The 142,173-nt window shown below is 46.4% G+C and overlaps 8 protein-coding genes across 12 annotated transcripts; 4 read left to right on the forward strand and 4 right to left on the reverse strand.

Moving 5' to 3' along the window:
• Positions 1 to 2,395: 2,395 nt before the first annotated feature.
• Positions 2,396 to 11,662, reverse strand: LOC119654996 (mediator of RNA polymerase II transcription subunit 20). Its single transcript, XM_038060666.1, has 2 exons — positions 11,436 to 11,662; positions 2,396 to 3,146 (listed from the first exon to the last, which is right to left on the reverse strand). Exon 2 carries the CDS (start codon positions 3,133 to 3,135, stop codon positions 2,422 to 2,424), a length of 714 nt encoding a protein of 237 aa, XP_037916594.1. The 5' UTR covers positions 3,136 to 3,146; positions 11,436 to 11,662; the 3' UTR covers positions 2,396 to 2,421.
• Positions 11,663 to 11,777: 115 nt separating this feature from the next.
• On the forward strand, positions 11,778 to 14,258 carry LOC119661632 (PIN2/TERF1-interacting telomerase inhibitor 1). Of its 2 annotated transcripts, XM_038071054.1 has the most exons (3): positions 11,778 to 11,961; positions 12,019 to 13,808; positions 13,864 to 14,004. In XM_038071054.1, the coding sequence occupies exons 1-3, from the start codon at positions 11,889 to 11,891 to the stop codon at positions 13,867 to 13,869; spliced, it is 1,869 nt and encodes a 622-aa protein (XP_037926982.1). In that variant the 5' UTR covers positions 11,778 to 11,888; the 3' UTR covers positions 13,870 to 14,004. The 2 variants fall into 2 exon arrangements, with proteins under 2 accessions (XP_037926982.1, XP_037926981.1); XM_038071053.1 differs by having other exon boundaries at positions 12,019 to 14,258.
• Positions 14,259 to 24,196: 9,938 nt separating this feature from the next.
• On the reverse strand, positions 24,197 to 35,801 carry LOC119661391 (DDB1- and CUL4-associated factor 11). Of its 2 annotated transcripts, XM_038070715.1 has the most exons (10): positions 35,506 to 35,801; positions 35,185 to 35,333; positions 35,041 to 35,113; positions 34,699 to 34,972; positions 34,309 to 34,455; positions 34,035 to 34,225; positions 25,029 to 25,359; positions 24,812 to 24,967; positions 24,640 to 24,746; positions 24,197 to 24,532 (listed from the first exon to the last, which is right to left on the reverse strand). In XM_038070715.1, exons 2-10 carry the CDS (start codon positions 35,310 to 35,312, stop codon positions 24,389 to 24,391), a joined length of 1,551 nt encoding a protein of 516 aa, XP_037926643.1. In that variant the 5' UTR covers positions 35,313 to 35,333; positions 35,506 to 35,801; the 3' UTR covers positions 24,197 to 24,388. The 2 variants fall into 2 exon arrangements, with proteins under 2 accessions (XP_037926643.1, XP_037926642.1); XM_038070714.1 differs by having other exon boundaries at positions 35,185 to 35,801.
• Positions 35,802 to 43,023: 7,222 nt separating this feature from the next.
• Positions 43,024 to 56,418, reverse strand: LOC119646262 (PRKCA-binding protein). 3 transcript variants are annotated; one of them, XM_038046664.1, is made up of 5 exons: positions 56,280 to 56,418; positions 55,540 to 55,641; positions 55,307 to 55,483; positions 44,387 to 44,498; positions 43,024 to 44,323 (listed from the first exon to the last, which is right to left on the reverse strand). In XM_038046664.1, exons 1-5 carry the CDS (start codon positions 56,324 to 56,326, stop codon positions 43,085 to 43,087), a joined length of 1,677 nt encoding a protein of 558 aa, XP_037902592.1. In that variant the 5' UTR covers positions 56,327 to 56,418; the 3' UTR covers positions 43,024 to 43,084. The 3 variants fall into 3 exon arrangements, with proteins under 3 accessions (XP_037902592.1, XP_037902594.1, XP_037902593.1); XM_038046666.1 differs by lacking the exons at positions 55,307 to 55,483; positions 55,540 to 55,641; XM_038046665.1 differs by lacking the exons at positions 55,307 to 55,483; positions 55,540 to 55,641; positions 56,280 to 56,418 and adding an exon at positions 55,902 to 56,273.
• Positions 56,419 to 64,504: 8,086 nt separating this feature from the next.
• On the reverse strand, positions 64,505 to 67,122 carry LOC119661737 (SUMO-activating enzyme subunit 2). Its single transcript, XM_038071203.1, has 6 exons — positions 66,974 to 67,122; positions 66,750 to 66,912; positions 66,514 to 66,668; positions 66,121 to 66,408; positions 65,366 to 66,063; positions 64,505 to 65,297 (listed from the first exon to the last, which is right to left on the reverse strand). Exons 2-6 carry the CDS (start codon positions 66,891 to 66,893, stop codon positions 64,564 to 64,566), a joined length of 2,019 nt encoding a protein of 672 aa, XP_037927131.1. The 5' UTR covers positions 66,894 to 66,912; positions 66,974 to 67,122; the 3' UTR covers positions 64,505 to 64,563.
• Positions 67,123 to 67,320: 198 nt separating this feature from the next.
• Positions 67,321 to 68,702, forward strand: LOC119646440 (glucose-fructose oxidoreductase domain-containing protein 1). The gene has a single exon (XM_038046890.1). It carries the CDS (start codon positions 67,424 to 67,426, stop codon positions 68,588 to 68,590), a length of 1,167 nt encoding a protein of 388 aa, XP_037902818.1. The 5' UTR covers positions 67,321 to 67,423; the 3' UTR covers positions 68,591 to 68,702.
• Positions 68,703 to 79,076: 10,374 nt separating this feature from the next.
• Positions 79,077 to 79,821, forward strand: LOC119660445 (gamma-secretase subunit pen-2). The gene is made up of 3 exons (XM_038069002.1): positions 79,077 to 79,237; positions 79,333 to 79,437; positions 79,497 to 79,821. The coding sequence occupies exons 1-3, from the start codon at positions 79,177 to 79,179 to the stop codon at positions 79,634 to 79,636; spliced, it is 306 nt and encodes a 101-aa protein (XP_037924930.1). The 5' UTR covers positions 79,077 to 79,176; the 3' UTR covers positions 79,637 to 79,821.
• A 171-nt stretch (positions 79,822 to 79,992) lies between these two features.
• On the forward strand, positions 79,993 to 103,650 carry LOC119661428 (cilia- and flagella-associated protein 57). The gene is made up of 8 exons (XM_038070773.1): positions 79,993 to 80,222; positions 80,283 to 80,375; positions 80,426 to 81,357; positions 81,413 to 81,582; positions 93,139 to 93,405; positions 93,462 to 94,148; positions 94,213 to 95,427; positions 103,475 to 103,650. Exons 1-8 carry the CDS (start codon positions 80,041 to 80,043, stop codon positions 103,640 to 103,642), a joined length of 3,714 nt encoding a protein of 1,237 aa, XP_037926701.1. The 5' UTR covers positions 79,993 to 80,040; the 3' UTR covers positions 103,643 to 103,650.
• Positions 103,651 to 142,173: the final 38,523 nt, after the last annotated feature.

The raw sequence follows: 142,173 nt of genomic DNA on the forward strand, positions 1-142,173 counted from the left end.
GTATACGTCCCCTGTGCTTGCCGTCTCACCAGTATGAAAAATTGTTTGACAATTTGTCTGAACTCCTTACTCTCAGATTCCCTTCCTTCTCTTTTTTCTGTTGTGGAGATTTGAACCTCCCCAGGCTCCACTGGCCTAATCATTTTAGCCTTCCAATTCCTTCCAAAAAACTCTCCTATTCTTCCTTTCTACTTTCTTCCTTTATGAACACTTCCTCTGCCCAGAATTTCAATCCCACAAAAACTACTTGGGCCGGACTATCGATCTTTTCCTTCCCAACATCTCCGAGCATCACTTCTCTTTATTTCCTTGAATTTGAAGCAAATTCAATTGAAACTCCAAAACCGCGTGTAAATCTACTTCCGCAAAGCTAACTTTGACTCTCAACTCAGCTTTAGCGTCTATCAATTGGGCTCTAAGCACCTTTTACAATATCCTGTCCGATCTCCTCTCTCCTTATGTCCCTTCTTCCCCTGCTTGCCTGCGTTAGTACCCAACTTTGTTCACAATGGATGTCCTCAATAACATTTGGCTGAAACATGTACTGTCGAAGAAGATCCGGACTTCTAAGAATGACGCCGACCTTGCTCACTTTAAGGCTATACCCACCACTGTGAATTCAATGATTAAAGAAGCGCATACTTTTTGAGCGTCGAGGTCACCCTTGCCCGAGGTAATTTAAAACCCTTTTAGTCCCACACTCGACTTCACTGCTAACTCCCCACAACAATCCTGCGAACTTCTCTGCACCTACTTCTCTTCCGTGTTTCCTCGACCACTCCACCCTCTACGCCTCTTCTATCTGCAAAATACTCTCAATCTGTGGCCATTCCTCCTCCTTGGTTGAATTCCCTCATTGGTAATTTTGTCCCCAATGTCGGTCCTGGCTCCGATGGGATTTCTAACCTCTTCCTTTTTAATTATAGAAATCACATTTCCCTTTCCCTGCGTATTATCTACAACAAAAGTCTAGAAGAATGCCACTTTCCCCTTTTCTGGAAAGAGGCCCTTATCATCCCTATCCTCAAGAGTGGAGATCCTTTTCTTGCTATGAACTACCGCCCCATCTCAATTTTCTCCTCTTGCTCTAAAATCTTCGAAAGATCCGTCAACGACTGGTTGACCGCGTACTTCGGTCACCTCATGATGATTTTGTTAAGCATAGATCTACGGCTTCAAGCCTTCTGGTCTCTACCAACTTCGTTGCTAAATGCTTTAACCCACGACAGGAGGTACATGCTATTTATACTGACTTCTCCAAAGCCTTTGATGCCGTTGGTCATAATATTTTCCTCTCCAAACTCTCTCTCTACTCAACTTCCCTCCATCAATAATCTCCTGGCTTTCCGCCTATCTCTCAAACCGTTCCTGCAGAGTTTCTTTTCATGGTAACTCATCTCGTTCCTTCCCTCCTTCCTCTGGTGTTCCCTAAGGCTTTAAACTTGCCCCCCCCCCTACTCTTGCTGTTTTTTATTAATGATCTCGCCTCCGTCCTTACCTGCCCGTGTTTACTTTACGCAGACGACCCTAAATTATTTGCCTCTGTTTCGTCTGCGCTCTCTTGCAGTAAAAGTTTGATAATCTGGTCTGTTGGTGCTCAATTAACAAACTGACACTGAATGCCAGCAAATGACACTGGATGTGCTATTCGATTAAATCCTCTCCAACATCCTTTTCCTATTCTTTTAGTAGACAACCCCTTTCACCACTGACCTCCTTCCAAGACCTGGGTGTAGTGTTCGACGACAAACTTCGTTTCAATTCCCACTTCGTTGACATCATCAATAGAGCTTCCAAAATGTCTGGTTTTATCCTACGTTCCACCTTCGACGTTACCTCAATTCAGCCCTCCGTAACACTCTTCAACTCGTTTGTCAAAAGCATCCTTGAATATTGCTGTGTTATCTAGTCCCCTCCCGCATACGTGACTGTCGCGCTTTTGGAAGTTGTAAATTCTCCCGGACCCTCTTTTACAAAAAACAACCTTCCTCGGGTTGACTATCCGTCATGACTCCCCACCCTCAATCTCCCTTCCCTGCAGCAGCGCTGCATTATCCTTGATATGTGTTCTCTTTCCAAACTCTGCAATTGCCTGATGGACTGCTCTGTCAACTCAGATATTACTTCCGCACCGCGTTTCATAATACACGTAGTGCGGACATTTTTGAAGTACCCTTCGCGGAGTTCGAGATTCACTTCCACTCTCCGATCCCGAGCCTATGCGGGTCCTACAATGCTCTATAGCTTAGGTCCTTTGACTCTGTCGCTTTCTTTAGTTTTCAGCATCAGGTAAGACATTTATTTGCTCCTCCCTCTGAGGACAATATATAACAAGAAATTTGGGTCGAATCGAAGTGTTCAACCTAAAGAACTTCATGAAATAAAAAAACGAGGCCTATCTTAAACATAAATTTATTAATCTTAAGAACGTAACGGGGCCCCTATTCCCGTACCGCCCGACAGCATTGTCTGTTTCCTGAAGTTCCCAAAGTGCTCTAAGTACTGATTTATGGTGTCCATCGGCTGATATACATCATTCTGCTTCGTGTGGTTTGGGTTGAAGATTTCGCTAGATTTCGGGTGGTTCATACTCATAATACTGGGCGTGTTGAAATAAGGAGGGATCGTTGCCGGGATGCTGACTCCCAGAAAGCCTTGAAGCAACTCCCGTATCAGCTCCCAGCAATTTGATGGTATAACGCACGGACGATACTCAACTTCCAGCAAAATTCCCTTGAAGTTCTCTGCCATCGTCACGCTTCCTAATTTTATGAGAAAGTCGCCGTATTCGAAACGGGCTCCTTTCGACTCAATTTTTGTTTGTTTCTTGGACGTGTGCGCGGGAGCCATCTTGAGCATGAGAAGGTCGAACAAAGCATCGGCTACAAGTGGAACTTGTTTCGTTCCGGTGTCAAGGACGGCGAATGTCGATGCAGGATATTCGGAATTGTGTAGGACATGAACGGTTTTCGGTGTGCCATGCTGGGGGTTCGGAATGAATGTTTCGCAGTCGACGATGAACGTGCTTGCCTGGACAGCACCTAAGGCGAGTAAGCGTTTCGCTAGAAATTCAATGGTCTGGGGGCCAGTCTGCCCTTCGGGAACACTATACGGTTGCAGAACAGTGACGCCCATCGGTGGAGTTTCTAGAATATTAAAGGAATTGCGATAGTTAATTTTCAATTTGTTATAGAGATTGAGTAGTAAGAAGTAAGATATTATCTGACTTATAACCGTAAAAATGTAGGCTTTTACCTAGGCTTTATTTAAGTGCTAAAGTTTTATTCCTGCTTGTTCAAGAAAGGTGATAATTTCTAGGTGTTTATTTAGGTCCTCTGCAAGCAGGTGCTCTACAGAGTTGATGGATCTATCCACAGTTAAAATTATTTCTGATTTGGATATACTTAGTACATTTTGAAGAGGATGTGGTCGAAGGTTTCCTGCACATTGCATGTATTGCAACTGTCATTTCTTATGATTTTCATCTTTTTGAGCCATGGTTTATTATAGAAGTGACCTGACATGATTCTGTTGGCAGTTTTTATCCGCGGCACCTTTTGTTTGGATAGGTCGTTCGGAGGTTTTATGGGCACATGGGGGAACATTTTTGCAAAGAATTTCCCTTTGGAGCGAATGTCATTTTGATAGCTTGAGTCCCACTCCTCTGCTATTTGGTTGGCCACCAGAAGGTTTAAATCAATGGGTGCTAGGTGACAGTTCATCAGCGTGGCTCTGTTCTGGCCTTCAGTAGCTGCCAGATGTGCACTTTCATTTAATTTGATGCCACTCCTTGCCGGGCACCACATTATGACTACTTCTTCACCGTTCATGCATTTGATGTTGTTGTGGATTTCATTGACCATGTAGTGAGTGGTGGACTCTTTGCCCAAGATCCGGCACGCGTGTAGGGAGTCCATAATTATGACCACTTTCTTATGACCTTTATCCAACGCGTATTTCGTGGCTAGCCAAACCGCTTGGAGTTCTGCTGATAATGTTGTGATTTGGTTTAGCCTGTGCTGCCCCACCGTTTCAGCATGATCATTGACCACTGCAATGCTTACATCACCTCCTCTGACAGAGGCATCTATGGCAAATATTTCGAAATTCCTGGATTTGTAGTTGCATATGGAGGCATTGTTCTCGTTTGCTAAATTCGTTTTTGGAATGTTTCTGCCTGTCGCTTGAGTTGTAATTACTTGTAAGGTATGTGGAGGGCTTGATTTTATGTCAGCTCTCAGGAGGTCAAAGAGGTGAGAGAAACGTTTGTAAGTTGCAGAGAGGCCATTTTTAGCATCTGCACTCTCTTGGACATTCCGAAAGACATGAGGTCGATTTGCATGGAGCCTTATTAGCTCCTTAGTTGCTAAAATTGTTATTCTGAGATGGGGCGGCGGTTCATTTGCCAGAGCAAAGGTGGACAGGTGAGGAGCAGTTTTGGTAAGCCCTAGGCATCTTTTTAGGATTGTGGCCGCTATTGAGGTGATTTTGTTATTCAGGTATTTGAGTGCTAATACAGATGTGGCAGCGGCGTAATCTAGGATGGGTCGTATTAGCACTCTGAACAATTTGATGCTATTTTCAGGAGGAAGGCCCCAAGAATGCCCAGTAGAGAAATTGATGACTCCAGCAGCTTTTTTAGCATTAGTGATGGTGTCAATTGTTTGATCTTTTAATATTAAAGATGAGTTAATTGTCTTGCCAAGGAAGGTTATCTTTTTGAATTGCTGTATGCTGATATTGCCAAGATTCAAGGGGTATAGTGTACTACTGTTTCTTTTAAGGGTAATGAATTTTGATTTGTCCGGATTTCTATGAAGATTTAGGCTTTTGCATTCGTCAATGAGGGCTACTGTTTGGGCTTTGATGGAGACTTCAGTTTCCGTAATTGTTTTGCCAGTGGCTAATATGAAAAAATCATCAGCATATTGATAGATTTCTATGTTGGGGTCGACTGGTTTATGAAGTGAGGCCGTGTAAATGTTGAATAGTGTGGGGCTCAAGACATATCCTTGGGGTATACCATTGCAAATTTCCACCTTCGCATCATCTAGGATTAGATTCCTGTTACCCAGGAACCGTGAGATCCAGATAATGATTTCGGTTGGTATTTTATGAAAGATCATTTTAGATTCAAGGGTTTTTAGATCTAAACTTTCATATGCTTTGGATACATCAAGAACTACCGCTTGCGCCTGCAGTTTGTTTGCTTTGGCTATGGACATTGAGAGAAGGATGTCATTTAGACATGTCACAGTGGATAATCCGCTCTGATAGGCATGACTGTTGGGAGGGAGAATTTTGTGCTCTAGAATGAAATGGTTTAGTCTGTTTTTGACAAGTGTGTTGAGGATTTTGGCGAAAACATTAATTAGAGATATTTGGGTATGGGAACTATCTTAATAACAGATCACTCCTGTGGAGGGTTTAAATTTTGCCAAGTTTCATTAATGGAGGTTAGCAGAGCAGATTTGACCGATGGGCTTAGCCACTGAATGTACGTGTACGTAATTTGGTCATTACCCGGTGCGAAGTTCTTTTTCCGTTTGTTGAGGACCAGAGCGAATTCCTCAGGAGTAAAATTTTGTTGCAGCGATGGTGGCGGTAAGTGGGATGTAAAATTATGTGGAGTTGGCTTGTTGTAGCTAGAGCTTAAAAAGTCTAGGTATTTCTGGTAATTTTCAGAGTCCCAACTCCGGTTGTTGGTTTCTTCCTCTTGAAAATTTTTGAAAGTTTTTTATGCTTTTCCAGAATACCTTAGTGTCTTTTTCGACACTCAGTTCTTCCCAAATCTCGTCCCAGGCTTTTTTCTTAGCCGCCTTCACCGCTTGTAACCATTTCTTGTTTGCAACCGAGAAGGTCATGAATTTGGTGTGGTTGGCATCACTGTGGTAGGCTCTCAGAGCTTGCCTTTTCTCTACAAATAGTGTCTTCAGATCACTGTTCCATAATGGTTTATGGGAGGAGCCCTTGCGGATTTTGAATGTCGACTCTTTAATTGTACTTTGGATTTCTGATGTCAGACCGTTCAAATTCTCCGTGGGAGGGATGAACTGCAAGGCAGTTTTTAGATGAAGGAGGCCTATTTTGTATTTCTGTTGAATTACAATGGTGTTACTGTGGATGGCTATTGGTTTATGCTTGCTTTTAGAGATCGGTTGTACCAGCGCGTTCCAAGACCAGGATATAGTATTGGAATTAGTGAGGGTGACATCTGGTGCAGATGCTCTTGTTTTGCCATTTGTTACCTGGTCCACAATGGTTAGTGAACCGTTGTTGAGTGGTCTAAAGTCAGATTTGCATATTGTGTTTGAGAGATGCCTCCCTTTACTATTCTCGATGGGATCCCCAAGTATGAATGACCTGGCATTTAGGTCGCCCGTTATTATTGTGTTTGGGGTATTGCTCAGAAATTGAAATAGCTTGTCTAGTTCTACTTTGAAAGTAGTCGTAGTTGTATGCGGGGGCATGTATATGGAGGCAATGGTGATGTTTGGAGTAAGGTTCAGGGTCTTAGCGATAATAATGTCCATGTTGGAATCATAGGTTATTGGCCTGGCATTTATGCCTTTGCGAAATGCAAGGGCAACTCCACCATAGCCATCCTCGCTGAATTTGAACATAAGGTTGAAACCTTTTAGGTACCGAGAATGATGGGACGAGTTAAAAGTGAACATTTCTTGTAGGGATAGTATGTCATAGCCGTGAGTATTAGAAAAGTATTCAATTTCGGACTTATTGTTAGCTAGACTTTGAATGTTATATTGTAGGGTGTTTACCATTTGCAATTTCTACGAACGTTAAGTCGCTCGCGATGTTGAGTTTATCAATGTGTTTTTTGATTTTTTGAAAGTCTTCTGCCAAAGATGGATCTTGTATCTTTGAAGAAATGCTGTTCATGAGTTTAAGGATCTGTGACAGTACTTTCTGATACTCGGATACAACCGTGTACGTTGGGTGTTCGAAAACAGTTTGATTTGGCGTAAGTGGTTCTTGATAGTCACCTTTGGGAAAGGATTTGATTTGACAGCAGAACTGAATTTTTTGCTCCCTCTGATGGTTCTGTTGAACTCATCTTGAGGATTCCTTGTCCAGTTGTTCGGACTTTCTCTTTTTTCCAACGAAGGGAAGGCAACGTCACAGTCAACATCGCAGTCCATTTTTCACTTCTTTGGTAGCTTCCCTTATGGAGATATTTTTTATTGCTGCCGTCTTGTGTTCGACCCAGATGGTGCACTTCCTGTCTCTGGCGTCATGGCCAGACTTACCACATAGAGCACATTTTTTCCCGCATGTGTTGCCATCGCACTGATCTTTTGGACCACTGCAATTTAAGCATCTACTCACTTTCGCTTTGCAGTTAGTGGCAATGTGTCCTAATCTGCCACAGTGAAGCCCATAGTGTTTTACGTAGGCACCTGTCGTGAGACTTAATCCTACGGTCCTCTTCAGACACGGATTGAATTTGTGACCACAATCAAAGCCCCGCTGAGACAAGCAACAATGGTACTAGTCTATACCAAGTGCATGGCTTAGCATTCATACTGGTGGATGCAAGAATTACCTAAATCTCTACCGAACTATGGAGTACGGCACCCGTGTTGATACGCAACACCACGTCGAGGCCCGAAGGTCTCTTCTCGCTTGAGCATAACCACAACCACCATGAAACTCCCACTAGGGGGGCCAACCGCAAATAACCGAGCTGTCCTTACATACAACAGGAGTTCACACAAAGTATGTGAGTCCAGGGGCTTTCCCGGTTCCCATGGTACCAGTATACCCCTGGTAAGGTTTCGTGACCAATTTGCCACTTCAGATGAGTCCCCGTGCAGACTCGGATCTGATCGCCCTGATTAGGTCTTTGGAGCATTCGCCTACTGAATCACGGCCGGCAAACCAAAGTAATTACAGCGTATCCCGGTGCCACCACTATGGAGGTTCTCCTCGATCACTTGGTTTTGGTTTGGCCGATAGGGTTGCTGCCCCATCTTCCTCGCCGCCACCTCTGAGCACCTCCTAATCTGCCACAAGCAAAACATTGCCTCGGTCTGTTTATGTAATGACCAACTTCAACCCTCACGCTATCGATTGAGATATGTTTGGGGATGTCAGAGCCAACGAAGGTTAATTTGACTGTTCGAGATGGAAGGAAGACATCTTTGTTTTCCTTAGATCTGAAGTTTAGCCTTTGCACTTTCGCCACTTTTATCGGGGAGTTAATGTCCTGTAGTATTTCATCTTCTGTGAAATCCGTGGGGATGCCTTTAATAATCCCAAATCTATGGGTATCTCTCAAGGAAATATATGCTTTTAGTCCTAATGTGACCAAGCGATTGTTGGATGCCAAATTGTTCGCGCAGGACACTGATTTGCAATAAATTTTTATCCTTGTAGGCCCATCTTCCTTGACCGTAATTACCCGGTCTTTGAGGTTGAGACGCCTCGTAAGTTTATGGAAATTGAGGGGTTTGAAAGCCTCAATTCTTTCCTGTCCGTTAACTTTATCTATGTATGTCATGGGGTTGCTTCTCTCCACACATACTGTGTACGCTTTACATTGAGCGTTCTCGCTGTACCTGTACACTGGGGCTGTTTGCTCCATCGGAACTATTTTTTGTTTTTGCATTGGTGAAAGGGTCTTGCTTAGGTCCTGAGACTGGGTAACCTCAGGGAAAGCTTTGAGTTGAGTCGTGGCTGGTAGAATTCCTTTTGTTGTTTAATCGTTGGAGACTGGATTGGGGATCTTGACAGGCTCCTCGAAGCCCTACACTCTTTCCTGGTTAGGACATAGCCACCGATTTCTGTTGGGCTTTTGAACTGTGGCCCTACAGGTGCCTGAGGAGATGTTGGCATTTGGGAAACGGACCGGTCGAAATTTATTTTCCCCTTGTCCGGGGGTTCGCACTCCCTAACCTCCATGGCCTATCTTGACTGAGGCCAGAATGCCTGTTTGCAGGGGAAAAACCACCAAAGGATACGGAGGACGATTTCTACTTACAAGATTTGATTGGGTGAAGGGGCAGAAATAAAACTAAGGCACTCCCCTTTATCTGCCATGGGGGAAAGGGGTTCGGAGCGCGCAATGAAGGTGGCGAGCGTATAATCGATTTTGCGGACACCCATGATCTTGTACTTATGAATACATGGTTCATCAAACGATTGTCTCATCTTCCCACATTTTATAGTGGGAACAATAAAACGCAAATCGACTATATTCTCATAAGACGCCAACATTTTACCACTGTCACTGATTGCAAAGTCGTTCCCTATGAGACCATCGCACCTCAACATCGGCCGTTGATTGCCGTCCTGCGAATTAAGCCACCGATAAAACAGCGTGAGGAACGCACTGGCCCGCCGCGCATTAAATGGTGGCGATTTGGTGAGAAGAAAGAAGAAACGGTCTCACTCATACGATTGCCAACCATTACGAATGTGGAAGAATCATGGAACCAAATGAAAGACACGATCCACAAAGCGGCCTCTGCAAACCTCGGGGTCACGAAGCCAGGTAAGCGGTACATCAACCGAGATACTTGGCTTTGGAATGATGATGTTGAAATGAAGGTCCGTGAAAAGAAGCGCCTCTACGACAAATTTCTCGACGATAAAACGCCTGCTAATTGGCAAATTTATAAGAATGCCAACCGGGAAACAAAGAAAGCGGTCGCTGTCACCCGAGCGAACCATTTCAAAAATCTTTACGATAAACTGGACACTCGGGATGGCGAGAGAGATCTGTATCGACTTACTAAAAGCCGTGATGAACGCACACAGGATATCGAACACTTCTGTTGTGTTAATCACAAGAACGGTACTTTGCTTACCAACCGTCGAGCCGCAACGGATAGATGGCGAGAATACTTCGAGCAGATTTCAACTGAAGAATTTGCTCATCCTCCACTTCCACAATCATTGCCGACATTTGGAGCAGTTCCACCAGTCAGCGCAACTGAAGTCGAGGAGGCAATAAAACAAATGAAATCGGGGAAAGCAACAGGACCTGACGACATCGCATCTGAGCTCTGGAAAGTGAAGAGCTGGGACCCAACACTGTGGCTCAGTGAACTCTTTAACCGGGTTATTCAGGAAGGAAGAACACCATCTGACTGGCAAGAAAGTACCACTGTTCCAATATGGAAAAAGAAAGGTAGCCCAGCAGAATGTTCAAATTACCGTCCGATCCGGTTACTTTCCCATACCATGAAGATTTTTGAACGCATTCTTGACAACCGTATTCGCGAAATCGTTGAAATAACCGTGAATCAAGCCGGATTTGTCAAGAACTGCGGAACTACTGACGCAATACACGCTGCGCGGTTACTCATGGAGAAACACCGTGAGAAGCATCGCCCTCTTTACATTGCCTTTCTGGATCTAGAGAAAGCGTTTGACCGTGTACCACACGAACTCATCTGGCATGCTTTACGACAACACTTCGTGCCAGAAGAACTCGTGCGCTGGGTTCAATTGCTCTACCACAATCCGAAAAGTAAAGTTCGAAGTATGGCGGGATCAAAACCGTTTCGTGTCTCTGTTGGAGTTCATCAAGGAAGTGCCCTCTCACCATTCCTCTTTGTCCTTGTTATGGACACCGTCACACGGGATATCCAACGTCCAGCGCCCTACACACTGCTTTATGCAGATGATGTTTTCCTAGCATCTGATAGCAAAAATGATCTCGAGCAACTTGTTCAAAAATGGAATGATCGCCTCATTCAACACGGTCTCAGATTGAATTTAATCAAAACTGAATTTTTGACGACCGATCCCCATGAAACAGGCACAATCACTGTCAGCGGCAGTGATCTGACCAGAACTGAACGATTTAAATACCTCGGGTCAACTCTATCAGCCAATGGAGAGCTGCGTTATGAAATTGCTTCACGCATTAACGCAACCTGGATGAAGTGGCGTTCCACAACTGGTGTCCTTTGTGATCGACGTATCAACGAACGTCTCAAATCTAAAATTTACTGCAATGTCGTCCGTCTAATCGCTCTCTATGGTTCTGAGTGTTGGCCGACCATAAAAGACAATGAACGGCGTCTTGTGGTAATGGAGACGAAGATGCTACGTTGGACTAGTGGTGTCACACGTATAGATCACATCCGAAATGAGGATATCCGCGATCGTTATGGGGTTGCACCGATCGTGGAAAAGTTGCGAGAGAGGCGTCTTCGATGGTATGGTCACGCAATTCGTGCAAACGAGAATTCACTTGCCAAGATTGGTCTGAACATCGAAGTCGATGGTAAACGACCAAAAGGCAGGCCTAAACAACGGTGGCTTGATACGTTGAATGGGGATTTGAAAGCCTCGAGATTGCACCCAGATCAGTCATTCGATAGAGCCAAATGGCGAAGCCGATCACGACGAGCCGACCCCGCTTGTGAACGGGATAAAGGCTGAAGAAAAAGAAGAAGACTCACCTTTATCCTTAAGCAGGAACAGATTCACCGCCAAATTATCAAAACAAAAAGAAACACGGTTTATTACACCCACGCGGATAGGTAAAAAGAAATTTAACTCCAAACTAAAACGCACTGTCCATACAAACACGAAATGCGTCTGTCCACGGCAGATGTCACGAAGCAAGAGCGATTTACACAAAAACAAAACAAACGCCCCAACAAATTCAACACCGGCACAATGCACAGCAGGAAATGTCAGAACGATCATCAGGTTCTAGAGAGAAAAATAACAGTGTAAAATATATACACAGTGGGATGGTGTGATAGTGTGTGTTAGAAGAATTCTACCATTCTGTCGGGCTGTCACTTGTCACTTGAATTTGAGGCGGTCGGCGTACACGTGCTGTGGTGTTCCTCATGAAGGTCTTGTAATTGTTGTGAATACAAAGTGGCCTGTCAGTGCAAATAGGGATGGCTATGCTAGCGGAGAGACGTGAACGCAAGCGTTACAACCTTGTTCCTCGGGGCAAGGCGCTTTATGAAGGTACGCACGCAAATATTGTCTCGTATTTAAATCCATGCTAAAAAGTTACTTTCCCAGATGATAACCGCTTCGGGACACGCATGTTAGAGAAGATGGGTTGGAAGAAGGGAAACGGTCTAGGCGCCCGGCAGGACGGTGAGAAGGAGTTCATTCGTATACGCTACAAAAACGACAATGAAGGGCTGGGCTTCGAAGATCGCAATGACCAATGGACCCAGCACGAAACGGAATTTGATGGGCTGCTTAAGACTTTAAGTAACGGAGGGGATGCAGATGAGGGTAGTCGGAGCGCAGATGAGGAAACACCTGCCACAGTAGGATTCGGATTTTCTAAGGACTCTGATACGCCGAAGAAACCAATCATCACTGGGGAATCGTTGGAGGAAAAATCGAAGAAATCACGAGCTCGGGTTCACTACAAGAAATTCACGCGAGGCAAAGATATTTCCCAGTACAGTGAGAAGGACTTAGCCAACATATTCGGACGCAAAAGTCTCATAAAAGACGAAAGTGAGAAGGCTCCAGAGGAAGACGATCAAAAGCAGAGTAACAACGCTAGCCAGGCAACGTCGGACAGCGAAGAGAACAAGGAAGCCAACTTCGGGGTTGTAACCATCAGCAGCGGGACGTCTATCAATGACTATTTCAAAGCGAAAATGGCAGCTTTCCGCCAGAAATTTACAACAAGTGTAAATAGTGAAGGTTTACAAGACGACAAAGTGGTAAATGATTGTGATTACGGAGAACAGGAAAAAAGTTCAAAGAAAACAAAGAAACGTAAGCACAGGGATGAAAGTGAGAGCAATGAAGCTCAAGAATATAATGGACAGGGTAGTAATGATGGTGAAGTTCTTGTGGCCGATGAGAGTGGTAAGACAAAGAAAAAGTCGAAGAAACGCAAACGAGATAAGGAAGCCGTTGACGATGATCTAGCAAAATCCCACGATAGCGCTCCCCAAACAGAAAACCCTGCAATCATTGAAGGTGAAATTTCTGAAAGGAAACGTAAATTGAAGCATCCAGAACAGACCTCACAGGAAGGAGAATGCATTCCAGAGGATCAAGTGGTCCCAGAAGCTGGAAAAAAGAAAAAATCTAAAAAGAGGGATAAAAATGCCTGCGAAAATCAAGATGACACTTTGATGGAGGTAGCTCCTGCCGCTGTTGGACATGAAGTCGAGGTCGCTTCGAAACGTAAAAGCAAGAAGGCGAAGCATCTTTCGGAAGTTGAATTGGCTCCAGAAGCTGAATATTCAATGCTCAATGGGAAATCAGAAGCCGAACAGGATCCAAATCAACAAGGTGAAAACTCTGCGCCTAACGAAAATTCTGAGGTTGACGCGAAGAAGGAAAAGAAAAAGTCTAAAAATAAAAGGAAATCTCCTGTAGAAGAGAACGACCCAATCGAAATTGAGACAGAGCTTGCGGATACTCAACGAAAGAAGAAAAAATCGAAAAAGTCATGCAAGGAAGACAACTTGGACAGGCCTTCAGAAGAGTGTGCCATAAACATTCCGCAGGTCCCTGAAGTGTCTGGAAAAGATCAAGATCTTTGTGAGGAACGTGTACATAAAAAATTGAAAAAATCCAAAAAAGAAAAGCAAATATCTTCCGAAGAACCCACCCCGATTGTGATTAATGACGCCGACGGTCTGGTCACCGAGAAAGTGAAAAAATCAAAAAAGTCCAAAAGAAAAACCGAAGAACCTGACTCTTCCAATGACACTAACATTTCTACTTCCGACGCGACAATAAGTGTCCCGCCTGCTGGCAGTAATGAAACACTCACCTCTCAAAGTGCAAAGAAAACTTCGCCACTTCCACCGCAATCCATCGAAACCCAGCAGGTACATACAAACTCATTATCAGCATCTCCAAAAGATAACGAATTTCGGTTTCCAGAGTTAATAAGTCGAAAACGGAAGAAAAAGTCAAATCAAGATACTGACAATCCCCCTGAAAAGTCAGAAAACGAGAAAAACGAAGACGACGTGATTAATTACAAAATATCCAGTTTACAAGCTGAGAAATTTTCGAATGTCAACATCGAAGGATTCATTGGCTCAAATCTTCCATTAATTCCTGGTTACGGACTGACTGGTACAATTAAAATCGAAATATATCGAAGGCGTGGCGATGAAGTGAAACTGGGACAGTGGCGAGAATGGCAGGAAACTCCACCCGAGGAGGCCGATGTTAGGAAGAAAAAGAAAAAGAGAACAGTGTTTCCGAATGTTTTTGTATAGTGAGGATTGTACGTTTGTATTTTGTTTTGAAATATATTAAGATCGAATGGATTTTGGGTGTGTTTTATTCGTTCATCAGGAGCAAGCCTGGGTAAGTAATTGCCTGGCCCGTATGGTATTCTCTGTATCTATATAAAAAGGATGTATTTTCATCTTTTCTACGAGTTCTTCCTGAAAAACTTCTATGTTTTGGTTCGATATTGATGTGTTTCATCAATTGAAGGGGGTGGGGGTTCAGATTAGGATCGTATATGAGCAATATTGTTTTGTTGTTTCGTGCGGTTATTCTTCTTTTTCTTCAGCCTTTGTCCCGTTCACAAGCGGGGTCGGCTCGTCGTGATCGGCTTCGCCATTTGGTTCTATCGAATGCCTGATCTGGGTGCAATCTCGAGGCTTTCAAATCCCCATCCAGCGTATCAAGCCACCGTTGCTTAGGTCTGCCTTTTGGTCGTTTACCATCGACTTCGATGTTCAGACCAATCTTAGCAAGTGAATTCTCGTTTGCACGAATTGCGTGACCATACCATCGAAGACGCCTCTCTCGCAACTTTTCCACGATCGGTGCAACCCCATAACGATCGCGGATATCCTCATTTCGGATGTGATCTAAACGTGTGACGCCACTAATCCAACGTAGCATCTTCGTCTCCATTACCGCAAGACGCCGTTCATTGTCTTTTATGGTCGGCCAACACTCAGAATCATAGAGAGCGACTGGACGGACGACATTGCGGTAAATTTTAGATTTGAGACGTTCGTTGATACATCGATCACAAAGAACATCAGTTGTGGAACGCCACTTCATCCAGGTTGCGTTAATGTGTGCAGCAATTTCATAACGCAGTTTTCCATTGGCTGATAGCGTTGACCCGAGGTATTTAAATCGCTCAGTTCTGGGCAGATACAGATCCCTCTCGCCATCCCGAGTGTCCAGTTTATCGTAAAGATTTTTGAAATGGTTCGCTCGGGTGACAGTGACCGCTTTCTTTGCTTCCCGGTTGGCATTCTTATAAATTTGCCAATTAGCAGGCGTTTTATCGTCGAGAAATTTGTGGTAGAGGCGTTTCTTTTCACGGACCTTCATTTCAACATCATCATTCCAAAGCCAAGTATCTCGGTTGATGTACCGCTTACCCGGCTTGGTGACCCCGAGGGTTGCAGAGGCCGCTTTGTGGATCGTGTTTTTCATTTGGTTCCATGATTCTTCCACATTCGTAATGGTTGGCAATCGTATGAGTGAGACTGTTTCGTGCGGTTATTGAGTTCCAAAAATGCCCTTGGTTATAGTGCCGGCAGAAACAGACATTTTTCTCCGCTGTGTAGAGGACCATTGCCAGCCAGCAGCCTGACACATCCGTCGGCAGCCCAACGAGCAGGAGCGCAGCCTCCACCACTAAGACAACCTAGCAGAAATCGCACTCTACGATTTTCTCAGCAAAAAGTCTGGCCCTGAATCGAACAGAATGTTCGTCAAAACGAAAGAACATTTTTCCCCAGCAAAAAGCTCCTGATTGAGGGCTGCAAATCCATACACGAGTGGCCTGCCCATAAACTGCAGAAGAGAAGCCTAAGTTCGTCAACTGGGATTCCAACGAACATCCAGCAAACTACCGGAACTACCTGAACTTCACTAAGGTCGTCGCCAAGTGTATCGTGCAAAATAACTTCACTCGTCCCTCAAGCAGCCCTGAAACAATCCTCTCCGTGTGATACATTGATGCGACGTACATCCAGTCCATCACTACCCGACCTCCCACCGTGAACCGACTTACTCACTTTTTGAAATGATTTCGATGATGGTCAATTGTCCAAACTAGCTTAACATTAACTCAATAGATTCATGCCTAGACAACGTTACCCTCCAGTGGACTTCACCACGATTCCTCCGACCTCTCCAATCTCATCGCTTTCTGCTCCTCTCAACCACTTGAGGTAGTCAAGTTTTGGGCCTTCGTCGTTGGCGGAGACCTAAATGCCACTCTTCATACTCAACCAAAACCCCAGCGTCAATGGTCACCAATACCACAGGTAGTTCACATCTCACTCACATGACGCAGTCATCCTCGACTGCAAACTGCCAGGAAGGGTCAAGAATCCCCCTCCTAGCTCTGTCCCTCACTTCAGTAGAGCAAACTGAAAACTTATCAACCTAAGCAGGCAACTAGATAATATACACCTCTTCGACTCAAATCAAATCTCCAACGTCGCAATCGACGATGCAATCACATCTCACCTACTCACCCAATCTTCATGCTATGAGTTAATCCCATAACGTACCCTTGGCTACAGAAACGTTATCTCACTCCCTAATAAAATCATTCAAGATATCAAATACAAAACAAAATCCTTCGACGCAGACTTTTTAGAAATAGATTCTTGCCACGGTTTCACACCCTAAAAATCGAGATGTGCGATCTCGATTTATCCACTAGAGCTAGAATCCGCACTCTGTATTTAGATATACCGACATGTGATTAGCGAGTACTATTCTAAATGCCGACTCATTCCGGGAACTAACGCAAACCTGCCGCTCCTCAACCCCGATCCTCTCTCAAAACTTTTCCCCCCCCTCTTTGAAAAAGACCAAAGTTCTTGCGAACCACTTCCACGAAACCCACCAAACCTCTGCTGAAAAACTCTCACAGAATCGGAAGTGGTGGAAACTATCTCCCGACTAAGATCTACCAACACCTACTCATTACTACGTCATTCTTTCAATACCTTTGCCAATACAGTCCGTGACCCATCCCAAAGCGAATCCACCCAATCCCTATTTTGCATCAAGCTCAGTATGATCAAAAACGTCATACATACTAAAGAGAAAAAATAAACGGTCAACCGGCTTTGACCGCATAACTATCACTGCATTTTAAATGCCCACTTTCCTACAAGCTACTATGCGCACGAATCGTCCCCATTCTCAAAAAAACAGGAAAACCAATTCCAGCCTCATAGCTATCGACCATTCCCAATACTCCCTTCCTTTGAACGAACTATCAAAAGTTTCATCGACGACCAGGTCGACTCCAACGATTCTATGCCAGATTCCCAGTTTGCAAGTCGCCCTCCACATTCGGTTGAACACGCCCTCCTCCTCCTATCTTGACGAGTATTACCACTATTTCATTAAGTGGAACGAAACAGCTCTGAATCTCCACAAATGCCAACGAATTGTCTTCCGAGGAGGAGGAAGATTAGAAAGGGAAGAAGTCCTCAAACCACCATCACTCTATTCACATTTCATTATTCCAAAGCAATTTCATAACAATTATTCATAACAAATAAAAATGAAAATAAAAATAAACAATTGGTAAAATTCAAAGAAAAAAAAGAAAAATAAATAAAAATAAAATGAAAATAAAAAGAAAGACTCACCCAGGTCGTCACTCCGAGCTCGGTTGGCGGCTGGTTTACAAAGTTCTAAAACCAAATTGGGTAAAGAAAACGATTATAAACAAAAATTAATTTCAATTGTTCCGAAAATCACACGCAATCCCGTCACACAAATTCATCTTAGCAGGTTTCAACCCAAATCCATAAGCAAAATTCTGGACAGACGCAGGCAAAACCGAGAGAAAATTCCTCAAGGAACACCCCCAATACACTTCTAATGACGGCTGACCAAAAGCCATGTCACGATTCCCTATTTTCCCTTCAACTCCTTCGTCTTCCCTTCTTCTCCGCTCCAGCACCTCCTTACTTCCACCTGTCCACCTACTCCAACGCCAAATCTCCAACCCAAATCCAAAAACTCTTTCTTCTCCTTTTCCTTTGTTTTACTCAGCTCCTCCACTTCAACCGCAAAATCCAACACCTTCAGAAAAATACCTCTCTACTCTTCCTTTGTTTTACTCAGCTCCTCCACTTCAACCGCAAATTCCAACTCCCCCGTTCTTTTTCTCCGCACCGCTTCTATTCCCGCTACATAGCCTTTCTCACTCGCTAGGCAATGTTGCGGCAACATGCGCATGCGCCTGCGGCAAATCATTCGCCTCTTGTCAAGATCAATTTGCCCGAATGCATTCAATAATGTGCAATCTGCGGCGAACATTAAGGCAATTGCACACTATTAAATGCATTGTTTCAGCAAATTAATTAAGAAAGAGCCGAATGAGATTCCGCTCCCGTCGCGCAGCCGCGGTCACTACAGGACAGCTGGGTTTTCGAGACCCGCTCGAGGAAAGAAAGCTGAAGATCAGTGAGGGCATCACTGCTGATAGCCGCTGAGTGTCGGCGTGCTTACGAGGAAAGGCAGACAGAGATCCAAACCCACATTAGGCCTTGAGGTCCTTCGCGTGAGCGATGCCCAGGTTACGACCCTCCATGTCCTCCAGCTCGTATTGAACCGTTCCGACTCGACCGATGACCTTCGCCTTCACGAACTTCCGATCCAATTTGGCATTGTACCGCTTTGCTGCACTGCTTAAGTTGAAGAGCCGCTTATACACGACATCTCCGACCTGAAATTCACGAGCTCGGGATCGCAAGTTGTAACCCCTTTCCTGTGTCTCTCTTGCCTGGAGGATTCGCCCCTGAACCTCTGCTCTCAGAATAGCAAGTTTATCCTGAGAACCGATCTCCAAGGTCGCATCAGGCAAGGCGTTCAGGCGTCGTAAAAGGGCGTAGGTACTCCCATGGGTGACCATGCTTTGCCCAAAAACGACGTGATAGGGTGATGTCCCTATGGAGACGTGTTTCGCTGAACGCAAGGCACAGTTGATGGATGACAACTTGTTATCCCAATCTCTTTGATCAGGACCGATATAAGCGCGTATAGCAGCCAACAGTGAGCGATTTACTCGCTCCGAGGCGTTTGCCTGCAGGGAGTATAAACCGGTGTAAATGTGTTGAATGCCATACTGGTTCAGAAGATCGTTGAACTGTACCCCATTATCAGACGTGATCGACTCAGGGATTCCAAACACATGAAAGATTCTCTTCTCCAAGTATTCGGTCAGCACGTTTGCGGTAAACCGTTTAATCGGCTCCACAAATGAAAACTTTGAGAGAGAATCCAGAACGACTATTGCTCCGATATTTCCGGCGCGAGATCTGGGGTATGGGCCGATCAAATCGATATACAAACGTTGAAATACCCGATCGGAGATGAGCGCTTTTCCCATTAGCGGTTGGAGCGTTTGGTTGGGAGCTTTTGACGTCTTGCACGTTTCACAATTACGGATACAGTCCTTGACCTGAGAAACCATTTTAGGCCAATAAAACCACAACCGCAGTCTACCCAAGGTTTTACCAACCCCTCCATGTGCACTCAGGATAATCGACCTGATCACCTATTTCCACTAAAATCATTACAACAGCTCATAAGATCCAGTATTGCCTAAGGCTTCATTTTCTTATGCGACTTATCGCCAGCGCAGATGGAGTGACTGCGCTTTACATCGTAGTGAAGACCGCTCAAAATACATATGGATTGCACCTGCGCAATCTTTCGCATTGATGCTTTGCTCGTCAACCAGGCGATAAAATTCCTTTTAAAGTGCAAGAACCCCCCGAACTCTCTAATAAAGAGAGCCGTGAACGTCGACTGCGTTCATGAAAACCAACCAATTCCCTCAGATTATCCAAGACCTCCTAGACCGCGGCAATGTGTTCGACGAAGAAGGAGAGGAAGAGTCGCCCTCTTCACTGGCCCTTACTCCCCTTCACACTACGTGAGACCCAACTACTCAGCTAGACACAACTACTTTAAGGTGGGATGACCGCAATATTTTTTTAACGGAATTACAGAGAGGAACTTTGCTTTCCTCTTCATTCAGTTTTCTTAACGAGGTAGGGTTGAAAATTCCAACTTTAACATGATGGTATAAAAAATTCCATTTTGAGGGGCTATAACTTTTTAAAAGTGGTGACCCCCACAGTAGGGGAATCCCTCCCCTCCCTATCCATAACTTCCCTAATCCCTCCGGGAATAGTGTTGAAAATTAAACCTTTACCCATTAATTCACAAGGGCTAGCGTAAGTTCTCTAAAGTCACCGCATCTGTTGAATTGTAAGTAAAAGTATATCGGGGTAGAAGATCACGCGCGCAAATTTGAAGCAAAACATATACGCTACAGCGTACGTTCATCATCATCATCAATGGCGCAACAACCGGTATTCGGTCTAGGCTTGCCTTAATAAGGAACTCCAGACATCCCGGTTTTGCGCCGAGGTCCACCAATTCGATATCCTTAAAAGCTGTCTGGCGTCCTGACCCACGCCATCGCTCCATCTTAGGCAGGGTCTGCCTCGTCTTCTTTTTCTACCATAGATATTGCCCTTATAGACTTTCCGGGTGGGATCATCCTCATCCATAGTGACCCGCCCACCGTAACCTATTGAGCCGGATTTTATCACTTTCTCGAGGGCCAGGTTAAAGAGGACGCATAATAGCGCATCCCCTTGTCGTAGACCGTTGTTGATGTCGAATGGTCTTGAGAGTGATCCTGCTGCTTTTATCTGGCCTCGCACATTGGTCAGGGTCAGCCTAGTCAGTCTTATTAATTTCGTCGGGATACCGAATTCTCTCATGGCCGTGTACAGTGTTACCCTGGCTGTGCTATCACAGGCGGCTTTAAAGTCGATGAACAGATGGTGCAACTGTTGCCCATGTTGTCCATATTCCAACAGTTTTTCCATCGCTTGCCGCAGAGAGAAAATCTGATCTGTTGCTGATTTGCCTGGAGTGAAGCCTTTTTGGTACGGGCCAATGATGTTCTGGGCGTATGGGGCTATTCGGCCTAGCAAGATAGTGGAGAATATCTTATAGATGGTACTCAGCAACGTGATACCTCTATAATTGCTGCACTGTGTGATATCTCCCTTTTTATGTATGAGACAGATAATGCCTCGTTGCCAATCGTCAGGCATTGATTCGCTGTCCCATACTTTGAGCACAAGCTGATGAACCACTTGGTGTAACTGGTCGCCTCCATATTTAACCAATTCGGCTGTAATTCCATCGGCTCCTGGCGACTTATGATTTTTTAGCCGATGAATTGCACGGACTGTTTCTCCTAAACTTGGTGGTGGCAGTATTTGCCCGTCGTCTTCAGTTGGCGGGACCTCCAACTCGCCGATGTTCTGGTTGTTCAGTAGCTCATCAAAGTACTCAACCCATCGCTCCAATATGCCCATTCTATCGGAAATCAGATTTCCCTCTTTGTCTCGGCAGGATGAGCATCGAGGTGTATAAGGCTTCATCCTGCTGACTTGTTGGTAAAACTTGCGCGCCTGGTGCGGTTGCTCCCTGTACTTTTCTAGTTCATAGACTTGTTGGTTCTCCCAGGCGTCCTTTTTCCGTCTGTGAAGTCGCTTCTCCACTCGACGGAGTTCGTGATAAGTCTCTGCGCGTGCCCGCGTTCTTTGAGAATGCAACATTACTCGGTATGCGGCATTCTTCGGTTCCGTTGCTAGCTTACATTCATCGTCAAACCAGCCGTTCCGACTCCTTTTGCGGCTGGGGCCAAGTATGTTTGTGGCCGTATCCATGATAACGTTCTTCAGGTGGTTGTGAAGGTCATTAGTTGATGCTTCATCTCCAGGTCCTCTGTTGACTGCGGTTATTGCGGCATCCATTTCCCTCTTATAGGTGTCGCGGAGGGTTGTGTTGTGGATGGCTTCAGTGTTCACTCTCACCTGATTGTCAGAGGGGATTCTGGGTGGTGTTGTGATTTGAGCTCGGAGCACCATACCAACGAGATAGTGATCCGAGTCTATATTGGCCCCCCCTATATGTTCTGACATTCATCAAGGCTGAGAGGTGGCGGCGTACGTTGGTGAGTAATAATTCCGTAGGTTTTTTTTTGGTGGTATAAGGATTTCAAGAATGATGGCCGGGGGAAAGCTGATGACGAGCCGAGAGTGGAATTCCCCACATCAACGGATGGTTATAATTTTTCCGTTTAACGATCTTGTTGACTGAACGTTGGCAGATGGGAAAAAGCGTTTGTAAAATTCTTACAGAAGACCTTGAGAAAAGGAGTTGTGTGCTTGCTTCGTGCCGCCTATGTTATTTACAGAGAGACTTACAGAGCAACAAGATTTACAGAGCAACAAGAAGTTCGGGTTATCTCTAGACATAATCTACTTGCCCTCTGGAATTTTTAAATATCTCTTTTCCCATTAAAGAACGATGTTTCCTCTTGTTGTCTATATTTTTAACATTAACAAAAGTGACGCCACGCAAACGAGCGAAACGTTAGAACCAGTCAATGCGATATTGACAAACGTCTAAGTGTTGGTACTATTGGAATATCATAAGAAATTTGACTTGTACCGACGTTTATATGTAGCCAACGGACTTATCAACCTATGTAATATAGGGTTGGGGAAAAAGAAATGTCGTATTTGTGATCGAAATTTGACGCTTTATTTAACATACTTAGAATTATCCGATTGAAGTCAAATATGCGCCGTTTTGTTCGCAAACTTGTTCCCATTTAGGAGGGTAACTTCATTATCCCCCCTCCTAATTTGAAAAAAAAACTCAGACTGCCAGTTTTCGCAAGTTTCCTTTAAGGCCAACTTAGTAGCATGTCCGGAGAGCTCAGTGGTTAGAGCGTTGGGCTGTCGTAAGGAGGGACGCGGTTCAAATCTCACTGGTGGCAGTGGGATTTGTATCGTGACTTACCGTCGGACACCAGTCGACTCAGCTGTGAATGAGTACCTGAGTCAAATCAGGGTAATAATCTTTGGCGAGCGCAATGCTAACCACATTGCCTCCTACAGTGTACTGTAGTATACCGTTACGGTCTTGAATGAAGTGCTCTAACACACTTCAAGGCCCTGATCCAATATGGATTGTGCGCCAACGATTTTTATTATTATTAGTAGCACCAAGAGCGTTTTGCATAGACCGGAAGAGATGGTAATCACTTGGTACCAGGTCCGGACTATATGGCGGTTGCGATAGGACATCCCATCCGAGCTCCCGTAGCTTCTGGCAGGTCATCAAAGATGTGTGAGGCCGAGCGTTGTCCTGGTGGAACACAACACCATTCCTATTTTCGCTTGCGATTTTCGTACGTGATCCAGTTTTCATCACCAGTCACCATTCGCTTCAAAAATAGGTCGAATTCGTTCCGTTTCAGCTGTGCATCGCAGGCGTTGATTCGGTCCAAGAGATTTTTTTGTATCAACTCGTGTGGCACCCAAACATCCAGCTATTTTTGGAATCCAATCTTCTGCAAATGGTTCCAAACGGTTTTATGGTCCTCACCCAGTTCCTGGCCAATCGAGCTAGTGCTCACATGCCGGTCTACTTGGACGATTTCGACGATTTTATCGGTTTCTACGACGATTGGCCTACTAGTACGGGGTGTATCTTCGATATCCACTACACCAGAACGAAATCGATCGAACCAAAGCTGTGCTGTGCGAATCGTTACAGTATTAGACCCATAAACTTCGCAAATTTTTTTGGCCGCCTTCGTTGCATTTTTACCTCTCAGGTAGTAAAAATGTTAGATATGACGAATTTCTTGCTTGGTGGACTCCATCTTTGACGTGCTATAACTTGAGACTAAAACGTATCATCACAACACTGTCAAAGGGACACTTGTAGCCCAGATTGTCGTCTTTAAATCACCGTATAGTATGACCCGATGCGATAAATACAGCACAAGATATGTTTAAGTGTCGCCATCTATTACAAAATACGACATTACCTTTTCCCCAACCTAATATTTTCTCAGTTGCCGCAAGCTGATTGGTATTAATTGTAACCACAAGGGTACTTCTGTTCCTGTTTGAACGATCTAAAAGATCAAACCAGGCAGTTTCTTCCGCAACATGATATTTAAAAAAGTTGTCTTAATCAAGGGCTGACGTACAATTCGAATTACGAATACATTTCTCCGTTTTCTTATATTTATTTCAAATCAAAAACTTTTATTTCAAATAGCATTAAATTAATTATATGACAGATCATCCCGACTGCCATATTTCAAAACACTCTCCTCTCCTTAGTCCTCAATATAAATTTCAAATTATCGTATGAATCCGTTTAATGCTTGTTACAACATATAAAATATATAAGAGAAAACATAGCAGAGTAAAGTTGAAAGAAATTCAAGTATTTAAATTAATATTTACATTTCTTCACAATTAAATAAAATTTAATTCAATATGCATTAGCTTGCATATAACATAGAGGGTGACGATGGTCGCTACCCTTCTCATCAATCCACTACGTTATTGCGTTGCATCGCAATTCGACGCGATCGTCGAAGAGGTTGCTGCTCTTCATCTTGGCGATCGAGGGAATTTCGTCGTTTTTGACTTATGGTTCTGTTGTAGGTACTCAGATTGACATGCGTGTCCCACTGAAATGTAGAAATGGGAAAAGTGTCAGAGTAAACTTCCAAACTTTAACTTAACTTTAAATTATAAAGTGCAAGACAAAGAACAACAGCGAAATTACGATACTCACCGAGCTAGAAATAATCTCCGACCGAACGGGATGCCAAGCTGCGTCCCGAACAATATCCTTATGGCCCTCAATAGCCTCCTTAATGTGACCCGTGAGAACATCATATACTGTAAATGGAATAATCAAATTTAAGATCATCCCACAATGGGTAAATGGTATAAGTCCAATTTACTTATGACTCGACCCGACCCACAGCCAGTGTAAATATATCGTTGTCCAGTTTGTTCCATTGGCGAAAACTTTGCTCTTATCAAACTCTTCGTCACTCTATGCCCTCTGAAAGTCATAACGCTTGAATCGCCGTCCATTGTCTTTTGTGGATTATAAACTGAAATTTTTTAATATTCAATTAAAATTCTTGCACAAAACAGGACTTTATTCAATATTACAATCTCGGGGCACGTTGTCCCATCGATAGTCCCAATTGTATATGAATTCATTGCGAACCGATTGTTCCTTGTCCATTGGCGAGGCTCGTCGTAGATCCCAGATTTTTATACTTTGATCCTTCGAGTTCGATAGAATATAATTGCCATCATTTCGTGAATCAATATACGTGATTCCATCGAAATGTCCTACGAATATCTGAGCGGGCTCGGCCCCATCAGCCAGGCAACGTGAATCCCACAGTTTGATAATGCCATCATCGCATCCACTTACGAATAAATTATTATCCACATAACACACAGCGTTGATATCGACAAATTCATCTGTGTTCGTCTTAAAAGGTAGAAGAAATGGACAATTAAGTTGATTTCTTTTATTGTAATATTGTTTACTTATCATCTAAGCAACCCCAAGCAGGGAAGCAGTCAACGACGCTCTGGAGGTGGAAAGGCTAAGGCGGTTGGCTGGTCTATCGGAGCTTTCGACGAGGAGACATTCCTGGTCGCATTGGAGGGAGCCCATGATCCGGATGGAACAGCGGTGGAAAGGGTCGCACAGCTGTCTCAACGTGTAACCGAAGCATGCGACGCTACGATGCCACGACGACGTTTGCACCACGGCAAGAGGCCAAACTACTGGAAAAAAACACAGATCGCTGCCTTGGGATCCGAGTGAGGAGACTTTCCCACAGGACAAGGGGAAGGCGGGAGCACCAGGAGCGTGAGGAGGAATACAGGGATCTGCGAAGCAACCTTAAGAAGGCCATTCGGAGAAGCAAGCGGAAATGCTACCAGAAGCTCTGCATGGAGGCTAATACGAATCCGTGGGGTACAGCCTACCAAGTTGCAATGAAGAAGATCCGCGGGCGAAAATCACCTCAGGTGACATGCCCACGGCTCTTGTTGCAAATAATTACAACTCTTTTCCCGCAGCAGGAGCAGGACGAAGGAGAACCCCAAGTGGCAGCTCAGCAGGACGTCTTCTCGATCCCTGATGTTACCAAAGAGGAACTTTGGGAAATCTGCAGACGTATTGGAGACAGCAAGGTTCCGGGATTGGACGGAATTCCGAACAGGGCTCTGAAGGTGGCGGTCAAGGCCAGACCAAGGTGGTTCGCAAGCACATTCGAAGGAGTGTTTCCCGCCCAGTGGAAGAGGCAGAAGCTGGTCTTGCTACCGAAGCCCCGAAAACCACCCGGCGTGCCCCCTTCATATCGCCCTATTTGTCTCTTAGACATCATGGGGAAGATGTTGGAGAGGGTGATATACAACAGGCTGCTCCCGTTCATCGAGCTTGCGGGTGGTCTTTCAGAGCGGCAATATGGGTTTCGGCGAGCCCGTTCTACGGTCGATGCAGTAGCAAAGGTCGTGGAATTGGCTCGAAATGCAATGGCCATGGGCAAATGCTGTGCTTTGGTGACGCTGGACGTCAAAAATGCTTTTAACTCAGCCAACTGGGGCTGGATTAAGGGCGCTTTGGCCAAACTGGGTGTTCCTAACTACTTGGCTCGGCTCATCGAGAGTTACTTTTCGGACAGACTTCTCTGGTACGAGACGGACGACGGGCCGAAGGAGTACATTGTGACAGCAGGTGTGCCTCAAGGTTCTGTATTGTGACCACTGCTGTGGAACATAATGTACGACGGAGTGCTTGGCCTTCGCGTGCCGGAGGAGACAACGCTGATTGGTTTTGCGGATGACCTGGCGGTAGTTTCAATTGCAAAGCATCCCGAGGACGTGGAGCTTTATGCAAATGAAGCCATTCATACCATCAAGTCATGGTTACGAATGGCCAAGCTGGACCTGGCGCACGAAAAAACGGAGGCGGTCCTCATTACCAACCGTAGGAAGAACGACACGGTTACCATCCAGGTTGGTAATCGTGAGGTCGTCTCAAAATCGGTTGTCAAATACCTGGGGGTGATGATCGATGCCAAGCTGAGTTTCAAGGGACACTTGGATTATGCGCGAGAGAAGGCAGCAAATGCCAGCTCATCCCTTGGAAGGATGATGCCTAACGTGGGAGGGCCGAAGTATAGTCGCAGGCTACTCATCGCGGGAGTGGTGAGGTCGATCCTGCTATACGTGGCCCCTGTCTGGGCGGGAGCGTTGAACCACGCTGTCAACCGGAGGAAGATATGTTCGGCACACCGGCCAATTGCGCTAAGGGTGTGCAGCGCATTTAGGACGGCGTCGACGGAGGCAGTGTGTGTTATCGCAGGAATGATCCCTATAGATCTTCTAGCGAACGAGGCACACTGGCTCTACGAAAAACGGAAGGCAAATCCAGCCGAGGTGAATGCGGATTTCCGAAAAGCCATCAGGAGAGAGTTGTGTGGCAAGTGGCAACAACGATGGGATAAATCTGACAAGGGCAGGTGGATCCATACATTGATCCCGTGTATCGAGAAATGGGCCAACCGAAAGCACGGAGAATTGAATTACCACCTGACACAGTTCCTTACGGGACACGGTGGCTATAGGAAGTACTTGCATCGCTTCGAGTTGGACGAGTCTCCCAACTGTCCTGAATGCGGTGCTCCCCGGAGCACGTTATGTTCCATTGTCCCAGATTTCTGCAGCAGAAAAGGAGGTTGAACAGCATCTTAGGGGTGGACATCGAACCCTCCAACCTGGTGGAAGAGATGTTGAAGTCGGAGGAAAACTGGATGGCGGTAAATGAGGCAGTAGCCGTGGTGCAGACAAAACTCCTGGAGTTGGATCGAACTCGGAAGACGTGACATGAACGAGCTGGTATAGCGAACCAGAGCCTCCCCCGCGAAGTAATACTTCACGGTGGTCCCGCGGGGAGGGGCGGAAAAGTGGGGGTGGTTTTAGTGGGTGTGAATCCCACACACTGCTGCAACCTGGCGCAGCAGTGTGTGGCAGTCTTTCTAAGATTTCCACCTCCATCCATAAAGAAAAAAAAAAAAGCAACCCCAATGTTTTCTCAAGTTCGTAGCTATTGGCTACGTTCTCAGCAGTGAGCATAGTGAATTTTAGGAATTCGAGTTTTAGAAAAGATGTTCTAGCAAGATCTTGGTATTGACAAGAAGTGATTTACCCCTTTTCCCAAGAATGACATTGCGATTAGATTTCCTTGAATTGAATGTCTTGGTCGACGTAAGTTTCATCTGCCACCGATTTGTGGTGACTGTTTGGTGCTTTAGGCCACTTCATTTAAGACCGTAATGACAAGCCTCCTGATTTGTCACTCAGAAGCCACGATATAAAACCCTCTGCCATTAATAAACTATGAAGAAATACGCTACGCAAATTAGAGTTGTATTAAATCAACATCAGCACCACGTGTTATTTGAATCGAATAACATCGCCTAGTATACCCTATGGCAATCAGGTGAGAGTTTACACTGAAGCCATTCACAACCCAGCCTATATAGGAGGAATGGATGCCGTAATAAACGCAGTCAAAATAGTTCCTAGAAATGAAGCATTGATAAATGATCTTCATATCCACCTGAAGAAAGTTCTCATTGATACGGCCCCAGTCGCAAAAAAAGTCGGAACGGCTAGTTCGACGATGAGTAAGTTAGCAAAGAAACCGAAGAATGCTGCATCAACACACAGCGACTTTAGCGTCGATTTAACATGCAGTCTCAGTATCACCATCTAATCTGCCCTTAAGCTGCTGGATCATCGAGCGCCAGTGAAGCCTCTGCTTCTGAGACGCCGCTGCATGACTCTGCTTATACCCTATCAGCGACTGCGGACAACAATACTGGCACCGTATGGTCTTGCGAGGTCGCCGACATGGCACAATTGAGAAGGCGAATGGTCGCATTTACGGCCAGTCTGATCACATTGACGGCGGCGATGAGCACGTCATCTTACAGTGTACGAACCCCTTAATAGGACAATTATCTAATAGACACAGACATGGAGGTCTCGGCCTTGCCCGCCCCCAGGGTTGGTAGGTAGGTATCAGTGGCGCTCTGAGGAGCCCAATTAGCGCTTTGGTGCGCCGTTTTGATGCCACAAACTCTTTAGACCGTGACTGCTAGGTAGTGCGAGTAGACTCGGCCCCCGACAGCCACCAGCGGAACACCGACTGTATTCGCCGAGGGACTGCCAAGAGCGGAGTTTTGCCTGGCCAATCCGTTAGCCCGCTCATTCCCCTCTATGTTCCTATGGAACCCAGAGGAGAGTGACTTTGAGCATGCCGCCCAGACAGTTAAGCGCGTCTCTGCACTGCCCCACCAGCCGGGCAGATGTCGTCGTTGAGTACAAGGCCTTGATGGCCGCTTGGCTGTCGGTCAGAATAGCTATGTTACGCTTGGGGCTCGAATCACGCTCTAGCCATCGACAGACTTCCAATATCGCCAATACTTCCGCCTGGAATACACTGGCCAAACCTGGGAGACCATACGACTTGCATACACCGTGTGTATTCGAGAAAACCCCCGCGCCGACTCTATAGGCCATCTTTGTTCCGTCCGTAAAGAATACTGTGTCATAGTCTTACAACACGCCGCCGGTCTTCCACTTTGCCCTGGTTGGAAGGTCCACAACAAAGTTTCTCGTGAAGTTCAGCTTGCGTGTGACATAGTCCGTGGGGGATGCCCGGATTTCCCGAAGCATTTCATCCTAGATGAAGCTGTGGCCGTAGGACTTCGCTGCCCAGCATCCAAACTCACGTAGTCTGACGGCACTGCACGCTGCAACAGACTCAACAAGCTTTTTCTTCAGCAGCTGAAATTAGCTCACTTAGTCGTTAGGGGAAATTTTGATCTGCTCAACTAGCACTCTTTCTATCGTTTCTGAAGACGTTGGCGACCCAAGAAGTGCACGAATACTTCTTCCAAAATACCGCAACATCACTACCAAGCGTTGTCCCTCTGAGCCAGTTAAGTATGATGTTCAACACCACAGTATAGCACAGTATATTGTCATCTCCACTCGATCTGGTCCCCAAGTACGACAGCGAATGACCTAGAGGTTTCTGGATCGGTAACTCATTCCCTTCGTCCAATAAATTGCACATTATTTAGCAAATTGCAGTGTTTTCTCGACCTTGGATCTCACCAAGGCTTACCATTAAATCCTTGTAGCACTCGAAAATGCCCGCTTGTGAACGGGACAAAAGTTGAAGAAAAAGACACCGTCTCGTCATTGGTGATATTCGAGCGTAGATCCTGCCATAAGGTCAGTTGGGTTTCAACTAGCCGACATCGCATGAGCAATCAGCTCGATCACTTTACGATCAGATTTAGGAGCATTTTTCTGAATGTGCGAAACAAGATGAGCACTGACATTGGCCTCGAAAGGGATCACCATCTGACGGCCGCTTGCGTCATGTGTCCGCCACTTCTCGCAGAGTTGGAGAGTTACGACTTTAGTTCAACTACGACAGTTTGTATGGTCCAGGAAGACAGTGGAAAAGCTATCTTGCTGATCGGACGGCAGATGCCCTGAGTAAATCCGCCTGAAAATATCAATAAGTATTGGCCCGCCATCAAAAATGCTCCTTTTTCGTCGGCTACGTACCGAAGAGGCGTACCAAAATCTGGCTGGGAGCGGAATTTTGGAAACGGATTGTTGAGCGAAAGGATTGAAGACTCTGTTGACCGCTGTGATGATGGGCTTGATGCAATCGAGTTTTGACACCGGGGTTACTGGGGAGTTCAACATAATATGCAGCTTGACAAAAGAGAATTCGCTATTGTGTTGAAGGGGAAGCGGAAGATGCCGCAGACGCCGAAACTTGGTTTTCCCTCCAGGTCTGCCTGCATTGATCCCATCAACCCTTTATGGATCATTGTAGAATAGTGTGGGGAGTTTAGATCTTCACGTCACATGCTCTTCCTCGACAACGGGAAAGGTTTCCATAGCGTGAGCCATGAGTGTATCTGGCGTGTCCTACCCAGGGGGTGTATCGTCATCATATGATGGCGTAAAATGTGTCGTGCTGCACAGAGGTATAATCTAAAATTTAAGAGGATTTTGAGATCCAAAGCCGCGTTCGCCAGGTTTGCATCTTATTATTGGTGATGTTCTTCATCCTGCCTTGTCCGGAGGATATGGAGGAGAGTTCAATGCACGATGACATTTTTTTTCAAACACCATGACTACGCTGATGACATCTGTTTGCTTCCCTTGGTTTAATGGCTCTGGATTTGGAAAGAGAAGCAGAGTTGGACTGAAGATAAACACTAACAAAACCAAGGTTCTCAGTCTAGCGGGTCATCGCGCTCCCCCTACTCGCATTATTAGGCAGGGCATCGAAGGCGTCGATCAATTTGTAAATCTAGGAAGTGTGGTTTTTGGCACCGAACTAGATGTTGCCCACCGTATTAGCGGCACTAGACCGCTTTCGCTGCCTTATATAAAATCTGGAAGTGCAGTTATCTCAACAGCAAGATCAAATTGAGACTGTTCTATGCTAATGTTTTTCCTGTGTTGCTATGTAGGAGTAGCAGATGGAAAGTGACTCCCACTGATACTTAAAATCTCCAAACCTTCATCATACGTCGTATCATAGGAGTACGCTGACCGAACGAGCAACTTGGTCGGCGTATAGGCCTGCCATCCGCATGCGATGTAATCGGAAAATGGCAGTGGATAAGTCATATATTAAAGAGTGGCAAAAATTGCATTAATGGTTACGTCATGTAGTGGATCCCGCTTCACCAAGAGCATTTGGCACAGAACAATAGAGAGATGCAGACATCTCAAGCTTATTGGGGGGAGTTGAGGCGTATTTCAGCGATGGCGTGTAGGTGTGATCGACGCGTTATACCCCACCAAGGGCTGGCTCCGCCGCTTAATACAACATTTAAGCGACCGGGAGGAGGCATGTATCGTAGTGACGGAGTACAAATCAACCAAAAAGAGCGCAATAAACAAGAGCAAAGCTCGCTGCTGCCAGGATCTGGTCGACGAGGTGAATGGGGATCCGTGGGGACTCCGTTACAAACTGGTAACCCGAAAAATCAGGGCTCAGCGGAAACCCTGTTCACTTAAGGCCGAGCAATTGGACCGCATTGTAAGGGCACTATTCCCTGTGGGGGATGATGACGTCGGCGCGGAGAGCGTAGAGGACTATTTAACTTTTCTCTATAAAAGAGTTGGAGAGGACTGCCTCTCTATGAAAAACAAGAAGGCGGACCCGATGGTATTCCGGTAGAGGTATACAAACTGGTATTCCTACACCGGCCAGACCTACTGCTTGACGCATTCAATGCTTGCCTGAAAGAGGTCACTTTCCCTGATCGTTGGAAGGTGGCGAGGCTTGTGCCGATCCACAAAGGGAAAGGGGACCCCGAGTTGCCGTCTTCATACCACCCACTATGTGAGCTTGACACTGCTGGAAAAGCTCATCAGAAGTAGACTCGCTGAAGCGATACGCGCTGCCGGAGATTTATCTCCCCGGCAGTTTGGTTTTAGGGCAAGGAGATCCACAGTTGATGCTGTCATGCAAGTCGTGAATGCCGTTCGACGGGTGGTGCTCGTTGTAACGCTTGACGTCTGAAACGTCTTTAATTCCGTGCCGAACTAGCTCTTACGGATATTGAGGGACTATCTGAGGAACCGCTCCCTGCTCTATGAAACACTGGAAGGTCAGAGGAGGATGGAGGTCACATCGGGGTGCCACAGGAATCCATCCTAGGCCGGCCGAGATATCAGAAGAGCAGCGCCTGGTCGGCTATGCAGATGGTGTCGCGGCGCTTGTTGATGGATGCGCTGTCGAACAGGCGCAAAGCAGACTCGGCATATGGTTTCAACCTTGCACTGGAAAAAACCGAAGTTATCATCCTGACTAAAAAGAGAATTCCGACCCTGCGACCCATATCGTCCGGCGAGCCGATAATCGAGCCAAAACCAGCGGTAAAGTACCTCGGATTGGCTCTTGACACAAAGATGAGTTTTTTGAACAAATCAAAGCAGCAGCGAACAAGGCTGCAGCTGGAGTTTCGGCGTTAAGTAGGCTAATGGTAAACATTGGGGGTCCTACGTCTAGCAGGCGACATCTAATGATGAATTGACCGCAGTCTGCCCTACTCTGACGCTCTTGACAAGGAGATATATCGTAAATGTCTCGCGCAAGTACAGAGACGGGGAGCTTTGCGGGTGGCGTCTGCGTACCGCACTGTCTCCGAACCGGCCGTGATGGCGATCGCGGGAGTGATCCCCGTTGCCCTTCTTGCTAAGGAGCGTCAAGCCATATACAAGCGCAAGGGAGATGAGCCAAGGGTTGTTGCTCGTGAAGAACGGCAACGCACTCTAGACGAGTGGCAGCTCTCTTGGTAAAATGAAACTAGAGGTAGATGGACTCCGCGGCTTATCGGCAACTTAGGTGTGTGGCGGCGAGATTGACTATTTCCTTGCCCAATTTTTAAGTGGGCATGGAGACTTTCAGTCTTACCTGCACAAGATTGGAAAGGCGCGTTCTCCGGATTGTGTGTTTTGCAATGGAGTTGTGGACGATGCCCACCACACTTTTTTTTCTTGTGGAAGGTGGGATGGGGTTCGTCAGCAGCTCTATTTAAACACAGGGTATCTCTCTCCAGACAACATTGTAGAAGAGATGCTGAGGACTGCTGACAGCTGGAACCGTGTTGCCCATTACGTTCGGGCCCTTCTTGTTGCTAAGAAGATAGAACTGGACCGGTGGAGGAGCCGAATGGCAGGGGGTTCCTTGAACTGACAGTTCCCTTCTTCCTGTCCCCTCCCGTTGGTGAAAGGAATTCCCTGATTTGAAGGCTCCGCAAGGCGGGAGAGTTCGGGGACTAGCCCGAAGTAATGTGACAAACGGTCCCAGACTAGCTCTCTGACGATGGGAGGTGTTGGTTGTCCGAAGACGTACCGAACCGGCAGTTCAACACTGTGCGTAAATGCATTAACCTACCCAACCCGCCCAAAAAACGAGGTTGAATGAAATTTGTTTCAAATTAAATTAACTTTTTACTGTTATTCAAACTCTCGATAATGTGGAGCTGCTAGAAACTCGGCTAATTCTTATTCCTGCGTCCTCAGTCATACAGAACTTACCACTTTTATCTTCGTCGTTCTGGCATTAGTAGTTCTATCGTAAATATACATACAGGCATCATTGGCTCCGCCAAGAATATAATTTCCACACGGCGAGAATCGCACCGAAAACACACATGATCGCGAGTGTTCTGGATTCAACTGGAGCCACTGGATGTTATCGGTGCGCTCATCAACACGGCAAACGTGCACTAAACACAAAGAACATCCGTTAACTCACTGTTTAAAACGGGGACACTAGCAGTGAAGTCAAAACTACTAAGAGACTACTTACGATATTCCGACCACGTTGAGTATACAAAATATTCTTCGTCTGGACTGATATCTACGTCGAGTATGCACCAACTAACGTTGACTGCTTGAATCCGATTCACTCGGTGGTAGGTTCCTTTCGATGAGTCGAACACTCGAATGACATGGTCTGAAATGGTTTAATGTGAGTATCCATTGGTACAGCCATTTCTAGTCTGTATTTATGAAACCGGTGGCCTCAGTAAATTTCTAACGACTTGAGCCAAACTATCTATCGCCAAGGAATTATCTCTAAACTCATCATCAAATATTTTTTGGAATCAGAGCAGTGCAAGCTTTGATTTTACCAAGTCATCGTCGCGATAAGCTCAGTCGACGTCACGACCAGAGCAAACAGCATTCAAAATCTCACCTTGACTGGCGGTGATGAGGCGACTGCCCGACTTGTTGAACGTCCCGCAGAACACTTTCGATTCGAGCGACATCAGTCGCTGACTCTTTTTATTGGGTATGTATTGGTTTGCGATTTTGCGGTACTGGTTTTCGCTCAACGTCCCCGCAGGCTTCCGCCCGATTCCATTCTCGCGATCTTGCAGGATCTTCTGCAGCGACCACTGATCGCTGGGCGGCTCACTATCTGGTGCATGTCCTGATAAGTACTTGATTTCTTTGTACAGGTCGGTGTTCTGTAGATTGGAGAAGAAATTAGAATAGCACCAGAGTCAACAGGAACACTTCCGCGCCTGCAACTTACCCGGAACACTGATAGATCCGGGCGCTTCCGAATCACGGGCATCTTCATGCTGCAGTACCGAGCCAGGGTGCCTCTGTGGCGAAACCATGGAAAGGGGGGTATCGTGTTAATTTCTGCCTTTGCACAGCGTCCGACACTAATTACCTGCTGACCATCCGCTGCAGAACGTTCACGAGGTGCTCCTGGTAATCGTAGTCTTCATTCTCGAGTAATTCCATAAGAACTCCATCACTATCATCGTCCATTTCAATTATAGACAAGCTACTGCCCATTAGGCCTCCTTGCTCGGTCTCCTTTACGGGAGGAACAGGCACGAATGCAAGAACAGAAGATTTATGTTACTAAACCGAACTGACCAATCGATCCGCTAACTTTGTGAATAATTGAACGCACGATACGCGCTAATGTGCAAGGGATCAGGTGGACAGTGAGAAAATAAAATGAATAAAATGTATTGCGGTTTACATTCGGCACAAAAGTGGATCGTGATGGCGAATAATTACTCCGGCGGCGAAGGCTTTGCGATTGAGTAAGATGTCGAAATATTCGACGCGCCTCGCGGGCGTTGGGTCAGGCGACGGGTTCGCTATCAAGCGGTTTTCATTTGCAACGGCTGCACAGATTCGCGGCTTCTACAGTCCAGGCAAGTGGGAAGCGAAGACGTCCTGCGGTTATTGGAAAACAAAACTGCGAAGTTAGACACGGACAAAACATATAGGCCGAGTGACACTTCACGTATTGTGTTTTTGAAATGTTTTTATAGCACGCGCCGGTGGGTGTACATGGCGAAGTTGAGGCTGGGGTAAGAAAAAAGATATGTTAACATTGAAGGCATCCAGCAGCAAACACGTAACTGCCAAACAACGGTAGTGTTAGACAAAACACACATCTGGCAAGATTGTTTTAATGGAAAATATATGACTGCAAAACTTTCAACAATAAAAAAGCGAAAAGAATTAAATATTTTTCATATCGGCTTAAGTATTGGTTAATCACCTGGCACACTGAGATAACTGCAGTTTTGCCAGGAAATATACAAAACCAAAGCGGATAAAGTTCGCGTACACTCATCAAATTAGGTAATTCCCCGAAATATGGCGTCTCAAATGCACTTTCCTAAAATTGTCCTGCATCTATTATTAATTGAGAAAGTAAAGTTTATATTGCTGAATAAGTGGAGGAGGGAATTGCGCGAGTCGTCGGAAGGCAACATTGTTCTATCTAGCAGGTTGTTAACAACTTCAAATCGACAGGTGAGTTCAGTTCGAAAAGCCGTTTTGAATCTTCGACTAACTGCAAGAGACATGACAGTGAAAATCAAGCAAATTTGTCTGGATATCATCAGGAAAATACTGGCTGGATATCGTGGACTAGTCGAGCGGCGAAAACCGTCTAACCGTCTATTAATCGAAAAAATGCCCTGCCTTTGCTAATAATAAATAATCGTTGGGCCAACAATCCATATTGCATCAGGGCCTTGAAGTGTGTTAGAGCACTGGATTCAAGACTACAGGATAACAGTGCCCTGTAGGAGGCAATGTGGTCAGCATTGCACTCGTCCGAGATTATTACCCTGATTTGACTCAGGTACTCATTCACAACTGAGTCGACTGGAGTCCGACGTCAAATCACGATACAAATACCACTACCACCAGTGAGGTTTGAACCGCGACTTTCCGTACGACAGCTTTGTACTCTAACCACTTAGCTGTACGGACACCTTTGCTAAGCAATATGTAAATGAGCCCAAATCGTTCTGGAAAGATGTTTTGTTTTCAGAAGAGCGCAGATTTTGCATTTTCGGAATAATAGGAAGAAAAATAGTACGGGTAAAAAAGAAAATTTATTTTCAGCATTGAAACTCGGTGGTGGCGAGGTAATGGTTTGGGGGTGTATGTCGACTAACGACGTGCCTAACCTTGACTTTATTGAGTCAACATTGGATAAACTAGCTTACCTTAATATTAAGGAATAATTTAAAGCGAAATGCGCAAAATCTCAGCTTGGGCAAGGATTATTATTTTCAACATGATAATGATTACAAGCATATACCCCAAGTTGTGAGGCTCTCGTTACTGTATAATGCCCCAAAACAGCTTCATACACCTCCGTAACCTCCACACCTTAATCCCGTTGTACATTTATGGAACTCACTCGAGAGAAAGATTCATCAACACAATATAACCAGCAATCAAATTTTGAGAAATACACTCATAGAAGGATAGGAGAAAAGTTCATCTGAGGAGACAGCAACGCATATCAATTCAATGCCTAAATCGTCTATAACGAGCTATAGACATCAAGGATACTATGTCAATTATATTGACAGTATATTTGTAATCAGCAGTAATTTTAAAACTATTATTAAATGTGTATGCAGACTTTTCTCGCCCTAATTTTCTATGTTTGTTGCAAAATATAACGATTTCTCAAAAACTGTTAAAGTTAAATTAATAAAATTCTGCCTGCAGATAGTAGTAACTTCTTCTTTTTTTTCAGCCTTTGTCCCGTTCACAAGCGGGTTCGGCTCGTCGTGAACGGTTTCGCCATTTGGCTCTATCGAATTCCTGATCTGGGTGCAATCTCGAGGCTTTTAAATCCCTATCCAGCGTATCAAGCCACCGTTGTTTAGGCCTGCCTTTTGGTCGTTTACCATCGACTTCGATGTTCAGACCAATCTTGGCAAGTGAATTCTCATTAGCACGATAGTAGTAATTAATAAATGTATTCAAAATAATCTGGAAATATGTTATTTCATGTTGGTTTTTTAACAGTACGGTTTTATTGAAAGCAGGTGTACACAGACTTTTGTTGCTAGTTGTATACAGTAAAATTCTGCCATATTATTTACATAACATACTGGTCCCAAATCTAAGAAGATAAAAGGGTTTGAGGTAATATACCTAGTTAGTCCAGTCATTAAAGCTGCAAATCTGGTGCGACTTCCGAATTCTTTCAGCCCAGATCGCTTGAGATAAAATTTGGGCAGGGGAGCATACATTTTGGAAGGGTGGCATAAGAAACAAAAGTTATATAGGGCCGATGTGGTACACTCCACATTTTTTTTAAACTACGCACTTTATATCTACCAAATTTTCAGAATTTATTACGGGGGCTTAAATGCAGTAGATTCTCAGGGGAATCGACTTACTTTCAATTTATATGAGAAACCCAGGTTTTGTTTTTATTGATTTTTTTATCAAAAATTCAGATAATTATATTATTTCTATCATAACTCCGTTATTAATTACCGGGCTGGCTTTTATAATACTTAATTTTAAAGGCTTTTTCAAGCACTTTAAATGAACTCTAGATAATTTTTCACTAAGAGTTGCTGGTTTTGTGTTATTTGACCTTGAAAGCATTAATTTTTTTATAGATATTACGAATTTACGTTTGACGAGCTATAACTCATATTGCACCTAAAAAACAAAAAAAAAAATGCATTCTTTTTGTCATTTAATGTGCTTTGTTTCTATTTAATATCATTTCTATATAAAATTTATGGTTTTCGAGTTATTTATTCAATTTCTATGGTTATTTCGGAAAAAAAGTCCACCCCGGGGGAGGCGCGCATCGGCGCTATATAACTTTTGTTTCCAATGCTACCCTCTATCCTCACCCCAAATTTCATGTCAATCGGTCTTGACTGAAAGAATTCGGAGATTGAAAGCTTTAATGGCTGGACTAAGTAATGTTCTCATCAAATTGAAATAAAACTGCTGAAGTCGTCGAGTCATTATAATAACAATCGCTGACGCAACAATCCATATTGGATTTGGGGTTTGAAGTGTGTTACAGCACTTCAATCAAGATCATAACGGTACACTGCAATACACTGTAGGAGGCAATGTGGTCAGCATTGCGCTCGCCCGAGATTATTACCTTGATTTGACTCAGGTACTATTTCATTTATTTTTACCTCAACTGTTAGAATTAATGAATGTCCTTAGACCCTTGGGATTTTGTTTGCTACTAGCTTGCCCGCTGGGATCAGTTAATTTGAAGGCAAAGTCAGTAGCAAAGACCTATGATCACTAAGAAAATATGAACATTTATCATCAGCGAATCAGCGCTCTTCGATAATATTTGTTCCAAATTAAGTTACATGCCCGATGAGAGGGGGAGGAAAGGGGGGATTCCTCGGTCCCAATGCTTTTCTCGAGGGGCCAGAAAAAAAATTTTAATTGAAAGTATAGGGGCCTACAGAACCGTGTAACTCTTCATATATTATCAAACCCCGGGCTCAGATTTTCTCTCTACGAACCTGATCTTTGAGCTTTTGGGCGTCTCTCCAGCGAACTTCGATGCACCGCAATGATCGCACTCCTTTGGACCAATTCGAACGAAAGCGGTTATCACGTTGTTCATCTGAGTAATAAGCTCGACGAATTCAAGACGTTCTCGCTCCCTATTAAATCTCAATCTGGTCCTTTTATAACCATCTTTGACCTCACCCAATGGCTAAGTGAAGTTTTCAAGGTGAATCAAAGTCAAACCAGTGGAAGAAGTGCAATGTTTTCCGATTGTGCACAGATGCAATAAATGCGCAAAAAGCCATCTGCGTGGGAAAGGCTCAAGACCCACGACGGAAGTTCCGCACTGTTGCAACTGCGGCCAAACTGGGCACCCTGGAAACTTAAACTTATTCTTAACTTATGGAATTAAGTATTGTCAAATTTAACTCCACGTTCCTGATTTTACACGCCTAACGTGCCGCCATCCAATTAATAATCGACACTCTGAAGGCAGACTTCTACTGCATTTTGGAGACTCACCTTAAAAGCAGGCATAAACACCAAGCTAATAAAAGTCGATGAGTTCGAATATAATTCTAAGTCCCATGATATCATGCTATACAGGAAAGTCAGACAAATATGTGCGCAGGAATCTCAAATGGACTTTTCACAAATATTGAAAGAAAGTCAATGCAAAATATAAATACTTTCCCGGATTAACTGAATGAGTACAATTATTCGGCAAATGGTGGCGAATTTCCGCAATCAAGAATTAACCCGAAAATTAGTAGATATAAAACCCGAGCCTGATATGTTTCAGAATGTAAACAGGTTTATGAGTAAACACAAGTCCCGAAACTTCGTTCTCGAGACATCGTAAAAAAATCTTTTCTATATGCTTTCAGTATCACCCCCTCGCGATTGACGTCAATATAATCGGAATTTTAAAGTCGTCTTTTGAATATAGCCTGCTTGTTATTTATCCTGGTTTTTACGGGAATACTCGTAGTTTTGTGTTCCAATTCTTCATCAATGTGCTTAGGAGGGTGTCTAAGGAAATTAAAGTAAGGTCGAGGTGAGCAGCAATCAAGATACCTTGTAGGATCGCTTATAGAGTTAAGAGGGGAGGCATATGATGATGATTGATGGGTTGGGTAAACCGAGTTTGGACAGAAGAATCTTATAGTTAATTGAATCAAGGGTATTAGAAAGGTCGATGCGAATTTAAAAAAAAGCAAGAGAAGATAATAACAAAGTTGAAAAAGTCGAGTAGGTTGGAGCACAACGTTCTTTTGTAGTAAAGTGACTACAGCACGCGACCAATTAGTCTTTAGAAAAGTCAATTAGAAAAATCTTCCAACGATTTAAGTCCTAAGCTTCAGGCACTATATCTTGCAAACCTAAACATAAACTTAGCATATCTTGGTTGCTAATTTGAAGCTCCCCACCCAAAAATATCAACATTATTTGATATTCTTGCAACCATTGCTGAAACTTGAGGGGCAACTGCAACTTGTACACAGATTTGCAACTTCAATCCTGTTCCGAACTTAGTCTTCAAGCAGGTTGTTAGTCTGTGGATGCAGAGGAAAGGAAAATGAGACCTACGTTCTTCTCTATTTGAGTGGAAAATATAGTATCCTTTAAAGAACTTGGTACTGAATATTTTATTATGAAACTAGGACTCCGCAACTCCAGAGAGTCAGTGGAGCCAACGCAGATAATTTCAAGGCTGATGTCTAGATTTTTAGACCCATAACATTCTGATAAATATGCGATATTTATCGTTTGGAAGGAATAATTAAAACATATTTGCAGCAAGAAAGAAGGATGGGCAATTGCATCTAATTGCCGCGGATATTTTAGTTCGAAGAAGCTATCACGGAATCGATATTACTATCCTTCGCAAGAAGATACAAGCAACTATCAAGTGATGGTCTCACTCGTGGTCGATGTCAACGCTTATTTTGTTTTGCACGACCAGATTCTGCGCTCCAATAGTTACGAGGTAGATGGGTAACATTGCACCATTGAAATATTCGTTTCTTTGGATCGGAATCTCGTAGTTAATATTCTGTAGGTTACCAGTTTTCGAGCATGAGAGCACGTTTTGTAGATGCAGTAAGCATTAGTCCAGCACCGGATTCACACTTATTTTTGCCAAGCTTGTCAGAATACAATAGCATAGTGGCGCGAGCCTCAGAGAATCCAACCTATATCGATGAAATTCTGACCTATGTTGGAACAAGCGAGCATTCCATTACCCGGGCATAAACCTTGAGGGAAAATAACATATCGTTGCTAAAAGACCAGTCCGACTTCGAGGCATGGAAGCTGTTTCCAAAGTATTAGGTAATTCGAAAACTGCCGGCTAGTAATCCACAATTCTCCATTTCTCTTAGTCGCCTTTTACAGCTAGTAGGGAGTACCTTGTGTGAATTTTAATTTTAAAGCAAGCATCTTTTCTTCAGGGAATCATATTCGGTAGCAGTAAATTTTGGAAATTTGCAGGTTGCTAGGCTGCGAATTTCTATCTCTTTAGTCGCCGTTTATGACAAGCAGAAGGGAAAGGCACAAGCCAACTTTACACTTAATGTACTCCAGAATTTCATCCGGAAAGATAGCATAGTCTAGACCGAGTGCTACAAGAGTTTATCTGGAATGCTGTACGACAACACCTAGTGCCAGGAAAACTCTTGTGCTGAGTTAAATTGCTCTATCACGAACTGAGCGATTTAAATGTCTCGGATCAATGCTATAACCTAATGGTAAACTATGTCCGAACTGAGGATATTTGCGATCGATATGGAGTTGCATCGATCGTGGGAAAATTGCGAGAGAGGCGTCTTCAATTGTATGCTCATGTAATTCACGCTAAAGAAAATTTTTAACAATCAATCCCCATGAATTAGACAGGATCACTGTCAGTGGCGGTAACCTCCTCAGAACTGAGCGATTTAAATACCTCGAGTCAATGGGGAACTGCATTATGAAATTGCTTCACGCATTAGCGCAACTTGGATGAAGCGGCATTCCAACTAGTCTTCTTTGTGATCGACGGATCAAAGAACGTCGCAAATCTAAAATTTACCACAGTGCCGTTCGCCCTCTATGGTTCTGAGTTTTGACTGACTATAAAAGACAATGAACGGCGTCTTGCAGCAATGGAGACCAAGATGTTGAATTGGACTAGTGGCGTAAGTCGTCTTGATCATATCCGAAATGAGGATATTCGCGATCGATATGGGATTGCACCGATCGTAGAAACATTGCGAGAGAGACGTTTTCGATGGTATGGTGATGTAATTCGCGTTAACAAAAATTCACTTGCAAAGATAGGTCTGAACATCGAAGTCGATGATAAACGACCAAAAGGCCGCCGAAACAACGGTGGCTTTATATGCTGGAAGGGGGAGTAAAAGCCTCTCGACTGCATCCAGTCTCCTTTCATAGAATAAAATGGCACAACCGACCCCGCATGTGAACGGGAGAAAAGCTAAAGAAAAAGAAGAAGACTGGAATAGCTACTTTGATGTGGAGGCAACCTTTAATCGGGAATCGCTGGGAGAGTAGATGAAATATCTGAATTGGGGGCAGGAAGCAAGGAGTCAATATCGACGTCTAATGAGCCTCTCGCTCGAACAGGAAGGAATTACAAAATACTTTACGTGTAACAACTTAGATGGCGATTACCCTGGTTCTTTGAAAATGATAAAAAAACAGTTGGGAATGATAGGAATCGATATAAATTGATTTAATATATATATTTTCAATATATTCATGAAATACACTCAAAAACATTAGAATCACTGTAACAAATTTTCATTATTAGATAAAAATTGCATGTCATTCCTATTAGCCGACAAGTCAATATCGGTCAAACCCAATTCCGCGAGCAAAGCCGTGTTCTCCGTCATTGAAGAATTTAAATCGATTTCTTCAAATCCTGGAATTAAATTATCAATTTTTCCATCAGCATTTGATTTCTTTCTATCATTTTCAACCGTCACTTCTGCCGCTTCTTCAACCGAACCAATTTCATCGATACCATCTTCATCAAAATGGAACATTTCATTCAATTTATATTGGAATGCACTTTCTTTCAGATCAACCTCAACGGGAAACAGATTCGGGTATTCCCGTAGATGAGCAACTGTTTCTGTGCCCAATGTGGCTAGCCCTTCAACGAATTTCTTCAGTTGTGTCGCCAAATCACGAGCATGTTTGCTTTCCAGTAATTCCATTTTCTCCAAAACATCATTTCGAAGTTTTGCAAATCTCGCGCGTGCATCCTGTCGACAGCGCAGAATCAACCGATATTCATAGTTGCCGGTTTCGACTCGGTAGAGTGGTTCTTGGAGAGCACAGTAACTGTGTTCTTCATCGTCCATTTCTTTTACTTTCAAGCAATAGGACAGGTATGTGAATTTGGCATCGGCATATCTTCGAATTGTCATTTTTGTGTCGGGGATGGCTTTATTTAAGTATGTGCCTAAGTCGGATAGGACAGGTTTTATTGTTTTGAGCATCTTGACGCCATCCTTCTCCATAGCACGATGTATTTCGCCAAATATTCGAAATGCTTCGGATGCTCGAGGTTGTGGTTCACGGACGCTTATCGCCGCGAATACGTTGCCGAATGCTTGAAAGGTTTGTAGCAGATCAAAATACGCTTTGAGCATACGTTTGGCATGATCCACCAGTCCTTTGTACATTTGTTCTGTGGCTTCTAGCTCTTGTAGACGTTTAACTAAGGAATCGTTGCAAAGGATGGCACGTGATAGGCCCAGGGTGTCTGCTGTACTGGCCGACATGGCCTCTACCAGACGATGCTTTAGTTTTTTCAGGACAATATCTAAAGACTCTCCTTGGGTTGGATCAGCATGCAGTTTATTGTAGTTAATAGTTACTTCATCAGTGGCTGCTTGGATCATTTTAGCGACCTCCACCTTCGTTTTACCTTTCACTGAGACACCATTCACTCCTAGAAGTTCGTCGCCACTCTGTAAGGTTCCTTCCCGGGCGGCAGGTGTCCCGTCGAAAACCTGCAGAATAAAGATATGGAGCCATTAGCAAAAAACACAGTTTTAAGAACTGAATTTCCATACCTGAACTATATAAAGGCATGGACACAAGGGAGCGCCACCTCCAATGCTAATCCCGATTAGGTTTGTTTGGTCCTTTTTGATTAGTACTGATCCAGATGTAACGGTCATGCCCCTTATTGAATAGTTTCAATCGTTTTGGTTATTTTTAGTTAGCAATCATTTAACTTTGAAGCGAAAGACGTTAACGTACACAATACAAAGCACATCGAAAACCAACAGAATAGAAATTAGAAAAGTGCACAGCATCCTCTACAATAAAAATAAAATTCATTTACCTTCTCTATAATTCTACACCAAGGTCTTGATGACATTGCTGGGATCCAAGAGGAGAGAAGCTATTTGATTTCATCACTTCAACTGGTCTTATGACTGCAAATGTAGGGTGCGCCCCTACGTTCGTGGGACCGAGAAGAAGCGAAGTAATTGACCTAACAATCTGTACCCCAAAGTTGTTAGAGTTGATTACACACTGGTGAGTGCTAGACGAGGTCTCACTGTCAGATCACCGATATCTAGAATTCAATCTGACTATTGCGGGCGAAAAGTCTGCAGTACAAAGACGGAACCCTAGGAAAACGGATTGGGCAAAGTTCAATGAACTTCTTGGCAATAAAGTACAGTTCCCTAGGCGACTAAGGACTCCTTTGGTGCTGGAGGATGAATTGAAAACTCTGAACTGCACACTTTTAGAGAGCTATGAAGAGGCTTGTCCTATTTCCCAAGGCCAAAGCGGTAAAACGGTTCCTTGGTGGAACCGGGAACTGAAAAAACTCAGGAAATCAATTAGGCGACTTCTAAATCGTGCTTGCAAAACAAGAACGAAGACTGGTTAAATTTCAGGAACTCACAACGTGAATATAAGAGGCTCGTGAGGTGTTCGAAACGAGACTCCTTTAGAGCGTACTGTGAGGAACTGGAAGGCGAAAGGGAGACTTCAAGGCTGTGCAGAGTCCTCAAAAGGGATGAGTCAGTCAAGTAGGATTCTCTTAGAAAACCCGACGGTACTTTCACGAGCTCCAGACTAGATTCAGTACAGACCCTCTTGGAAGTACACCACTCGGGAGAACGGGTGAAAGAAGTGGTAGGGGGAGAGTTGACGGTTCTTGCAACCCCTTCAACACGCAAGTGTTGCAAGGGGAACTGGAACACTGCGAAAGCGGTTGTTACCCATGAAAAGGTGAGAGCTGCCATACTGTCCTTTGAACATTTCAAAGCACTGGCATGGATGGCATCTATCCGACAATGCTAAAGGAGGGTATGGAGCATTTAGAGCGACCTCTAAGAAATATTTTTCGAGGATGTCTTACTCCGGGCTACGTGCCTTCCTCTTGGCAACAGGTTAAGGTAGTTTTCATACCGAAACCTGGGAAAGATGACTATTCTAATCCAAAGAACTTCAGACAGATCAGCTTGACTTCATTCTTGCTGAAAGGTTTGGAGAGACTGGTGGAGCGTCACATTTGTGGAAACGCACTTAGGTCACACCCACTTAGTGGAAACCAACATGCTTACCAACGTGGAAAGTCCTGTGAGTCTGCTCTTCATTCTTTGGTCACAAAGATAGAGGATGCAACTTTGAATGGTGAGTACGCGATGGGGGTGTTCGTGGACATTGAAGGGGCTTTTGACTGTGCGCCTTTTCAAAAACTTTGTGATGCCGCCAGAGCGCATGGTGTTGACGATGCTTTAATTAAGTGGATCCATGCTATGCTAACGCAAAGATTGCTGTGCGGTGAGGTAGGGGTCGATCGCTACCTGACTACGGAGGCAACGAAGGGCTACCCCCAAGGAGCTATGCTTTCGCCACTTCTGCTGAACTGCGAACTGCAAAATTCGCCAATATACGCTCAAGCTTATGCTGATGACGTGGCTGTACTTGCTGTTGATCGGGATCTTGGAACGATGTGTAGGAATATACAACGTGCCGTTGATTTGATAGACAGCTGGTGCCTCAGACATGGTCTGTCAGTTAATCCAAATAAAACCACAATGGTTTTATTCACAAAAAGGAGAAAACTGGATGGATTTTGCCTCCCTGAGATGAGGGGTACTACCCTTCAACTCTCCGAAGAAGTGAAATATCTGGGAGTCACTCCAGATAAAAAACTTCTTTGGAACAAACATGTAGAGGTAAAGATGAAATGAGCTCTCACAGCTTATGGGCTGTGCAGACGGACCTTTGCCTCGACATGGGGACTCAGGCCTCATGTGGTAATGTGGATATACGTCGCCATCATTAGGCCGATGTTCGTATATGCATCCGTAGTGTGGTGGGTTAAGGTGAGACAAAAAGGTTTTCACCGTAAACTAGCCGCACTGCAAAGAACTGTGTGTCTGGGTATCACTGGTGCCATGAGTACGACATCCGGCGCAGCTCTGAATGCACTACTCAATTTACTGCCCGTGAATATATTTATTCAAAGCACTGCAATGAGAGCAGCTCATAGACTAATTCGATTAAATCTATGGGAAAACAACGGATGTGGGGGGCACAGAGCATTGGAAGAGTTACTGGGAGGACTGAATCCAGTTCTTACAATGCCTTCCGATTTTCGTGTCCCCATACATCTGTTTGGTAGAAGATATGAAGTTACCCTGAAGCGTAGGGAGGACTGGGAAGACCCAGAGGAATGCGTGGCGGGATATACGGAAGTCTTCTACACCGATGGCTCAAAAACAAGAAGAGGGTTCTGGAGCCGGAGTCTACCTCTCGAATAAAAACGAGAAGTGGGCTTTTCCTTTGGGACAATATGCAACGGTTTTTCAAGCCGAAGTTTATGCGATGCTGTGGCACACTGGGTGATTGGTGAGCGGTTGAAGGGCAGGCGCATTGCAATCTGCAGTGACAGTCAAGCTGCATTGAGGGCATTGAGCAGTCCTTTGATCACCTCGAAAATCGTTCAGGAATGCAGAAACCGTTTGAACTCTATGTCTAGATTCAATACGGTGGAACTACTCTCGGTACCTGGTCACTGTGGCATAGAGGGAAATGAAATCTCGGACGCTTTAGCGAAAGAGGGGTCAATTTCCCCTATGCCGGGACCGGAGCCAGCAATTGGGGTGTCAGTAGCATTGGCTAAATCTGTTTTCAAAAACTGGGAACAAGTTTCCCATAACGACAGGTGGCAGAGCCTAAATGCTGCTCGACACACCAAACTTTTCCTGTCAGAACCGAACATACGTACCGCAAAGTTTATCCTGTCGAAAAGCAGGAGGACTTGCAGGTGTACTGTGGGCATTCTGACATGCCATAATTCACTAGGTGGGCATATGTTCAGAATAGGAATTACCGGAGATGATACGTGTCTCTGTAATGAGGAAGCGGAATCCACGGAGCATTTCCTATGTGAATGCCCTGCCTATGGACGCATCAGGCATCAGATCTTTGGTGCCGAAGTTCTCCAATTGCGACGGGTAGCATCACATCCACTAACGGAAATCCTGCGATACGTTAACAAATCCGGAATATTCCGTTAGACGGGGGAAGCGAGTACAATGGGCCAACACAGCCTGAGTGCTCAGAGGCTGTAGCTTCTCTCCCACCATACACACACACACGCTGGGATTTATGCTTTCAAAGAATTAAACTTACTTTTGGTGACATAGAACTTAACTAGCTGCATCCATTGAAATAGGGTGAAAACATAGGCGCTAGCGAAATTTAATGGACAATAACGGACTTTATAGGGAGACAAAAAATGCGAAGGAAACGTAAAAATTAATTAATAGGGAATTATGGTTTTTTACAGCTACAATTACAATTATCTAGACTAAATATTACAACTCAATATGCATTTGAGCGCGCTATTTGTCAAACACTAGGTTTTATGCTACAAAATCGGGTACTTCTTGGCACTACCAATCAAAGATTAGTGCCTATTATCTATGAGCCATCCAGAGTAAAACCAATTAGTGAGCATTAGCATTGCAGGACTTTGTTCAGAGAAACCTTTTTAAGAGTAGACTTTGCATATACCGGTCTACGCGTGTCTAAAAATGACCATAGATGATTCCCTTCGGAACTTCGGAAGGAAGACCCGCAAACAATGTTAAAAATCAATGACAAATGGACATGAAAGGCATTTGATAAATTGCACTCAAAAGTGGATAAATAATTGAAAGAACCCTTGAAGAATTAGGGCAGCATTATTCACCTTTGAGAAAATGATTACTCCCGCGGAGCTATTGAAGTTGGAAGCTCTCAATTTTTGGATATTTTAACGGATGACTAAATATTATATATTACAATCAATTATCTATAAATTCTACGTGCCAAGACTGACAAAAGTTTAGTAAATATGTACTCTACCACTTAAATTATCCCATTTCCACATTTCCCACAAAAGTGACAAACTTTTGGTGGAAATATTAAAATATGCAAATCAGGACCGGCCTCGCTATGCAACAGAACAAAGGCTAAAGAAGAAGAATTGTTCGTTATTTCGAGCACCTTGAAGGGGTCCCTAATTTGTGCGTTGATTAATACATTCTTAGTGGTGGCATCAATAAAGGGAGAGCTTTTTATAGCATTCTAGCAGGATGTAGGCCTTATATCAAGAAAAGTTCTGCATTGCGCAAATGAATAGAGTCAATGCGAAAAAAGTTCTATTCAGAAAATTCGTATTGTCCACCTTAGGCCTGAAATTACTAGACGGTTCTTGTTCTGAATAAAATTTATACGCTCATCTGTGTTCACGAATGCATATAAGGGGCAGTCAGAGGTGAGGCAGCGTCTCATGAGTGATCTCTGTCGTGGACTAAACGGTCCGCCATCAAGTGGATGGCGGGTTTAGACAAAACAAAATAAACATTCGGTTTGTCATGAGGAATTTTATATTTCGTCTGAAAGGTATCATTTTATCGCGAGATTGGTTATAATCGAAATTACGACGCTCCTTCTAGTGAAAGTCCGAAAACTCACCAAAGCGGAATAAAGAAATCTTTACTATTAGCGTGAATCTTCCCCGGTCTGCGTCTAAATTAAACCCAAGAAAGGCATATTTAATAGGGGACTTACAAATGCAAACAGGCTAGTGACATCAGCGTAAAGCAAACAAGCTCAACGAGTTCCACAGAACAGGAAACGAACGAATCTGCGGAATGGCGTAAAGGTGCCGCTCATAATTGATTAGAGATGACCATTTAGTCTGAAATCCTGACATGAACAAGATCCATCCCGATTTTCCGTTTACGGCTCCTTACATAGAAGATATTCTTATTGGGACCCTGACTTCACAGGGGCAAGCAACATCTTCAGGAAATCGGTTCTCATGTTCGGAAGTACGAAGTTTGCCCTCGCTCCGCTAAGTATATAATTGTTTACCCAGCCAGCAAATGTTTTGGTATCATTATCAACAAAGACGAATGCAAATCGGATCAAGTCAAAATAATAACTGCAATTGACAATCATATGATCTGTAAATCATCCGCTCATTTTTAGATCTGATACGAATTTTATGATTATAATCAAAATCGGGCGCTCGTGAAATCATAATCATGCAATCATAATCCTGTATTTTCAGTCGGGATTGCTTAATCTCGCTGTACATTTTTAAGGTTTTGTGTAAAACAAAACCTTATTAAAATCGATTCACTGTCTGTCTGTCACACACACTTTTCTCCAAAACGGCTAAATCGATCCGAAAGGAATTTAGTTGAGAGATGGGAACTATGATATCTCACGTATGTAGTGAGTGACATAAATTTACATGGAGTTTAAAGGGGATACATGCACAGGGGAAATGTAAACATTTTTTTACCGGATATAGCCTTGTGGGGTATCAAATGAAAGGTATCGATTAGTGCTTTACGAAACTGATTATTTCTTTTTGACGTGGATTGTAAATTGCGCGAGTGCACACTCTAAAGTGGGATAGAACTCATTCTCGGAAACTACCCAGCCCAAAAATCCGAAAAAATCAGGGGGATGCGCTTATATGAAATCTAGACTTCAAAATATGTACGATATCCGCTCAAATAAACTTACTAATAGTATATTATCAACTTTTAGAAATCGACTGAAAGATCCCCTTACGTTCATTCCAGGAGTACTAAAGCATAGAGGACAGTATCCTAATGTGAGGTTGATTATTATCAAATTATTTGTGTAAATGACTTTTTAAGAAATAGAGGGCAAATGCACTCACTCCTATAGGGAAACACAAAACCTTTTATACCTGAAGCGTCTAGCTTGCGGTTTCCTGCCACAGAGTCCTGGACATCAATCCAATTGAAAATATTTGAAGTATCACTTAAGCAGGATACAGCTGCAGACCAGCAGCTATGAAACGCGATATTCCATACTTGAACCAAAATGCCCGAGTCAACTGAATGAAATCACACGGGATACTGCAAAATGTTCAGTTGACTGCTATAGTTTTTCAGTTTTAGTTTGTATCCACCTGTTAAAATGTGTAGTTGTTTGTAGTTGACTGCTGGCAAGTGCAGTATAGGCATGCTGCGACGCGGGAGTTATGATGAATGTAGTGTCGGGTCGTTTAGCATAAATGGGGTCGTACCTTCGCGTCGCGTCGCATTGCTCAAGTGTGTATTGCTGCCTACAAAACCATATAAAGATATTTTGACAGGTGGTGCAGTTTGTGGACGCGTCGCGTAGCGTAGATGGGGTCGTGCCTTAACAGGTGGATACAAACCAAAACCGAAAAATCGTAGCAATCAGCTGAGTTCATTATATGGAAAAGACACGCAACACAGCAAAATATTCTCTACCAGGCGACTCGGCCGCGTCGCGTCGCTCAAGTGTGTATTGCTGCCTAGAAAACCATATAAAGCTATTTTGATAGGCAGTGCAGTTTGTGGCCGCGTCGCGTCGCGTAGCATAGATGGGGTCTTACCTTAAGACAGTTCACAAATATCTTCATTGTGAATTTTTTTTACCGCTAGTGGATATGCGTATTTGGCAAGTGGCAATGTATGTGCTGTGTGAGACGAGAAGCAAAATCTGAAAGTAAATATTTGTCTGATTCAGATACGGCGCAGACACAGAGATTTGTCTGTCTGATATTTGAAACAGATACAGTTCATTTGTTTAACCCAAGCACAGATTTTCGTCTCATACAACCGTTTGTCTGGACAAACATTTACCCGAGACAGACATTTGCCTGTCTGATATCTGAAATGAGTACAGACATTTCTTCTTCTGTTGTCAATTTACACGAAAATATAATTTCAACTAACAATCAAATCAGTTGTAAATTTTTCTGTTCATTGCAACCAATCCACAATTATTTTTGGTTAAAAGGATAACTAGCCAAAAAGTAGGTTGATTTATAAAGCATTGTTCGTGATTCAATGATGATTTCATATGACTGCACGATTATGTAATGATGATTGCGATTGCACGATTACATGATTTCAATGGTAATCATGGCCTGTGATTATGATTACAGCCATGTAATCATGCCCACTTCCTGATTATGACTATGATTACGATTTTGCCTAACTCTGATACTAATAGAGTTTCACTGAGAAGAACAATCCATTAAAATGGGTCACACAAATGGAAATTGCTGTTAATTGAATCGAAGCGATTCAATCAATCATTGCCAAGCGATCTGATGCTCGATTCAATTGCGCTTCCAATGCTTCAGATGTTGAAATCGGTGTTAACCGCTCTTCTACGGGTGTGAATTTTCGCTACGAAAAACAAAGAGTACATCCATATATTCCATGATGAAGTACATGACTTCTACCGAAATTTGAACGTGTCGACTATATGCTGACTGCCTTACATTCACGGATCGCATTATTATTCCGCACTAAATTGATTCCGCACATAATCTCTCAAATGAATGTTTTCAATCAGAATTTTATCTACTGATTCTCCTATGTGACAACATTGCACACTTGCTTAGCGAACGGGAAAACGGTCAAAGGAGAAGAATTTTCGTCGCTGCTTATTATTTGAAAGGCTCGTTGAAGCCCTTTCCCTATACATGCAAAAGGGGGGTGTACAATTTTTTTTCATCAAATATAGTCATGTGGGGTATCAAATTAAAGGTCTCAGTTAGTACTTTTCAAAACCGGTCTTAGTTTTGAGTGTTGGCATTGCCATCTCAGAGGGTTTCCGTGATGCCATTAAAGAAGTTGAACGATTTGATGATCGGCTGATGAAGCTCACCATTATATCAGCTGATCGCACTATCCACTTCTTCATCGCGTATCCACCACAGACAGGTGACCTGATGCCGAGAAAGATGCCTTCTGGCAACTTCTCGATGAAAAGACTTGTCACGAGCCTGCTGACGATTACATAATCATTGCCGGCGACCTTAATGGTCATGTGGGTGAAAAGCCAGACGGTAACAGGTGCCATGGGGGAAAGGGGTTCGGAGCGCGCAATGAAGGTGGCGAGCGTATAATCGATTTTGCGGACACCCATGACCTTGTACTTATGAATACATGGTTCATCAAACGATTGTCTCATCTTCCCACATTTTATAGTGGGAACAATAAAACGCAAATCGACTATATTCTCATAAGACGGAAACATTTTACCACTGTCACTGATTGCAAAGTCGTTCCCTATGAGACCATCGCATCTCAACATCGGCCGTTGATTGCCGCCCTGCTAATTAAGCCACCGATAAAACAGCGTGAGGAACGCACTGGCCCGCCGCGCATTAGATGGTGGCGATTTGGTGAGAAGAAAGAAGAAACGGTCTCACTCATACGATTGCCAACCATTACGAATGTGGAAGAATCATGAAACCAAATGAAAGACACGATCCACAAAGCGGCCTCTGCAACCCTCGGGGTCACCAAGCCGGGTAAGCGGTACATCAACCGAGATACTTGGCTTTGGAATGATGATGTTGAAATGAAGGTCCGTGAAAAGAAACGCCTCTACCAAAAATTTCTCGACGATAAAACGCCTGCTAATTGGCAAATTTATAAGAATGCCAACCGGGAAGCAAAGAAAGCGGTCGCTGTCACCCGAGCGAACCATTTCAAAAATCTTTACGATAAACTGGACACTCGGGATGGCGAGAGAGATCTGTATCGACTTGCTAAAAGCCGTGATGAATGCACACAGGATATCGAACACTTCTGTTGTGTTAATGACAAGAACGGTACTTTGCTTACCAACCGTCGAGCCGCAACGGATAGATGGCGAGAATACTTCGAGCAAATTTCAACTGAAGAATTTGCTCATCCTCCACTTCCACAATCATTGCCGACATTTGGTGCACTTCCACCAGTCAGCGCAACTGAAGTCGAGGAGGCAATAAAACAAATGAAATCGGAGAAAGCAACAGGACCTGACGACATCGTATCTGAACTCTGGAAAGCGAAGAGCTGGGACCCAACACTGTGGCTCAGTGAATTCTTTAACCGGATTATTCAGGAAGGAAGAACACCATCTGACTGGCAAGAAAGTACCACTGTTCCAATATGGAAAAAGAAAGGTAGTCCAGCAGAATGTTCAAATTACCGTCCGATTCGGTTACTTTCCCATATCATGAAGATTTTTGAACGCATTATTGACAACCGTTGTCCCGAAATCGTTGAAATAACCGTGAATCAAGCCGGATTTGTCAAGAACTGCGGAACTACTAACGCAATACACGCTGCGCGGTTACTCATGGAGAAACACCGTGAGAAGCATCGCCCTCTTTACATTGCCTTTCTGGATCTAGAGAAAGCGTTTGACCGTGTATCACACGATCTCATCTGGTATGCTTTACGACAACACTTCGTGCCAGAAGAACTCGTGCGCTGGGTTCAATTACTCTACCACGACCTGAAAAGTAAAGTTCGAAGTATGGCGGGTGTATCAAAACCGCTTCGTGTCTCTGTTGGTGTTCATCAAGGAAGTGCCCTCTCACCACTCTTCTTTGTCCTTGTTATGGACACCGTCACACGGGATATCCAACGTCCAGCGCCCTACACAATGCTTTATGCAGATGAGGTTTTCCTAGCATCTGATAGCAAAAAAAACGTATCAACGAACGTCTCAAATCTAAAATTTACTGCAATGTCGTCCGTCCAGTCGCTCTCTATGGTTCTGAGTGTTGGCCGACCATAAAAGACAATGAACGGCGTCTTGCGGTAATGGAGACGAAGATGCTACTTTGGACTAGTGGCGTCACACGTTTAGATCACATCCGAAATGAGGATATCCGCGATCGTTATGGGGTTGCACCGATCGTGGAAAAGTTGCGAGAGAGGCGTCTTCGATGGTATGGTCACGCAATTTGTGCAAAGGAGAATTCACTTGCCAAGATTGGTCTGAACATCGAAGTCGATGGTAAACGACCAAAAGGCAGACCTAAGCAACGGTGGCTTGATACGCTGGATGGGGATTTGAAAGCCTCAAGATTGCACCCAGATCAGGCATTCGATAGAGCCAAATGGCGAAGCCGATCACGACGAGCCGACCCCGCTTGTGAACGGGACAAAGGCTGAAGAAAAAGAAAGATTACTATAATTTTGTGTAGTTGGCTGGAAACCCCCTTTAAGTTCATCCTAGCATCACGAAATATTGGAGTGATGTAGGCTATAATGTAGAGCATGATCTTACCAAGTTTGGTGGATTGTGGGGGGGGGGGGGGGAGCAGGATAAAGAAGATGGTTCAATAGACTGAACTTTACGTTCTTATTCTCATGAATGCAATAAGCGCGATATTAACAAATGGTTCTCTGCGCTATTCACACTGGAAATGGGATGATTCGGTGGAAACTTTCATTTTACAGTTGATGTTAAGAGACATCTACTTACACAATTTTCATTATTTACAGCACAACATTCTAAACTTTTGTAAATTGTCTGGCGCACTTTCTCGGCAGCAATTACAGGAAGCCTTAAATTTAGCAACTAATCTATTTACTAAATGGTTCAAGCTCAAGTCGCTGCATACGAAGCTCAGATCAGACTCTATATTCCAATCCGTCACTTACAAGCGCTCCAATTCGATCAGTTGGCAATTGTAAGCTCTTCGCTCGTCCAGATCTCCTTGACTAGGCCCCGCATACAGAACTGGATCAGGCTCATCGCTCACCACGCTCGCCGGCTCATCCGAAACAGACAACTCCTTCTCTAACACTTCTGTTTCCCCATCCTCCTTGGCTCCAGCGCTACTTTTCCAATGGGTAAAGTTCTTCACTGAATCAAATACTCTTCGAAGACTTACCTGTCCGTTTTGAGAGGCGATAGCCGCCCGTCCTGCGCTACTCCGTCGCCCACATTGCTTGGGTCAGCAAACGTTATTAAGGACGGTGTCGGCGGACGCTCGCTATAGATTGAATTAAAGTTATGAAAATGAGCTAAGTGCAACTTACAAAGCTTTCAGGAACTATAAAAGGTTTTCACTCCGCGAGGACACTACCACTCCTCTCGCTAGGTATTGGGATGAGCGACTGTTTTGTGAAATAATAATTGCAAAACGTGCCAAACACAAAAGAAGGATGTGCAATTCAAACGGGTGAGGTCGCAACAGAAGAACATCTAAGCGGTAACATCAACGAAAAATTCATAGAATGACTTGTCGTGTACTTTTGATCCTCGAAAAAAAAGAAGCGTCGTTCTTCTAAATCTCGGAACGCGTACAGCATGTACGGATATGTGTAGGCGGTGTGCGGCCACATCGTTTACGAAAAAAAGTCCTTTTCGCCGAATCGATCACTACTTGGAAGTGCGAGCAGCAAAAATCAGAACACTAACAAAATGTCTATTCAATTGAAATTAACACTACGAAATGATGGAATGTGCGTTTACAAAAGCATTTCTGTGCCACGAGACGAGAACAGAGAGGAACAAAATATAAGAAATATCAGAATATCGAATTTTCCATGCACTGTGATCAACTCAAAAGTGATTGAAAGAAAACGTTTTCAGTCTTCGTTCTGACGCTACTATGATGGCTTCAATTACATTTTGTCTTCTTCGAAAAAGAAATCATCTTCGTAGTCCGTGAGCATTGCTTTGCCACTTTTTAACGCGAAAAACCTAACGTATGGAAACGAAATGCAGATGAGACACCCTTTTGTTGACGTTTTGCTTTACTATTCACAGCGACTGATAAGAAATGTCAGCGGTGAGTACGCTAATCAATAGAAAAAAGTTTGTGTTGCCAGCATAAAAAATCCATTTGTTCCGAATTGAATTTGTATAAATGAGAAAATAGCGCAGTACTTTCAACTCTGACGCAGAGGCCAATATAGTCACAAAAAAAAAATACCCTCCTGCATCAACGGGGGATTGCCCCCGTTCCAATGTAGAAGACAACGCCGAAAAGGAGTCGGCGGCACCACTAAAATGTGCAAATTATGGCAAATTGGGTCACCCTGCCAACTTCTCTAAGTGCCCCGCAGACTGGAATCTATCCAGCGCAAAGAAAGAGCAAAAAGCATCCTACACTCTCGATCTGCTTCGTTCTTCCCCCACCTCGACAGACCCTCCCCTGCTCGTGTCCCACAGCCTAACACTCTACCTCACGCCAACTGGACCGCTCCTCCCTCACTGACCCCGTCTTTTGCCGCAGTGACCAGGGGGCAAGCAAGACCCGAAAACCTTAGCCCTTTATCACCTACACATTCTTCCATTCCAAGGGGCTTCTTCATGGAAGCGAGGTCTCTATTCAATATGTCTTTCTCCTCGCTGTGGAGCACAATCTCCGAATTCTATCACAACTATCTCCGTCTCCCCCTGAAGACAAACAATTCCTCTTCAAATTGCTAGACAACCAAAATGAAGGTGCTCACACTCAACATTAATTCGCTCATTTCTAACGACAGCCGTTTCGCTCTTCACAAGCTCTTAGAGGATTCCAATCCTAATCTCGCTCTCCTAAACGAAACCAGACTGGGGAAGCCCCCAACGTAAGATTACATGCTCCCGGCTACAGTACCTTCCGCAACGACGCGGGCAGAGGCACAGCCATACAAGTCAAAGCGGGACTAAGGGCAAATAGTATCCCAGCGGCTGCACTGGCGTCAAACTGCCTGTTAGCAGTAGTCAGACTTCCTGTCAGGGGTGGTGGCGCCCTCCGAGTCCTAATCGGCTCTCTCTACTTCCCGGGCGGCACAGGTCGTCACCTCACTCCAATTCTGGACGAACTCTAGGAAATCGCGAGCAGTTTCGACGCCTTTACCCTCGGCGGCGACCTTAAAGCGAGGCACGTATCCTGGGGCGACTCAGTCAACAACGAAAACGGCAAAGTACTCTTCGATTGGTTCCAATCAGGTCCATTCCTTAGCGCGGACATCATTAACGCGGGAGTGCCATCATTTCCTCGTGGATCCTCTTTCCTAGACGGCTTCATAATCTCGTCCAATCTCTCAGCATGTGTCACTAGCTGCTCCTCTCTAGCAGCCCACTCGGATCATCATGCTCTCAGCCTCTCTCTACATTTACAGCAAATTCTCCCTTCACTCCACCATCCGCACAAATGCAGATCTTTCAATCTGACAAACTGGGACGGATTTCCAACGCGACTTAGACAGCGTGCTGGGCCCTCCCCTGGACAAATCGCGCATCCACTCTAATGTTGAGTTAGATACATACATCCGGAAAGTGAACTCTGCCTTCGAAACAACAATCGACAAACACGCTCCAGTTAAAGAACCTGGGTACTACAAATACGGGTGCCTTTCCCCCTCAACCCTCCTCTTAGTCCGCGATAGAAACAGACTACTGCAGTGCAGGAAACGTTTATTTCACCGGTCACGGAACAGATGCAACGCTGACTACCGTCTCCTCTCCGAAATCATCAAAGACCTGTCCAACAAAATCAATGGAGCTATTCGGTCCAAACTGAATGCATCTTACAAGAAACTCCTCAAATCCCTCAAACCCCGCCCACAAGTTTTCACAGTAATTAATCGATTGACCGGAAGAAAGAAAAAATATACTAACCTCCACCAAACCCCGATAAAAATAAGTAACCTCCAGTGTCACTCCCCCGACGAAAAATATCCGCCTGCATAGACTATTTTAGCCACTTATTCAGAGCAAAACCGCCAGCGGACCCCATCTGGAACTCGGTGGTCGCCAATGCTGTCAGCGATAAAAGGTTGAGCTTGGAAGGGTCTTACCTTTGCCCCTTTTCTCCCAGATGCCCGGCTGATGCAGTCAGAACAGGCCCGTTCGCCCCCTTCTTTACCTCCCTAGAAGAAGTCGAACTTGCAATCACCCGGTCCTACAATAAAAAAATCTTCCGGTCCCGCCGGTATCTCTAACTTTGTCCTGCGGAAGTGTGCACCTACTATCAGTGAACGTTTCACCATCCTTTTCAACATCTGCCTGAACAAAGGACACTTCCCGATATCATGGAAATCAGCCCTCCTCATACCTATCCCTAAGAAGCGGTGCTCAGGCGATCTCAAAGATATGAGGCCTATCTCTCTTCTTGCCAATATTGGAAAAATCTTCGAACGTATCCTACTAAGTCACCTTAATAGACACCACTCCCCTATCATTCCACTTAATCAATTCGGTTTCGAAAACCTCAGATCCACCGAGCAGGCAATCCTGTATCTGCAAGACCATATCATCACCTGGAAAATAGGCATTGCATCGTAGCCTACGCCTTAGACCTCGAAAAGGCATTTGATTCAGTTTGGAAAGAGGGTTTGCTCTACAAACTAATTCAGTCCTTTTACCCCCTCCCCTTATTCAGAATCCTCGGAGACTTCATCTCCAACAGAACTTGCCACGTGCGCTTCGATGAACTTCGCTCCATCGACTTACCGGTAAACTCTCAGGGATCTATTTTAGGCCCCAAACTTTTTAACATCTTCCTCCACGATATTCCCCTCCCTCCCGTAAACTATCCCCCACGCCAAAGGCAACTCAGGCAGCCCCTCACCCGCCCTTTTCCCCCAATGACAATGGTCCTCTCGCATCAGGATCCTCTTCGCTGATGACACCATCCTATATGCGAGCGGTCTCAGGCCCTCACTAGCCTCTCTCTCGCTTATTTCAACCGGTAGGCCCTCACCGTTAATTCCCTTAAGTCTGAGGTTATTTGCTTCAGAAACTCCAGTGGGAAGTGCCACTGGCGCACAGTGCCAGAAAGTAAAAACCTGTATTTACGCATTGCCAACCACACGCTCAAGCCGGAACCAAACATTAAATACCTGGAAATCACTTTCAACAGCAAACTTAAATCCAACCCTTACGCCAGATCTGCTATTGCCAATGCTTCTAAGGCCTTAGCTGCCTTAAAAAACCTCCTCTCATCCCGGGTCCCGTTCCCTGCCACCAAAACCCTATTATACAAAACTCTTATTCGTCCAATTCTGACCGATGGTTTCCCAGCATGGGCTACCATGTAACCTAACGTAGCAAAAGCCCTCCAAAGCTTCGAAAGGGCGATACTCAGGAAATTCACGGCCAAATACAGAAGGCCAAACCTAAAATTTAACCAAAACTCTCTCCTGTACGGCCTCTCCGGGGTTTACCCCATTTTTCCGCACATGATCAAGCTGTCGCGCGTCAGACTAAAAAAGTGGCTGTTCCACCCTAACCCACTGGAAAAAAATCTCGCTAAGAGCAATGCATTGTTCGGCTAGCAAAGGTACTACATGTCAGGGCTGGCTCTCATCTCGGACAGTAATTCTCTTTTCAACCATCACGCCTCCCTCCCTCCTTCATCCCCTCCTTTTATTAAAGCTCCTCTCCGGACTTTCACAGAGGCTAACCGCGTAGGGTCAATGTTCCGGCAGTCAATCCCCGCGCAGGTGTAGATCATCTTTCTCTCTATGGTTCTGAGTGTTGGCCGACCATAAAAGACAATGAACGGCGTCTTGCGGTAATGGAGACGAAGATGCTACGTTGGACTAGTAGCGTCACACGTTTAGATCACATCCGAAATGAGGATATCCGCGATCGTTATGGGGTTGCAGCGATCGTGGAAAAGTTGCGAGAGAGGCGTCTTCGTGCAAACGAGAATTCACTTGCCAAGATTGGTCTGAACATCGAAGTCGATGGTAAACGACCAAAAGGCAGACCTAAGCAACGGTGGCTTGATACGCTGGATGGGGGTTTGAAAGCCTCGAGATTGCACCCAGATCAGGCATTCGATAGAGGCAAATGGCGAAGCCGATCATGACGAGCCGACCCCGCTTGTGAACGGGACAAAGGCTGAAGAAAAAGAAGAAGAATTGGAATGTTATGCTTCGTGCAAAATAGGTACACACCCCAGGCGACACACATGATATTTTAGGACAGCAGTTTTTCAAAACTGAACCCTTGCCCATTAACTACTCCCGGAATATACATCCTAAGCCATTAAAGGATGTCTTCAGGCTACATAGAGGTACCGGTTTGCAGCCTGTGGTGAGGTGAACTACACTCAATGGCAACTTAAAGTTTCCCCATGACCGTCTCACTGAGAGATAGGTATTCGTCACCCAGCTCTAGGATTCCTTGTAGGTGGTCCTGGCTGATCCGACGAATACAAGGATGTCCACTTGGAACGAGCAGCCCCTCACTGACTTTAAAGTATAAAGTACATTAGGGAAAGTCTCGCTCCATTGGGAGCTTTCTCATTTCATATAATACTTTCATACTACTCCTTCTCTTCTTTCTTATCTTTGTTTTATCTCGAATTAAGAGGGTGGAGGACATCGAGCTGCCTTTAGTGGAATGTATCTGTGCCTCCATATTGGACACTTATACCATGACCAAATGAGAGGTATTGGCTGCTTCCGCATGAGAAGTGTTAGCGGTTTGCAGCTATACACTTGGCTAGGGCCGATATGTAGAGATCAATATGAAAACAATACATTAACCACAGCTACCACATAAACCATGATCAGGGGACGACAAACGACGAACCACAGTACTGAAAGATAGGCAGGAAATATCAGGCATGAGACTAGCTCATGAATAGAACTAGAAACATATAGCCAGATATAAATTAGGCCAAGTAATAGCAAATAGCACCTACACACCATGTCTATACGGCAACCTGCAATCGCTGTCTTCTAGACTGTAGCCGATAGAATTGGCAGACCATTCCTGAAGCTGTGCAGATGCTTGGTTGGATAGTGGACTATCGACCAATCTGTGGTAGGGAAAAGAAGAACCCAATCTAACGGAAAATGTTCTGAACGAACATCAATAATACAATAAGTTTGATCATAAGCCCACATGTGAGAGAAGGAGGCCGCCCGTGGTGACACCACCATGGGATCCGACCAGATTATCAAATGAGTGTTAGCTTGAATGTGTTTTCAACTTCACAGGCAAGTTTAATACCAGACCACAGAATTATAATTCATTTCCTTTGCAGCTGGGGGCTGGAGGACCATCTGTCTTTAGTCTTCGTTCTATTCAGAAGCGGGTTTGGTTCATCTGGATCGAATTCACCACTATATCAAAGGCTCGGTTTGGATGGAGTTGAGAGACTCGCAAATCATCATCTAATGTAGCGAATCATCCCTATCTCGGTCGTCCTATTGACTTCTATGTGCTATATATTGTTACGATGAGAGTTCAGCGTTGCACCAACACGGTCACCAGAGATTTTATTACGTGCCTTGACTCAGAAGTCAACAAAACTAAATCCACCCGGAGTAAACTACTCTATTAGAGACATGAAGTCTCGACGCGGAGTGATACCACCAGAGATTTCATTCCCAAAGGAGCTAAAATGCCAAACGGCCTAATAAGGGAAGGGGACTAAATTGCACAAACCAAATGCGAGTGAGATGGATGGGGAAGGATTAGCTCTGAGCTGACTCTTCCTTTCCTCTTCCCTTTAAATATAATGGGGGAAACCTAAAGAAAAAACGGGAAGACCGACGCCTTCCGGCGGAGGCTATGATAACATAGCCAGGGTAAAACTGTACACGGCCATGAGAGAATTCGGTATCCCGACAAAATTAATAAAACTAACTAGGCTGACCCTGACCAATGTGCGAGGCCAGATAAAAACAGCAGGATCACTCTCAAGACCTTTCGACATCAACAACGGTCTACGACAAGGGGATGCCCTATCATGCGTCCTTTTTAACCTGGCCCTGTTTCGCTTGAAACGTATCACCATAGGGTCAAAGCTCTTACTGTACAAGACTATGATCTTGCCAGTCCTCATGTATTCCTCGGAAACTTGGGTTCTTCGCAAGAACAATTCCGAACTCTTGGCCGCGTTCGAGAGAAGAATCCTCGGAAGAATTTTTGGCCCCCCTATATGAGGATGGACGATTCCGTAGCCTACATAATGACGAAATCTATGAGCGATACCATGACTGTCCGGTTGTTGCGCCGTTGGTGATGATGAAAGTCAACAAAAAAAACCTGAATGTGTACAGGGAATTGAAGTGAGTGAAAAGAACACAAAATTTCAAAATTTCAAACCGGACGATGCGAGTCTCCGTGTATTGTAGAAGATTGCTTCTAGCATTGTCCTAAATTGTCTGCTACTCGGACAGCGTTGTGGTTCACTTAGAAGCAAATAGTTCCTTTTTTTCTTTTGTTCGGCGTTTCCAACCTGGCCTCTACATTGGTTGAACTCCTTCCGCCCTGATGATGCAACCAGTTATTAAGGCGCCAGTTTCTCACGGCCCCCGTTCCGTCGTCGGTGCAAGAACTTTCCACTCGTGTTGGCTGGGCCGGGATAGGTTTGCCTAAGCGAAAATCCCTAGCTCGAAATATGAGGAAATTTCAGAATTTTCGATTTTCTCCGATTTTTGCTCGCACCAAAAAACCCGAAGGGTGAGGTGAGCAACGTAAAATAAAAAAAAAAGATGGTGACCCTCCCTATCACGAGTCAATCCATAAAATAGTTAGTTCGCACTCTCCACGTTCACAACAGCCGCAATTAGGGGATTAGCATTAGATAGCAGATTGTTAACTTGCGGCAGACTTTACATAGTGACGAGTGCCAAGACCTCCCGTGTTGAACAATCCAACTCTTCGACCAGTCGACATTTTAGGTTATGTCGGACCAAAAGTAGCAGCAACGGCAAAAAGATGCAGTGGAAATTCGATACTTCCACTCCACACTATTTAAAAAAAAAGAGGCTCCGCCACACACAATTTCAACATCTGGTAGTATCTACTTGTGTCCGATAGCTCAGTGGTTAGAGCACTAGGCTGTCGTACGGAAGGTCGCGGTTCAAATCTCACTGGTGGCAGTGGAACTTGACATCGGATACCAGTCGACTCAGCTGTGAACGAGTACCTGAGTCAAATTAGGGTAATAATCTCGGCCGAGCGCAATGTTGACCACATTGCCTCCTACAGTGTACTGTAGTGTAACCGTTACGGTTTTGAATGAAGTGCTCTAACACAGTTCAAGGCCCTGATCCAATATGGGTTGTTACGCCAACGATTATTATTATAGTATCTACTTGTGGTTTAGTGCCTATGATATGTACGGATAAACTTTTCCAATACATTCGCAAGTCCGGTCCATTTAGTGTGGAAACTACTTATTTGATGTACTGTGACTGCAGCTTTCCAATCGTCGTTGCCTCTGGAGCGACGTGAGCATTCGTGGTGCCCAACGTACTCTATTTTTGCTTTTTCGTGCGCAAATGTTGATTTGAAATCTTCCCTTCCAGGAATATTGCTGATGAATAAATGTTGATTTGAAATCTTCCCTTCCAGGAATATTGTTGATGAATTAAACGTTGTTTTTACTAACAATGAGTCACTCAGTCAGTGTTATGAGTAAGGACATGATAAGTCATCGCTAAGTACCTTAAGCTGTCCACTCATCAGCTGTTTCTTGTAGTTTTTCGACAAAAAGAACTCCCAGTGATCATCACATGAAGCTGGAGATAGGGCTTTTGGTTCAGCAGGCGTTGCCAGGTTTTGTGCTTCATCGTGGGTGTCAATCTCTGATATCTGAATTACTCCTCGACAGCCCCGACATCTGATGTCGTTCCCAATCACGAGTAAGAAAGGGAAAAAAGTCGGGTCGAAAGCTAATGACGTTGAATAAGAATACATAAATAAACGGGCAGCTGCCGACATCTGATAATTATGATTATCCCACCCTGCCCAAGGTGGGAAGAATGTGCATTTATCTAGTATTCATCCGTATCGCAGGAGTCCTGGGGTGGACGCCTCAATCGCAAAAGAAGGTGGCCTAGAAACCGCTATCCTTTCGAAAATAATACGAACTCAAATGAAAAGCGTCTGAGTCACTTAAAAGTTATGTTTATTATGATATTATTAAAAAAAAGTTCCAAACTGTACACTTTCAATCGTCAATCAAGATCAAATCATCATCCTCATCATCAACTTTAGCGCGTTTAATACTCGACGGGCCCTCACCGCCATCGGTGGGCTTCCGCTTCAATCCACTTTTGCCTGCAGCTTGGCTACTACCGCTGCTGCCCGCACCAGCGTCAACGTCCGATTTATCCGCCACGTCACCATCCTCAATCACGCAAATATCGTCGTCATCATCATCATCCACTCCTGCTGGGGTTGACGACAATCCCGACGTTGTGGGTGCTGGTTCTTGTGCTGATGCAGAATCTGAATCGAGTTTTGCCCGTTTCGCTTCACTAGGTCCGTCACCGTTTTTGTCAGCCTCTGGCTTGCCATTCTCTTCGGCTTCTTGGGCGGGTTTCAGAGTGTCCGGATCAGCTACTACTTCGAAAAGTGGTTGATCATGTTCTGCGTCGAAGTGGACGACTGTAATGCTTAGTTCGTATTTTTGGAAGAAGTCATCGACTTTGAGTATTGATCCGTTTACGATTTGCAATTCTGCGAGTTTCTTGTCGTTGTTGCATTCAGTTTCACCCTCTTCGGAGGAGATCACGATGACACCCTTCACATCGAGGATTACGTCCGGATCGACCATGTTCAGGGCCTTGATTAGGATATCGTCGCGCAGCTCTTTGACCGTGACCTTGTTTGTGTCGACTTTCAATACGACTTCTGGCTTTGGCGAGCAGACGTAGCATTTGGGGTTCGGCGGGTTGAGATCTGGAAAGGGTAGAAACGGGTTTGTTAAGATAATCCTAAGAATTTAATTGAGCTCGATTGGTACTCACTTCTGTCTGGCACGAATAACTGATTCCTTGCATTCGGTCGCAATCGCATATAAACCGACTTGCACTTGTCCAGTTGTCCTTGGAGCACTTTGAACGCGTGCATCACAACTATCCCAGCCGTGATTGCATTGGTTGTCGCAATGGCCGGGATTATGTTGCCGGCCATCGACTTGATATCAAAACGTGACTTTCGTGTTATGTTGAATATGTGAGCGCGGATGTTAGCGCATGAAGCGACAAAGTCCATTGCCGACTTGTCATCCTTATCCCAGACGAGATGATCATTTTCCGGCAATTTTGCCAGTTCAATCTTCAAGTTCTGGATACTTTCGGCGAAGACCTTCGCACATTCGGCAATGGACCAGATCCGCTGATCTGGGAGAAGAGATTCCTGATTGGCTTGGGCCTGTTCATCCTCTTTGAACTCGTTCCACTTGAGAGGAGTGGGTGGTAAGCGATTCTTCCATAAGTTCGACATGCTCAGGAGGTATTTGATGTCATCGTGGAAGAACTTGTTGAAGAGCTTCTCGGCGTTGTATTGGCATGAATGGGCCCATTGGCGGGTGTTTACACGCTCAACGTTGCCTTTCTCGTTTGCCTCGGTGGCTAGTGCGTCTGATCCTGCCTCGCCAGCGGCTTCTGGGTCAGCAGTGTCCGGTGAGACCTCTTCATCTTCATTTGTCTCGCCAAACAGTTGACTGGAAAGAGATCATCTCTTGTTATTGAATGTTAATGAATAATTCCTGGGGACTCACTTGAAAAGATGCTTTGCCCACACGATGCAATGAATCGGCTCGGATGGCGTGTTGCGGATTGTGCATCCTGGAAAGGACTTTTGTGCGGCTTTTGGTGTACACTCGTAGCATTGTGTCAGTCCGCGTTTGATTAATTCGACTTGGCCGTCGTAACCTGCGGTACCGCTCTCGATGAGGGGAACATCTGCTGTGAGACACATCCGGTTGACGTGGTTCCGCGCCTGGCGGTTATCCAACGCGTTTAGCACTAAATCAAACTTTTCGAAGAAGTTAACGCCGTAGTTTGTTCTGTAACGGAAAAGTATATCAATGAAGGGCTTGCTCCTAGTGTGTAGGCAGTGGGCAGCCGGGCAATCCCTTTGAAATGCCCCCGACCGTCTACCGCTTACTTACGTTGTAATGCTGTCATGATAAGCCTTAATGTCGACGTCCGGGTTGAAGCTCAGCGCACTCTCCCTGGCCACCTGCGCTTTCGATTTGCCAACATGCTCCTTGTGGAAAAGAAACTGCCGGTTCAGGTTGCTGACATCGATCGTGTCCAAGTCAATCTGCAAAACCAAACAAACAATTTTGAGGTTACGCTGACAAAACATGTATCTCGTCTGCACGTCTTTCTATGCAAAACTTACAATCTCAATAGATGGAAACCCGGACAAAACTAAATTCTTCAGAATTTCACAACCAATACCGCCAGCACCAACAACTAGGATCTTGCTATTTTTGATTTTCTCGCGGAGACCATCCTCAAAAACGCCGGACAACGCTGCAGCCATTTTCACCGACTGCTTTTCTCTGAAAACATAAAATGATGGGTTGTAGCGAGTGTAGCGGTTATTCAGAGCAGAGATCCTACAATTTACTACTGGTGCACTTGAAGAAATATGGATTTGAGTCTATTTTCGCGTACAACACCCACAAACCACCGCTAGCCAGACAAGCAACAAAATCAAACTTAGCACGGCGACCGCTTGAAGATGTTTGATCTTAACATCATCAATTCACAATAGGAGAATGATATTGACTTTGAACGAACTCGATATGAGTAGAATCTTATTTTTACAAACATTTCGATTATTTTAACCACGGAATAGTAAATACAGTGAAACCGAACTCATTTGAAGAGTTCAAATCACTCAGAATTAAAAAATAATTAATTTCTAATAATTCCAGTGTTGTTTTGATTTTGCGGTTCCTTGTTTATTTGTCATCCTATATTTGATGACATTTGACACATCAAGTTTCTAAGCATTCCTGTCAAAGTTTTGTTTACAAAAACTCTTCACTCCTGCATCTATTGGAAACTATGTTGCCCGGAATCGGTGTATTTGGAACCGGTGAAGTAGCCAAAGTCCTAGTGCCCCTTCTTCGTGAGAAAGGATTCCACATAGAAGCCATTTGGGGGCGTACAATCAAAGAAGCCGAAGAATGCTCACGTCAGCTGGAAATTCCGTTTTTCACGAATCGCATAGACGACGTATTGCTCCGGAAGGACGTCGACTTGGTTTTTATCATTTGCCCGCCGTTCCTGCACTCTGAAATCTCTGTGAAGGCGCTCGGCATAGGAAAGCATGTTGTATGTGACAAACCCATGGGATTGGGTCAGGCAGATGCCCTGAAAATGGTTCGCGCGTCGCAGTACTATCCTACGTTGATTTCATTAGTGAACTACTCACTGCGATACCTGCCTGCGTTTACGCATATGAAACGTGCAATTGTGGAAGGAATCATCGGTCCGGCGAGCGAGATATCGCTCGTTGATGTTCGAGTGCAAATGGGGTCATTGTTACACGACAAATTCGATTGGATGTGCGATGCCTCGATGGGTGGCGGCGCTCTAAATCTGGTTGGAAGCCACGTTGTTGACTTGGTAACATTCCTGCTTGGCAGGAAGGCGTTGCGGGTGCATGGGCTCGTTCGAACCTACACGAAAACTACTGACAGCGTGAACGGAATCCGGCAGATCTCTGCTCCAGATTTCTGTACATTCCAAATGGAGCTTGACAATGGGGTACTGGCGACGGTATCCCTGCACAGTCACACGGTCCCTTCGAATGGGTTCCTTCAGGAGGTAATGGTGTGCGGACGAGACGGTCACCTGATAGTAAGGGGAGGGGATCTATTTGCTCTGAGGACCCGCACAGACGGTCCTACCAAGGAGGATGCAATCTATGTGGACGTCCAAGACCTACATTCAGCGGCGTCTGGTTCATCATTACCGCGACCATATGTGAAGGGTCTATGTAAAATGGTTGGGGCTCTTAAGGAGGCGTTTTCGCAGAAAGAATCGACCTGGGTAAAAGAACCCGTTCAGGCGGCAGCCACATTCGAAGATGGACTCTATGTTCAGGCCGTTCTGGATGCAATCCGCAAATCGAGTGAGTCTCGGACGTGGACTAAGGTGGAAGTTACCTCAGAGTCGCCTACAAACCACGAGCAAATTATGCGTTTCGCGAGGATGTCAGTGATGTGAAATTAATTAGAAATTATTTGGGAGCTTATCATATTTACCATAAATTATTATTATTCATTCTATTTTGTACTTTAAAGTTTACGGAACCGCAAATAAATTCATTACTATAGCGAAGAAACTCATTTCTTCTTCTTTTTCTTCAGCCTTTGTCCCGTTCACAAGCGGGGTCGGCTCGTCGTGATCGGCTTCGCCATTTGGCTCTATCGAATGCCTGATCTGGGTACAATCTCGAGGCTTTTAAATCCCCATTCAACGTATCAAGCCACCGTTGCTTAGGTCTGCCTTTTGGTCGTTTACCATCGACTTCGATGTTCAGACCAATCTTGGCAAGTGAATTCTCGTTTGCACGAATTGCGTGACCATACCATCGAAGAGGCCTCTCTCGCAACTTTTCCACGATCGGTGCAACCCCATAACGATCGCGGATATCCTCATTTTGGATGTGATCTAAACGTGTCACGCCACTAGTCCAACGTAGCATCTTCGTCTCCATTACCGCAAGACGCCGTTCATTGTCTTTTATGGTCAGCCAACACTCAGAACCATAGAGAGGGACTGGACGGACGACATTGCGGTAAATTTTAGATTTCAGACGTTCGTTGATACGTCAATCACAAAGGACACCAGTTATGGAACGCCACTTCATCCAGGTTGCGTTAATGTGTGAAGCTATTTCATAACGCAGCTCTTCATTGGCTGATAGCGTTGACCCGAGGTATTTAAATCGCTCAGTTCTGGGCAGATCATTGCCGCTGACAGTGATTGTGCCTGTTTCATGGGGATCGGTCGTAAAAAATTCAGATTTATTTAGATTCAATGCGAGACCCTGTTGCATGAGGCGATCATTCCGTTTTTGAACAAGTTGCTCGAGATCATTTTTGCTATCAGATGCTAGGAAAACATCATCTGCATAAAGCAGTTTGTAGGGCGCTGGACGTTGGATATCCCGTGTGACGGTGTCCATAACAAGGACAAAGAGGAGTGGTGAGAGGGCACTTCCTTGATGAACTACAACAGAGACACGAAGCGGTTTTGATACACCCGCCATACTTGGAACTTTACTTTTCGGATCGTGGTAGAGCAATTGAATCCAGCGCACGAGTTCTTCTGGCACGAAGTGTTGTCGTAAGGCATTCCAGATGAGTTCGTGTGGTACACGGTCAAACGCTTTCTCTAGATCCAGAAAGGCAATGTAAAGAGGGCGATGCTTCTCACGGTGTTTCTCCATGAGTAACCGCGCAGCGTGTATTGCGTCAGTAGTTCCGCAATTCTTGACAAATCCGGCTTGATTCACGGTTATTTCAACGATTTCGCGAATACGGTTGTCAAGAATGCGTTCAAAAATCTTCATGGTATGGGAAAGCAACCGGATCGGACGGTAATTTGAACATTCTGCTGGGCTATATTTCTTTTTCCATATTGGAACAGTGGTACTTTCTTGCCAGTCAGATGGTGTTCTTCCTTCCTGAATAACCCGGTTAAAGAATTCACTGAGCTACAGTGTTGGGTCCCAGCTCTTCGCTTTCCAGAGCTCAGACGCGATGTCGTCAGGTCCTGTTGCTTTCCCCGATTTCATTTGTTTTATTGCCTCCTCGACTTCAGTTGCGCTGACAGGTGGAACTGCTCCAAATGTCGGCAATGATTATGGAAGTGGAGGATGAGCAAATTCTTCAGTTGAAATCTGCTCGAAGTATTCTCGCCATCTATCCGTTGCGGCTCGACGGTTGGTAAGCAAAGTACCGTTCTTGTTATTAACACAACAGAAGTGTTCGATATCCTGTGTGCGTTCATCACGGCTTTTAGCAAGTCGATACAGATCTCTCTCGCCATCCCGAGTGTCCAGTTTATCTTAAAGATTTTTGAAATGGTTCGCTCGGGTGACAGCGACTGCTTTCTTGGCTTCCCGGTTGGCATTCTTATAAATTTGCCAATTAGCAGGCGTTTTATCGTCGAGAAATTTGTGGTAGAGGCGTTTCTTTTCACGGACCTTCATTTCAACATCATCATTCCAAAGCCAAGTATCTCGGTTGATGTACCGCTTACCCGGCTTGGTGACCCCGAGGGTTGTAGAGGCCGCTTTGTGGATCGTGTCTTTCATTTGGTTCCATGATTCTTCCACATTCGTAATGGTTGGCAATCGTATGAGTGAGACCGTGTCTTCTTCCTTCTCACCAAATCGCCACCATTTAATGCGCGGCGGGCCAGTGCGTTCCTCACGCTATTTTATTGGTGGCTTAATTCGCAGGACGGCAATCAACGGCCGATGTTGAGGTGCGATGGTCTCAGAAGGAACGACTTTGCAATCAGTGACAGTGGTAAAATGTTGGCTTCTTATGAGAATATAGTCGATTTGCGTTTTATTGTTTCCACTATAAAGTGTGGGAAGATGAGACAATCGTTTGATGAACCATGTATTCATAAGTACAAGGTCATGGGTGTCCGCAAAATCGATTATACGCTCGCCACCTTCATTGCGCACCGAACCCCTTTCCCCCATGGCACCTGTTACCGTCTGCCTTTCCACCCACATGACCATTAAGGTCGCCGGCAATGATTATGTAATCGTCAGCAGGCACGTGACAAGTCTTTTCATCGAGAAGTTGCCAGAAGGCATCTTTTTCGGCATCAGGTCGACCTGTCTGTGGTGCATACGCGGTGAAGAAGTGAATAGTGCGATCAGCTGATATAATGGTGAGCTTCAGCAGCCGATCATCAAATCGTTCGACTTCTTTAATGGCATCACGGAAACCCTCTGAGATGGCAATGCCAACACCATATTGAGTGTGTGGGTTACCAAAATAGAGAAGTTTGTAGCCATTTTTACCGCGTTCGCGTTCAATGTCGCAGCTTTTGGCACCAGACCATCGGGTTTCTTGCAGAGCGCAGATGTCAATGCACCTTTTCCGAAGGGCTCTTGCGAGTTCCTCCGTCTTTCCAGTTAGGGTAACAACATTTAGCGTGCTGACACGTATTTGTTTTGTTCCTTGTGTGCGGACTAACTTGCTTACGTCCTGACGCCGTCTATGTGTCAAGAACCCTTGCCCATTTCTCGACAGGACCGGGGCCCGTCTTGCCGCGTCGACTGAGGTGGACGCCCTAGCATTTCTCCGAGGCTTGTGACTCAATTCGATCATCATGTTTGTAACGACATTCTATGTATTTTCTTGGTCGACCTGTCACGGGGCCTGTCACCAAGAGAGATCAGGTAGGATTTAGCATAGTAGAATACTCTATTTATCTCTTTCCCTGATCTCAGCATTTTATTTTTGTTTTTACTGAGGATAGTACAGAGTACGTTGCCTCAAACCCTCCTCCTTTACCTGGGCTTGGGACCAGCATACTATGTTAATAGTATGGTGGAGTTTGGTAGTCCTCAGCTTGTACCTCGAAAACACAGAAACGATTTTATCTCTGTCGAATCGTGGAAGTTTAGACTGTGTCCGCCAGTGCGAAGGGTTCTTTTTTTCGATTGGTCGCGCGTATCGTTATTCAGGTGTTTAGCCGGTTTATCGATAAACCAGCGATAGTTGAAGATTAAGTCAATGTGATAACAAAGTGAAATCGGAACAAGTCTCCCGTCGCGAGTGTAGAACCCACCCTTACTCGAGGGACGCTAAATCTCAGGGTGTAAAGGCGCGGAAATAGTATACATCATCGTGAGAAACTTTTCCAATTAATTAAGGCCTCCAAATTAGAAGGTGATTACTTCACCATTAAGGAAAAGAGGAAGCAAACCCACATTCTCTCACGAACACACATCTGACGACGTGGCAACGGAAATAAAGGAATTAGCAAAGGTTACGCCGATTCGCGTCTCAAGGGCCTCCACCCCGTGGTCACGGGCTAACAAGACCAACTTAAGCCTTTTTCGCGTGACTCTCAATTCCGAGGTAACTAAAAACTAAGAACAGTGGATCAGCTGGAAGAAATCCAGGAAAGGGGACGTCACTCAGTGCATTAACTGCCAAGAGTTACGCCACGTTTCTTCAAATTGCGGGTACAACCCCAGATGTGTCAAATGCGTGGGCACACGCCTCTAGGGATTGCCTTCGATCGTCTATCCAAGACAACGCCGATAGGAAGTCGGCGGTGCCGCTAAAATGGTAAACTTTGGCCAACTGGGTCACCCAGCCGATTTCTGCAAATCTTGCCTCAGGTTGGAATCAACCCAACGTAAAAAGAGTGCTAGAAGTGTCCCGCACTGTCGCTCTGCTCCGTTCTATTCCAGTTGGATGACTCCTCCTTCATCGACCCCTTCTTTCGTCGCAGTTGTCAGGGGTCGAGTAATACCCAAAACCCTCAGCTCTTCATCGCCCCTACACTCTTCCATTCTCAGCGACTTCTTCATTGAGGTCAATTCCCTTTTCAACATGTAAATCTCCTCCCTCTGGAACACAATCTCTAACTTCTTTCACAACTTATCTCGTCTGCCATCCTATTTGATTCATTTTTATACAACTTGCAGGGGCGGCAGTGTCCTTCGAGTCTCAATCGGCTCTTTTTACTTCCCGGGTGGTACAGGTCGCCTTTCTCGCTCCCATTCTGTCCGGACTCTGGAAAATCGCGGCCAATTTTGACGCTTTCTTCCTCGGAGGTGATCTCCACGCCAGGTATGTAACTTGGGGCGACTCAGTTAACGAAAATGGCAAAGTTCTCTTCGGTAGGTTCTAGTCAGGTCTTTCAGTGCGGACATCACTAACGCGGGAGTACCAACCTTCCTTCCTTCTAGACGGCTTTATAGTCTCGTCCAATCTTTCAGCATGTGTTACTAGTTGCTCCTCACTGGTCGCTCCCGACAAAGAGCCTGTCTACTGTGTCAACTATCTAGTCTACTATGGTGCCTTGCTCATGTAAATACCAAAATTGCTTCGAGGTGAGAACCGATAAGCTTGCGCGGGTGTTCAAAATAGGGGGCCCGTTGTGTGAATCTAATGATTCACTAAAAGGTTCGGAAGCGAGATGGCTGTGCTCCATGAAGAGTAGACATCTTTTAGCTCCAGCGAAGTCCAAGTTCTCCTGAAGGTGTGACGACTTCCGAAATGATAGGAGTGCTATGGGCGGGTCAAGCTTCCAATTTCCTACCTCATCTCTCATCTGAAACTCGGAGCTTTGTTCTGAATAGCATCTCGGCTGGTGAAGTTTGAAGGTCCCCCTTGAAAACTTTTTAAAGGCTGGAGAGGAGCGCGGCAGCTTAATTATGTTCACGTGAATATGATTGAACCGGTTGCTGGCTGGTTGTGATAATCCACCTTGCATTGTTGGTAAGGTTGATAATGTTGAGCTCAAAGAGCCACATGGTTTAGCCAGACGTACTTCTGTAATAGCAGGTGAACGAAGGCTGCCACGCTGGGATGCGCTAGGTTGTGACGTGCGCATAAGACTCTCCTGCGTATTGCGGCTAGTAGATTAGGTCAGAAGTTTCTGGTCGAAGTTCCGGGCAAAATGCAGTAGCTGTCGATATCCAATGGTTTTAGTGCCAACCTTAAGTCGCTCGCTTGTCTTTGGCGGTGACTCCCACATTGAATGCTGAGGGTATAGTGATGATGTACAAGCGCGATAAGGAGTCTGCTACTTCGTTGTCCATTCTCTTGACAAAATTGAAGACTATCAGATGTTGCAGGATGTAGATCAGTTGCTGCGCTTGTCTGGACGAACTTAGTCAGAGTGATTCTGTGCAACGTAGACCAGTGGTTGATGGGTGGTATGAACTTGAAAGGAAAGGCCTTCCAAAATGATTACTACCAGCAAAAAACAGTTCTCGATCTCAAGCACGGTTTCGAGTGCCATTCGATAATTTCTAGGAGCAAAAACACTCTCGGTGTTTTCTGTGTGTGCCAGGTATCACGACAAAGTTCTTGTTCAGGTAAGGCCCTGATAGCGGATTTCAATGTGTCCGTCTTCTGAGCTAGAGTGGCGTGGTGACAAGAACGAGGTTGTCGTTGTTTTGACGAGTCCTCTTTGGTTTTTTCGACCACGTAGAAGATCTTGCCTCTCGTCGCCTGCGACAAATTTTCTATGATGGGTAGCTGGTAAGGATCGGGAATCGTACAAGTGTTCGAATGTCTGTAGTTACTGGTGATTTGTCGTATTCCCTGAGGCCAAGGGATGAGACAACTTGGGGAGGGCTACTCCGCTGGCTGGATAATGGTGGAATGATGTCTTGCCCCTGTAAATCGGAAAATCGCTCCGAGCACCGGTTCGACAATTCTGCGCAGGGGGAGGGGGCGATATGTGAATCCAGTGATTCATTGGGCGGTCCGGCGGCGAGATGGCTGTGCTGAGTGGAGAGCAGGCGTTCTTTAATTCTAGCGACTTTGAGTTCTCTCGAAGGTGTGACAACTCTGGAAATGAAATGAACACTGTGGGCAGGCCTAGTTTCTATGTTCAGTACGAGGCAAGCGGTTAATGAACCTTTTAATTTCTTAGTAAGCAGAGAATCTGAGTCCATCAGGAACTGAATATGGGTGTTGCCGTCGAATACAAGCAGGCGGTTTTCTGCAGGTATAATAGCCCCTACATCTGCCGCCTGAGCCCGAAGCGGCTTCACCAGTCTCTCCGGTTGTTGACGGAGCAATCTTCCTTGCGAGCCAAGCGACTGGTGACCAGTGTGAATTTCGAAAAGTTAGGGCTGTTTCTTGGTCGACAGCGTCGCCTCGGTGTTCCTGATCGATGGGGGAAGCAGTGACTTGGCTTTCCATTGATTGCCTGGTCAGAGATATCAGTTAAACCACCCTGAGTCGAAGCTAACTCCTTCGCTACAGAGAGAATGACTGGAAAAAGCGATGAGGCCTTGAGCACCTTCAGTAGCCTGGACATGAGCAAAGGTGGAGGATTGCATAACTCTGTCACTGACATCTTTACTACTGCATATCCGAATTTAATTTTACTGTCGAAAACCACCGAGTTTTTTCTTAATATTCATCATCATCATCATCAACGGGGCAACAACCGGTATCCGGTCTAGGCCTGCCTTAATAAGGAACTCCAGACATCCGGGTTTTGCGCCGAGGTCCACCAATTCGATATCCCTAAAAGCTGTCTGGCGTCCTGACCTACGCCATCGCTCCATCTTAGGCAGGGTCTGCCTCGTCTTCTATTTCTACCATAGATATTGCCCTTATAGACTTTCCGGGTGGGATCAACCTCATCTATATGGATTAAGTGACCCGCCCACCGTTTGAGCCGGATTTTATCCACAATGGGACGGTCATGGTATCGCTCATAGATTTCGTCATTGTGTAGGCTACGGAATCGTCCATCCTCATATAGGGGGCCAAAAAATCTTCGGAGGATTCTTCTCTCGAACGCGGCCAAGAGTTTGCAATTTTTCTTGTTAAGAACCCAAGTTTCCGAGGAATACATAAGGACTGGCAAGATCGTAGTCTTGTACAGTAAGAGCTTTGACCCTATGGTGAGACATTTCGAGCGGAACAGTCTTTCTAAGCTGAAATAGGCTCTGTTGGCTGACAACAACCGTGCGCGGGTTTCATCATCGTAGCTGTTATCGGTTGTGATTTTCGACCCTAGACAGGAGAAATTGTTAACGGTCTCAAAGTTGTATTTTCCTATCCTTATTCTTCTTCGTGTTTGACCAGTGCGGTTTGATGTTGGTTGATTCGTCTTCGGTGCTGACGTTGTCACCATATATTTTGTCTTGCCCTCATTGATGTGCAGCCCAAGATCTCGCGCCTATATCTACCTGCTCGATCTGGATGAAGGCAATTTGTACGTCTCGGGTGGTTCTTCCCATGATGTCGATATCGTCAGCATAGGCCAGTAGTTGGATGGACTTGAAGAGGATCATACCTCTTGCATTTACCTCAGCATCACGAACCACTTTCTCGAGGGCCAGGTTAAAGAGGACGCATGATGGCGCATCTCCTTGTCGTAGACAGTTGTTGATGTCGAATGGTCTTGAGAGTGATCCTGCTGCTTTTATTTGGCCTCGCACATTGGTCAGGGTCAGCCTAGGCAGTCTTATTAATTTCGTCGGGATACCGAATTCTCTCATGGCCGTGTACAGTTTTACCCTGGCTATGCTATCATACGCGGCTTTAAAGTCGATGAATAGATGGTGCAACTGTTGTCCATATTCCAACAGTTTTTCCATCACTTGCCGCAGAGAGAAAATCTGATCTGTTGCTGATTTGCCTGGAGTGAAGCCTCTTTGGTATGGGCCAATGATGTTCTGGGCGTATGGGGCTATCCGGCCTAGCAAGATAATGGAGAATATCTTATAGATGGTACTCAGCAACGTGATACCTCTATAATTGCTGCACTGTGTGATATCTCCTTTTTTATGTATGAGACAGATTATGCCTTGTTGCCAATCGTCAGGCATTGATTCGCTGTCCCATACCTTGAGCACAAGTTGATGAACCACTTGGTGTAACTGGTCGCCTCCATATTTAACCAATTCGGCTGTAATTCCATCGGCTCCTGGCGACTTATGATTTTTTAGCCGATGAATTGCACGGACTGTTTCTCCTAAACTTGGTGGTGGCAGTATTTGTCTGTCGTCTTCAGTTGGCGGGACCTCCAACTCGCCGATGTTCTTGCTGTTTAGTGGTTCATCAAATTACTCAATCCATCGCTCTAATATGCCCATTCTGTCGGAAATCAGATTTCCCTCTTTGTCTCGGCAAGATGAGCATCGAGGTGTATAAGGCTTCATCCTGCTGTCTTGTTGGTAAAACTTGCGCGCCTGGTGCGGTTGCTCTCTGTACTTTTCTAGCTCACAGACTTGTTGGTTCTCCCAGGCTTTCTTTTTCCGTCTGTGAAGTCGCTTCTCCGCTCGACGGAGTTCGTGATACGTCTTTGCGCGTGCCCGGGTTCTTTGAGAATGCAACATTACTCGGTATGCGGCATTCTTCCGTTCCGTTGCTAGCTTACATTCATCGTCAAACCAGCCGTTCCGACTCCTTTTGCGGCTGGGGCCAAGTATGCTTGTGGTCGTATCCATTATAACGTTCTTCAGGTGATTGTGAAGATCATTTGTTGATGCTTCATTTCCAGGTCCTCTGTTGACTGCGGTTATTGCGGCATCCATTTCCCTCTTATAGGTGTCGCGGAGGGTTGTGTTGTGGATGGCTTCAGTGTTCACTCTCACCTGATTGTCAGAGGGGATTCTAGGTGGTATTGTTATTCGAGCTCGGAGCACCATGCCAACGAGATAGTGATCCGAGTCTATATTGGCTCCCCTATATGTTCTGACATTCATCAAGACTGAGAGGTGGTGGCGTTCGATCAACACGTGGTCAAATTGGTTGAAAGTGATCCTGTCTGGAGAGGCCCACGTATGTTTGTGGACCGCTTTCCGCGCAAACCAGGTACTTCCAACAACCATTTCGTGTAACCCTGCTAATTGAATAATCCGCAGACCGTTATCATTTGTTTTTTCGTGTAAGCTATGGGAGCCAACGTATCGTCTGAATACGGGCTCCTTCCCTACTTGGCTGTTAAAATCCCCAAGTATAATTTTGATATCATATCTGGGACAGGCTTCGAGGGTTCGTTCTACTGCCTCGTAGAAGGTATCCTTCTGCGACTCTGTAGTCTCCTCTGTACGGGCGTGAACGTTGATGAGGCTTATATTTCTAAACTTGCCTCGCAAGCGCAGAGTGCATAGCCGTTCGCTTATGTTTTCGAAGCCGATAACAGCAGGTTTCATTTTTTGGCTGACTAAGAAACCTACTCCGAGCACATGGTTTACTGGATGACCACTATTATATATGGTGTAGTGGCTCTTCGCCAGGAAACCGGTCCCTGTCCATCGCATCTCTTGTAACGCTGTTATATCAGCCCTATATTGGGACAGGGTATCGGCTAGCTGCTCATCAGCTTCATCTCTGTACAGGGAGCGCACGTTCCATGAGAAAATATGCAAATCGTTAATCAGTTGTCGTTGCCGGGTCCGTTGTTTTAAAGTCCGTCCTGTCCGAGGCTCCTGTTGTGGCTTCGTAACAAGTTGTTTTCCGTGTAGGGTTGTTAGCCCTACCCAATCCCCAACCTGGAGGACCAGTTGGTACAATTTGTTCCGTTTTTAGATGCGGGAGACTCGCCTTCATCCTTCTCCGTCTGCAGCTTTTCGTTAAGCAAGAGTTCCCAGCGGTCACTACGTGGAGGTGGAGATAGGGTTTGGTAGTAGAGCTGTTGGTGTTGGTTCAGCAGGCATTTCCCAGGTTTTATGCTCCATCGTGGATACCAATCCACGTTTCGCCCTGGGCCCTATACTACCCTTTGACCTCGCCTAAGTAAATTATGGTAGTAATGGTTACCCACTAAAGGAATCTATTCAATAAGTTTTCCAATTGTGTTAAAAGCATTAATTCACATTTAAAAATAAGCCAGCATCAAATTGTAGTAATCGGTCATATATTGCTTCGGTTCGAACCCCGGGAATAATAACAATGCGCACGACACTGTGTCTCATCTGTTTCAATTTGGTACAAAACGTCACACATTTTTATTACGCTTTGCAACTGTCGGAGAACAGCTGATGGCGTTGGTCATCAACAAATCCGAGACAAGTGGGCGAAAGTGGCTGCAGAGTTTCCTTTATCGTTCAAAATAGGCTTTTATTCGTCATGGATATTACAAAAGTCCCCAACGAACGCAAGTTAGAGTTGTGCCGAACATATTTCAGAGGTAAGTGTCCGCGCGGACAGTAGGGAGAAGGCTAATAGCTTTCATAAACTTGGAGAAAAATGGTCGTCTTAAGCAATGTTTTCGGTGTGTTGCAGCTGGATTTGCATTTCTTCCCTTCGCATGGGCTATAAACGTTGTGTGGTTCTTCAATGAAGCATTCAACAAGCCTCCGTACGAGGAGCAGAAACAAATACGAAGATGTAAGTGAGTCGTGGTTGTAAAGAGTTCAGTTTGGTAATTTCTTTTACTAAATCCTCAGATGTCCTGTTCTCGGCTTTGGGTGCTGCGGTTTGGCTAGTGGTTCTCATTGCGTGGATCACAATCTTCCAAACTTACCGAGCACAGTGGGGAGAAGTTGCGGACCGAATGAGTTTCATAATTCCTCTGGGGAAGCCGTAAATTCCGTCAGAATGGGATTGTGTTGAGCAGAATGGACATGTTTTTGTATTAAGGCGTATTTCCTCTGTCCTTTGATGGCTGGAAGTGATTGATATTGAGTGTAGCATTCTTGATATATTAAGACATATTTATACCACGGAAATTATCCACTAACATATTCTCGCAAATAAATTTTCATACCCAAACCATTTGCAGTGTTTCTATGCAGTTTCCACCCCGACAGGTCGCTCCCTTTCAACTCATTTGATCGATACTTCCATGGAATTTTATTGTCGTTTGTCACAAGTTTATTGCTTCGTTTGCAACGTTTACTTATCAACATTATTGCACGCAGTTTAATTGTTTCCTGCTGAAAGTACACATTCCCGGATTCGCGCTAGCAACCACAAACGAAAGCGAGAAAAATGCAGCAAGACGCAGCTGCCAAAAATGCGATTCCGATCACGATCCAGCCGAAAAATGTCTACGGGCTTCGAACCTCCGTTCAAGGGAACATCCACTTCAGCCAGAAGCAGGAGGTGATCTACCCGGTTGAGGGCGTGCTGTGCTTCCACGATTACATTACCAACAAGCAGAAGTTCTTGAGGTGAATATGCACGAGTTGTGTTAAGGAAGACTGAAAGTGTGTCCTAAACATACTTTTTAGATTCCCGGAAAATGTGACGCCTCAAATAATAGCCATGAGCCCGAATCGCAAGTTGCTGGCTGTTCTGGAACGAATGGAGACTGAAACTAAGGAGTATGCATGTTTGGATATATCTAGGCATTGACTAATCTCCTGTATTTCAGCACGTTATCAGTGGCTGTGTACGATACCCAGACTTTAAAAAAGCGTCGTACAGTCCCGACACCCACGACAGCCAAACCAATTCAAATAACCGCAATTTCATTCACTGGGGATTCCCGGGCCCTAGTCATGCTCTCCAAACCACCGGAGGAGACTATTTTTCTGTGCCTGTTCGATAAAGCGGATACTGTGCTCTCAGCGAGAGTAGCCAACACGAATCTTCGGGGCGAAGTTCAATGTTTCGCTTGCAATGTAAGCGAGCCAAATTCCTTGGCAGTTGGCGGAGAGAATGTCTTTAAAATCCTTTCCAAAAATGAGAAAGGATTCACTATAAATTCCGTAAAATGCGACTATGACGTAATAACGTCGCTTGCTTGGGTATCGCTGGATATCCTTGTGGCTGGAACGCAAAAAGCCGAGTTGATATTCGTCGAAGCTGGCGAGGCGAAGCAACGTTACAACGCCTACAACACGGATCGTATCGACATTTCCCACATTGAGGAGGTTGAAGAAGTCTTGGATCAATCTACCGTTTCCTTCAATAAACCGATTGAACACTATTTGGAAAAGATCGATGAACGAGTGGTTTGTTTGACGGCATTCCCGCGGGGATTCGCCTATGCCGTTTTCAAGACTGTCTATGTATACCAAGCCGGTGAATCGAAATTCAAATTCGAACGAAAGACCATCTTGAAAATTGAGCCACAACTGTTCCCAGAGCCGCTCTTTCAAATCACAAATCTGGCAGTGAACAGCCAACAGGACACAATTCTTGTAACCACTCGACATTCACAGATTTACGCAGGTCCGTTGTTTGTACCGGAAACACTCAGTGCGAAGGAGCTGGACTTTGAACCCTTAGGGGAGCCTTTGCACATAGATGCAATTGTGGATGTATCGATATGCGCCTGGAAACCAATAATCATGACCGCCTGTAAGTAGGAACCTCTGTTTTGGAAATAAGTTTAGATTGACAACGTGTATTGTAGCAAAGGATCAGACGATCCGCATTTGGAACTATGAAACGGAGAAGATTGAGCTTGTGAAGAAATATCAAGTGGACGTCGCAGTGGTTGAGCTACATCCAACTGGTCTTTTAGCTGCTGCAGGATTTTCGGATCAGCTTCGACTCATGGCTATTTTACTGGATGATTTACAGGTGAAGTGTTGATTTTATGTCGTCTTGATCTCCCCAAAAACTTCTAAGTGAGAAGACAGTATGTAATTTCGAGATGTGTTCCATTTAATTTATAGTAATGCGTGTTTGTGTAGGGGAGACGCTATAGTTTCTAAGCACTCAGGCTGTGGTGGCCCATTGTACCCGACACCCGTCTAATGGAATATCCCAGATTCGTTAACGTATCGCACGATCGGAGAACATTGGCACCAAAGATCTGATGCCTGATGCGTCCAGAGATGGAGCATTCACATAGGAAATGCTTCGTGGATTCCGCTTCCTCATTACGGAAGGGACACGTATCATCTTGAATAATTCCCATTCTAAACATATGTTCAGCTAACGAATTATGGCCTGTCAGAATGCCTAAAATACTCCTGCAAGTTCTCCTGCTTTTCGGCAGGGTAAACTTTGAGGCACGCCTGTTTGGTTCGGACAGGAAAAGTTTGGTGTGTCGAGCAGCATTTAGGCTCTTTTTTTTTTTTTTTTTTGTGCGTACACGGAGGTAGAAAATCTTAGAAAGACACGTCCGCCGCAGCTCCGCCGCCCGAACGGCGGAACAACAGCGGGCGCGTGTGGGATTCACACCCACTAAAAACCACCCCCGGTCTCTCCAGCCCCAGCCCCGCGGGACCACCATTGAGGTATTACTTCGCGGGGTAGGTTTCCTCTTAGGCACTCATCCTTCTCCTATTTGCAGCTTTCCTCCTTCTTTGTTCTTTCAGCAACTCCTCCTGCATTTGGATGATTGCGGAGCTAACCGCAAGCCACTTCTCCTCGGACTCCAGCATCTCAGCAACCAAGCTCTCCGGGATCCCGTTCCTGCCCAGCACCTGGTTTAAGCTCCTTCTCTCCATCGCAAATCGTGGGCAGTGAAACATCACATGCTCTGGATCCTCCGGTATGTCATCGCATCTGGGACAGTTCGGAAAATCATCCAACCCAAAGCGGTGCAGATACTGCCTGTAGCAACCACCGTGTCCCGTGAGGAACTGGGTAATGTGGTAGTTGGTATCCCCATGTTTTCGCTCAAGCCACACCCTAATGTTGGGAATGAACCTGTGCGTCCAACGACCTTTCGCAGACTCGTCCCATCTGCGTTGCCAGAGATCAAGCGACTCTGACCTTGCCGCATTTCTACGCTGTGCATGCCCCTCCATATGTCTTGCATTGTACAGGACACTCATTTCTTTGGCCAGAATGTCAACCGGGATCATGCCTGCCACCACCAATACTGCCTCATCTGATGTGGTTCTAAAAGCACTGCAAACCCTCAAAGCCATCCGCCGGTAAACCGAGTTTACCTGCTTCCGTCTCTGAGAGTTTGCAAGCGCCTCTGCCCACACAGGCGACGAGTAGAGCAGGATAGAGCGCACCACTCCGGCTAGCACCAACCTCCGGCAATGTTTCGGCCCACCAATATTTGGCACCATTTTTGCAAGTGCCGTGGTGGCACTGGCTGCCTTTTGGCATGCATACTCTAGGTGCTTCCTAAAACTCAATTTGGTATCAATTATTACCCCCAGGTATTTGATAGCCGGCTTTGATACGACCGTATGTCCACCGACCTCCACTTTTACAGTATTATTTTTCCTGCGTTTCGTTATCAAGACCGCTTCCGTTTTCGCGTCCGCCAAGGTCAGCCCGGCCTTTTGTAGCCAGGACTTTACCGCTCTCACTGTTTCCGTTGCGTAAACCTCCACATCTTCTGGGTGTTTTGCTGCAACAACCACAGCTAGGTCATCAGCAAAGCCGACAATCGTAGTCCCCTCTGGGACGGGAAGAGCAAGCACCCCATTATACATGATATTCCACAACAGGGGACCAAGTACCGATCCCTGTCGTACCCCGGCTGTGACAATGTACTCTTTGGGGCCCTCATCCGTCCCGTACCAGAGAGTCCTCTCTGAGAGGTAGTTTTCCACCAAATTCGCTAAGTATCCGGGGACACCTATGTCAGCCAACGCCCGTTTAATTCTATTCCAGTTGGCCGAGTTGAATGCGTTTTTGACATCCAACGCCACCACGGCACAGCAGCCGCCAGAAATCAGTGCACCTTTTGCCAGGTTTACCACCATGCCACTTGCGTCCACCGTAGAGTAGGCGCGTCGGAAACCAAACTGGCGTTCCGACAAACCATTGCTGGCTTCGACGATGGGCAGGAGTCTGTTGTAGATGACTCTCTCCATCATCTTCCCCATTGTATCCAACAGGCAGATAGGACGATACGACGCTGGGTTTCCAGGTTGCTTGCCAGGCTTCGGAAGCAACACCAACTTTTGCTTTTTCCACTGGGCAGGGAATATTCCTTCTTTTAGGCACGCCTCGAAGGTGTTGGCGAAAAGGTCGGGCCTAGTCTTCACTGCCAGTTTCAAAGCTCGGTTGAGGATGCCATCCAAACCTGGGGCCTTGTTATCACCGAACCTACCACATATTTCCCGCAGCTCCTCCACAGTTACAGGCGGTATTATGCCGTCATTTGGCTGGACAAAAACTTGCCTTCCCCTATTTTCGTGGTGAGGGAACAGAGTGGTAACAATCTGTTTCAGGAGGCACGGACAGGTCACCTGGGGTGATTTCCGCAGCCTTTTCATCACCACTCTGTAAGCCTCGCCCCAAGGGTTTATGTCGGCATGGTCGCACAGCTGTTTGAAGCAGTTCTTTTTGCTCCTCCGAATGGCTTCCTTTAGGCGGCCACGCAATTGCTTGTGTGCCTCCTCTCGACCGTCGCCACCGGGTTTTCCCCTGAGCCTCTGGCAAAGCCTCCTTGCCCGAAAACATGCGGCTCGCAAACTCGCGATTTCATTGTTCCACCAGTAGTTGGGTTGCCTACTGGGGAGCAATCGCCTTCTGGGCATAGTAGCATCACATGCTTCCGTCACCCATCGAGTGATCTGGGTGGCTTTCTCTCCAGCCGTACCATTCACGGATATGTCGGATTTGAGCACCGCGGAAAACATGTCCCCCTCGAAAGCTTTCATTGTCCAGCCAAGCATACCACCCGACATTCTGCAAAAACTTTTTTCGAGCTCGATCCACCCTTGATCTCTATGCAGATTGCCTGGTGGTCGCTGTGAGTATAGTACTCACTGACATGCCCAGCGATTCTACTGGCTAAAGTGGCACTGACGTATGCCAGGTCCACTATAGACCCCAAGCCCCTTCCCCGGAAAGTGTACGAAGACCCAACATTCGCCAGTACCACGTCCAGCTCCGCGAATGCTTCGAGGAGAACACGTCCCCTCACATAAGTTACCCGGCTGCCCCATTCAAGAGCCCACGCATTGAAATCGCCTCCTATTATGATCGGCCAACGTCCTCTTGCATCCAAAACAAGAGCAGAAAGCATCCGCTCATACTCGACGAGTGTAGCGCTGGGTGGAGCATAGCAGCTGTAGATGTGAATGCCCTTCACCTTCGCTCTGATGAAGCCCTCCTCCGGGTGCCCCATTATTTCCTGGAAGGCTTGTTCTCCACAAGTCCACAGCGCTGCTTGGCCCGTTTGGTCTTTGACCCAAACGCTACCACCGCGGTTTCGGTATGGTTCACTTAGTATGGCCACATCGATGTTTTTCTCGCGGATGGTTTGCGCGAGTAGATCCTGCGCCGCCTCGCAGTGGTTGAGGTTGATTTGTATTAACCTCATCTGCGATTTGTGCTAAGGGCTCTCCTGTATTCCGGGCATCTGCTGCTGCCTGCAATGTGCCGATGGTCCACACCCTCCTTTCCTTTGCACAGTAGACAATTTGGGTCAGCTCCGCAGTCCTTGCTGATGTGGCCTTCCACTCCGCATCTCCTGCATTGCTTTGACCTGTCATTTGGGTTAGTGCATGACTTCGCAATGTGACCAAAGCCAAGGCATCTAAAGCACCGTTTTAACGCCACCTGTTCCCTAAGGCGACACATTACCCAGCCTATTCTCACTCTCCCTGCTGCTAACAGTTTGAGTGCGTTCTCCACTGGTAGGCTGATGATGGCGGTTTGTGTTCCCCCATAGGCTTTCCTTAACGTTTTCACCGCTGACTCTTGTAGTCCGGCAAGATCGAACTGTTTCTCCAACGCTTCGCGAACCTCCTCCTTCGTCGTGATTTCATCTATATCTTTGCAGATTATAGTGATCTCCGGCCTGCTAGCTCTTATGTCGGCTTCCTGTCCTAAAGTCTTCCCGATTTGGCTCAAGAATTTGTCCGCGGTTACATCCTTGGATTTCTTAAGTTCCAACATAAGATCTCCCTTCTGGGACCGTCTAATGCGGCTGATGTTGTCTCCCAAATTGGTGAGTTCGGGGTCTGCCTTCACTTTCCTGAGAATGTCGGCGTATGACCCTTCGCACCGTTTGGAAATGAAAATCACCTCCGGTCTAATCTTCCTCCCATAACTTTTTTTCCGCGGTTCTACCTTCCTTCAAGCTTCCGCATCCGCCTTTGAAGGTTCGATCCCTTTTCTCGAGGTAGCCACTGAAGTATTTTCCCTGGTAGCTTCAGACGTACTTTTCAAGAACTCCGCCTTTTTGGGAGTTGAGTCCTTTTTTCTTTTCGGGGTTTGCTGGTCTGTTGAGTCATTCAGCTTCTCGCGCAGCCTCTTCACCGGTTTCTCCCCTTTTGTGTTTTGAACCGGCGTTACTTGAGTTGCCTGGTTCAGTTTTCCAATCGGCGACTTCCCTACTCGTTCATCCTGGGCCTTGCCGTACGTCAAACGGATGCCTCTTATCATGGACCTTATATTTTGGTGAATGTTCCTGCGCTCCTTTATAAACTCACACAGCTCCATGATCTTTTTACCGAGGGCAGTAAAGGCAGCTCCAGACTGATCATTGCCCAAAACATCGCTCGGGTGAATCCGCGTCAGCGATTCTTCCTCATCGAAGACTCCCGCTGTACGCTTCCCACTGGGGGTAGCGATCGTGGGGGCTTGTGCCCGTGTGGGAGGGGATCTGCGAAAAATCGAGCTTCTTCTGAACGGATCCATCACTGGAGCCAGTTCAAGTTCCTCCCGTACGCTTGTAACATTAGATGCCACAGTAGCCAAGGTTCCCACTACTGAGGCACTGCGGTCGTTGGATATCGACGGCCGGGAGCCCGCTTGCTCACTCCCAAAAACCGCCGGCACTGGGTTTCCGAAGCCCTGCACCGTAACTTCATTCTTCTTCTGCTCCTCCATGTTTGGTTTTATTTCTGGGTATCCTTCCCATAGCCAATTTTTATCCACGGGTGGGCGTTTACTTCCCACCTGCCCGGCCTGCGCATAAACATGCCCATACACGCACATCTCCGGATGCGTGCATATGCATGGCCATGACACATTCGCCGAGCATTCCCTTATCCGCACGAAGGGACGCGCCTGATGGGAGATTTGGCAACTCCACACAGGTATTTAGGCATTTAGGCTCTACCACCTGTCATTGTGGGAAGAATGTTCCCAGTTTTTGAAGACAGTCTTAGCCAATGCTACTGATACACCAATTGCTGGTTCCGGTTCCGGCATGGGGGAAATTGATCCCTCTTTTGCTAAAGCATCCGAGATTTCATTTCCCTCTACGCTACAGTGACCAGGTACCCAGAGTAGTTCCAGCGTATTAAATCTAGAGATAGAGTTCAAACGGTTTCTGCATTTCTGAATGATTTTCAAGGTGATCAAAGGACTACTCAACACCCTCAATGCATCCTGGATATCACTGCAGATTGCGATGAGCTTGCCCTTCAACCGCTCGTCAATCAGTCAGTTTGTCGCCCTTAGGATCGCATATAGTTCGCTTGAAAAATTGTTGCATATTGTCCCAAAGATAGGCCCACTTCTCATTTTTATTCGAGAGGTAGACTCCAGCTCCAGGGCCTTGTTCTGTTGAGCCATCGGTGAAGAAGAAGAAGAAGAAGACTTCCGTATATCCCGCCACGCATTTCTCTGGGACTTCCCGTTTCTCTCTACGTTTCAGGATAACTTTATATCTTCTACCAAACAGATTCAGTATTCCCATTAACTCTTCCAATGCTCTGTGTCCCCACATCCGTTATTTCCCTGTAGATATAATCGAATTAGTCTATGCGCTGCTCTCATCATACAGTTCTTTGCAGTGCAGCTAGTTTACGATTAAAATCGTTTTGTTTCACCTTAACCCACCACACTGCGGATGCATAAGCGAACATCGCCCTAATGATAACAATGCATATCCACATTACCACATGAGGCCCAAGTCCACATGTCGAAGCAAAGGTCCGTCTGAACACCCCATAAACTTTGAGAAGTGGTGACAGCACACCCCCTTGGAGGTAGCCTTTCGTTGCTTCTGCTGTTAGGTAGCGATCGACACCCACTTCAGTACACTGCAATCTCTGCGTTAGCTACTGCGCTCTGGCGGCATCACAAAATTTTTGAAAAGGCGCAGAGTCAAACGTCCCTTCAGCGTCCACGAACACCCCCATCACCATTCAAAGTTGCATTCTCTATCCTTGTAACCAAAGAATCTATCTTCTAACCTATGGCTCTTGTACCAGAAAAATGTTGGCATCTTTGTCAGCTTCCCTGCCACCGGATACGAGGACGATTTGACAGATTAGTTTGACCAATCTTCATGTTTTTCGACATGAACTTAGTCTAATATGTAATAGAAAATTATTAGAAGCGTATGCCGCCGTCCTCGTGTGACGGGGTTTCACCCACACCCTACCGCCAGAGACGCGATCCCCTCGTATTTGATTTCTCTGAGAAAAGCCGTACTTGGAGGTACAGCAGTTCCCATGTCCTCATCCATGAAGGGTCTCATCTGATCCCGCAGAGAATTCGTCTGTTTTCCACTTAACACCTTGATTGGTATGCGGTGTCCAGTTTGCATACACTCCGGTATCAAGTCAGTTTCGTTCACGTATCTGGCTTCCCTTTCTCCCGCATATTCCATGAAAGGTTTAGGAGAAATTACTACCAGGTAGAATTCACTCTGTAGTCCCTTCACCAGTGCGAACCCCCATATGGGGGTTTCGCAAGTGTACGCACTATCCTCCGTGCGCAGCTCCATTGTGGAAGAGCGCACCGAAGATGCTGCAATTTGCTGTATATTGTGTGAGTTGAAGACCGTCATTGTTCTTCGCTCTCAAAATGGAGATGATGCTCTACAGTTTCCTGATATGATTGAATTTAAGTCCATCTAGGGAAAAGTGGAGCACCATATGGTGACTTCCCCTGAGCACATTCAGACCCTTTTGGTCCAGTTTGAATACCAAGCTGAAACCCTTCACGTTTGTAGATGTGTCCTTCCTGGCATTCATGTCTCTTTACCCTCCATTGTTCAAAGTTCATGCCCGGATTCTGTTCACCCATCATGCGGATGATGTCCTTTGCCTTCTTCGAGGGCCCGGTAACCAACAATCGACATGTTCTGTCCTGCCCAGGTCAGTGTTCACAATAGTGAACTTGGGCCGACGGCCAGAATTCAAAGCCGGGATTACCTGCTGGAACCATCTTAAGGCAGCCTCATCAGTACACTTCAAATAGAAAAGCCCATCGCGAAAACTTTGATGGTTAAATCTTGGCTTCGTTCCAAGCTCCAGCATGGTTTCCATAGGAATTCCCGAAGGATAGTAAATTGTCCCTCTGACATTTTTCCATCCTTGGGGAAACTCCCACGGCAGCAGTTAGAATTGAGGCTGCAGCTTGCGCATACGTCCTCTTCCTTCTCGGTTTTGTGTTCGTATTCCTATGGAAGGGACCAGCTTCCTTGAGATGTCTTTCGCTGATTTGATCACCTCCCGGTACACCGGTCCTAATCCCCGGGAGATGCGGGGGTGTAAGCCCTGGTGCGGTGCACAATAAAGCGTTGGCTACCACATATATGTTGGTCTTATGCTTCTTTCGCGCATTACCGCTGACAGAAAAGTCTGGTGCATCCTTTGTGAATCTCACTCTCTCTTCCGTCGAAGATTTCGCTTCCTCGTGTCCGATTCCCTGGATATTACCGCACCTAGTGGTACAGTCACGTCCATGTCCTCATTCCCAAGGTGCTTCATCTTCCTTCACAGTGCATTCTTCTGGCGGCAGGTCGGCGCCTTTCCAAGTTGATGGTGTCCGGGTCGCTTGGGTCCATTTCCACATACCAGCGTTAAACTAATAGCGTCCACGTCACCAGCTTCGCGTTTTTCCCCCTCCTCCTGGTAAGGGTGAAGCAGAAGGTTTTGACAGGCAGTATTCAGCCTGTAGTCCCCCCCTCCCTAGTGGGCTTAGTCTGTCGAGCCTTGCGGGTAGATTTGGGCTGTAGTACCGCGGACGGACCTACCGTAGACGGATTTCCAGTTTGTCCCAAGTTGAGAGTTTCCGTATAAATGGTTAATTTTTGGCAGTTTATCGAACTAAGCTCCGCAATCGGGGTTAATGTTGGTATTCCCAGGCAATCCATCAAAAAGCACTTTTAGTTACAGATCGTCAGATTTCATAAATGTTCCTTGGGCGATCAGGCAGGTGTGGACGAGTGTCGGGTGGGTGGTGTGGCTTTTATGCGTCGGAGATTGTTCCTCAGCAGACGCACCAACCCCGACTCTGTGCAACCTGATCTCTTGTCGAAGACCGGATCGCTTGGGAGTCTCGGGTTCTCCCCCTATACTAGCTCCCCGGGGCTGGCAGCAAATTCCTCTCGGCAGGTTGTACGTAGGCCGAGTAGGACGAGAGGCAAGACTTGGGACCAGGACGGATCGTTGCGTGCCATAATGGCGGCTTTCAGCGTCCGGTGCCAACGTTCTAGCATCCCATTGGATTGCGGGTGGTATGCAGTAGTCCGCTGGCGTTTAAAACCAAGGAGTTTGCCTAACCCGGAAAAAAGGGTGGACTCAAATTGCATTCCCTGGTCAGTGATGACCACTGCAGGGATGCCAAAGCGTGGTATCCACTCTCGACAGAGGGCTTCGGCACATGATTGCGCCGTAATATCTTTCAGAGGTATTGCCTCTCTGCACTCTCTGGCCCAGGAATTGACATCCTTATTCATAGAGGGCCAGAAGTAGGTAGGTGACCCGCCGAAGCCGATTTGTTGTCCTGATGCCTGGATGCGGTAAGTCGTGAACTGCGTGGAACACTTCCTTGCGAAAGGTGGCCGGAATGTATGGCCGAGATCCCTTTTCCGAGTCTTCGCAGCAGAGAGAGAGGTTTGAGCCGAAGATGGGCAACTCCCGAAATTTGTATTTGGGGTTGGATTTGAGGCTCTGAAGTGCTGCGTCATCCTCCTGCGCCTTGGCAATAGCCGAGAGATCGAGTGAGGCGGGGATGTTAATCTCGGAGACACGAGACAAAGCGTCAGCAACTATGTTGCCCTTGCCGGACACGTGCTGGATGTCTGGCGTAAACTGGCTTATAAAGCTCAGATGTCGAAGCTGACGAGGGGACACTTTGTCGGGCTTCGTTTCAAAGCACACGTGAGAGGCTTATGGTCCGTGAACACTGTGAACGGCCTGCCTTCTAGGGAGAAACGGAAGTATTTGATGCTCAAGTACGCGGCGAGCAGTTCGCGATCGTAGGTACTGTAGTTCCGTTGAGCGGAATTCAACTGCTTCGAGAAGAAGCTCAACGGCTGCCAAACTTGATCCACCTTTCGGTGAAGGGCAGCACCTACTGCGATGTCAGAGGCATCAACAAAAACGGCTAGGGGTGCATCTTGCAGAGGGAATGCCAAGAGTGTAGCGTCGGCCAGTTGTTGACGGGATTTGTCAAACGCGCGGATAGCCTCTTCAGACCACATGATCTCTCGTGTGTCCTTAGTTTTGGGGCCAGACAAGTACGCGTTCAAAATGGACTGGTGATGGGCGGCCTTGGGCAGGAAACGACAGTAGAAGTTTAGTATGCCCAAGAACCTCCTCAACTCCCTCACTGTCTTTGGACGCGGGAAGCTTGTTATCGCTTGCACCTTGTCTGGGTCGGGCTGTATTCCTTCAGGGGAAATGAAATGGCAGAGGAATCTCATCTGTTTTTGGAGAAATTTGCATTTCTCAACGTTTAGGATTAAACCGGCCTCAAGAAGACGTTGAAAAATGCACTCGAGATGGGCTAAGTGCTCAGACTCAGTGGAAGAGGCGACCGAAACATCATCCAAATATACGAAACAGAAGTCGAGGTTTCGCAGGACTGAGTGAATGAACCTTTGAAAGGTTTGCGCCGCATTGCACAATCCGAAAGTCATTCGGGTGAACTCGAAGAGTCCAAAGGGTGTACATATTGCCGTCTTTGGAATGTCTTCAGGAGCTATTGGGATTTGGTGATAAGCCTTGGTTAAGTCCAAGGTCGAAAAGATGCGGCAATTCGCGAGGTGATGCGCAAAGTCGTGGATGAGTGGAATTGGATATCGGTCAGGAACGGTCTGTGCATTTAGCCTTCTGTAATCCCCACATGGGCGCCATTCGCCGTTTGGCTTAGGGACCATATGCACTGGGGAAGACCAACAGCTGTTTGAGGGCCTGCAGATACCCTGTTGAACGAGTTGTTCAAACTCTTTCCGTGCAATAGCCAGTTTCTGGGGTGGTAGAGGACGCACCTTTGAGAAAATCGGGGAACCAGTAGTATTAATGTGGTGCTGCACATTGTGCTTCACTGGTTTCGAGAGACTACACTCGGTAGTAATCTGGCTGAACTTTTGGAGAAGTGCCCGAACACGAGAGTCGGTAATGTCTTCTAAAAGAACGGTAAGATTAGTGCCTGGGTGAGATACCATTTGTCCCGACGAATTAAGGTTGGTCATGGGGTCTATAAGGGACTTATTTTGCAAGTCCACCAGCAATCCATAGTGACACAAGAAGTCTGCGCCTAATATGGGGAAGCTGACATCCGCCAGGATGAAACGCCACGAAAATGTCCTACGCAAACCAAGACTCACGTCCACTTGCCTATACCCGTATGTGTTTATGCGGGAGGAATTTGCTGCCGCAAGTTTGAGCGGTTGTGGAAAAAGTTGATGTTGCCGGGGTACGGGAAGAACCGAAACCTCTGCACCAGTATCGATGAGGTAGTTGCGCCTGCTGAGAGGGTCGTAAATTGTTAGGCGACGTGGCGCTGTGCTCTGGGTGGCCGTCGCCAGGACCCCCCACGGACCTAGTTTTTTGCGGCAAGCGTGAATTTGCAAGGGATAGTACGCTTGGTGGCTTTATCGCCGAATCTGCGGTGGTACCAGCAAATCCCTCGGTCCCGACGACCTGCTACCCGGACGCCCTTTTCGAGTGGCAGACCGTGAGCGGGCTCGCGATCTGGCGCCCGAACGCTGAGCGTCCAACGTCGCCCGCATCTCGGCCACACCGGCTGTTAAAGCGGCTATCTCGCGCCTCAAGTCGCTCACCTTATCCGACGGGGGTTGAACGGCCGCCATGGTTGGGCGTACGTACACCTCCTGCACCTGGTCGGCCGTCGCTGCCAGTTCCTCCAAGGAACCGGAGACGCAAGCGAGGATCGTCTGGGTGCCCTCCGGGAGCCGTCGCAGCCAGAGCGACTTGATCAGGTCATAGCCGATCTTGTTGCGAATCCTGCCGCGCCACAATGCTTTCCATTTACGACAATAATAACAAATTTATTTTGTAGATTCTAAAAACATACAACTTTCCACGATGTCATGACGCTGTGTTTTCCCATTTTGGTCATAAAATGGCTGCTGCATACAACAATCTGATTGCAGTGATTTCAGTATTCACTTTCGACACTCTGCACACTCTTAAAGGACATAACGAATCGATTCTATCGTTAGCCTTCAGCGCTGATGACCGCTACCTATTTTCGGGTGGAGAAGATGGTGCCGTCTACCAATGGGACATGGAAACAGGCGAGAGAGTACATGAAGTTGTTCAGAAGGTCTGTTTGCTATTTCATATGAAGTTAACGATTAAGATCCTTTACTTCCTTTTCAGGGTATATCCTACACGTCCTTGATAGCCTCAACGGACCCATCTTTTGTATACGCCGTCACTGACTCCGGGGTGCTACGTGAAATTAACGACTCACAAATCCATAGAGAAGTGAAACCTCCGAATTTTGAGGCCTCTTTGCAATGTATCACGCTTTCACGATCGAACCTTGTAATGTTCATGGGCTCGAATCAAGGACATGTCTTCAATGTGCAATTACCTTTCATGGAAGCAGGAGGAGGAACATGTTTCAACTATCGTTTCTTCCATGGAGGCATAACTAAAATGAAGATTTCTTATGACGACACCTTGCTTGTTACTGCCTCCACTCAGGGAACCCTAGCGATCTGGGTTATTCTGAACAATGAAAATAGGATTGCCCCACTCGATCAGGATTTGGGCAAATGTGCTGAAGTGTTGATTTCCCGAAAGATGCTCATTGATCGGTTGAATACAATCCAATCTTTAGAGCTACGGATGCAGCAACAAGCGGACGAATTCACCTACCAGAAGAGACAGGGCGACAAATTCCATAGCGAAACAGTTGCCGAAATACACAAAGGATACTTGGCAGGTATTGAGGAGCTCAAGTATAAGATCGATTGCATGGAAAATGCCCATGTGGAGCAACTGAACCTCATCACGTCCAAGATGGCTCAGAGCAAGGAAGAGCATCAACAAGCTCTGCAGGTGAGGGTCAAAAATCCATTGAGTAAGGTTGATTGGAATTGTTCGGATATCTTCATCTTTACAGGACCTTGAAAGCAAGTACCACGAGAAAATTATAATTGAATATGAGAAATCGGCAAGTATTCGTAAAACAATGGATGAAATGCGCGAAGACTACGAGAATAAGTTGAGAAAATCAGCGGGATGCCTTCAGGATACCATTGAAGCTTTAGAGACAGATTTCAAAAGGCAACTACAGGAGCGACAAGGTTTCATACGCCAACTAATGCAAGAGATGGAGGATAAAAAAACGGAATTCGTGGAATATTGTCGTCAGGTGGAGATCGACAATGATCGTAACATGGTCGACTCGCAGCTGGTGTATGAGAAGAAATTGAAAACTGAACAGGAATCTACCTTGAAGTGGCGTGGTCAAGCCGGGGTATTGAAGAAGAAACACGATACCTTGACCAGGGAAAATGAGGAGCTTCGCGAAGAGATTGATACCCTTAAAGAGGTTCATAACAAATACCAGAAGACCATCGCCTTGTACACTCGAGATATCGAGGACCTACGACGAGAGATCGAGGAGCGTGACTATGCGATAGGTGATAAGGAGAAACGAATCCAGGAGCTTCAACGGAAGAATCAGGAACTCGAAAAATATAAGCAGGTCCTAAATCATAAAATTTCAGAACTCAAAGCGCAAATCGAACCTCGGGAACGCCAAATCAAAGAGAAGCGAAACCAAATTGTCGAAATGGAGCGTGAGCTTGACGGTCTCCAACAGAATAATATGCAACTTGACCTGCAGCTAAGTGAGCTCAAGGATAAATACCGAGCAGTGGAAATTGAACTGCGAACAGAACGATCACGCGCTCGTCAAGCACGCAATCATATCGCCCACATCTGTGGCGAAATCTACCAAGTCTCCAAGGTCACAGATCCTCGTCGTCTTGTGGAAGATATGAAAAAACTCTATCACAAATATTCAGATAGTGCAGAATTGCAAAAATCCATGGCTTTGGACGCTGAAGTTGAAGCGGAATTCCAAAGACAAAGGAATCACGTTGAGAAGGTGTCAGCTGTATGTAAGTCGAAGATTGGCCGGAAGAATGAATCGGCTACGATTACCAAATTGATTAATGAAAATGTTGTTCTGCTGGAAGAGCTAAATAGTCTGCGTCAACAGTTGAAGGAATCACAAAAGCAAATTTTGAATATGGAATCGCTTTTGGGAGTCGGCGGGAAGTCTACGTCGGCACCGCTGGCAAGGCAGAAGTTGGAGAAAGCTTTTACGGTGAGTAGGTTACTTTTCATTGTCTTTTTTTAGCCTTTAACGGGGTCGACTTATCCAGGTCGGATTCGTTACTTTTCTCTGTCATAGGCCTGGTCTAGGTAAAGTCGAGACACTTTCAAATCACCATGTAGGGTATCAAGTTATCGTTAGGCTCTCATCAGCACGGATTGCATGAAATACCACCGAAGACTCCTCTCGCAATTTCTTCACGTGGGATGCATCCCCACAATCGATCGCGAATGTTCTCATTTCAGAAGTGATCATAGCGTCACTGTTTCAATGCAACATCTTCATCTTCATTACCGTGAAGCGGTGTCCATTGTTTTTGGTAGCCGGCTAGCACTCAGAACAATAGAGGGCACCTAGGCGAATGACACTGCGGTAGATTTTAGATTTGAGACACATCGCAAAGGACACCGGTTGTGGAGCGTCTTTTTGTCAAGGTCACGCTGAAGCGTGAAGTTATTTCATGGGGCAAGCTCATCATTAACTGAGAGCATCGATCCGAGATACTTGAATCGTTAAATTCTGAGCAGGTCTCTGTCCCTAACAATGATAAGGGCTGGTTCATTGGGGTCAGTCTTTAAAAACACTGTCTTATTTAGATTTGGCCGTTGACCTGACCATGCTGCATGAGACAATCATTCCTTTTTTGGATGAGCTGCTTGGGTATGCTTTGCTTATTTGTGAGGGGCGTAAGTTCTGTATAGGGTGTGTATAAAGGACGCCGTATGCTGAATGTTTCGTGTGACAGTCGTTACGTCGATATAATTTTCCTGGCCGCTTTCGAGGTTTGAATATTCAAATTTGAGTCGTCAAGCTTCGGTCAGGGAAGGGAAATTTATCGTGGTGTCGCCCCTCAGAGCCAATCCTTCCCCGTCCATCCCGCGCGCGTTAGGTTTTTTCTATGTGATTGTGTCCCCTCCCTCATTAGGCCGTTAAGTAGGGTAGCTCCTTTGGGATTGAATTCTTCGGTGGTATCACTTCGCCTTCTCGTCTTTATTAGAGTAGGGGTAGGTTTAGTTTTGTTGACTATTGAGTTAAGGCACCTGATAAAATCTGTTTGTCTGTGTCCTGACTGGGAGATGATATTTGAGAACCAAGGACCCCAGCCCTCATCTCGTCGAATTGCTAGTATTCAGGTTAGCTTCAGCACGTGCCTTCCGGCTCCATATATTGTTTCGTGCAGTCGGTGTTCACGACTGGCAAACCTGTTAGGGGAGTTTGGTTTTTTTTTTTTTGGGAGTAGGGTAGGTGAATGCGTTTACGCACAGAGTGTTGGACTCCCGCAACAGCACGCTAGCGGACTACCAACTAAACACCTCCCTGTCATCAGAGAACTAGCCTGGAACCGTTGGACACATTACTTCGGGCTAGCCCTCCCGCTCTCCCGGCTTCGGGAGCCTTCAAGTCAGGGAATTCCTTTCACCAACAGGAGGGGAGGGGAGGAAGGGGGTTGTTAGTTCAGGGAACCCCTTACCGTCCGATCCCTCCGCCGGTCGAGTTCAATCTTCTTCGTAGTAAGAAGAGCCCGAACATAATGCGCAATACGATTCCAGCTGCCAGCGCTCTTCAGCATCTCTCTGACAATGTTGTCTGGAGAGAGCTCCCCTGTGTCTGCATAAAGCTGCTGGCGGAGGCCGTCCCACTTCTCGCAAGAGAAAAAGGTGTGTTCAGCGTCATCCGCCACTCTATTGCAGAACACACAATCAGGAGATCGCGCCTTCCCAACCCTGTGCAGGTAAGACTGAAAACCTCCATGCCCACTTAGAAGTTGGGTAAGGAAGTAATCAATCTCACCGTGCTTTCTGTTCAACCATGGGTCTAATTTGTCGATGAGCCGCGCAGTCCACTTGCCCCTTGGCTCATTTTGCCAAGAAAGTTGCCACTCGTTAAGGGTGCGTTGACGTTCTTCACGGGCAACCACTTCTCTTAAGTTTACGCTCTTACGGCGATAGATAGCTTTGCGCTCCTTGGCAAGGAGGGCAACGGGGATCACTCCCGCAATCAACATCACAGCCGGTTCGGAGACGGTGCGATAAGCAGACGCCACTCGCAAAGCTCCCCGCCTTTGCACTTGAGCGAGGCGTTTACGATGCACTTCCTTGTCAAGGGCATCAGCCCATACCTCCGCACCATAGAGAAGGACGGACTGCGTTGCTCCCATGAGGAGACGTCTCCTAGTTGATATAGGGCCGCCGACATTCGCCATTAGCCGACTCAAGGCCGCGACTCCTGCTGCAGCGGCTGCTTTGATTTGCTCGAAGAAGCTCATCTTCGAGTCGAGCATTAAACCAAGGTATTTAATCGCTGGTTTTGACTCTATAGTCAACTCGCCGATCGATATGGGACGCAAGGTCGGGATTCTCCTTCTGGTCAGGATGACTACTTCGGTTTTTTCCAGCGCAAGGTTGAAACCGTGAGCAGTCATCCATCCGCTTACCTGTCGCATCAATATGCCAAGTCTGCTTTGCGCCTGTTCAACAGTACGTCCGGCAACAAGTGCCGCAACGGCGTCTGCATAACCGACCAGGCGCAACTCTTCGGGCAAGTCTCAGCAGACTATCGTAGCAAGCGTTCCAGAGGTCCGGCCCTAGGATGGATCCCTGTGCTACTCCCGACGTGATTTCCATTCTCCTCTGGCCCTCTCGCGTCTCATAGAGCAGGGAGGGGTCTTTCAGATAATCCCTCAATATTCGCAAGAGATAGCTTGGCACGTGAAAGGAGTTCTCTAGTGTGCCTAGCATATCTGTCCATCTTACGGAATTGAACGCATTTCTAACATCAAGCGTTATGAGGAGCACTATCCGTCAAGATCGGCGGCTGTGTGCCCCGGTTCGATTAAACGCATTTACGACCTCCATAACAGCATCCATTGTAGAGTTCCCTTATCCAAACCTGAACTGCCTTGGGGATAACTCCCCGGCAGCACGGATCGCTTCAGCGAGTCTACCCCTGATGAGCTTCTCGAGCATTTTTCGGGCCGTGTCAAGTATACACAACGGTCGGTATGCAGACGGGAGCTCCGGGTCTCCTTTACCCTTACTGATCAACGCGAGTCTGGCCACTTTCCAGCGACAAGGAAAAATACCCTCCTTCAACCACGCGCTGAACACTTCAAGCAGCAATTCTGGCTGTTGGCGGAACACCAGTTTGTAAACTTTCACCGGGATGCCATCAGGACCTGGCGCCTTCCTGTTTTTCATAGTGAGAACCGCTTCTTCGAGCTCTCTCATTGTGAAAAGGGGGCAAACCACGACGCTTTCCGCGCTATTCACATCAACCCGTACAGAGTGTTTGGGGAACAATGCCCGCACAATACGGTCCAAATGGTCGGTGCTCAGTATGCAGGGCTTCCGCAGAGCCCCGAGTTTCCGAGTGAGAAGCTTATAGCCAAGTCGCCACGGGTCCTCATTCACTTCATTAACAAGATTCTTCCAGCCGCGAGCTTTGCTTTTATTTATAGCGCTGCGGAGTCTCCTTCTTGCTGATCTATATTGTGCCTTTATGGCACATGTCTCCTCGTTGGCGTACAAACGTTGTGCCAAACGGCGGAACTTATGACCCTCCTTCCGTAGGTCGGCAATTTCTGCCATCCACCAGTACATAGAAGGCTTGTCGCGCCTGGGGCCTCTCCGGGACATGGAAGCCTCACACACCGTCGTTATCAGATTCATCACTGAATTTACGACGGTGTCAGCTGCGACACTACCACCCCCCGGAGTGCCCCCCAGCGCGGCCCTACCTGCTCCAAGAGCTTCGACGAACTTTCCGATGTTGACCCTCGCGACATTCCACACGCAGGGGGAACGTCGTGTTGGTGCTTGCCGGCAAGTAGCGTCAAACACTTCGAACGCAATGTACGGATGATCACTTGCCGAGAAGTCTTCTAGGACTCGCCACCCGTCCACCGATGATGCCAGAGATTCCGACGCAAAAGTGATGTCGGGAATGTTTCCTTCACAACCTGGGCGCCGAAACGTTGGCGTGGATCCGGTGTTTAAAATTAGGACCCCGGTTCTCGCCGCCATTGCCAGAATCCGTTTCCCTCTGGAGTCTGATTGAGGCATGCCCCATTCAAGAGCCCTGGCATTAAAATCACCGTCAACCAGGATTCGTCCCTCCGTGCTCGAAACAGCGTCCTCCAGAGCGTCAAGCCGGCGCTGAAAGTCCGGAATCGACTCATTCGGCGTCAGGTAAACGCTAAAAAACGTTATCCCTAAACACCGGATCCAGACAAATCCGTCCTTCCGGCCTTCGGCAAGAACACGAAGTCGAACGTCGTCCCGAACCCAGATGGCAGCGGTGCCCGATAAGTCGAGATACCATGAGGACGGGTCCTTGTTTCGGTATTGCTCGCTAATCAGCACTAGATCAGCATTTACTTCCGCAGCGAACTGTGCTAGCAACTGGTGAGCGGTTGCACTCCGGTGCATGTTAATTTGCAAAATGCGGATCATGGCGTTCGCACCCTAGCCCTCTCCAATTCCGCCCTGAAGATCGGGCACCGTCCCGAGCCCGCAGTGTGTGCGACGCTTTCGCCAGACGCGCCACGATCCCTGCAGAGAAAGTAACTCTCGCTTTCCTTGCAAGTCTTCGCTTGATGACCTGCTTGGCCGCATCTCCGGCATGCTGTCCTCCTGTCCGGACCCTTGCAAGCTGCTGACGTGTGTCCATAGTCCAGACACCTGTAGCACTTGGTGGGGACTATCCGCATTCGTACCCTGCATACTACCCATCCGATTTTGATTCTCCCGCTGTTAAGGAGTTTCCTCGCATATTGCTCGGGAACATCCACCACGGCAAGTTTTTGGCCTCGAGCATTTACAGAGGTAATACCTACCCGGGCATTGGTTACCTCTGGACATTCACGCTTTAGCGCCTCCTCTACTTCGACCTTTTCTGTGAGGCAGTCAAGATCCCGCATTTCTAGAGAGCACATTGGTTCTAGGCTGGAAACAAGAGCCTTCTCCCCCAATAACCCCTTGACCGCTTCGCAGAACGTGCTCTTGCTGGTCGTCTTTGGACCCAGTTCGACGAGAACTCCACCACTCCTCGTTTTCCGTATCGAAGACATCTCTGCTCCATTCTCCTCGGGTTTCATCCTGTAGCGGATTTCACTAAGGACTTCCGCAAATGTCTTGCCTTCCGTCGGCTTAATGAGCAAAGTCGACGGTCTAGTCCTTCTTCGTTTCCTCGTTTTTTCCGCTCCTGGCTTTGGGTTGGCAGCCTCCTTGTTTTTGGACAGACGTGCCTCTGGCGACGGAGTCCGTTGTTTCTTTTTATCCTTTTTCGTCTTCTTTTTTTGGGCCTTGGAAACTACTTCGATAAAGTCTCCTTCAGGCACGTCGTCCTCTTTCCGTTTTTTCCCCTGTTCACTTTGCAGAGGGCTATCTGCGGTCCGTTTGACGCAAGCAGCATTCTCAGCGGGGAGTGCGACTGTTTCTGCTCTACAATCGTCTTCCACTGCTCTCCACGTGCGTCTATAAAAGGAAATGCGGTCCAGTAGTTCCTCCAGTTCCATCAGCCCGTTTTTGACGCCTTTGCTGACGTTTCGCTGAAGGAACGTTGCCGACCGCATACGTTTCACCACACGCACTTTCTGATGAGCCTTTCCTCTTCGGCTCTAGCGAGGACGGTCGAATGCACTTCCACTCGATTTGTGTCTAAATCTATCTGCTCAGGACTAGCGTTTCTCACTGAGCTTACTTCCAAAACAGGGGCACTGCAAGGTAATGGAGTTGCCATCTCCGCACGGTCAGTTGCGCCACTTGATGAGGTTTCCTCTTTATTTGGGCGCCCCGGTGTCTCATCGGGTATATCAGCCCTCGTTGCCTCTTTCACTGATCGCTGCGGTGAACGACGCATTTTTGTGCTTCGCCCAAACGCACCCAGCTCTTCCTCCTTGTCTGTTGTTTCGTCGTTTTTTTATAATTTTCAGAATATTCTCCATGAAAAAGGTACCAGCGCATCGTGTGCAAGGGAGCGGGCCGCAATAGTCAAGAACGGGTATACCCTCGGGGACACAGCCCCTACCCCAGTTCCCTGAGGCTTGACCTACGCTTAGCTGGTCCTGGAATTCACGCACGGATCAGCGCTCGCTCGGGGCAACGCGGTCTACTAACATCGGTTCAATGCACACTTCCCGACCAGGGTCCCGAAGGGGCTGGCTCCTGATACACGTCGCAACTACCACCTTGGCAGAGCTACGCTAACATCACCCCGTCGACGCCGACAGAGAGTTGTCGACGGCTCCGGAGACTCCCAGTGTGTCCCGACGTGTACCGGTCATTCGCGGTTCGCTCTTCACCGAGAAGCTTTCTCGAGGCTACTACCTAGGACGCAGGTATGCTGCCAGTTAGGGGGCAGAACTACTTACTCGGGCACCTCGGGGATGTCACACCCCGTATCGTAAGCGACCCGTTTAAAAATCGCTAGCGACCCCTGAGGGAAGGGGAGTTTGGTTGGTTGACAACCTTGGGGACCGTGTTGGTGCCAAGGTGATGCAACGTTGGACTCTCATGCAGAGTTGGCGCTCAACCTGAGGTCACAGTTATTGCGTACATAACAAAGTTGACGCCCAAGGTGGGGTCGAAAGGTGGCATTCTTGCTATGTTTTGGGGTTTACGCCCACCGGACTTGTTAGTATTAGGATCAGAGCTTCCTTCGCTGGCGAATACTCTGATGCCTAAACGAACTTAAAAGGCTTTTGTTCAGTAAGTGAACGTTCTCTTGTAAGTTCAAGCTTGACGCTCAAAACGGAGCATTGGTTGATATTATTACCAAAGGTGTTTGAGTGGAAGATGCAGAAGTAGAATGGACTTTGTCCATTCACTTGCCCATCAGAAACTCAGGAGCTCCACTTTTTAAATGTTTGCCGAGGAGTTGGCTCAAATTATTTACTCAACATATTAAAATTCATTGACGCAATTTGTTAACTTTGTGGGTGCCTGGTTTGGATCGTGGCTTTGAGTTTCGACTGGATTTGTCGAAGTTGGGAGGATGGCCGTGCCGTCACCCCATCCCTAGTCTGGGAGCGCTTAGGTCTGTGATTCTGATCAGATTCCTCACAAAACGTAGACTTTCCCAACTCTATCCTTTTGTTTTCCTAAAAAGCTTTGGGCTGATGAATCTACTCCTCTGGCCTCTGTTTGCCTACAGTTGGAGGAGGATGAGGTGTTGGAGTTGAAATCGGCCCGAGCTGTGCCCAAAATTCCTATAGGGCAAATGGCCGCTCGACGTCTTCAGAGGGCCTACCATACAGCGCTAAGGTAAAAATACCTCTTATCCCCTCTTGGCAGATAAACACCGGACGTAATTTACACTCTGATAGGTCCTCTGCGTTCGTCCAGCAGATTGAGCGGCTGCGGGAAGAGATCCAGTAACTTAGGGTTCCACTGGACGGTTCCTTCTTTAGCGACCGGATCCAATGAGGCCTCGCCGGGTCCCTCATCGTACCTCAGGATACCTCCACCCCTCGTGCTGGAGCATCCACCATCTGCGAGTTTGGATCGAAGACCAACTACCGACCTGAACAGATTCTCTAGGGGAGGCAATTACCCGAACGACCGGGTAAATAAGAGAGTGTCCGGATGGGGCCTGAAGTTCTCGAGAGCCCTTGACTCAATGCCAATTGGCAGTTTCCTTGATCGGATGGCAAAGCTGATGGAAAATACACTGAGAGGGCGGTTTTGCTCCTTGAGTCGGCATCTCCACTTGTTGTTAGCAGGAGTTGCCTTAGGTCCTCTGGCCTGGAATTGACTGTGCCTGCCTCCGATGGAGATATTCAGAGGCTCATGCGCAGCCGATTTCAGGGAGAGGGCGAGCCTTTCGGCAGGTATCTCTAGCCTCAGGTGAGCTTTGCTTAGACAGCATCTTAGCACTGTAGCGCAACTTCGTCAGGCAGCTGGAGTTTCTGGATAGGGAGGAGCGATGGATGACACTGGCGTCCGTACTATAATTAGATCAACCCTTGCTTCTTCGCTTTTAGCTCACCGATTTGGATCCTCGTTGTCTGCTGCCAAAAATTGTTTTCTTTTTCTTTCAGGATATCGAAGAAATGGAAAAGAAGCACAAATTGGAAATACAATCACTGCAGAAACAAATAGATCTATTGACTGAAGAAAATCAAGCACTGCATCATGACCTTACGCTTATGAATCAACCAGGTAAGCCGCGAGTCGAGGTTGATTGGGCTGCAACCGAAGAGGATTGAGTTTTTTAAATGGACGGGTCTAGTTCAAATAATTAGTTTAGTTTCTTTTTGTGATATAGCTTGAAAATATAAATTATATACGTTTGTAAACGATTTTTTGAATAATTAAAATTAATTATTAAATACTGGAAGATGTAAAGTCAGCCATGAAGGCCCAGAAAAGCTCCTGGCATTGATGGGATAATAAAAAAAAGTAATACATTTTCCGGTTTTTCTACGAGAGGCAGACGCCCGGCATCGTGGAAAAGACGGCAACCCTATAGGCTGCGACAGGGACCCAAGGAGATTTCTGAAATCAACGGAAGACGTGAGTTATCCTTTGACTTTATTATTAGCGCGAACCAATCGGTGTGTAATAGGAGTAGTGCATCAACCAGCTTGGGGAAATATGACGGTTGGGAGAAAGTTTCTGGCATCACTCTACCAATCGACAATGGGTCTCTCAGGCTCCAGAACTGGGACTCGAAGATCCTTCTTGGATCACAGCATTGACTGCATATGGCCGAGACCACTACTCCCGATTTTTTCCATGTGGTAGTTTAAGGGGCAGTGTCCTGTTAAGGCCCTACTAGTCTTTTCATGAGCGAGGCGCAGCTCCAAACACTCAGACCTTTACTAGGTCCAGTGTGCTATCTCAGGAGATCGCCTATTCATCGGCGTTTCGCCTAAGGCGTTTGCAGCCTTTCGCGAATCTGAGAGCATTTTCAAGAGACAGAGAATACGCAGACTCTTCGTTGAAGAAAACCTTACCAAGGTATCTTCGTTTGAGGTCTGAAGAGGCGGGGCAGCTGCATATGAAGGGGCAGGGCCGTCTCTTCCTGCTCTTCACATTGACTGCATATGCCAGCCATTCCAGCACCAGAGCAATCTGCAGAATTTTTGGTATTATTCTTAGATATGGTGCTTTCATGTTAACTTGGAGTCGAGAAGTACTTCAAAATATTTGACACTTGGTACCAGCCTTACCTGGATGAAAACAATACGAAAACGAGACTGTGTGGATGACCTACACTACAGGAGAGGAAGTATATTTTTCGTTGCGTAACGTAGAATCTCTCTGGCCTTGAAAAGACGACTATCGCCCCTTCAAGTGGAGAAGTGTCAGTGGTCCGCCTAGTTTACCTGTGATTCTGTTGAAATATCTTCGCATTCTACAAGTGCCAGATTAGTACACTCCTTCAATTGTGAGTTGAGGTAAGGGTTCGCTGAGTTGATTGCGTTTATGTGGCATCTCAGTATCAGTCAACGGGTAGGAAGAGTCGATTGTTCGGAAGGAGCGGGCAATTCACCCCGACTATACCAATGCGTCAAGGGCCTGTCGGAATGTCATCCTCCTCCTCCAACATGGCGCGTTCTTGCATATCTTGTCTGCCTTGAGCTCTAGAAGATCTAGGGCTAAGTTATCTTCTCCCCCTCACCGGTCTCCGCGGTTCCTCCGGAGATATCGAGAGTTTCGTCGTTTGATTACCTTCAGGTTCAGGATTGGTCATCTACCTAGATCGTGAGAAGTTTGCCCTTACCCTTACCTTGCTTCAGAAGACTACATAATCCCGTATGGAGATCATTATTTTGAGTAATTAGAAGGCCCAGAAGTTCCTCTTTCTCTAGCTCGGCTTTAGGAAGGTACACTATCACCATGTACTTTTGATACATGATTCAGCACATGTTGATCATTCTGCTCTCTTCCAGCTAGTGTAGAACCTGGTCGAAAGCCTATGTCAGTGAACACAAGCTTTGTACTCCATTCCTTGTATAACTGCCTGATGACAAGGTTTTGGATAATTTCTTGCTCCTCACGAGTGAGAATTTGCTCTAGAAATAATTTATCAGTATGGACAGTCGAATGCTATTGACAACACAAGCATAGGTAACGGCGGGCCCTCTGGCTCCTGCCTTCACTCCTGAGCTACCCATGATTTACTTCCTCTTTGGTTAGGGTTAGGGTTTGTTGGGAGCATTCATTTCTTTTGGACTGATCTCCACTGGTTCCTGCTTTCTTGGTTCTAATGTTGAAGGCTTAGGTCTGTCGTGAGCCTTCTTTCTGGTTTGAGTTTGATATACTGATCTCAGACGAACTGTTATTGATCGCTGTTTTTTGAGCAGGTGCTGTTGAGCTTGACCTTGGCTTCATTGCTTCACTTTCCAATTTTCCCTTTTTTGGTTCCAGCCACCTGGTTCTCTGTACTGCAGAGATGTGTCTCCGCCTGGTGGGCCAGTTTGTCTGCGGTACGGGGTCCCGTTTGTTTGTTAGTGTTTTTAGGTTTTTTTTGTAGGCTACCCATATATTTCTCGAGAATGGGGGTGGGAGGTCCACAGTGCCATAGCCCCCCTTAGCACGTAAGGTAAATTTTACTCATTGAAGCGACCATGTAACAATAAGGCTCCGTTCGAAAGCAGTCAGTTACTCCCCACTCCATAACAACCTGGATTGGAGGGGGGGGGTTTGCTTGAGCATAACCACAGCCCCCATGAAACTCCCACTAGAAGGCCTACCGCAAATAACCGAGCTGTACTCACATACAACGGGAGTTCACCCGAAGTATGAGAGTCCAGGAGCTACCTCGGTTCCCATGGTACCAGTATACCCCTAGTAAGGTTTTGTGGCCAATTACCACTTCAGATGAGCCCTCGTGCAGACTCGGGTCTGATCGCCCTGATTAGGCCTTTGGTGCATTCGCCTACGGCATCACGGCCGGCCAACCAAAGTGAGTACAGCGTCTCCCGGTGCCACCACTATGGAGGTTCTCCTCAGCCACTTGGTTTTGGTTTCGCCGACAGGGTTGCCGCCCCGTCTTCCTCACCGCCACCTCTGAGCACTGGGGGAGGAACTACAAGTGACTTCGAAGAGGTTGCACCTTGAGCAGTGTAAAAGGAGCCAAGGGGCGAGGAGGTAAACCCGGAAGGGATTAAAAACGCAGGCCATTCGATTTTGTGAAGAATTAATAGTGAAACAGCTAAATTAATAGAAGTCGGAGGAGATCGAGTGGGGTGAAGGCGAATGTATTTTATAAAACTCCGTTGTGAATCAAGTTGGAGAAAATGTCGACCATATGAGAGAAGAAGCGGTATAACAGGACAGGAGATCAAAAAGGAAGATCGATAATGTGGTCCGAAAAGTTAGATGGTATGATGTTGATGTATAGATAGTTACCTCTTGGTGGTTTTGCGTGAGTACCTGTCGCGGGGACTTAATCCGTAACTCAGCATTCATACTGGTAAATTGACTTAACGCAATTACACGTGTGGGGCCCGAAGGTCTCTTTTCCACTTGGATGTAATCACAGCCCCCATGTGGTCCAACCGCTAATACCCGGGCTGAAAATACATGTAAATTCATAGAGCTACCCCGGCTCCCATGTCATCATGGTATCCCCCATGGTATAGTTTCGCGGCCGAAGCCACTTCAGATAGACCTCCGTGCATTCTCGGATTTGGTGGCCTATATAAGCCTGCAGTTCAGGATAAGTCAATGTGAATCTAGCCTTTCCCGATGCCACCACCTGGAGATTTCCCATCATCCACTTGCTTTTGATTCGGACGAGAGGGTTGCTGCCCCGTTTGACGTCTTTCCACCTTAGGACACCATCCAATGCGGGCAAATGAGAGGCACCGAACGTTTTTTTCAGTGGTACGATCTGGGGATCAAGGCCAGACAATTGGGCCGGTATGGTGCGATTCGTGATCTGTTAAGGCCGTTGTAAATTTGCCCCGTTGAAAGCGCTCGGAAGCTATACATTTTTTGGGACTTTTTTGGAATAATTCCAGTGGCAACGATGTGGCAGTAGACGATCTCCATGGCTATGCAGCAGGATCAAATTGCACCAGATGAATTTAAGCCCCTGTAGCAAAGCCAAGAGAGGATCAAGCGCCAACCAGCGTACATATTGATAAGCGATGTTGTCAGCACTAGGGTCAGAGGCACACCTGTACTTAAGCAAACCGGCTCCTTTAGTGAGAAAGGCAGAGACACTGTGGGATATCTGAGGACATCAAGAAGAGAGAGAGGGAGGCTGCACTGCCCAGCTAGATAATCAAGATATTCCAAACTTTTCCTAGAATCGCAAGTTGTAATCCCTCCATGGATTTCCAAAAGGACATAACATTTTTGTCTCAGATAAATCAGACCAAATATCATGCCTACGCATCCGCTTCCCTTTCGCAACCACCATCCATCACAATCGTTTGGCCTTCTCAAAAGGGAGAAAATTTGTCTTGGATCTAGTTCCAAAACATTTATACGCGGATCACCTCGTATAAGGAGTGGCTGCCACCACCTACTAATGATCTTGGTGGACGAGAGCTCCTAGGGAGCCACATATCACACCTAAAGATAGGGAAGTTGGCTCCATATTCCATGCCAGTCTATCCTGCAGTCCACTGTTTGTCTCTGCAAATGTAGCAGATTTCTTTGCAATGGTTTCATCATACATTTTTCATGAGCAGGTTTGGTGCAGGAATTGTTCAATTAGCGTTGGGTCTGAAAAGGTATCACCTTGTTGTTTAGGATCTGCGGGATCCTAAGTCCCCATCCACTTGATGGTGGAACGGACTAAATGAGGAGCAACTTACTCCCACGTTTTTTAGTTCATGGATCCCTAGTTTGGAGCGTAGCACTCCAAGCATTAAAAATCGAAAAAATCAAAATTTTTTTTTTTTTTTGACTGACGCTTTCGTCCAGGGCAGAGGCAACTCATCAGACGCTGCCTCACCTCTGCCCTGGGAGCAGCGTGACCGAAAGTGCCAACAGGTCGTGCTTTTGCGATGATAAAAGGGAGCGTCTTTCCACCTGTTGGCACTTTCGGTCACGCTGCTCCCAGGGCAAAGGTGAGGCAGCGTCTGATGAGCAGCCTCTGCCCTGGACGAAACCGTCAGTCAAAATTTTTGGTTTTTTCGAGGTATCACCTTGTCAAAGCCACAATGAGAATGTTGTTTTAGCATCTAGTTGAAAATTTGAAGATTTCAGAGTATTTGCCCTTCGTTTTGGCGAATGCCTTGATTTCACCATATGTTGGTTCTTAGGGTAAACCAGGATTGACTAAAAACTTCGGGGCCCGAATGAGCGCAGGTGTATTTGTCGTGGTTCATTTCTATGATGTTCGTTAATTGTCGATGGGGAAGTGACATCGGCTGCTCATCTACCATGATATTAATTGGAGACTGGAATAATTCTGTAACCCGGGGAAGTATCCCTGATGGTAAGTCAGAGACTAAGTGGCTGGAAGAGTACTTTCGTTTGGTGTCACTGGGAAACTGTTACTCACATGGTATGCTGAAAACTTTGAGGCAGAATCCAACCACGACTTTATTGTAAAACTCCGCATTATGTTAAAAATTGTGTTGACAATACGGTCCTGACTTTGGTCATCCCTAGAGTGTTAAAAGCAATTGTGCAATCTCAGGCTGATTATCTAGCTAGACCTGCGACAGTAGATGCAAGATAGTGTGTTAGATTCATGCCTTGTGGTAGGTTCGGTGACAACAAGGCCCCAGGTTTGGATGGCATCCCCAACCGAGCTTTGAAACTGGCAGTGAAGACTAGGCCCGACCTTTTCGCCAACACCTTCGAGGCGTGCCTAAAAGAAGGAATATTCCCTGCCCAGTGGAAAAAGCAAAAGTTGGTGTTGCTTCCGAAGCCTGGCAAGCAACCTGGAAACCCAGCGTCGTATCGTCCTATCTGCCTGTTGGATACAATGGGGAAGATGATGGAGAGAGTCATCTACAACAGACTCCTACCCATCGTCGAAGGCAGCAATGGTTTGTCGGAACGCCAGTTTGGTTTCCGACGCGCCCACTCTACGGTGGACGCAATTGGCATGGTGGTAAACCTGGCAAAAGCTGCACTGATTTCTGGCGGCTGCTGTGCCGTGGTGGCGTTGGATGTCAAAAACGCATTCAACTCGGCCAACTGGAATAGAATTAAACGGGCGTTGGCTGACATAGGTGTCCCCGGATACTTAGCGAATTTGGTGGAAAACTACCTCTCAGAGAGGACTCTCTGGTATGGGACGGATGAGGGCCCCAAAGAGTACATTGTCACAGCCGGGGTATCACAGGGATCGGTACTTGGTCCCCTGTTGTGGAATATCATGTATAATGGGGTGCTTGCTCTTCCCGTCCCAGAGGGGACTACGATTGTCGGCTTTGCTGATGACCTAGCTGTGGTTGTTGCAGCAAAACACCCAGAAGATGTGGAGGTTTGCGCAATGGAAACAGTGAGAGCGGTAAAGTCCTGGCTAGAAAAGGCCGGGCTGACCTTGGCGGACGCGAAAACGGAAGCGGTGTTGATAACGAAACGCAGGAAAAATAATACTGTAAAAGTGGAGGTCGGTGGACATACGGTCGTATCAAAGCCGGCTATCAAATACCTGGGGGTAATAATTGACACCAAATTGAGTTTTAGGGAGCACCTAGAGTATGCATGCCAAAAGGCAGCCAGTGCCACAACGGCACTTGCAAAAATATTGCCAAATATTGGTGGGCCGAAACATTGCCGGAGGTTGGTGCTAGCCGGAGTGGTGCGCTCCATCCTGCTCTACTCGTCGCCTGTGTGGGCAGAGGCGCTTGCAAACTCTCAGAGACGGAAGCAGGTGAACTCGGTTTACCGGCGGATGGCTTTGAGGGTTTGCAGTGCTTTTAGAACGACATCAGATGAGGCAGTATTGGTGGTGGCAGGCATGATCCCGGTTGACATTCTGGCCAAAGAAATGAGTGTCCTGCACAATGCAAGACATATGGAGGGGCATGCACAGCGTAGAAATGCGGCAAGGTCAGAGTCGCTTGATCTCTGGCAACGCAGATGGGACGATTCTGCGAAAGGTCGTTGGACGCACAGGCTCATGGCTTGAGCGAAAACATGGGGATACCAACTACCACATTACCCAGTTCTTCACGGGACACGGTGGTTGCTACAGGCAGTATCTGCACCGCTTTGGGTTGGATGATTCTCCGAACTGTCCCAGATGCGAGGGCATACCGGAGGATCCAGAGCATGTGATGTTTCACTGCCCACGATTTGCGATGGAGAGAAGGAGCTTAAACCAGGTGCTGGGCAGGAGCGGGACCCCGGAGAGCTTGGTTACTGAGATGCTGGAGTCCGAGGAGAAGTGGCTTGCGGTTAGCTCCGCAATCATCCAAATGCAGGAGGAGTTGCTGAAAGAACAAAGAAGGAGGAAAGCTGCAAATAGGAGTAGAATGAGTGCCTAAGAGCAAACCTACCCCGCGAAGTAATACCTCAATGGTGGTCCCGCGGGGCTGGGGCTGGAGAGACCGGGGGTGGTTTTTAGTGGGTGTGAATCCCACACGCGCCCGCTGTTGTTCCGCCGTTCGGGCGGCGGAGCTGCGGCGGACGTGTCTTTCTAAGATTTTCCACCTTCGCGTACGCACAAAAAAAAAAAAAAAAGGATTCATGCCTTGCTATTGAGTGCATACTATGCTCTCCATAGGGCTTGGTTATTGAGGTGTGATTCGAGACAAGTTTGGTGTATTATGCCCCTTAAGGGGTGAGTATAAGACTATGATCTTGCCAGTCCTCATGTATTCCTCGGAAACTTGGGTTCTTAGCAAGAAAAATTGCGAACTCTTGGCCGCGTTCGAGAGAAGAATCCTCCGAAGAATTTTTGGCCCCTTACATGAGGATGGACGATTCCGTAGCCTACACAATGGCAAAATCTATGAGCGATACCATGACCGTCCGGTTGTGGATAAAATCTGGCTGAATAGGTTACGGTGGGCGGGTCACTTAATCCGTATAGATGAGGATGATCCCACCTCGAAAGTCTATAAGGGCAATATTTATTTATTTATTTATTTATTTAATTCCCGGACAACAAACAGAGAGAATTCCAATTAATTATTGTCCTCAGGAGGAGGAGAAAGCAAAAAACTTATCCTACGTTTAAAACTACTTAAAGTAGGGAAGTTAAAAGGACCAAACTGTTCTGCATTATTATTTCGGCAAAGCCTAGGAATCGGGGAATGAAAGTAGGCTTCGAGCCTTGCGAAGAGCACGATGAAAATATCTGCGCTACGTGTGTTATAAGACGCAGGACGGCTGGTGATCTCGTCAGCGGCGGAGCAGTCCATCAGGCCCGAGGAAAGTTTAAAGAATGTGCATAGATCCAGATAGGATCTACGTTGTTGTAGGAAGGGAAGGTTTAGAAAGCGGAGGCGGGAGGGGTAATCCACACGAGGGAAGCTTTTCTTAAAGAAGAGAGAACGGGTGAATTTACGTTGCACATTTTCAAGGGCAAGACAATCACAGTACGAGTGGGTGACCAGATCACGGAGCAATACTCGAGGGTATTCCTCACAAGGGAATTGAAGAGAGCTAAGGAGGGTTGGATGGAGTCAAAATCAGAGGAGGAGCGAAGAATAAAGCCTGACAATTTTGCTGCTCGATTGATAACATCGAGGCAATGGGTGTCAAAGCGCAGCTTATTGTCGAAAGTGACTCCGAGGTCTTGAGTGGAATTTAAGCAGGATAAGGAATGTCCGTTAAGCGAGTAGGAGAAGGAAGTCGGTGAGGATTTTAGGGAGTAGCACATAGAGTGAAACTTTCTGACGTTTAGCGCTAAACCATTAGTCGAGCACCAACGAACCAGAGTGTCCAGGTTATTCTGAAGGGAAACACAGTCCATAGGCGACGATATAGCGGAAAACAGCTTAAGGCCGTCTGCATAGAGCAAACAGGGACAAGTAAGGAGGGGAGGAAGGTCGTTAATAAAAAATAAAAATAGCAAAGGACCCAGAATAGACCCCTGTGGGACGCCAGAAGAGAGGGAGAAGGAGCGGGAAGTACAACCGTCAAAAGAGACGCGGCAGGATCGGTTGGAAAGGTAAGAGGCAAGCCATAAAACCAGTGGTATGGGAACATTTAGGGACGAGAGTTTGGATAGAAGTATCTTGTGATTTACAGTGTCGAAGGCTTTCGCGAAGTCAGTGTAAATGGTATGCACTTCTTGCCGTGAATTTAGACATTTGGCGACAAAGTTGGTAAATTCGAGCAGGTTGGAGGCAGTAGACCTACGTTTAACGAAGCCGTGTTGTTCTTTCACTATGTGTTGGCCAAAGTGGGCGGACAACCAGTCGCTGACATATCTTTCCAGGATTTTGGAACAGGAGGAGAGGAGGGAAATGGGGCGGTAATTTTCGGCAAGCGAACGATCGCCACTTTTGTGAATGGGGATAATGAGAGCCTCTTTCCACAAGCTGGGAAAATGATTCTCTTCAAGGCTTTTGTTGAAAATAAGAGATAGGGGAAGGGAGATGGACTTACCAGTTTTGATCAAAAAGAGGTTTGGAAGACCATCGTAGCCAGGTTCGACCTTGGCATCAAGTTCGCCAATGAGGTATTCGATAAGGATAGGAGTAAGAAGGGGAATGGTAGGCGATGCGGGGCAGGCTACATCTACTATCGGGAGGGATTCGGAGGAAGGAGGAGGGACATAGACTGACGAAAAGTAGCGGCAGAGTAAATTACAAGATCGTTGGGGGGAGTTAGCTGAGAAGCCAGAGAATTTAATGGACGGAGGGGATAACTGGGTGGGGCAGCGGGAGTTGCGAATGTGGGACCAGAAAGGTTTCAGATTTCCGCGCTTTAGTGAGTCTTCCACGCTGGACAAATATTCCTGTCTGGACTTACGTATTAAAGATTTGACCGAGGAACGAAGGGATTTGAAAAAAACTAAGTCAGCAACATTTCTAGAAGACAGGAACCTCTTTCTCGCAGTCTGTTTTTGACGTAGTTTTTTGTGAATTTCAGTGGTGAACCAGACGGGGTAAGAGCGTAAGCACTTAGGAGAGGAGGGAACGTAACACGGAAGAAGATCAGATAAAATGGTATAGAAAGTGTTGAGTGCTTGGTCACATGTAAATGGAGAGAGCAGGGGGACCCAATTGATTGACGCCAGGGCTGAGTTCAGACCTTCGAAGTTCGCCTTACAAAAGTTGAACTTGGTAGGCTTGCGAGCGACAGGAGAGTGGAGTCGGGATATCTGAACATCGAACTCGAGAGCAGGATGATGGGCGTCAGGGGCAACGTAAGACGGAGCATGAAGGGATTGGGAAAGATAACGTACAGGAAGGTTAGAGAGGACAAGGTCAAGAGTGCGATCTAAGTGGTTTCTAGAAAGGTTAAATTGGAGGGCCCCACAGGTGTACATGAAAGTGGATAGAGGAAGGGAAGGGTGGGTCGAGTTATTAGGGAGGGAGGGAAGGCCAGGTGTAACGGGCCAGGAGAGCATAGGAAGATTAAAGTCACCACAGAGGATGAAAGGAAGTGAGGGAAACAAAACGGTTAGGGCCTCTGATAATCTGTCGAAGAAATCCTCGTACAGAGAAGGCGGGCTTAGGCAGGGAAAATATACACACGATATGATAAAGGGACATACGTTTGGCGGAAGGACACGTATGGTAACAGAATCGTAGGAGGAGGAGGAGGAGGAAAAGATGATTTTGGCACGGAGAGGGGATTTAACAGCTATTAGGGCACCTCCGCCAGTTGTCTTGCCAAGCGCAACGCAGTCTCTGTCACAACGAAAGACAGAGTAACCTTCGAGGAGCTCAGAATCTAAAATCCTGTCATCCAGCCAGGTTTCAGAAATGCAGATGACATGATGTTGGAATGCTAAGGCAGACAGTTTGAAATCCGACAGCTTGGTCCTTAGACCCCTTACATTTTGATAAAATAGCGTAAAGTTATTGGAATCATTCAAGTTCGGCGAGGCAGGCGGGCGGGCCGGAAATTTTGACGAATCTTAGACCTCTGATAAGGCTTAACGAAGACCCCCTGTGGCCAAAAGGAGGATTGGACGATAGCATCGAAGTCATGGGGATATGTCACTTTGAAGGAAGCTATCACTCGGTCAGGAGAGCCATCCTTCGTCAGCTTCACACAGGAAAGAGGTGACAAAGTTGAGTTGCTTTTGCTTCTGATATAGGTCAGAATTTCGTCGGGCGTAGTGGAGTACGCTAGCCTTGACACGAACAACTGTTTCGGTGGCGAGGCGACGTTCAATTGGGGGCCGTTCGGACGACATGAGGTCGGAAGAGCCTGCGGTTCAGCGGTGGCGGGCGTCGATGATACACAGGAGGAAGCGTGCGGTGGTGCTAATGTAGCGACTGTAGGATAAACGCCAGAACTTCGTAGCGCATCCGATGTTGCGTAGGGAACTTGTCCCTCGGATGGAGGATTTTTCAGTAGGCTAGGCGGGTTGATACCATCTTTTATGGACACACTGGAATTAAGCGAGGCAGATCGAGGCAGAGAATTAGAATTAGTCGACCGGGGCGACTTAGGTATGGCGCCAGTTTTGTTGGCTGCAGTCGCCGGCGAGGTGTAAGCAGAGCCAGTCAGCGGTAGAAAAAGAAGACGAGGCAGACCCTGCCTAAGATGGAGCGATGGCGTAGGTCAGGACGCCTGACAGCTTTCAGGGATATTGAATTGGTGGACTTCGGCGCAAAACCGGGATGTCTGGAGTTCCTTATTAAGGCAGGCCTAGACTGAATACCATTTGTTGCGCCGTTGGTGATGTGATTGTTGGGTAAACTATTGAGGGCCAATTGGGTCAACCAATGGAGTCTTTTTTCAATCTCATTAAACTTCGTCTCAAAAGATATTGGTAAGTTAGTCAGCAATACCGAACTTTTGGCGAATGGTGCTAAGCTTATTATAATGGATATCTAGTTGTAGTTTGAACCCGTATCTTTCAATTATCCATCTGGGAATTCAAGACCAAACGTTTCTTGGCACATGTGTTTCTTTCGACATTCGCTAGCATTTTTATGAATGACTGCAATGAGTCAGATCCAAGAACGACATGAATCTACATATTTAGCGAACCAGCACAACCCATGTGGAATACTACATGAATAACATGACTAACCTTCGCGCATACCCATTGAGGTGATCTACCAAGCCAATCTTTCGTGCGCCTGAATCTGAATGTCTATGCCATTCAGCTGGAAAAACTGGCACGTACCCAATACCTATGTATCTGCATATCTGCGATCTTTCATGCGCCTGCAAGTAACAAGCTAAAGATTTGTAATTCTAATTTTATTTGGAATATCGACTACAAATTCGATCAATGCAATTGATACATGAATAATTACATTTTAATTGATTTCATGGTGATTTATGAGTGATTTTGAATTTTATGAGTTTTCATTCATGACGGAATTGAGTTGAAACAAGATCGTTAAAAGGCTCTATTAGTTTTGATTTATATGTAATGTTAAGCGGCACGTAAGGTCGTTGCGATCAAGACAGTTAGTTGTTAACGTAGTGTCCTATTTCTAAAAAATCTAGGGTCGTAGAGCTACTACCTGTACCCATCGTGCCCAGTTAAGAACTGCGTCAAATCATAGCTCGGGGGGTCTGCTTCGGCTAGTCTATTAAAAGCTGGGTCCTCATCACTTTGATCCTCCATCGAATGAGTGGTCAATCTGAGTTTAGATTCAGGTTCTCCATTAATGAACTCAGGGTTTAAATTTCAGTTTTATAGTAATTGGTTGCCAAGGTCTTTGTTTCATCTGGGAAAGTAAGTCAATCTCAGCAGAGCTCCTGTTCGCCAAGATAAGGCTAGTTGAAGCTAGCTGTCAGTCGCCTGATATCCAGAGCCCTTCCTGCAACGCTCACATCTCAACCCCTGTGATCATTCAGTCCTCGGTACATTAGTCATACCCCGGCTAGGAGATGACCATTTAGCTTTAGGTTCCCTAGAGGATCTTTCTTACAGGACTCACCATGAGAAGGTATGTAATCGTCGAGGTAGTGTGTCTTATGTCCAGTAACGATTAGGTGCATGATCCCTACAGCGATAACCAGGCAATCTTCTTTGAGACATGTGTCGAGCCTCAGGGCAATGAGCTATCATGCTCGAAACCGAAAAAGATTTCAGGCTGGTTTGCAAAATCTGTGGATGAGCAGACCTTCATAGAGGTGTGGTTAAATCAACCTGATAAAGAGCCGACCATCTGGCTCAATGCATCGCGAAAGCATGTGACGCGTCCATGCCTACGAGGTGCTCATTCCCCCGTAGAAGACCAAACTACTGGTGGAATGATGAACTGACCGGTCTTCGATCAGCCTGCCACCGAGCCAGAAGATCGGCTCAGAGGGCGGTAGGTAGAGTCGATCAAGGGCAGAAAGAGTGTGCCTACAAGGCAGCCCGCAAAACCCTCAAGCTCGCCATTCAGCGAAGCAAGAGGAAATGCTTTAAGGAGCCCTGCTCAGAAGCGGACGTAAGCCCGTGGGGGAGAGCTTATGGAATTCTGATAGGATGATTTAGAGGCCGTTCATCTCCGCAGATCACGTGTCCCACCCTCTTGTTGAAAATCATCCAGGGGTTATTCCTCCAGCAAGAGGAGAGCACCGACACATTCCAACCACCTCTGACTGTGACGGCAATCCCGCCATTCACCAGAGACGAGCTGCTGGAGATCTGCGGTAGAATAGGAGACAATAAAGCGCCGGGCCTGGACGGAGTACCGAATAAGGCCCTTAAGCTTGCCGTGAAATCCAGGCCGGACATGTTCGCTGGGTTGTTTGAAGCGTGCATGTCCGAGGGAATATTTCCAACGGCATGGAAACTACAGAAGTTGGTACTTCTGCCTAAGCCTGGTAAACCTCCAGGTGAGCCATCGTTATACCGACCCATATGTCTTTTGGACATGGTGGGGAAAATGTTAGAGTGGGTAATCTATAATAGATTACTCCCGGTTGTTGAGAGCCAAGGCGGCCTTTCAAATCGACAGTATGGGTTCCGAAAAGCCAGATCAACTATTGATGCCATCAAATTGGTTACTGGCTTGGCCGAAGATGCAATCCACGGAAAGGGTAGTACCAGCAAATATTGCGTGGTAGTAACTTTGGACGTGAAAATGCATTCAATTCGGCCAATTGGAATCTAATACGTAAATCCCTAGCGAAGGTTGGTATTCCCGCCTATCTCGCTGCTATGCTATGTTACCTAACTGAAAGGAAACTCTGGTATGACAGCGATGACGGACTCCAGGATTACGTTGTTTCCGCGGGTGCCCCAAAGGGCTCCGTATTAGGCCCACTACTGTGGAACATCATGTACAACGATGTACTTAATCTTCCCCTTTCGGAGGAAGTCACTGTGGTGGGTTACGCTGACGACATAGCGCTGGTTGTGCTGTCAAATGCTGGTTAGAGAGCTCTGGTTTGACGCTTGCGGAGGAAAAAACAGAAGCGGCCCTCATCACGAAGCGCCGGAAGAGAAATTACGCCTGTGTTAGAATCGGGAATCATATCATCATTTCCAAGCCGACCATCAAATACTTGGGGGTGGTGATAGAAAGGAAGCTCAGCTATAAGCAACACGTACAGTATGTTTGTGATAAATCTTCCACTGCTAGTATGGCCCTGGCGAGGATGATGCCGAACGTGGGAGGGCCACGGCATACCTCTAGGTTGCTTACAGCTAGGGTGGTGACCTCAATCGTGTTCTATGCGACCCCAGTTTGGAGCGAGGCGTTGCGGATGACAGTTAATACTAGCAAACTGAATGCAGTCTACAGGGGGAAAGCTCTGAGGGTATGCTCTGCCTTCAGGATTGTTTCAGATGATGCAGCATTTGTCTTCTCTGGAATGATGCCGATTGACATCTTGGCAGATGAGATGGCGAATATATACCATGCGAAGCCAATCTCTCCCTTATTGCAGACGAAGAACGCTGAGAGGGAGAGATCCATAAATAGATGGCAAGAGCGGTGGAAATGCTCGGGAAAGAGTCGGTGGACTCACAGGCTCATTCCTGCCATCAAGGAGTGGTTGGAGAGACGACACGGTGAGATTAGTTATAATTTCATCCAGTTTCTCACGGATTATGGAGGATATCTGCAATACCTTCACAGGTTTAAATTGGAGACCTCACCCGACTGTCCAAATTGTGATGGAGTCCCAGAGGACCCAGAGCATATATTCTTCCACTGTGCGAGATTTGTGGAAGAAAGGAGGAATCTAGAGAAGACTCTAGGAGAGGTGCTGGTACCAGAAAATCTGGTGCCGAAAATGCTATTCAAGATAAATTGCGAAAGGCAGAGGAAAGAAGGAAATGGGATTAAGCTAGAGTGAGCTGATTCCGCCCCATGATGTAAATAAGGTGGTTCCGCAGGCGGGGCAGGGAGGTTTTAGGGGGTAAAAATCCCACACGCTGGTGTGTCCAGACTAGTGTCTTTTGAAGATTTCCACCTCCTCAAAAAAAAAAAGGTGCAGGATCCCATGCTGTATGTCACGGAGTCATTTACTCTGTTTGTTTATTTATGTTTCTTTGTTGCTTTCCATGCAACTGACGCGTATCATTGGCTACAATATCTACCGGGGTCACCATGCAATTATGTATGTTACCTCATACGATGTTTTCGGCAAAGGAGTCGCTCATATGGTGTACTTCTTTGGTGCTGCTAAGGTACTCCTTATGGCTTCTCGCTATTTTGGCATTTTACCAGCGGTTAGGGTTGCGCTTTTAATCTTGCATCTTGGCATTACATGCTGGATACGTTTGTTAGACAATCTGTGAACCCTTATCTGCAGTCTTTTTAATAAACTCGGCATTCCACAGCAATACCTCCAGAAATGTGGTCTCTTCAGGTGAGGGATTATTTCACTGAGTGGTTCACCAATTGCGATGTACATTGCCTGATAATCACTACGTACTACCGACACTCTTCGCTGACATGCGATTTTTGATGCTTGACCACCGGTTCATCTACGAGAAGTAAGGTCCACGAAAGGGCCTGGTAATCTACGCCTAAACATGGTTACATTTTCGATATTGGCAGGGTAGTGTTTAGACAGGATAATATTTTGGACAAAATTATTCTCTTTTCATTCCCTTTTCATCCTCCGCTAAGCTCCTCCAGCAACAAAACGGCCTTGAATTTCCTTCTCTGTTACGTCTATTTGGCGCTCTATTTATTTGTTACGAGATTTTCTGAAAAATGGTTACACCCTTTTGAGATGAAACTTGGTGGAAAGGTTGAAGCTGTGAAGGTTGAAGGTTTTTTTACTGTTTCGGTTTTACGGCTTCGTACCGTACCGTCCCCAAACGAGGGGTCCGTGGATCAAAAAAGAAAGGGAGTGAGTTGTTCCCCATTTGGTCCCACTCGACATTAAGTGGATGCGGACTTATGATCGCTCAATTCTCAAAAAAAATAGTTCAACCCTGGCCAAGCTTTTTCGGATTTATGCACAATATAATTTGCAATCATGCTATGTTCTCCGAATTATATAATGGAGCGATTAACATCTATGAACCGTTTCAGTCATGCCGCTCCCAGGGCAGAGGTGAGGAAGCGTCTGACGGGTTGCCTTTGCGTTGGTACGAAACTGTAAAGCCGTCTTCGCTTTTAGCAAACCTATCCTCCCTATATTTTTGAAAATTTTCCTTTAACGGAAAAGTTAAAACAGTCAGCATACCTGACATCTGCCTCTCACCGCTCTTAGAAGGGAGGTCTCTCTAGTAGTGATGGGAAAATGTCATCTACTCCGGGTGATTTCAATGGTTTGAAAGTGCCCACTGCCCATCTTACTCTAGCTTCCGAGCACACAACTTCGCCGGTTTCCAATTCACCCCCTCCCCCCTGTCATCTTCTCTCTTTTCTCGGTAAATGTCCCATCTTCCTTCTTCAGACAGACAGAAGGCATCGTCACATTGGTTTGTCCTATTCCTTCACAGAATTTCCAGAGACTCTTTCATTTTGCATCCCTGATTGTGTTGCTATAGGCCGTCAGTGCCCTTGTGTACCTTTGCTAGTGCCTGGTTTATTTCGCCTGGTGTAAGAGTTTTCGCACCTCCTTTTTAATTCTGGCAAGATCCCTGTTCCACCAGTGCTCGTCCCTTAATGACTAGACTGTCTTAGCCGGACAACTGGCCTTATATACGTTAATGATGATTCCTTCCGTTCAGGCTTTCCACCACTGCTTCTTCTTCTTTTTCTTCAGCCTTTGTCCCGTTCACAAGCGGGGTCGGCTCGTCGTGATCGGCTTCGCCATTTGGCTCTATCGGATGCCTGATCTGGGTGCAATCTCCAGGCTTTCAAATCCCCATCCAACATGATGATCGGATTAAGGCTTTCCACCACTGCTTGTAGTTCTATTACCCTCCTGATGTCACCACTTCCTTGTAGATGAGTCATGTTGTCACTCGATTGTCTTGTGCAGTCTGTTTTCCAGGGATTCCTTATTATTCTATTTACTTCCAAGCTGGCCTCAATGCCGCATCTATTTATTCTATGATCTTGTCTAATGCTGGTCATGAATGTTGGTGTGTTCCTTACATTATGTACCTATGACTGAAAACGAATTCTAGAGGGAACTCTTCGACTAATGTCGCTGCTTGTCCAGACCCCATGGAGAGCATCGCAGTCAAGAAGAAGTGGTAGTACCCTCCTCTCGCAGAACTTTGCCATGCTAACGACTACTGGGTTCCAGCTCTAATCTCCTGGGAAGTACTCTGATGGCACGACTGCGCCTGGAGTTCTTCCCCCGCGTTCTAGTAAAACTTGGGCACCCACGAGGTGTCTAGTTACAAATTCTGAAAGGCATATGTATCTTTAGTTTTTTTAGAAAATGTTGCAAGCTCTGGATTTCTTACAAGAGGAATAGCAGATTACCTGCATATTTCCTCTTTGCAAGCTGCGAATCTGCCCCTGGTACACCCAGGGTTCTTGAGCCAGCACTATTCCATTGTTATTATTGGAACTTGCCCTTGCAATTACAGCAGATGCAGTTTTTACCTGGATTATTTTAGTGCTGGCTATCGGCTGCGCTAGGGCTTGGAACTCTTCTCCAATGTCGGAGCATTACCGTCCTCCCCGTCAATAGCAATTCCCTCCGTTTCGCTGTCCGACTTGAGCTCTAAAAGACCCGGATCAAGGTGGTGCAGATTCTCCTCTTCTGTGGGCAGCAGTACCACTTCCTTGCTTGGTCCTGTCCTTTCAGCCTCTATGGCTTCCGCGATCCCTTCGGGGACCTCAGTAGGCTTACCAATCGATGTGTCCTTTGAAGTATCCTTTCTTGGTTTCCTACTGTGCACGTGCACGGGTATGCTACCAAATCTATAATTGATGAGGCAGTTACGACGTTTAATTGCCTCTAGGCATCGGTTGTCTACCTCGATTGTGAGGAGTTTGCTTTTACCCTCCTCCTTGTTTTTAAGAACTTTCCACGGCCTCGTGTGGAAATCCATGTTTTGAGTGATGAGAAGGCCTAGAAGCTTCCTCATCCCAATCGATGAGGATATGGGAAAGTGAACTGTCACCATGTGTGCCTCTGGTATATCATCCCAAGCACATGTCGACAGTTCCGTTCCCTTCCATTCTGGAAGTTAAGGGATTATAGTTCTAGGCCAGGCTGCTGTGTCCTTGGTCGAAAGCGTATGCCGGTGAACACGAGTTCCTTATTCCATCCTTCACACATCTTCATAACGATGAGGTCTTCAATTATTGCCTGCTCCTCAAGAGAGACCCTGACATATCAGGTACCGCTGCCATCTGGGTTCGGGACGGCACCCTCCTTAGGGTTATTGTTCAAGGCCGTGGGCATTCTGGTTGACTTTAATGCTAGGACACTTGAAGGGGCATGCCTCACCCACCCTCCAGAGGGAAATGAATTCTCGAAATGACGGGGAGAACAGGACTGGTAGCTTTAAACACCGGATCCACCTCAACTTTCCGGCGCCCCCGCTGTGAGGGAAGCATTCCAGACATAAACTTCGCATCGGAGTAACTGATGTTGTTGGTGGACGGGTGGCGAGTTCTGGAAGACTTCTCCGTAAGCGACCTTCAATACATTGTCTTCGAAGTGGTTGACACAACCTTCTGGTGTGCGCTACCCCGGCGCTTTTTCTGTCCATAGAACGTTGCGAAGGTGAACACCGGGAAGTTTGCCGAAACTCTTGGAACTGGTGGGGCCGCACTGGAGGGTACCTCTGGGGGCAATGGGCCTGCTGCTGACACTGTCGTAGATTCAGTTATGAACCTGATAATTCCACCGCTTAGCACAACGTTTAAACGACTGGCAGGAAGCATGTACCATAATGACAGAGTACAGATCAGCCGAAAGGAGACTCCGCAGCGCAATAAATAGGAGCATAGCTCGCTGCTGGTAGGATCTGGTCGACGACGTGAATGGGGACCCGTGGGGACCCGGTTACGAATTGGTAACCGGAAAAATCGGGGTTTTGCAGAAATCCTGTTCACTTAAAGCCGAGCAGATAGATCACATTGTACGGACACTATTCCCTGCGCAAACTGTACGGGATGACGACGTCCACTTTTGTCTATAAAAGTGTTGGAACAGGCAGTACTTCCAGTGAAAAGCAAGAAGTCGCCAGGACTCGATGGTATTCCAGCAGAGGTATACAAAATGGTATTCCAACACCGCCAGAACTACTGCTAGGGGCATTCGACGCTTGCCTGAAAGAGGGAATTTTCCCTTTTCGTTGGAATGTGGCGAGGCTTGCACTGATCAGCAAAGGTAAAGGCGATCCTGACTTGCCGTCTTCATACTGCCCAATTTGTATGCTTATCACAGCTGGAAAAGAGCTCATCAGAACTAGACTCACTGAAGCGATACCTGCTGCCGGCAGCTCGGTTTTAGAGCAGGGAGATCCACATTCGATGCTGTCATGCAGGTCGTGGACGCCGTTCGTCGGGCGTGGTGGTCTCCTCGTAATGCTTGACATCAGAAACGCCTTTACTTCCGTAAAATGAGAAGACATTCTATCGAACTATTACTTACTGATAATGAGGGACTATTTGAAGAACCGCTCCATGCTCTGTGAAACGCTAGAGGGTCAGAGGAGGATGGAGGTTACGGCGGGGTAGCGCAGGGACCCATCTTAGGGACGGACCTTTGGAACGCTACTTATGATAGTCTACTTAAACTCGACGTGCCAGAAGAGTCGGACCTGGTAAGTGGAGTTTAGGCTTTAAGTAGGCTAATGGCAAATATTGGGAGACGGCGACGTTCCCTGATGAGTTTAACGCAGTCTGTTCTCCGCAGAGGAATGCGCTGACGCTCTTGGCATGGGGGTATATGGTAAGTGTCTCGCGCAAGTGCAGAAACGGAGAGCTTTACGGATGGCGTCTGCTTACCGTACTGTCTCTGAACCGGCAGTGATGGTGATCACGGGAGTGATCCCTGTTGCCCTTCTTGCTAAGGAGCGTCAAGCCATATAAAAACGCAAGAGAGAAGAGCCAATGGGGGTGGTTGCCCGTGAAGAACGGCAGCGCACCCTAGATGAGTACCCCCCCCCCCCCCCCAAGTTTTGGAATCGGGGAACGTAAATAGATTTCAAGCTCCGCAAAGAGCCCGTTGAAAACGATTGCGTTGCCTGTATTGTAATATGTTCTATTCTGTTCTTGAAGTTCACGCGGGAAAAATTCTTTTTAAAGAAGAGGAAACGGGTGGATTTACGCTTAATATTTTCAAGGGATCATCAATAATAGTTACGGGAGATGCCCAGATCACCGAGCAGCACTCAAGGATACTTCTAACTAGAGAATTGAAGAGAGTTAAGGAGGGTTCGTTGGAGTCAAAATCAGAGGAGAAGTGTAGAATAAAACTCGAACATTTTGCAGCCCAATTTATGACTGGAGGAGGTAATGGATGCCAAAGGGGAGCTTATTGTCAAAAGTGACTAGAAGGTCTTGGGTGAAATTCTGATTTGATCAGGAATATCCTTCAAAAGAGCAGGAAGAGGGTGTGGGTGGCAAAACAATTAGCAGAGAACTAGCAAACTAGAGAGTTTAGGCTAGATTGAAAAGGTTCATAGACAGCGCCGACATAGAGTAACCAGAGCAAGGAAGGAGGGAAAGGCTGTTGATAAAGAATAACGATAATAAATGGGACGCCGGAGGAGGACGAAAAGGAGCGGGATATGCAGCCATAAACACAGACTCAGCAGGATCGGTTGGGATAGTAAGAGGCAAGCCATATTACAATTGAGAACGTTGAGAAAGATAGGTTTGGACAAAAGTATCTTGTGAGTTATAGTGTTGAAGACGCTAGCAAACACTGTAAAAATAAGATGCACTTCCTATTGTGAGCTTAGATATTTGACAAAGTTAGTGAAATCGTGGTGGTTAAAAGCTCTAGACCTATGTTCAACAAAGGTCTGTTGCTCTTTCACTAGCGTCAGCTATAGTGATTGCCATTTATGTAAATGGAGATAATAAGAGCCTCTTTCCGCACGCTTGGAAAATGGTTCTCTTCGAGGTCCATTTTGAAAATAATAAAGTAGGGAAGGGAAATGGTCTGATCAGTTTTAATCAAAAAAGAGGTAAGGAAGACTGTCGTGACATCGGTAGCCTCGACATGGAAAGGAGTAAAGAGGGAAAAGGCAGGGGATAAGATAGGCTGCATCCACTAGTGCGAGAGAAGAAGGAACATAAACTATGGAAAAGTAGCGGCAACCAGCAGGAGGTGGTCAGCAGAGGAGGCAGAAAATCAAAGTCAGGAGCATCACAGATACCCATTGACCAATGTAAGATGGGTGCGAAGAAAGTGAGGGACGGGATTACCGGCATATTGCCGGAAGTGTTAAATGCCCGGAATTTAGGAAGGCGCTGACTTCAATGAAAAATGAGGTTTATTAAAATAAACCTCAATCATTGTAGGGTCGCTCAAGATTTACTCGAGCAGACCATCTACGAATCCGAGGTGGAAATTGCCATCATCAGCGAACCCTATAGAAACCGTCACGGTGGCGTGTGGGTTATAGATTCGTTTGGTGGAGCGGCGATATGGGCATGCGGTGGACAGGCCATACAATGTACTGGGAATCAGACATACTCGTACAGCGGCTTTGTGTGGGCGAAAATAAACGGGGTATATGTGTACAGCTGTTACGCCCCACCAAGCCTGACACTGCCCGAATTCGAGGAAATGCTTGACAGCCTTGTTCTCGACGCAAGGGGTCGCAGTCCAAGGGTGATTGCTGGTGACTTCAATGCTTGGGTCCGTGAGTGGGGTAGCAGAGAGACAAATGCAAGGGGCCGCAGTCTATTAGACACTTTCGCACAGTTGGATGTCGTTCTGGCCAACGAAGGATGTGTAAACACCTTTCAGAAAGGGGGGTCTACCTCAATCGTAGACCTTACTTTTGTTAGCCCTGCACTGGCACGTGGTATGTCTTGGTGTGTCAGCAACCACTACACCCACAGCGATCACCAGGCGATCTTCTTTGGGCTATGAGTGGAGTCACCGGGCATAAGATCATCATGCCCGAAACCGAGAATGATGTCAGGCTGGTCCGCTAAAGCTCTGGATGAGCAGACTTTCATGGAGGTGTGGTTAGACCAACCTAATAAAGCAGGCGCGTCTACGGAAAGAGCTGCCCATGTGGTCCAATGCATCGTCAAAGCGTGTGACACCTCCATGCCGAGGAGGTGCTCATTCCCCAGTAGAAGACCAAACTACTGGTGGAATGCTGAACTGGCCAGCCTTCGACCAGCCTGTCACCGAGCCAGAAGAGCGGCTGAAAGAGCGGTAGGCAGAATTGACCAAGGGCAAAAAGAGCGCGCTTATAAGGAAGCCCGCAAAACCCTCAAGCTCGCCATCCAACGGAGCAAGAGGGAATGCTTTAAGGAGCTCTGTTTAGAAGCGGACGTAAACCTGTGGAGGAGCGCCTATAGAATCGTGACGGGGCGATTCAGAGGCCGATCATCTCCGCGTGCTCTTCACTCTTGTTAAAAATTATGCAGGGGTTATTCCCTCAGCAAGAGGAGGGCATACCCAGCTTCCAGCGACCTCTGAACGACACGGCAATACCGCCAGTCACCAGTGACGAGCTGCTGGAGATCTGCACTAGGATGGGAGATAACAAAGCTCCGGGTCTGGATGGCGTGCCGAATAAGGCCCTCAAGCTTGCCGTGAAATCCAGACCGGACATGTTCGCTGAGTTGTTCGAAGCGTGCATGTCCGAGGGGATATTTCCTGCATCATGGAAACGACAGAAGTTGGAGCTATTGCCTAAGGCTGGCAAACCTCCAGGTGAGCCAACCTCCTACAGACCTATTTGTCTTTTGGACACTGTGGGCAAAATGTTAGAGCGAGTAATCTATAATAGATTACTCCCGGTTGTTGAGAGCCAGGAAGGTCTCTCAGATCGGCAGTATGGGTTCCGTAAAGCCAGATCAACCATTGACACCATCAAAATGGTTACTGGCTTGGCCGAAGATGCAATCCACGGAAGGGGCAGTACTAGCAAATATTGCATAGTGGTGACCCTGGATGTGAGAAATGCATTCAATTCGGCCAATTGGAACCTAATACGGGAATCTCTGGCGAAGATTAGTATTTCCGCTTATCTTGCAGTTATTGTCAACAGCTATTTACAAGAACGGAGGCTTTGGTATGACACCGATGACGGACCCCAGGAGTACGTTGTCTCCGCGGGTGTCCCACAGGGCTCTGTACTGGGCCCACTGCTGTGGAACATCATGTACAACGATGTTCTTAATCTTCCCTTTCCGGAGGAAGCCACGGTAGTGGGCTACGCCGATGATATAGCCCTGGTTGTTGTCGCAAAGCATCTCGAAGATGCTGAGTTATACTCATGCGAAGCGATCAATGCTGTTAAGGGTTGGCTTGAGAGTTCTGGTCTGACGCTTGCGGAGGAAAAAACGGAAGTGGTCCTCATCACCAAGCGCCGTAAAATAAATTTTGCCCGTATTCAAATTGGGAATCGTATCATCACTTCTAAGCCTGCAATCAAATACTTGGGAGTGATGATAGATGGGAAGCTTAGCTATAAGCCACACGTGCAGTATGTCTATGACAAAGCATCCACTGCGAGTGTGGCCCTGGCAAGAATGATGCCGAACGTAGGAGGACCACGGCATGCTTCCAGGTTGCTTATAGCTAGGGTAGGGAGTTCGATCCTGCTCTATGCAGCTCCAGTTTGGGAAAAGACATTGCAGGTTACATCCAACGCTAACAAACTGAGTTCTGTCTACAGAAGAACAGCCCTAAGAGTGTGCTCGGCATTCAGGACTATCTCAGATGATGCAGCATTCGTCATTTCTGGAATGATCTTGGCAAATGAGATGAAGAATATATATAGTGCGAAGTCTATCTCTCCTTTATCGCAGACGAAGAACGCCGAAAGGGAGAGGTCTCTAAATAGATGGCAAGAGCGTTGGGAATGCTCGGGAAAGGGTCGGTGGACACACAGGCTTATCCCTGCCACCAAGGAGTGGTTGGAGAGACGGCACGGTGAGATTAATTATAATCTTACACAGTTTCTCACGGGGCATGGAGGATATCGCCAATACCCGTTTAGGATAAAACTAGATACCTCACCCGACTGTCCAAACAGCGATGGAGTCCCAGAGGACCCAGAGCATGTATTCTTCCACTGTCCAAGGTTTGTGGAGGAAAGGAAGAAGCTAGAGGAGACTCTAGGAGAGGTGCTTGTAGCAGAGAATCTGGTGCGAAGAATGTTAGCATGTCAGGAAGACTGGGATGCGTTCAACTCCATGGTCGTATCTATTCAGAGTAAACTGCGGAAGGCAGAGGGGACCAGATAACCGCGGTTACGTACGCCGCGTAGAGACGAAAGGGGACCAAGCTAAAATGAGCTGACTCCGCCCCGTGTTGTAATACCGTACGGTGGTTCCACGGGGCTTGGAGGGAGTCGGGGGTGGTTTTAGTGGGTAAGAATCCCACACGCTGGCGTGTCCAGGCCAAAAAAAAAAGATGGGGCTGAGGGGATGAGGGGCTCTTTCTCCAGAAAACAGAGAAGCTGAGGAGGACAGGTGAAGCCATGTTGTCCATTATATTCGGGTCCTTCTCGTTGCCAAGAAGATAGAGCTCGACCGATGGAGGACCCCTGACAGATCCCTTTCTCCTCTCTCCTCCCATTGGTGAAAGGAATTCCCTGATCTGAAGGCTCTGTAAGGTGGGAGAGTTCGTGGGCAAGTGCGAAGTAATGTGGCGAACGGTTCCATGCTAGCGCTCTGGCGATGGGGAGGTGTTTACCTGGTAGTGAGAGTGTCAGTTAGTTACCCCCGATTGCAAACTATCCAATGGCACTGTCCAGATAGCACCCTGGATTGGGGGAGGTTTTTTCGACTCTTCGGTTTAGATCCGTAGCATTTTGTTAATAGTAGGGTTACAACGTACAGGGAGTGGCTATAGCCACCCTATCATCAGCGCTAAATCCATACATTTTTAAACTTAAGATGAAACCATTTTGCGATCATTCTTGTTGTGCGTCCAAACATATCAACGATTTGCAAATAGGTGACCAAATCACGACAAATACGTTAACGATGTTAGCCTCCTCAAGATCAACACGCCACCGAGTGAAATGAATAATTTAGTTCCATTGTTGTGTCAAGCGAGCGCCTGCATACGATCAGTTGATCTTCGCTGGAACGTCTGGGAGAATGCACTGGATCGGTCGCTGGGGTGGACATGGGAAGACGTGTGTGATTGAGTAAGTTTATTGAGCCACCAAAGGACTGGTTCAATGCGATTAAACTTGACTGATCACACGAATTATCTGTCATTCTATCACTTGATCGGATTGTGCATACATGCGTCCGCGGATGTTCAAATCCTACTTGAAGATGGGATCCATGAATGGTGGTTTGCACGATCACTTAACCCTTTTGCAAACTATTCAGCATTGAGGCTCGATTAAGTGTTGTTGTGGGCACTAGGCATTGTTACATCTGCTAAGCGCTTGCATATCCATATTTGAAATAAGTAAATCCATTTTGAGATGCTGCTGGAGTATGTGAGATGAATTCTTAGATTGGGTGCTGCCTCTGATCCACGGGCCGCCAATATACTGAAGAGGGTAAGTATCTTCGTATCTTCGTATCTTCGAGAAGAATGCAACGCAACAGGTCGAGATGATGATCGTAGGAAAAGGCGTTGGCCAGGTGCATTTTGCAAGTCAAAAATGTCAGGGCAGAGTATGATTGATGATGATTTCTGATCTTTTTGAGGTTGAAGACTTCTCCGAGAAGCGAACTTCAAGTAGCATTGATCCGGTTGACTCCCATGAGGGGAAGTAATTGGAACGGTTAAAATGCAAATTCCTGAATTTATTGTTTTGTGTATTGTTGGCTGGTTCTTGCTGAACGTAATTGGCCATAATGCGTCCTTACTGATTATAAATGGCGTAAGGAATAAGCACACCCTGCCTAAAATGGAGCGATGGCGTAGGTCAGGACGCCAGACAGCTTTTAGGGATATCGAATTGGTGGACCTCGGCGAAAAACCGGGATGTCTGGAGTTCCTTATTAAGGCAGGCCTAGACCGGATACCGGTTGTTGCGCCGTTGATGATGATGATGAAGGAATAAGCCAGTGCTTCGTGGGACATTCTGGTTACTTAATATCTAATCCGCTATAATATCCAGATGGGACATAAATTGTGCAAATATTGAGTCATCCTCAGCTAGTTGGATGGTACCTTTTTTAAATGGTTGAAAACAGTATTCCGGCTGTTTTATGCGAGGTTCAAAGGGTTTGATCTGATTTGAGTGCACCCTTAACAGTAGACCGCGGCATTTTATGTATACTCGGCGAAAAGTTCTTTTGATGCTTCATTCCATTGAATCCCATCGGATTAATTTACATTTTGGACACAGACGATGGCTTGGTTGACGATACTTTTGGAAAAATGAAATGTGTGTACATAAGTAGTCGGAGTGGTTTGATTGTTGATGATCGTTTCTGATCCGATTAGTTGAAAAGCTTGCAAAATTACCTCTGAGATGTGTCACAGCATTCAATAAATTAGGAAACAAACAAATCCTCGTTACTGGTTTGGATATGACCAGTTCAGTTTTGGAGAATGCCCATGTTCTCAGTGCTGAAAATGGGAATATCAAGCCAGGTAGACATTTACCACCATTACTAACCTATCTGCTAACTCTCAATCTGTTTGTGCTCTTTAGTTAGAAAAGCCATTAGTAATCCTGTTTTTAACTTCCTCATTATTGTCGAAGGTTATTCAGCCCCGTGCATATGTTTCGAAGAGGTGATATCTAACTATTTCAAACAGAAACCGAAGCACTCCACAAAATTAATTCCAGTGGGACCTACACTATGCAACAGTTCTACAGCTGGGGAAGTTCCTCTATGCCTCATTAGAGATTTGGTGGGATTCTAGTCAATCTTTCTAGGTTTTCTCTGTATCCAGACTTTGAAGTTGGCAATGAGCCTGACCGCTGCCATCGTTATTGCTATCTGCTTAACAATTTATTTTTTGGCGGTCATCATGTGTCGATCAGAGGGACTGGACCCATCATAGGTGTTCGTTCTAGCATCTGTCACAATGCTGACGGGATCATTCCAATAATGGGGTATGCTCCGCGTCCAAGATGTGTGGCGATAGAGCGGAGGCAAGAACCACCGGCTGTATTGACGGCGGTGAGAACTCCTCTGTCGATGCACTAAACTTCCGTCGACAAATCTGGCGAACTGGCACTAGGCCGGAGACCGCCGGAGAGTTCGGACGCCTGCCACGATATTTGCACCAAATTACTTACTTATTGAAAAGCAGTCATATGACATTTTGAAGTTGGTTCGCCGAACTTGTCGTGTTAACTCCTATCTTGTCCACCTAAACATCGAAAACAGATTGACAAAAGCGCTTTTCACTTCTTCTCCGCAATTTTTCCACGATCGATGGAACACCATATCGACCCCGGATAACCTCACTTCGAATATGATCGAAACGTGTCACGCCACTAGTCTAACGCAACACCTTCGCCTTCATTACCGTAAGGCGGCGTTCATTGTTTTTTATAGTCGGCTAACACTCAGGACCATAGATTTGAGATGTTCGTTGATACGTCGATCACAAAGAACACGAATTGTGGAATACCACTTCATCCAGGTTGGTTTAATGTGTGAAGCAATTTCATAACCCAGTTCTTCATTGGTTGATAGCATTGGCCCGAGATATTTAAATCGCTCAGTTCAGTTCACTGCCACCCACTGACAGTGATTTTGCCTGTTTTATGGGGATCGGTGGTAAAAAATTTAGTTTTATTTTGATTTAACCTGAACTGTGTTGTATGAGAACATCACTCCATAGGGCGCTGGAGGTTGGCTGTCGCGTATGACGGTGTCCATAACAAGAATAAAGAGGAGTGGCGAGAGGGCGGTTCCTTGATAAACACGAACAGAGATACGAAGCGGTTTTGATACACCTGCTACATTTCGAACTTTACTTTTCGGATCGCTTTCTCTAAATCCAGAAATGCAAAGTAAAGAGGGCGATGCTTCTCACGATGTTTCTCAATGAGCAACCGTTTAGCATGTATTGCGTCAGTAGTTCCGCATTTCTTGACAAATCCGGCTTGACTCATGGTTATTTCAACGATTTCGCGAATATGGTTGTCAAGAATGCGTTGAAAAATCTTCATGGTATGGGAAATTTGAACGGATGGTAATTTGAACATTCTGCTGGACTACCTTCCTTTTTTCATATTGGAAGTTTCTTGACAGTCAGATGGTGTTCTTCCTTCCTGAATAACCCGATTAAATAATTCACTGAGCCACAGTTTTGGGTCACAGCTCTTCGCCTTCTAGAACTCAGATGCGATGTCGTCTGGTCCTGCTGTTTTCCCTTATTTCATTCGTTTTATTGCTTTTTCGACAGTCGCGTCTCTATGGTTTTACGTGGGCACCTGTCTCGGGGAATTTATCCCACGGTCTTCTTAAGACACGGATTGGTTTTTTGAACACAATAACGGTACCAGTCTATACCGAGTACATTGCTCAGCATTCATACTGCTGTATGCAAGGCCTACCTAAATCTCCACCGAACTAAGGAGTACGGCTCCCGTGTTGAAACGCAACACTACGTCGTGGCCTGAACGTTTCTGTTTGTTTGAACGTAACCCCAACCCCCATGAAGGTCCATATACAACTGGAATTCTCCTGAAATATGTGAATTCAGGCGCTATCCCGGTTACCGTGGTACCAGTATACCCCTTGTAAGATTTCGTGACTTATCGCCATTTCAGATGAGTCCTCGTGAAGACTCTGATCGCCCTGATTAGGCCTTTGGAGCATTCACCTAAGGCATCACGGGCGGAAAACCAATGTGATAAAGCGTCTCCCGGTGTTACCTCTTCTTCTCTTCTTCTTTTTCTTCAGCCTTTGTCTCGTTCACAAGCGGGGTTGGCTCGTCGTGATCGGTTTCACCATTTGGCTCTATCGAATTAAGCTTAACTCTCATAAAATAAGAATTCTCCTTAAGTATATGAATTCAGGGGCTAACCCGTTTTCCATGGTACCAGTATACGCCTGGTGAGGTTTCATGACCTATTGCCACTTTAGATGAGTCCCCGTGAAGACGCGTCTGATCGCCTTAATTAGGTCTTTGGAGCATTCGTCTACTACATTACGGCTGGTAAACCAATGTGATACAGCGTCTCTCAGTGCTACCACTATGGAGGTTCTCCTCGGCTACTTGATTTTGGCCTAATTTGACAGGGTTGCTGACTCGTCTTTCTCACTGCCACCTCTGAGTACCAGTTGCGTTGACAGCTTGAACTGCTCCAAATATCGGCAATGATTGTAGATGGGGAGGATGAACAAATTCTTCAGTTGAAATCTGATCGAAATACTTTCGCCATCTAAACGTCTCCCTTCGAAGGTCGGTAAGCAAATATCATTCTCATCATTAACGCAACTGAAGTGTTCGATATCCTGTGTGCGTTCGTGTCGGCTTTTGACAAGTCGATACAGATCTTTCTCGCCATCCTGAGTGTCCAGTTTATTGCAAATTCGTAATGGGCCCCTCGGGTGACAGCGATCGCTTTCTTTGCTTCGCAGTAGGTATTCTCATAAATTTGCCAATTTGCAAGCGTTTTATCGTCGAGAAACTTGTGATAGAGGCGTTTCTTTTCCCGGAACTTCATTTGAAAATCGTCATTCCAAAGTCAAGTACCTCGGTTGATGTTTCGCTTGCCTGGCTTGGTGACCCAGAGGGTTGCAAAGGCCACTTTGTGGATTGTATCTTTGGTTTAGTTCCATGATTCTTCCACATTTGTAGTGGTTGGTAATCGGATGAGTGAGAGCATTTCTTTTTAAAAAATGCTTTTCACTCCTCGACAATAAAGTGAAAGTGGTGACCTCGAAAGAAAGTTTTCATACGCCGTCCGTATTTCGGCTTTGCGATAGTCGTTGCTCCTTCACCCGAATTTGTAACCCTATGCAAAGCAACTAAAGCCGCCGACACACAGTGTCAATTGATTGGTGCAGGGCCGGAGAAATTCTGGGGAAAAAAGCGGTTGTGCTCGTGCAGAAGTCTTTCTTGGGTTTGCTGCGCCATCATCTAGTTGAGTCGCAGAACCGTCTCCGTTCTCGCGTTAAAAGTGAGTATAGCGACATATGCCTTTGAGGGTCAAGCCGGCTGCATCATCAGCTTCTATCGTCAGTTCGATAGCTTCCAGTGATTCGGTTTAGGTTTCTAAGTCAGCACACAAAACAATGTTCAGCTTTGGGAGCATATCATCCAGTAAGCCAAACTGAAACTACAATCACCACTCCTGCAATTTCGGGTGCCTCCTCAAGCAGTGGCTTTACTTTATCTAGATAACCAAAAACTACTTCGGAACGCCAAGCGTTTTAATCACGCGCTCATCGGTCTCGACGAAGAGACCATGGGGATAGTCGCGGGCGTGTTGGAGGAGGGCTCCTACGACCGGCGGAAGGCCAGTAAGTGAGGAAGTGAAACTGAGTCACTTGCTGAACGAGCACTAGGCAGCTGCTTCGAGAAGTCAGGCAGCTGGGTGGGGATAAGTTCGGCTGAGAACTTTTTAAATCGCCCTGGTTTCAGCGGCTCCCGGAGAACCCCCTCGCTATCTTGGCTGCGTGGACTCGGGGTCGCTGGAGGTGCTGTCCATCACGGCTGACAAAGTCCACGAGGTGTACGCGCGCCCCGTGATCGCGGAAGTGTCTAGAGACACACGTCGGGAGCTCGAAAACCTTAATTCAATTGTGATAACACTTGCGGGTGCGGCCACCAAACTTACGGCGACTGTTGGTACTTTGCATTCAGGAGGTAGATATTGATCGCAGTCACGGTCGAGGTCTGCTTCCCGAAAAGAGTGGTGCCTACCCGAAGCGGACCTCTGAGCAGACGTTGTTTTCTGATCGACACGGTTGCCTTCTTAGCACTGATGAAGGGAACAAGTGGCTCCCGAAATATCGATATTTGGTTTTAATTATTTCAAATAATTTAATGTCCGGATAGGTGAGTGGTTAGAGCGCAAGACTGTTGTACGGAAGGTCGGGGTTCAAATCTCACTGGTGCCACTGGGATTTGTATCGTGAATTAACGTCGGATACCAGTCGACTCAGCTGTGAATGAGTACCTGAGTCAAATCAGGGTAATAATCTCGGGTGAAGGCCCTGATCCAATATGGATTGTTGCGCCAACAATTATTATTATAATTTAGTCGCTAGAAATACCGCGTAATTACACTAAAAGGACTTAAACTCTTGGGTCAGACAGTACATCGCGTGATCAACAAGTACGTAAAAAAGGAAGTATGCGTTTTCCCTCGGTTCGACCAAGCGCTTCAACACCATCCATCTCGACATCATTTGCGCTTTGCGAGACTCCCACGGATACAAGTATTGTCTTACAATCATCGAACCAATACCTGACATTACGACACAATTATGTGCCGAGACCGTCTGTCGAGAATGGATCCCGTATTTTGGTATACCAGCCGTAATCATCACGGATAAGGGAATGCAGTTTGAGTCTACTTTTTTCTTAGAGCTAGGAAAACTCCTGAGTCTGCAGTCCAATGGGATGCTAGAATGTGGGCACCAGATACTGAAGGCGGTTTAATGGCTCGCGATGATTCGTCGTGGTTGTAGCCCTTGCTTGTTTAGCGCATGTACCCAACACTGATAGGTGCGTCTAGATGCAATCCGAAGACACCCTGGCTTCAGGTACTACCTGCAGTCCTACTCGATATGCGGCCGAGATGGCAATCCATTTTGAATTCTTCGTGCCACAGAGCTCATTTGCCAACAGTCCATACGCTTTCATAGCCAAATTACGCCAGTTATTTAAGGCATTCTATTCAGTACCGCTTGTTAAACGTACCACCTATTCGGTTCTAAAGACCTGGGGGCCCAAATAAAGAGGAAGCCTCATCAAGTGGCGCGACTGACGGTGCGGGGATGGCAACTCCAATATCTTGCAGTGCCCCTGTTCTGGAAGTAAACTCAGTCAGAATCGCTAGTCCTGAGCAGATGGATTCGGACACAAACCGAGTGGAAGTGCAGGAAAGGCTCATAAGGAAGTGCGCAGTAGTGGTGAAACGTATGCGGTCGGCAACGTACCTCCAGAGGAACGTCGGCAAAGGCGTCAAAAACGGGCTGATGGAACTGGTGGAACTACTGGACCGCATCTCCATCTATAGACGAACGTGGAGAGCAGCGGAAGACGATTGTAGAGGAGAAACAATCGCACTCCCCGCTGAGAATGCTGCTTGCGTCAAACGGACCGCAGATAGCCCTCTGCAAAGCGAACTGGGGAAAAGGTGGAAAGAGGACGACGTGCCCGAAGGAGACTTTATCGAAGTAGTCTCCAGGGCCCAAAAAAAAAAGGCGAAAAAGGAAAAAAAGAAACAACTGACTCCGCCGTCAGAGACACGTATGTCCAAAAACAAGGAGGCTGCCAACCAAAAGCCAGGAGCGGAAAAAACGAGGAAGCAAAGAAGGACTAGACCGTTGGCTCTGCTCATTAAGCCGACGGAAGGCAAGACATTTGCGGAAGTCCTTAGTGAAATCCGCTACAGTATGAAACCCGAAGAGAACGGAGCAGAGGTGTCTTCGATACGGAAAACAAGGAGTGGTGGAGTTCTCGTGGAACTGGGCCCAAAGACGACCAACAAGAATACGTTCTGCGAAGCGGTCAAGGGGCTATTGGGGGAGAAGGCTCTTGTTTTCAGCCTAGAGCCCATGTGGTCTCTAGCAATACGGGATGTTGACTGCCTCACACAAAAGGTCGAAGTAGAGGAGGCGCTAAATCGTAAATGTCGAGAGGTAACCAATGCCTGGGTAGGTATCACCTCTGTAAATGCTCGAGGCCAAAAACTCGCGGTGGTGGAAGTCCCCGAACAATATGCGAGGAATCTCCTTAGCAGCGGGAGAATCAAAATCGGATGGGTAGTATGCAGGGTACGAATACGGATAGTCCCCACCAAGCGCTACAGGTGTCTGGATTATGGACACACGTCAGCAGCTTGCAAGGGTCCGGACAGGAGGACAGCATGCCGGAGATGCGCCCAAGTGGGTCATCAAGCGAAGACTTGCAAGGAAAGCGGGAGTTACGTTCTCTGCAGGGATCGTGGCGCGTCTGGTGAAAGCGTCGCACACAGTGCGGGCTCGGGACGGTGTTCGATCTTCAGGGCGGAATTGGACAGGGCTAGGGTGCGAACGCCATGATCCGCATTTTGCAAATTAACATGCACCGGAGTGCAACCGCTGACCAGTTGCTAGCACAGTTCGCTGCAGAAGTAAATGCTGATCTAGTGCTGATTAGCGAGCAATACCGAAACAAGGACCTGTCCTCATGGCATCTCGACTTATTGGGCACCGCTGCCATTTGGGTTCGGGACAACGTTCGACTTCGTGTTCTTGCCGAAGGCCGGGGGAACGGGTTTGTCTGGATGTTTAGGGATAAAATTTTTTAGCGTTTACCTGACGCCGAATGAGACGATTCCGGACTTGCAGCGCCGGCTTGATGTTCTGGAGGACGCCGTTTCGAGCACGAAGGGACGAATCCTGGTTGGCGGTGATTTTAATGCCAGGGCATGCCTCAGGCAGGTGGACTGCGCGGCTCATCGACAAATTAGACCCATGGTTGAACAGAAAGCATGGTGAGATTGATTACTTCCTTACCCAACTTCTAAGTGGGCATGGATGTTTTCAGTCTTACCTGCACAGGATTGGGAAGGCGCGATCTCCTGATTGTGTGTTCTCTGAATTAACAACAACTCCCTTCCGCCCCTCTCCTCCCGTTGGTGAAAGGAATTCCCTGACTTGAATGCTCCCAAAGCCGAGAGAGCGGGAGGGAGTAATGAGTCAAACAGTTCCAGGCTAGTTCTCTGATGGCAGGGAGGTGTTTAGTTGGTAGTCCGCCAGCGTGCTGTTGCGGGAGTGCCCCCCCCCCCCCCCCCAAAAAAAAGACCTGGGCACCTGCAACGCGTTAAGAAGCTCTTGGAACAGCCGCAAACTTGTCCATACCGCGTGACCACGAGTGTTGACCACCGCATCTTCACCATAAACGCGAAAGGGGCTGCTGAAACCCTCTCAATGGACGATTTACAGTAGGCTCCAACAAGTGCTCCTGAAGCACCCGCCAGCTCTGCCTTTGGAGTCATACCAGGAGCAGTCGCCTAGATTACATCAGGAGCAATCAGATTTGCCGTATTCGAGCGTTACCTTCTGTTCGCGTAGAAGCAGTTGTTTGACGACATTAACCCACCGTCTTCACTAAGAAGGAAGTCATATTTTCAATGTCTTCCTGCGTGTGAAGGTCATTGGGGAGGTAGTGACTGTGGCCCCTCGCTATTCGTCAATTTAGCTGCTGGGTTCGACCGAGGCGCTGCTGAGCGGTTTTTTTTTCGCCAATGGCTGGTACCTTGAGGGAATGGCATCCTGCGAAACAATATTTTTTATGTACTGGGGTATTTGAAATAAAGACCTAGATCCGTGCATTTTGATTTTGATCCTTAGCCTCTTTCACTTACATATGTAGTCCATGAAGCATCAAAAGGTTCTATTGAAGAAGCTTCCAACAAACTGAATTTTACTGCTGCCACTTGTATGACGCAAGTGGGAAATACACTGGTGAGTGGACCTCTTACTACTTTTCTGCAAAACATTTTTGGATTTGAAAGAAAGTCGCAGATTCTGTGAAACCATTTAATGAGGTTACATCTCAAAGTGGAACAGTTAAACTAGCAAAATTCAAATGGAAATTAGCTGAGACTGTATGCATGGCGTTCGCAATTACTATCCAACAAATATTTATGTCGTTTTGCCGCTTGTACCCAAAATATTTTCGCAAGCCGCTCTCATGCCCATTAACAGACTTTTCTAAGAAGACACACAATTAAAACGGCGAAGTATCTACCTCCTGAATTAACGTGTTTTTTTTTGTGACGCGTAGAACAGTAGCGCACTGGCCATGCATACCTGAATATAGTTCAATGCCGGTTCTTTGACATCACCACGAAATTGTTAACGTCCGGACTGGAACTAATCCACTGACCATCGTCTGGCGACACAACGTGTGGAGTCCTCTCTAAAATTCCATCATTTAACATATGACACAATATTGTCTGAAATGAATGATATGTAGGTACATTTTTCCCGGCAAATTGCAGAAATTCATGAAGGCTTAAGGGGGTTGGCACGACAGGTCTGGTTTCTGGTCCCGGCTGGATCTGGGGACCTTACATTTGGGGTTGATTTTCTATGGTATCTCCTTGAGTCTCAACTTTGTGTCAATCAGGAGCTACCACAACTATATTGGAAGGATACTGGATAGGTACTCTCTTCGGCAGACTCTCGTACATTTTTCAGCCCCGGAAAAAGAACACCTTCCAAAACAGTCGAGCCCCTTAAAATTCTAGCACTCCATCGTTTTCGACCTCGAGCAAATGCTCAAGTCCACAGTATCATAAACAAGTTCAGCAAGAAACACCGAACATTTTCTTACATGTACCTGTACAACTTCTGTGTTGTGCTGCAACAATTTAAATGGCTCAACCGAAAGCGAGTTGTGAGGCAACAACCACCACATCGTGTCCGTAACTTGCACGGACATTGGCAAAAATTAATGAAGCCCAAACTTTACAGGTCAACTTAACACAACACAAGTGCAACTTTCCTGATTTATGGCTAGCAATTTGTAAATGGACAACGGACGAAATAATTGTTTTGAATTGTTTTCTTCTCACAGACCCCGCTCTCTATTGGCCCTTCCAATGCTGTCTGCACTCGTCGCCATCGAGCCCAGGAAAAAAATATGACTTACGTTTTCAAGAAAGTGATCCAAGACCAAATACCCGTAGGATGGAAATCTTTTTAATATGAATCGCTTCGGATTCGTTACGTACGGACCGCAGATGCCTCGAATAGTTGGCATAACTGCTGTCATTTAAGCGGCAATCAGTGCGGTAATTAAAACTTCGGCTTCAACAAAGCTGGTATGCCGCAACTTTGAAGACGGAGGCATTTGCTAAAAAACCCCCAGATATGGACAAATTTACACAAGTACACCTAATTGAAATTTCGTCATTTCTTCGGCATTAGCGGAAACTCGGAGCGTTCACCTCCAACTCCTCCAAATCAGGAAGATAATCTGAACTGGTAGGTAGGTATCAGTGGGCGCTCCGAGGAGCCCAATTGGCGTGACTGTTGTTATGGAAGCAGGGAGGCAGAGTCCAGCCGGCTCGGATTTTCAGGGCCAGCCCGTACCATTCCCGAAGGAAAGCAGCTCTCCGACCCTGCACCTAGAAATCTCTCTGAGGTCCCCAAAGAATGGTTTACCCAGTGTCCGGAGGCTGACTCTAGCCAGAGTTGGGCAATCGCAGAGTAATCGCAGCTTCGGCAATGCGAGTTGTAGGGTATGCCGAGCCTAGCGGCATGGTCCCCTATGGGCCAGTATCCCGTGCAGACCGCCGTAATCTTGAATGCATTTGCACGCGTCTGGCACAGGAACTCTCGTGATCGGACTATGTTATAAGCGGGCCAAATTCTCCTTGACTTGGCACAGCTTGTAAACCTTCGCCATCTCAGGCCCGCGGTTGCTAGATAGTGCGAGTAGACTCGGTCCCCGACAGCCGCCAGCGGAACACCGACTGTATTCGCCGAGGGACTGCCAAGAGCAGGTCCTTGCCTGGCCAATCCGTCAGCCTGCTCATTCCCCTCTATGTTCCTATGCCCGGGAACCCAGAGGAGAGTGACCTTGAGCGTGCCGCCCAGATGGTTGAGCGCGTCTCTGCACTGCCCCATCAGCCGGGAAGATGTTGTCGTTGAGTACAAGGCCTTGATGGCTGCTTGGCTATCGGTCAGAATGGCTATGTTACGCTTGGGGCTCGAATCACGCTCCAGCCATCGACAGACTTCCAATATCGCCAGTACTTCCGCCTGGAATACACTGGTGAAACCTGGGAGACCATGCGACTTGGATACACCGTATGTATTCGAGAAAACCCCCGCGCCGGCTCCATAGGCCATCTTTGATCCATCCGTAAAGAATACCATGTCATAGTCTTGCAACACGCCGCCGGTCTTCCACTTTGCCCTGGTTGGAAGGTCCACAGTAAAGTTTCTCGTGAAGTTCAGCTTGCATGTGACATAGTCCGTTGGGATGCCCAGATTTCTCGAGGTATTTCATCTATGATGTTGCTGTGGCCATAGGACTTCGCTGTCCAGCATCCGGACTCGCGTAGTCTGTTGGCACTGCACGCTGCAACATATTTGATGTGGAGGTCTAAGGGGAGGATTTGCAGGTGTACATTGAGAGCATCTGCCGGGCAGAACTGCAGAGCCTCCGTAGCACACGCGGTTCTTTGAATCCTATTAAGCTTCGTTCTATTGTATTTCTTCTTCAAAGCCTGCCACCATACAATAGATCCGTACGTCAGGATCGGACGCACTACAGCGGTGTACATCCAGAGAACCATCCTCGGCCGGAGACCCCATTTCTTTGCAAAGGTTCTCTTACAGGCCTTCTTAACCCTCAGTTCTATGTTCAACCTCCAATTTAGCTTAGGATCCAGGATTACACCCAGATACTTCACATTAGAGGAAAGGACCAATCTTTGTTCATTCAGCCGTGGTAGATGGAATTCAGGTATCCTTGTCTTGGTGGTGAATAGCATCAGTTGCGTTTTGGTTGGGTTTATGCTGAGTCCGCATCTTGCGGCCCACAGGCACACCTTTCGCAACGCTCCTTCCATGATGTCGCTCATAATGGACAGAAACATCCCTGATAGTAATATCACCAAGTCGTCGGCTTATGCCACCACCTTTACCCCACTGCTGTCTAATGTACGTAAAATTTTGTCCATTACTATTAACCAGAGCACCGGTGAGATAGCACCACCCTGGGGCATGCCTCTGTTCACAGCTCTGGTCAAGTGGTTGCCTCCCAGATCGGACTGGATTATCCTGGTACTCACCATGGATATAATCCAATGCGTTAGATAACCCTCCAATCGAATACCGGTCAAGGCTTCCTTGATGGCGTTGGTACTGACGTTGTTAAAAGCTCCTTCTATATCCAAGAAGGCAGCAAGGGTATACTGTTTGTACTGCAGCGACCGCTCAACCGTGCCAATTACCTCGTGGAGGGCGGTTTCTGTGGATTTTCCTTTGAGGTAGGCATGCTGGGACTTAGAGAAAGGCGTTCTCTCCATAATCGTCCTTAAGTGAATGTCCAGGACGCGTTCTAGGGTCTTCAGCACGAAAGAGGTCAGGCTGATTGG

This window comes from Hermetia illucens, chromosome 1 (genome assembly GCF_905115235.1).
Source record: "Hermetia illucens chromosome 1, iHerIll2.2.curated.20191125, whole genome shotgun sequence".
Taxonomy (NCBI): Eukaryota; Metazoa; Arthropoda; class Insecta; order Diptera; family Stratiomyidae; genus Hermetia; species Hermetia illucens.

Coding starts and splice junctions, on each gene's coding strand:
- LOC119654996 (XM_038060666.1), bottom strand. CDS start 3,135: ATGGGCGTCACTGTTCTGCAACCGTATAGTGTTCCCGAAGGGCAGACT.
- LOC119661632 (XM_038071053.1), top strand. CDS start 11,889: ATGGCTATGCTAGCGGAGAGACGTGAACGCAAGCGTTACAACCTTGTT. Junction 11,962..12,018: donor GGGCAAGGCGCTTTATGAAG/GTACGCACGCAA, acceptor TTACTTTCCCAG/ATGATAACCGCTTCGGGACA.
- LOC119661391 (XM_038070715.1), bottom strand. CDS start 35,312: ATGGGCAGTAGCTTGTCTATAATTGAAATGGACGATGATAGTGATGGA. Junction 35,114..35,184: donor CTGCAGCGGATGGTCAGCAG/GTAATTAGTGTC, acceptor GTTTCGCCACAG/AGGCACCCTGGCTCGGTACT. Junction 24,747..24,811: donor TGGGTCGGGTCGAGTCATAA/GTAAATTGGACT, acceptor TTCCATTTACAG/TATATGATGTTCTCACGGGT.
- LOC119646262 (XM_038046664.1), bottom strand. CDS start 56,326: ATGCTCACGGACTACGAAGATGATTTCTTTTTCGAAGAAGACAAAAT. Junction 44,499..55,306: donor CTGATCGAATTGGAGCGCTT/GTAAGTGACGGA, acceptor CTATTCAATAAG/GGGCATGACCGTTACATCTG. Junction 44,324..44,386: donor CATGCCTTTATATAGTTCAG/GTATGGAAATTC, acceptor TTTATTCTGCAG/GTTTTCGACGGGACACCTGC.
- LOC119661737 (XM_038071203.1), bottom strand. CDS start 66,893: ATGGCTGCAGCGTTGTCCGGCGTTTTTGAGGATGGTCTCCGCGAGAAA. Junction 66,409..66,513: donor TATCATGACAGCATTACAAC/GTAAGTAAGCGG, acceptor TTTCCGTTACAG/AACAAACTACGGCGTTAACT. Junction 66,064..66,120: donor TGGGCAAAGCATCTTTTCAA/GTGAGTCCCCAG, acceptor ATCTCTTTCCAG/TCAACTGTTTGGCGAGACAA.
- LOC119646440 (XM_038046890.1), top strand. CDS start 67,424: ATGTTGCCCGGAATCGGTGTATTTGGAACCGGTGAAGTAGCCAAAGTC.
- LOC119660445 (XM_038069002.1), top strand. CDS start 79,177: ATGGATATTACAAAAGTCCCCAACGAACGCAAGTTAGAGTTGTGCCGA. Junction 79,238..79,332: donor GTGCCGAACATATTTCAGAG/GTAAGTGTCCGC, acceptor GGTGTGTTGCAG/CTGGATTTGCATTTCTTCCC. Junction 79,438..79,496: donor GCAGAAACAAATACGAAGAT/GTAAGTGAGTCG, acceptor CTAAATCCTCAG/ATGTCCTGTTCTCGGCTTTG.
- LOC119661428 (XM_038070773.1), top strand. CDS start 80,041: ATGCAGCAAGACGCAGCTGCCAAAAATGCGATTCCGATCACGATCCAG. Junction 81,583..93,138: donor TTTTACTGGATGATTTACAG/GTGAAGTGTTGA, acceptor TTTATTTTGTAG/ATTCTAAAAACATACAACTT. Junction 95,428..103,474: donor AGTTGGAGAAAGCTTTTACG/GTGAGTAGGTTA, acceptor TTTTTCTTTCAG/GATATCGAAGAAATGGAAAA.